General features: G+C 45.4%; 2 protein-coding genes and 2 pseudogenes across 2 annotated transcripts; 2 read left to right on the top strand and 2 right to left on the bottom strand.

Moving 5' to 3' along the window:
- Nucleotides 1-40,490: 40,490 nt before the first annotated feature.
- LOC115328547 lies at nt 40,491-42,384 on the top strand (annotated as a pseudogene).
- Nucleotides 42,385-47,319: 4,935 nt separating this feature from the next.
- Nucleotides 47,320-96,713, bottom strand: LOC120849256. The gene is made up of 9 exons (XM_040221449.3): nt 96,556-96,713; nt 79,950-80,079; nt 77,895-78,034; nt 68,448-68,571; nt 65,763-65,887; nt 62,305-62,422; nt 60,861-61,000; nt 48,853-48,931; nt 47,320-47,564 (listed from the first exon to the last, which is right to left on the bottom strand). Exons 1-9 carry the CDS (start codon nt 96,635-96,637, stop codon nt 47,348-47,350), a joined length of 1,155 nt encoding a protein of 384 aa, XP_040077383.2. The 5' UTR covers nt 96,638-96,713; the 3' UTR covers nt 47,320-47,347.
- Nucleotides 96,714-100,189: 3,476 nt separating this feature from the next.
- Nucleotides 100,190-107,368, bottom strand: LOC120849257. The gene is made up of 5 exons (XM_040221451.1): nt 107,359-107,368; nt 107,123-107,240; nt 103,220-103,359; nt 101,777-101,855; nt 100,190-100,469 (listed from the first exon to the last, which is right to left on the bottom strand). The coding sequence occupies exons 1-5, from the start codon at nt 107,366-107,368 to the stop codon at nt 100,190-100,192; spliced, it is 627 nt and encodes a 208-aa protein (XP_040077385.1).
- Nucleotides 107,369-134,063: 26,695 nt separating this feature from the next.
- Nucleotides 134,064-135,809, top strand: LOC120849264 (annotated as a pseudogene).
- The last annotated feature ends 8,370 nt before the right edge of the window (nt 135,810-144,179 follow it).

Below are 144,179 nucleotides of genomic sequence, written 5' to 3'. Positions count from 1 at the left end.
CTCCGATCGCTGACAAGAGGTCGAGAAATCGTTTCTTGAAGCTGATTCAATGCATGCATGTTGTAAACAACATGGAAACCACCAAAGAAGCGAAAGAAAACAAGTTGTGGAAGATTCGACCTTGGAATTTATTATTCCAGCACAACCTCTTGAGCATTGAACAGGAAGAGTTCAATGCGGTGGATGAGATAATCGTGTTATTTACAGGAAGGAGCTCGCTAAAACAGTACATCCCAAACAAACCGACGCAGTGGGGTTTCACGCTTTGGGGACGGGCATGCAGCACAACCGGTGTCCTTTGCCAATTCGAGGTATACCAAGGCCACTCCAAAGAAAACTACATTTTTGGACTTGGGGTGATACTGTCCTGAGCATCTGCTCTGAAATACGTTCAAATGAAGACTTCAAGGTTGCAGCTGACAATTGTTTTAGCTCTTTGAACCTTGTTGAAGGGCTAACGAGAGGAATACAGTACGTTGGAACTCTGAGGCAAAATCGGCTGAGAGACTGCAAACTCCAGGATGAGAAGACTCTGATTAAAATTGGCCAAGGCTCACATGATTACAGAATTGACAATGACAAAGGAATTGTGGTAGTTCGCTGGTTTGAAAGGAAAGCTGTTACCCTAGTGTCAAACTTCGTCTCTGTTGAGTCAATTCAGCAAGTCAAACAGTATGACCGGAAGACCAAACTCCACATTGACATCACACGCCCGGCAATTGTTGGTATGTACAACACTTTTGGGGGGGGGGGGATCGACCAGCATAATTATCAGGTGTCGCTGTACAAATACACCATTCGGTCGAGGCGCTGGTACACGTACCTCATATATCATGCTATCGTCATCTGTGTCGCGAATCCGTAGAATATTCAGAGGCGCCAAAGCCATCAGCTGAAGGAGCGGCCACTCAAGCTGAGATCCTTCATTGCCAGTTTATCAGAAAGCCCAATCTCTTCTGAAAATGCGCCAAGAGGACGGCCGGCCAGTCTGCCTTCGCCTCCGATGAAGAAGAGGAAGTTCACGCCAAGTCATCCCCAAGATGACGTTCGAAAAGACGGGGTTGGGCATCTTCCAACTATGGCGAGCAACCGACTTCGATGCAGGAACTCTGTGCCCAGCGTGACATTTAGCACAGTTGTGTGCGCGAAATGCAATGTAACTCCGAGTCTGAGCAAGCGACGCAACTGTTTCTTTGAATACCACAAGCCACGAGACTGCAGCTGGCAAGGACGTAGTAGAAAAGCCCAGTGTATCAAATTTGATACGTTAAATAATTTTTTACTGGTTTGAAATTTCATTGTTCTTTTTGTATGAATGTACTTACCTTAGCCATAAATAAAGGCACACAAGTTTCTACAATTTTAATTTGCCTAGAAATTTGTTTTGGCTTAAATTTCTTAAGCACTTAAATTTAGTGCTTGAGAATAGGTGACAATTGTAGCGGGCAAACGCTGGCGGCACGCTTTCCCGTGTTGATCGTGTAACCGATGAGTCGCTCTACTCGCTCCACTTTAGAATCCCCTAAATTATACTCATGTGAAAAAAAAAGGATTAAGGTACCTGTAAAAGAAACAAAAACAACTAGCAAAGCCAAGGTTTGTTCTTTTTTTTGTGCTGCATTTGGGGAACATGTACACCGATATCAAACTATTTTAAATCTTTCAGTTTTTTGTTGACAAGAAAAGGTTGGCACTTTTCAAGTATGGGGACACTTGATATAAACAGTGTATTAAGCTCAAAACATTAGGACATTACAACCAAAACTATACTGTGTATATATATTTAAAGTGGCTATAATGAAGACAAAGTGCTCAGGTGGCAATTGTTTGTATTCTTTTATTTTCCAAACCTGATTAAACAATTTTATATTGAAAATATGTTCCTCTAAAAAATAAATAAAACTCATAAAACAACCTTGTAGGTACTTTTGACACATTGTGGAAATGGAAGTCTGAAAAGGAGTCTTTTTCCAGCACCGGACTATCGAACTATAATAGTTATAGTAATGATACTTTCAAAAGCCAGAAACAACCCTTTGAATATGAAACAAACCAGAAAAGTTACATGGAAACAGGGAACGTTTAACCAAAAAACAATGTTATATATGCATTCAAAATATATTAAGTCATCAAAATATGCAACATCACAGTCACTTCACCATTCTAAAAAAAAAAATACCTGAAAATATGTATGACACAAAAAGGGATATGATTCACACCAAGCAAGATACTGGGCCATAGAACCAAAGGTTCAACAATAAAAAAAAGTATGAGTGGGTACCCAAAAATAACCGGGATGAATTTCAGGAGGCCGGGCATTCGTAGTACCAGCATCCACCTCTTGCAGCACCCTTCCCGAGTTAGTTTGCTGACCGGCGTCGTCTGCTAAGGATCTAGCGGCATGTTGTGAATTTTTTCCCCAAGCGCTTCAAAATCATTCCTTGTTTTTTGCAATGTCTGACTTGAAAAACTTTCCACATCCATAAAATGATTTCCTTTCAAGACTTTTCATACCGGTGAACAAAAAAAAGTCACACGGGGCGAGGTCCTGAGAATATGGGAGGTTGAGAAGTGGTGTCATGCCAGGACAGTGTCTGCTGAGGCATGGCTGTGATGGAACTATCATTATCCCTTTCCCTCATATCGGGGCATTTCTGCCTTACTGAGTTTCGCAAGTGTCGCAAAATCACCTGGTTTAAAACACCTGGTTAACAGATTCACCAAGAGGAACAAACTCTGAGTGATCAATGCCCAAATATTTTTGTGTTCTTCTTCAATTGAGGAGGTTAAAGGTCGTCCAGAACGAGGTTGCTCATCGATAAAAAAATCACCAATCTTAAAGCGAGAAAACCGCTTGCAATTTCTTATTAGCATCTTCCTTGTAAGCTTCCTTGTAAGTATTGTTTTAATGTTGGCAAGCGTCGTCGGTACCAAAGCACGGTGGAGGCATCAGAGAGAGCTGTACGGACAGTGTACGATAGCTCAGCACCTGTTTTCCGCCTTCTGACCATGAAATGTGGACAAACAGTTTAAACAACCTACCGCAACTGTCTGATGAAGCTCAAGGAGGCCTGTGCACGCTGGCAACAACCTTGTCGAAGCAGCGGAGCAAGTCCTTCGCCTTTGCTGTACAAGCTTACATTCTCCGGGTTGTCGCCAGCGTGTGCACAGGCCTCCGAAAGTTTCATCAGACAGTTGCGGTAGGTTGTTTAAACTGTTCGTCCCCGTTCCATGGCCAGAAGGCGGAAAACACAACTGCCGCGCCATCACACACTGCCCTCCACCGTGCTTCAGTGCCGACAACGCTTGCTAACATTAAAACAGTGACGCTCTCAGTGTTGTCAAACTACCAAGCAATTTCGCATAAGCTTAATTGAGATGAGGCAATTTTCTCTGTAACATCAAGCAACATCAGCCACAGTGCGTGCCCAAATAATGGCAGACTTCGATAATTGGTGCTGCAGCTCAGACTGTGGTAGAAGCTACGTCCTCGTTAGATTAGTCATACGCCTCTCTTTTGCCACATCATCACGCTCCCGGCCATACCCACGCGCAAAGAGTTGGGTCAGGTGATAAAAGCAGTGATGTGATTGGTCATAGCCATTTTGGAGCAGCTGTTTGAGCAGCCAAAAGTTCATTTCGGAGAAGCAAAAAGAGCTCTTGGAGCACAACTGCACGCTTCATTTTCATTTATATCCCTGCAAATGTGAGGAGAGATGGCAAATATTAGAACAAACACCAGCTGTTTAGTTGCTTGTGGAAGCACCAGACACGGCAACAAGACGACGACTGATGAAGAACAGCACAAACTGCTGTGGATGATTATTTTAGGTACGAAATCCCACTGAAAAAATTTTAAAATACAATCATTTTGAGCACCTCGATTTATGTGTCCTTCATGTTCTAAGGGGGGTTGTAACAAAACTGCAACTCTTAATTCAGACAAAAAAAAACCATAAAAAATTAAACCTACAAGAGTTTATATAAACCTTATTGCACCCCGTCTCGCTCTGAAGGAGTACCTTTCCCCTAAGTACGCGGGTGTCCTGCGGCGAAGCAAGACACGTGACATAGCGACGCCTAATTTGCAATTGTTGCTTCACTGCATTACACGACGCGGTGAGAAGCGCACTCAACAAAGCTAACTAACCCACCAGAACAGACCACGAACACGAGACTTGTCGTGAAACTTCTGAGCACTGTCAGTGCTTGGTGCGAAATCATATCGAATAGTATGTTATTTGAGACGATTATCGAAAGTCCTGAAAACCCGCACGAGCCTACACTAATGATTCGCCCCGGCAGCGAGGCCTGCAGCTGTTATATTTTCAGTATTGTTTCATTGAACTTAACTTCTGGCGCAATGTTGGAGCAAATTCCTCACATTTTCATCAAATGTAGCAAGTGTAGCAGAATAAGCACTTAGGCACAGTTTGGCACAATTGGCGCAGCAATCACATCACTGGGTGATAAGAGGGAGGCGGCTGATTGGTCCGGCAGGGTGAACATAGTATAGCTGGTGCACACTTTTGAAAAGGGTCTATTCAAGGGTAGCCGACGAGCTGTTGTTGGCTGCAATACAAATAGCAGAAGCGCATACTGCAATTTTCACTCGTCTCCTATGATTCTGTTATAGCCTTTGTTCTTCTCATGGGCAACACTGGATCCCACCGCTGCCGGCATGTCGTGGTCGAAACAGGTTAACGACGACAACTGATTCATTGCATACAATACGCGGTCCTGTGGGTTGTCGGGCTGGTGGCATCTATTACATGGTGGGCCTTATCTGCTAACCCTCTTTCGTATCGTTTTGCTGGTGCTTGCCACATGAGGTGCTGTGCTCGGCGGTGGGCATTGGTGTTTCACACACACACAAAAAAAAAACAGGGTGACAAACCTGTAACAATGTAGCAAACAGATTTGTTTTAGGCTTGCTTCACACGAAAAATCTTTTTCAACATTTTGATGTTGCTAGGCGAACAGAATTCTGGAAGTTTCACAATCTAAACCAACAAGCACGCCCCCCAAAGGATTTAGGATCCATTCCACCGCCTGGCCAGAGTCTGACGAGCAGCTGAAATCTCGATACATCTTGAAGTAGCAATAGCTGCGATTCCAGTCTCCTGAGTTCACGAGCAGCAACCGCTGAAATAGCAACGTGCTATTTCTGGTATGATCACTATCCTAAAATGCAATTAGTTCATGCTGTATAGACCCAAACTTTCGGAGTGATCACTTGCAACTATGCCTATGTCTTTTGCTGATGCACCTAGAACCATAAATTACAAAACAAGGAAAAAATAAAGCAATCAAATTTTGTTGTCAATTGACCTTCTGACCCTGCAGGGATAATGAAATTAAACTGCAAGCATATACAGGTTCATTAAAAATATGTTTAATATCTATCTTGAGTGAATTGCTATATTTTTATTGTGAATGTCCCATTCTTGCAAGCACATCTAATGCAGTCATTGAAATGTGACAGAGACATCTTGGTACATTTGGGATACGAGTCACGTTACCACGCCCATTGCTAGCCTGGCTGCAAGCATGCCAGTTGAAAGTGTCACCAAATACTTTACCAAAAAAAATACATTTGTCTCCATTCATTTACGCCAGCGCACCCACACTGCCAAATGTTGCTCTCCTAACGGTGTAGACACCACGCATCTGAGAGAATGCATGAGGATCACACCGTCCACACTGTACAGCAGTCATGCCGCACCAAGGGAGAGAGCTGCCATGGGCACGCCGAGATACCGGGCTTGCCGAGACAGCAGAGGCAGCTGTCTCGACTAGTGCTCCAAGTGTCCACAACCATAGACGGGAACAGTCATCTATTGTTGCCATCAACTGTCCCAATAGGCAGATCTCACTAAGCATTCCACGCATGCGTGATGCCGCCATAACTTTAGTTCACAGGAGGCAGTGCGCAAGACGGCTCGGTGTCGTCTCGTCACGTGCAAAGCTCCAGCGGGGTTCTCCCACATGATGCATTGTGGCAGCGGCGGCTTAATGAAACTGGCTGGTGAGATTGGTCTATTCAAAGGCAAAAACCCTGAGGCTGCTGCACATCCAGTCGTTCCAACCATGCGAAGCCTCTTTGTGTCCAGGCCATTGTATTCTCATGGGGTGAGATATTTTCATAGCAAAGTATCTGGTGTCGTCATCTCACACCCTGGTGGTTTTCAACACCCATGGGCTATATAATTCCTCTTCACTTTCAAAGAATTCTGTTACATCAGAAAGATGAGAGGTTGAAAACAGGGATGGAGAAGAACGTAAGAGGAAAGGAGTGGTGAAGCAAAGCGACTGACCGAATCGTCCTAGGCGAGCCAACGCAGGACACCTATTTGTGCAGGGCGTGGGCTGGGGTGGTGTGTTGCCTAACCTGGGTGGCCTTTGAAGGAAACCTAGCCCGGGCTTGGCTCAACTGCCAAGACCCCAGTTTCATCAGACACGGGGACACCTTGCACAGCCAGGCTTGCAGGGGGTCTGAACCCATGCTGGGCTCGGGGCTCATGGTGATTGGTGACACCACTCACCAAACACCCACAAGCGCACAAGTCTCCTGTGGCAACGCAACCCTGTAAAAAGGCATTCAGTACATGAAGTAGATACTGATCAAGCCAAGCGAGAGATACACTTCAGCTGAAAATAAATGAAGGCTCAGCTCAGACATATGTCAGATGCCCAAGTGCGGTTGTCTGTCAAAACCAATGTATTTTACATGCTCCAAGTGAACTAATAATTATGATAGATAAACTCAAAGCTACAAAGCAAAATGTACCCAAAATACTGAAAGCTGAGCTAAAGTATGCACAGCTTTCTTAACCGAAATACCTAAGAATGCTTTTCTTTCACTTGTCTTTCTAATTAAGTGACACCTCTTTTTCAGCTTCAAATGGAATGTCCGCATGAAACCCATAACTTCATGCTAAATCTGGGTCATTCCTCCTCTGCAGTGTGCTGGCTTGCCCAAAATAAAATCAGGTGGCCTTATCTTGGTCTCAACAAAAAAAAATTGTCAAGGCTAGTGCTGCCTTAGCAAAGCTTTTTCTTGAGGCTTCCTTAAATAGACCGACTGAGTTACTTTCGAACAAACCAGCCAATAAATAGATTATGGACAAACAGAATCAAGATTACACATTCCACTCAAACGAGTAGCCAAGTGAAATCACCAATTAGCTGAATGCTCAGGAAGTTGTAACCTGCCAACTCAGTAGCCCTCAACAAAAACTCTTTTCATTGCATCAGTTGGCAAAGTAGATGTGAAACACGTGCACGACAAAGACAGGCATTGTATGATGGTTCCCACATCAATCGTAGCTGGCGTCCTATGACACTGTGACATGGCACGTGCCGATGACGCATTGTGGGGAGCTGGCCGACGCAAGCAGAAATTGCAACCGCATATTTTGGTCATTTCACTGCAGTGTCAAGTGTATGCAGTTTGAACGTTTTTGTGTTCTGCGAAGCTACTGCAAGCACCATGACTGACAAGGAAGGTGTTGCGATATCACCATCTCAACTACAAACAAACAAAGCATTGAAACAACGACAATGATGCCGAGAAGCGGTGTTAAAATGCTGAAAGGTAGTGCATGCTTTGGTTTTGTTGCATAATTGGTTTTGTTTTAAAGTTCAGAAGGTGAAGAGGAATTGCAACAGCCAGGGTCCTCTGGGGGAACAACCGCTGCGAAGTCACATAAGCACTGTGGAAGGTGTTAGCTGTGCCAGGGCTCACGTTTCGTAATGACGCACTGTGCCTGTTGTCAGGCGCCCGGCATTATATACCTCGAGCAGTGCGAGAAAGATGTGCGTAGGTAAACAGTAACAGCCAGTCAAGCAGCACCAAAACAGGACCTGGAAGGGTACATGGGCTCATCCAGCCTTGACACCAGAGAGGCCTGAGCCAAGCTGGGCTTTGAGTGGAACCTCAGGAGAGTCCACGAAGGAGGACCAGACAAGCCTTCCTTCATGTACGTTGCAAAAAGGTGCCTACCACACACTATTAAGTATATAGGAGGTCGAATTTGGGACGCAGTCTTCCCTCAAAATAAGCTTTAGTCACTTTCCATGATCCCGAGTGTTGCTTGGGGTCTCGTGAAATGACAGCCCCGGCAAGTTCTTGCCCACAGGTACCACGACAAATGCCAAAAACAGCACCAAGAATACAAGAACGCACGAGAGGCTTATTTTCATTCACATTTTCTGCCTTGTATAGGAAGGCGACACACCCTTGTAGTGATAGCTGGCAAGTGGCAATTGAGCAGGCATTATCAGTATACAGGAGGCTATGCTCTATGACGCCTATCCTGGGGCCCTATGTTGCGCTTTTTGGACTCCCACGGCGACTAGGGAGAAGGAAGGGACGTCAAACACGCAGCAAACGCAGATTGGATGTTGATTGGTGAGAGTTGCTGATGACGAATTTCCGCAGAAGAAAACAAAGAAAAAGTGAGCTTTGTTTTCTTCTGCGGAAATTCGTCATCAGCGACTTTCACCAATCAACACTTAATCTGTGCTTGCTGCGTTGTTGACGTCACTTCCTTGTTCATAGCCGCCGTGGGAGCCCACAAAGCGCGACATAGGGCCCCAGGCAGGTCAGCCATGAAGAGCTTGGCACAAACCATCTTCTGGTACCCCGGTGTTGACAAAGACATTTAAGACCATGTAAGAAGGTGCGAAACATGTGCCCAGGCCTGTTAAATGAACTGATGCAGGTTCGGGTCAGCTGATTGGATACCAACCAACGCTAAACATGGCTTATATTATGCCGTACAGCTGGAGAGTTACGTGATACTGATCGACACAAAGCAGATAGAAGCATCGGCCGAGACCACAGTGAAAGCCCAGTGCGACATCTTTGATCGATTTGGACAGCCAAGGACACTTGTGTTTGACGACAACAAACCCAGATTAATAGTACTGTTTTCAAACAGTTTTTACAACAGTCATGTACATCACCCCACCACCCCTTTGTATCACCCGCAGTTCATCAGGTTATCCGAGCATGCAATATGTGGAGACAAGGGGGAATTTATGAGGTTCAACCTCACAGTCTTGGAACCAGGCTTGCAAGCACTTCCCCGCTGTTTTTGAAGTTCCACTGCTGCAGAATCTCAGCAAAAGATAGGAAGTATTCCTCTTAACTGTCATTTGCCTACCACATCAGATCCCCGATTGATTTTTGTCTATATGCATTTGGACTCGTCCCCGCACATGGGAGGCAACCATCCTTTTGGTGTGGGACAGACTGTGTGGGCGCGCAGTTTAGGCCTATGGTGGATCCCTGAAATTGTCTGGTCACTTGATGGTATACGAATGACAACAGTAGGCACCTCAAGAGAACAGCACCAACACCAGGCACATCAGCTCTGGACACAGCTTCCCCACAAGTGGGCCAGCCTACCTGTAGTAGTATTTTGACGGAGAGGCAACAATGTTGGAGGTTCGGTGGTTCAATCATCAGGCTGCTCCTTGGCAGCAGGAGACATCCAAAAAGCGCTGGTAGAGCGGCCAGGTGATAGGGTACCCTGATGGGAGACGAGTAGTGGCGGGGTTCACAGTCAGCGCAACCCTGCCAACGACAAAGCAGAGGTGATTGACTTTTAGGTTTAGATTTCATTAATTATAGAGCAGAAAATCAGAACTGAAGAACAAGAATGGCAAAGAGGTGCAAGCTCGGACTCGAACTTGCACTCATAATAGTGCAAATAGTGTCTGTGACGATGTAACAAACTAGTAAAAGCCAATTATTAGATTCTCCTTTCTTTAATTTTTTTTAAACAGAACCCCAAGAAAGACATTAAGGGGGTACAGAATCAAAACTTGAAATATTTCCAGAACACTTCGAAATAAGTGAAATATGATCCACGATATCCGTAAATGATAATGGCACGCTTGTATTTTTAGCAGATGGCTATATTTTTTGTTCCAACCGACAGATTCTGGCGAGCGCTTCAAAAACAGCCATCGAGTCGGCACGCAAATCTCGAGATATTTACCCGTGACGTCACACTCGCAACGTCACGGGCCCATACGAGGCCAAGTGTATAGTAATTACGATCGCCGTCACTAGGTGGCGCCAGCTTTATCGTCAGAGCGTTACAATTCTGACAAGTCGGAATGCCCGAGGTACGGTGTACTAGACCTGAGACGTGCGCCAAGCGTCGCTCGCTCCCGCACGCCTCCATCGGACACGCCACACCATGGTGTAGCTCCTGATGGGTCCGTGACGTGAGACATTCCAACAAAGCTCAGACCTCAACTACCAGGTGGTATTAGGACATTTCTTTATTTGTTTTAAAATTGCTTTTCTTCCATTTATAGACGAAAGATTGCTGTTTGTGAGCTGCTGTCATGAAGCAGGCCATGTCTACACAAAGAAGTAGGCGCTAAAATGTTGCTTCCGTACCCCATTAAAGCAGAACGAAAAACTACTGCTCTCCCATTCTTAATATTTTTTTTTAACAGTAGCTATAGGAAGACTACAATAATAAAAATACCAGAACACAACACTTATCTTCTAATACACACAAGTGATCAATGAGAAATGATATTGGAAAAACTTCATATCCGAGGAAAGTTTGTCATAACTGAGATAGTCGCAATCAGAGAAAAATGTTGACTTAATGGCGGCTGTTGTGGTCACAGGCATTTATGATAAAAACGTTTTCTTAGAAGAAAAATTGAAAGAGAAACAATTAATTTCACAGCACTGCAATTCACCGAAAGCGCCCGTCTAGAACGGAGGAGATGCTAGCTCGTCCGCGTACGGGCAGCCATCGATAAAGCTTCGTGTCGCATGCTGGTGCACGCTCGTTCTTCAGCATACGGTTTCGAGCGAAGAAGCCAATGAAGACAGCTGCCGTATTGTAAACACCAACTTCTTTTGAGGCCGGAGCTGGGTGGCCATCCTGCGCGCTGACTATATTCCATTCATCCCTAAGCTGAAACTGTGGTGAAAGCTACGTCTTCAATGGACCAGTTATACATCCCTCTTTTGCCACGTGATCACACTCCCGCTCATATCCATAGACCGAGGACTGGGTCAGGTGATGAAAGGGAGGCGGCTGATTAGTTCGGCGGGCAAGTAGTTCCCACTGCAGTCTCAGCTCAGAGCCGTGTTTAGAGAGTGTTTGGTCGGTGCTAGGCGCAAGCAGAGCCTGGGCGTGCACCAGAAGCAGAAACTGGGCTTGACATTCTCTCTTGGACAACCAGAAGCCTAAAAGAATCCCTAGCGGTAGTAGCGAGAAACTGTTTTAACCATAGGTATATGTTGGTGTATGGTTTTAATAAGCACGTAAGTGTGAAGTGTAGTGACTCTTCATGGTTTAAAATCGGGTGCACAGGATGTTACAATCATGATCATGCAGAAAGATGTAAGAAACAAATGTGCCGCTTAACTCTGTTTTGCTCGGGGAGAGTGTGACCTCTCAGATGGTAGATTCCCACCCTTCGGCGCACGGATTATGTCGATCGTTCCGCCAGTCGCACTCTCTCACCATAATTTCGGATGACCGTGATTGAAACATCACATGCACCACATTTTCAGTCACCGAGAGTTACTCCGACGGACTTAGGAATTTTGTTTCTCGCAACCACCGCCAGGGTATTATTTCCGGCTTCTGATTGGCTACATTCGAATTTGTGAAGACGCCCTGGAACACGCCCAGCCTGCTTTCGGCCAATGGCACTTCCTGATTTGTCTCCTATACTTCCCAACGAATGGCCAAACTTCCTACATACACGGCTCTGTCTCAGCTTAGGGGTGAACGGGGTATAGGGCAGCATGTCTCAATGCAATGAAATTTCGTAAAGTCCAAAACCGGGTACAGCAGAGCGACCGGCCAAGGGGAAAAGATCAGAAGGTTTGAAAGGCCACGTATTGCAAGGCAGACTGGTACACAGAACAATCACGGGCGTTGGAACACTCTGAAGAACATCAGGGGCTTATTTACTGTCCTAAAAGAACTGAAGGAACACAAGTGTTGGGACACTGCAAAGAACCTCGAAAGCTTATATACTGCTTATAGCTTATATACTCGAAAGCTTATATACAAAAAAATTGAACGAGCACGAGCGCAAGAACGTTGTGAAAAACCACGGGGGCTCTTTTTGTGCCCAGAAAAGAGTTAAACAGTAAAAAAAACGGGACGGGCCGACAGGCTCGGCCGACGCACCATAATATAGTGGTAGCTGACGCACCAACATGTAGTGATCCTCTGGTAGAGAGGCGACGATGATGGAGGTTCGACGATCCGGCTGCTACTTGGCAGCAGGAGACATCCATTAAGGGCCGGTAAAGCGGCAGCGCTATGGGGTGTCCTGATGGGTGACGAGGCAGAGACAATAGACCTTTAGATTTAGGTTTATTAAATCATAGAGCAGAACATCAAACCAGAAGAACGCAAACGGTGAAAGAGGCGCAAGTTCGGGCTCGCGGTGGCGCTTGTAAAAGCACAAATAGCGCTCGTGGCGACACAACAATCTAGTAAAAGCCAATTACTACACTGCCACTGAATCTCAACCTGCTATTGAATTGGAAAGTTCGCGCACTACGTACGTACAGCCAGGAGATCACAACCACGACGGGTGCAGCTCAGAAATTCAACCAGTCCGAGATTGATGAGAACAGTACGGGCGACACAGTCACATACCTCTGGGCATGTTTACCCTGCCGATCCTGGGTCCCAGTGTTCAATGGATCAACACGATCAGATATACAACTAATCATTTTTTTTAAATATTCTTTGCAATAAAATAGGGCAGAAAGATATCCTCACCTCAGTTCGGCAAACACCCACGCCGTTTGTTGTTGTTATGATGCCACAGCTACACCCCACCACGGTCCACGGCTGTCGACACCAGTGTTGCTGCTCGCGCTGACAAAATGTTTACTCCACCAATTTACGCGAATTGCACGACATATGTGATCTTGGCGGATCTTAAAAGATCACGAAAGCTAAGGAAGCATGTCATTTATAGTCTTCCAGTAGTTACCCAAGTTACTAATATACTTTACGACTGCCTGCACGTGAATATCGGATTCGAAAGTGACCAATGGAACGTCGTCAACGAGAGCTCGGGAGGCAGGCTCTGGGCTGCCACGGAATGGTGGCCACCGAAGCGGTCCAGGGAGATCTTGGGTGGTCGTCGTTTGAGGCCAGGGAGGCGACCAGTAAGATAACCTACGACAGTCGTCTCCGTCTCACACAGTAAATATTTTAACACCCAAAATCGTGTTAAAAGGGTGTTTGTTTTAACTAACACCCTTCCTACACCCTTCCTACACCCTTTTTACACGATTTTGAGTATTGGTGGGTGTAACAGGGGTGTACGAGAAGGCTTACACCCTACGTACACCCCTCTTACACCCCTATCACACCCACAATTTGAAATGTGCTCAGGAAATCGTGTTAGAAGGGTGTACGCACTCGTCGCAACACCCCCCGTTCGTAACGTGTAGAAAGGGTGTGATGGACTTATATGATTTCAAGGAGTCGGAGTTAATCACGTCGAAGAAACCCTTGTCTACGAGAGGAACCGGTAAGGACATCGTGACATCGATTGATCGTCATCGCGGTATAGCAGCATGTGCCCCAAATCGAGGAGCTAGCTATGAAATGAGTCGGAAAAAAAAAGTCGCCTGCGTTAGCAAGCTCGAATTTTTATCTAATATGTGCTCTAAGCGGTGGATTTTATACTTTGTACAATACGAAGACGTAGCTCAAATTGCTTGGAATTATGTAGCGATGCATCGGTCCGCGTCCCGTCAAAACTTCAGGACATCAACGAGAACGTGCAGGAATGCGCGTCACATATAATCTTACACAAATCCGCTTTCCCCTCTGTTCGGTCAATATCATTGTCATCGACGCCGTTTTTCTTCACGCCAGAGGAGAGGCCATTTATTCCTACCGGTGTTTGCCCGAAAACCCGGCGCAAATGACGATGAGCAGTGCTCTATGCTTCCGTCCCAGGTCAAGTGGTTAACGGACGTCCACACACTTTTCATTCAAACGGTGTGAGACGGGCGTAATGTTGATACTGTCGAGTACACCCATGGTTTTATAACCGTTCATGTTTATTGCTTTGATGAAACGGTTGCTGATCTACGGCGGTATACCAACATCGAATATAATTAATCGCCACACAAAGGCGCGTATGATTAGGAAGTGCTAGAGAATGTTTTTTGCAACTCCGATCGAACTCTTCGTCCGAGAGGAGCCGAAAATTACGTGTCGCGCGTGCATCAGTTTTATCAGTTCAACTTCGATTTAAAAGATCACCTCCGCTCGCAAAAGGTGACCGAAGACGTGTAATATACAGCCTAGGCAACACAACGATATTGATCTATTCGAAAAGATTGTGCCGACACCATTTTCGTTTAGCCGATATTTAATGAATGGGATGAGTCGCGCCAACGATATCCTGAAATAACGTACGCGACGCCGTTTTCAGTTGAGTGTATCCTGCGTGAATCGGCTATGGCGGAGAGGTATTTCTATTTCTTTGCCGCCTAAAATACGACGTTAAAAAAAAAAAAAAAAAAAAAAAAAACGATTAGCCAAAACGAAATCTGCCTGCTTTTAGCCCGAGAAGTCTTTCTCGGGCAAAAAGCGAGCAAATTCCGCTTTGCTTAATCTTTTTATTCATTTTCTTTTTAACTGCGCTGAAGCTTGGAACAAACAGTGGCGCCTTTTTTTTGGGTAGCACAAACTCACTTGACTGAACCAATAAATACACTTCCAAACACATGAAGAAAAAAAGGAAAGGGAATGAAGGAATTCAAACGCATAAACAAGACGACGATCAACGAGCTCTACCCAGAAAGCATAAGCCACTCCCCGGCTCCACGCTTTTCGAAAGGGAACCGCCACTCGAACAACAACAACTTCAAGGTTCCACATACAAGGCGACCCTCCCTGTGCAGCCCAGGAGGCAGCAGAGGGAGATTAGCAGCTTTGTCCAGCCCCCTTTGACCTCTTCTTCTTATAAGCCTCCCCACCTTCTTTTGTGTCCGTGTGGCTGTGAGGGAGTGCGAAGGCCGCTTGTAGAGAATCAGAGGTGCGGAGCGAAACACGTGACCGTTCTCCGTAGGACAAAAACGCTTGGACGAACGTTTGTCACGCGACTCGCTCTGACGCGCTGATGGCTTGCTGGGGTCATAGCCTTCGCCGTTTTCCAGTTTATGGTGAGTTGCAGGGACCACGTAAATCCGGTTTCCGAAAAGCGTCCGTTAGTGTTCTATTTTTCGAGCAAGCAGGTCCTGACGAGTTCCATTTCGCGACCTTGGTTTTCGTCGTGAACGGCCGGAATACATCTATGCCAACTTTTTCATCTATTGGCCATTTATTTCGTCGGAGTCTATGGAATTATTTTGCTGTGTTTGTTGGACGAGTTTCGACAAAGAGCTGCTCATCGGCGGACGCGAGACTACCGTTGAATCTGATCGACCGCCTTCATCCTCGACATTGTGTTTGCGGTATTTCGTGCTGCCCGAATCGGATTGTGCATCTATCACGACAGAGAGCTGCTTATCGGTGACCGCGAGGCTTCCGTTGAATGTGAGCGACCGCCTTCATCCCCGACATTTTGTTTGCGAATTGTTCTGTGCTGCCCGAATTGGATTATGCATCTATCACGGATTACAGGAGGTCGCTTTCTTATTTGTAAGTACTTTGCCAGCATGCTTAAAAACATGAACTGCCGCTTGCGTCCCAAGTAACTTCCGGTCGTTTCGTTTTTCCAAGCCTGTCGAGTTTTGCTTACGTCAACAGTGCTAGAAAGAATAAATGTCGCAAGCAGGGTTCTCCCCAGTAATTTCTGAGAGGTGGACATTACCGGGGGGGGGGGGGGGGGGGGGTTTAGAAAGTAACACCCCTTTTTAGGGTGTTAGACATTAATCACACCCCTTTTTAGGGTGTTGGAAATCACACCCATGACTAAGAGTGTTAGAAAAATCACAAGTTTATTTTAGGGTGTGGGAATATCACATTCCTCTTTTAGGGTGTCCGAAAATTACATCCCTTTAATAAGGTGCTAAGAATTACACCCCTTTCCTAGAGTGTTCTGTTACACGAATAAGGGTGCTCCCTATGGGACAAGCCATTTACACCAATGAGGCTGTTAAAACTTTAAGTGTGTGCCGTTGGTGTTCAACAGAAAAAAGAGAAGTTCGCACAAGCTTGTTTTGTGTCGCCTGTGCTGTGACACTGTGTGCGACATGCATTGGACCGTTTCATGCAGTGCCTGCTAATAAATAACTCAAGGTTGGAAGCATAAAACGACATTGGGACAAATATGTCCCACTTTTTGGAATATATGTTACTGCCAGTGGGACACATATGTCCCACATTTTAAAAAATAAACGTCATGTTCTAAATACTCGCTAAATACTACTTAAAATCCCTCCCTAACGTTCATAATTGAATAAACTTGACTTCGTTATATTATCTTTTTTTGTAGGCAATAAAAGTCGCACAAAAAATTTTGAGAAATATGAACATCGTTCATCCCCTCAACTCGGAGCCAGAACAAGCAGCCACGTGGCCTTGTGCCTATCCTATGCTGCCAACGTTAAAATATATCCACGCGCTGGGGTTGGCAAAGTAGATAACACGTGTTGAGCTCCAGTCACTGTTAGAGCTCGGCTATTTCCATCACCTCTGTGGTTGTACAATGTACTGTGGCTGGGCACGAGCCATTACCCGAGTGTCCGCGGAGGCATTAATTGTTTCGAGCCGAAGCCGAGTGCTCACAGTTCTCGCGTCCAATCCATTAGCCCCGCTTGACTGTGGTCAGGTGGGTGGCTCCGATCCAACACTTACGTCATCGAGCATTACGAAGGCAAAACTGAAAGAAATTGTTCACTTTTATCCTCGCAATATCATAGCGTCAAAGGACCTACCGAATCACTGGCGGTTTGTGGGAGTGTATTTGGTCCAGACGGAGGACCAGTACGCCTGTGAAAAGTTATGAACATTCCAATTCAATTTCGTTTGATGACCCTTTTAAGTTGTGAATGCAGTTAAAGCTACAAGCACGAGATAGCCCGCGCTCCTGACTTCGAGACTTGCATTTCTAGGTCGAGTACGCGTTCTACGGAAGAACGCTTCAAAGAAGCAACCTCGAGCTGTCGTGCTTGTGACATTCGCTGCATTCTCAGTTTAAGCCGGTGGTATCCTTGTTCCAACCATGATACCGGTCAGCTGTGCTAAAGTAGCTGTGCTACGCTCTTGTTTGTGGTATATATGTCGGGGCTGAGCACGTGTCACGTATTTGGTTCTTTTTGCAAATAAATTGACAATTCATTACCTGAATTTTAGTCCAGAATGTGAAATGCATATGTCGAAACTTAACACGCAATAAAAACGCAAACAAGGCAAGTTTTGATATTTTCGAAGACTTGCCTCTACGCATTCCAAGTTTCTAGATATATAATGCATCCAAGTCGCGTTATAATTTTTTTAATGATTAGATAAAGGACTCGTCAAGTAGACTCGCAGTTTTTTATATTTATTCAAACAATTCCTCTTGCATATGACTTGGAAGTTTCGTAACAAAGTTTCATCATAGCGCTGCAACGACATTTGAGGGCATGCTTTTGTTCAATATAAAAACCCAGCATAAGAAAAAAAAAAAAACATTTGAAGTGCAACGTCTGCAGAGTCTTCGTAAACACTGCTTGAATATGATAAAATTTAAAGAAATTCCCTTCCAGCGTTCTTGGTTTTTTCAGATGGCATTCTACATCTGATCTCATTTTTTTAAATTATGCTAGCTGAAATAGGCTGGTACTTTGTGGGGCTGATTTGGTTGTATCCATATTCAGAATTGTTTGATATAATATGAAACCATAAGTCTATTTTGAAGCTCGACTCTGTACGCAAGAACTATACTTCAGAAAAGAGAACAGCTATTTCAAAAACGACTCTTTAATTAGAGATTTTCTCGTTTTCATTAAAATCGCTGGCAATGGTTGTAACTTTTAAAGCGTTCTAATTGTCCTAAATATCAAAAAGGACTTATGTTGTAGCAGACGACGCGCACTTGCGTCATCTTTTGAAAGGTGGCGCTGGAATTCGAGGTTGAGAAGATTAGGAAAAGGGACACTGATTCTGTCACTGATGCAGAGGATTCTTAAATATTTCCTCGCGCTTCTTCCCCGTTCTTGCAGTGAATCACAGTTGCTCTTGCGAAAAAAAAAAGATTGATGGAACATGTTTCATTAAAGAAGAAAAACGTAAAGCGCGTAGGACTCTCTATAACCAAATGTCCACTGTCATCGGAGAGAGAAGTGTGTGTGGGAATGGTGAGTGGATACGGACGGGAGTACCAGAATTGTCTGTAACCAGATGGAGTTCTGGATGTTTTCTGTCACGACGAAGTCAAGCAGCGAGTCCAATACGGATTTGCAGTGCTGCGGTGCGCCCCTCGGGTGTATCCAGTCTCGAAGGATTCCCGAGCGCAGCTTGGGTTGCAGTTTTCCAATTGCTTTTTCCAGCGTCCGGCTGAGCCACGCCGAACGGCGTGGCTCAGCCGGACGCTGATTTCAGAATTGCAGCCATGCACCACGAACTTGCCAAGATTGCCATCTTGGGTTTCACTGTGTACACGGATGACGTTTCAATACGGAAAAAAAAATCGACAGTATTGCAAGGCAGCAAGACACACCAAGCAGGCCTAGACATAATCGAAGCCCACCTAAGGAGAGTAAAGATGCAATCATCTCGGAACAAAACCAACTTCAACATAATTACACCTAAAAGAACACGACTCGCCAAGATTGCGTAAAAACTGAACCTCTATCTAACAGGCAAAAATATTCAATTTCCCCGTTATTTTAGAAACGGGAATGGTAGGCAGCTGTCGTCAGGATACACAGAAATATTGTAGGAGCGGAGCAACAGAAGTAATCAGCAGAGCAGTGGTCAACGCCCTAGCCGTGTCGCGCATCTGCTACGAGGCTCGGCATTACCGGATCAAAATGCCTCGATGGCAGAATATCAAAGACTTAAACAATCAGGCTAGAAGAATAATCATGGGCCTGCCCAAGTTCGGCATTCTGGGCAAACTGAGGGGATACGCCCAGCTTAACACGTTAGATGAAACCGTCGTGGCTCGTACAGTCGTGCAGGGGCATCGACTCCAGCACACGTGGACAGGATATGGGATCCTGAAACTATTATAAACATCTACAGAACACCTTCCCCTATCACCGGAACAACTTTCATCTTGGGAAGATCACGCAGATTTTACTGAAAATAAACATCAAAGACATATCAAGAGGGGAGAGAAATAAGACACGAGTGCTGCGTCAGTGCTCGGCATGGACCCGAGTCTAATCAACGGGTCGAAGGACTCTCGACGTCAGGCTTAGATCCAATGGCTGAGTTGGCGCCAGCAGTGATAAGGTTTGGAAGGTAAGAAGAGGGGGGGCGGAAGGGGGGGGGGGAGAGAGGCACAGGCATTCTTTTTAGAGCGCAGCTCTTAGGGGCCCGTTTCCAGCCTGAGCGGCGTCGCCGTCGGCGTCGGCGTCGGCGTCGGCGTAACCGCGCCCCTCCCTCTCCTCCTCCTCCCTCTCCTTCTCCCCCTCCTCCTCCCCTCCTCCTCCTCCCCCTTCTCCCCTCCCCTCCTCCTCCTCCCCCTCTTCCTTTTCCCCCTCCCCCTCCTTCTCCTCCTCCTCCCCTCATTGTCCGGCTTGAGCGGCAAGGAGGAAAGCAGTGCGAAGGTGGAGAAGGGGGGGAGGAGAGACGAGGAGCCGGAGGCGAGGGGGGGGAGGAGCTTGAAGGACGAGGAGTGGTAAAGGAGAGGGAGTGGGAGCGGGAGGCGAGGAAGACTAGCAGGCATGATCACGAGGGAGGAGGAGGAATATACCCTCCACTCCTCCTCCTCAAGAGCTGCGCTCCAATTCGGCGTTACAGGAAGTTGTAAACGGCTTTCACTTTTTTTTTATACCCGTTTTCACCTAAGAAAAAAGGTCTTGTTTTCCGTATTGTTCATACTTGGCGCGAAGTAGTTCTTAGGAGATTTGGTTGTCGAAGGAAAAAAGCGATGCCTTTGACGTTTGGAGCGTGGACGCCTTGATAAGATAACGTACATCTGATCTAAAGTTCACCTAATTATATCTTAATTTTACGCATAAAGGAGAAAATTAGGGCTGTTCTTAGAGGAGCCGAACTTGTTCTACTACGGTTCTTGAGCTGAAAACGGGATTTAGATGGTAAGTACTGGTTCAGGCAACAAAAAATCTAAAGTGAAAGAAAAAAAAAATCATTGCCATGACTGAATTTGGTTTCAAAGCGATTAGCTTTCTTGAGATCTTCAGTTTACTTTGAGGTATGTCTCTGGCCGTTTTTCCCTCGCTAAATTTAGCGAAGAAAAAAACATCATATGACTTGGTGTCACGTTGCCTATACACACATTGTTTTCCTGCTAACTCTAGCGGAACATTTGTACGTCGCGTGACCTCGTCCAATTCAGTTGCCCCGCTAAATTTAGCGGAGAAAATGACGTCACTTGGATTGATGTAACATGACCTACACACAAATTGAATTGGCCCTCTAAATTTACCAGGGAAATTGACACGTGGCAGGCATGCCTTTTTTATTAATGTCTCTAGGATGTTTTCAGATAATATCCAACAGCCATGTCCGGTGACCATTTTTAATTTTGATGAAACAAATATTCTTCTGGCTCCATGCCTAGAAAAATAAAAATAAACCTTGCTCTAGAAAAAAGAAATCTTTGCGAAACAAATTTGTGATCACCCTCTCAGTCACGCGTGCGCGTTTTGCGTATCGCCCGATGTTGGCATTTTGGGAGGCTTCCCCCAAACAACTTGTCTGGCTTCAGGTCTAGACATATTTACTGACAGATTAGGCAGAGTAAGGGTTGACAAAAAGTATTTATTACCGAGTATTCGGGTTGTTATTTTAAGAACCAAAATCGCAAACACGACACATTGCGGAATATCTCTCTTGATTAAAGAATTATTTTCTCCGTATAATTAAAAGCTATGGTCTTCAAACTTTGCCAGTGTGTTGCTCTGTGTCGCAATTAACGTTTATGATATGTACTAACAGACTCTGCAGAAACATAATGCAATATTTGTGTGGTTTTAAAGTTATAAATTGAGAAATATGGCCAAATTGACGCTAACGCGGTTGCCATAAAAGGGGCGTGCGCATTCCCGTTCTTCACAATTTAATTATTATTAAAGAACGTATAAATGAAACGGGGTGGTCAGGAAGAGGCTAGTGGAAAGCACAGAGGTGGACGGTAGTTTTGAAGGGAAAATTCCGAGTACATTTTGGCACAACCGACCCAAACATGGCAATGGGCCGGAGCGAAAGAGTGGTGCTATCCTGTAACATGCTTTGCGGTGCCTGGCATCGCAAAGCATGTTACAGGTTGGCACCTCAAACAGGCGCCGCGAAAAACGTTACGTTTATAAATTTACGTTTTTCTTTTAGGGGCGAAGCTCCTTAGGGTCTAGCCTTGTCCGTCCGGTGTCCGTGCTCACATCGATCTTGCTGGTGCTCGTGCTCGTGCTCGTGAGCTCACGTGTTCACGAGCTTGTGAGCACGTGCTCACGTGCTTGTGTAGGGCAAAAAAAAAAGTGATGAAAAAAACATGTTTGCGCAGTCGACATGATTTGAACCTGTGCGGGGAGACCCCAATGGTTTCTAGTCCATCGCCTTAACCACTCGGCTACGACTGCGGGATGAGACGTGGTAGTAACTCAAGAGCTGGGGATGTCATGGATGAAACTTTGCATGTAGCCGCTCAACGTCTGTACAGGAGCGGGCGCTGCGGTCAAATGCGTATATAATCGCGTTCGACTTTGCATGCATTGACTCAATGTTTATAGACGAGAGGGCGCTGCGGTCAAATGCTGAAATGCGTATATAACCACGTTTTATACCACACAATCTCTTTCTGACATGGATGAAAACGAACGAAAGACTCGGCATGCTACGGCTCAGCGTCTACGCAGACATGCATCACCAGAGCTTTGCCCCAATCAACATCATTCACCACGTGGAGATGCGGTCATTTTTTTTTTTTACTTTTTAAGTTTATTTTTTTAGGTTTTGGTTTATTCTTGTTCACCGTGTATTTCTTACAGCTTACCTATTGATAAAAAAAAATCAGTTGCGCTTTAATGCTACAGTTTGTGTCGTTCGCTGTTGTTATTTCGATTTCACTTCTCGTGGGGTTTGAACAATGGTTACAGTTGGAATTTTCCGTCAAGCCCTTGGAGATTCCGAATGTTGCAATTGCCTACGTAATTCTTCCGAATTCTTTCGCATTAAAGGGTTTATGACAGGTCAAAAATGAAATATGAGATGACTATACTGCTAGGACCCAATGTATTTTCCTATAGCCTCGCTAAATTCGTTCTGAAAATGGCGCAATAGTTTCGTGAATAAATAGATTTATATCCGGGTCCGTCGGATCAGAAATGTACAAGTTCCTTTGCAAAGTAATTAAGTAAAGTTACTGAGTGTTGGCCTCAAATGTAACTTGAGTAGTGTAGAAATTACTCAAATGGAAAGTAATTCAGTAAATTACTAACTACCGTAAAAAGTAGCGAATGACTTTTGACGTTCCTCTAATATATATATATATATATATATATATATATATATATATATATATATATATATATATATATATATATATATATATATATATATATATATATATATATATATATATATAAACAGGGTGTTTCACGAAAGGTGGACAAATTCGATATTGCAAAAACTACGCGTCGCAAAAAAAAAAAAAAAAAAAAGCTTGTGTCGTTTTGGTTTTGGGGCCAGGGGCCTATTTAGAAATATTATTAAAGTCCGGCATAATTAGATTGATTATTCTTGCGTAAATAGCTTTTTAAATATTGATTTTAGGGGCGGGGTTTTCATTAGAAAATTAATTAGTACATCAAAAATACCTAAATCAACAAATTGCAGAACGATAGAACGCACGTGAAGCATTTCACGACTTTCTGAAAAACCGCACAAATTCGCCGGGTTTTAAAGTTTCTGTCTTCTATCGGAGCGCATCTCGGCCCCGACGGCACCGCGCCCCGTGGAGAAATAGTGCAACCAGCCTCTGCTGCGTCACGCGATGACAGCGCAGCAGAGGCTGGTTGCACTATTTCTCTTTTTGCTTCAAAACTTCTAGCATTTTCTTTTAATTTTTTTTATGTTTTAATGTTTTAACCAAACTTTGTTTTTTTGCGCTTTTTTGTTGTGCGAGCGTGGATAACCTCTCCGTCAACCGTCTTTTTTTGTTCGTTTTAGCATTTGCAAGTTTTGGCTTTCTTTCCCCTCTGTGTGAACTCCTATCTGATTTGACAACGTCATTTCCATTTCCTGTTGTACTTTAACCCCTCTGATTTCTTCTTAGGGGTAGATGAACATTCACGGGCTGTACACTCGTTACCTGATAAAAAGCGGTCCCCTCTCGAAACGTCGTAATAAACTTCGTATTATTAACTCCGTCAGTACGCCTCGTTGACATATATATATATATATATATATATATATATATATATATATATATATATATATATATATATACGCCAGAAAACGCACTTGAGATGGTTGTTGGAGTTTTGAAACATATTCGTTCGTCGACGTTTCGGCCCGAGCCAGACCTTTTTCGAGACTGGTTACATTTGACGATGACACACCTTGGTTCATCCCGGCATTATGTCTTCAATTCAGACGGTGAACATACACAATCCCCCTGTATTAGCGTCAGCGTACACATTCCACAGGCTATAGGCCATCCACGATTTATTTTATATGGAGGTCGATCTAATAATATTTTTAACGGAAAAGGCAGCTGAGACCGTGTTTTCCCCAATGCTGTTTTTTTTTTGGGGGGGGGGGGGGGTTTTCGGAATTGGCGCTTGCAGTTTTGTGGCTGCCTCTCCGTTTTCGTTCAATCAAACATTCCAATGTCGTATTTTTTATTTTTGGCGGGGGGAGGAGGTTTACGTTGAGGTCTTATCCTTCGGGCTAGGCTCCAAATAATCGACTTTTGTGGCGAAAGCTGTGGCGAATCTATCCTGGGGCTCTGAAGGAGCCAGGTGTTTAGAATTAGAATAATCCCTTGACGGTCATGGGCCACATGATGTAACCAAGGTGTGTCAATATTTCTTCAGATGTAACCAGTCTCGAAAAAGGTCTGGCTCAGGCCGAAACGTCGACGAACGAATAATATATTTCAAAAACTCCAACAACCGTCTCAAGTGCATTTTTCGCCGTATACTTTTCGTCATCCTGCGCTACGTTTTTTTTCTCTCCCACTTTCCATATATATATATATATATATATATTTATGGTAACAAGAAAATGTATAGCTTTTGATAAGTTAGCGAAATCCTGCTAGCCAAATATCATGTGGCTTGTTTTGTACTTTTTTTTTTTTTCGTCAATGATGTATTATTTATAGTTTGAAGTTACCATTGCTTGAAATTGATTTTGCAGGTACTGTTTGCCCGTTTACTGTGTTGTGTTAAGTTCATCTAAAAAGGTCTTGAAGTACAAAGTAAATTAAAGGTTATATACTTCAAGTAAAGTAGTAAGCACACCGAGTGCAATGTAACGTCAAATACTATAAATAGAGTGTATTTTCAAAGTAAAGTACACGTGCTTTTTAACACAATCTTTCGTGATGCCCTTTCATCACCTATACAGTGTTTCCTTAACTGGTATGCATTGCTCGAGGAATTATCGGAGGTGCATCAGTATTTTCGAAATGGCTGCAAATATTGGGCAAAGCCAAATCGCCACAGAGCAGTTGTTTTACTCTCGCTCTCAAACGATTTAACAGAATTATATTATAAGGCACTTATTTGTATCGGTCTTATAGGCTCCATTACTTCACTCAGAGAAATTACCAGATTAACTTTCGAAAGACGATAGCGCGTTTTCACAGGACGGTACGCCATTTTGGGTTTTCAAATTTGGGGAATGTACTGTGAAGTCCAAAAAGTATAAAACAAAAATAATTTAGCACACGCTCAGAGAATGTACTTCAAGTAAAGTGCAAGTTTTCTAAACCTACATAAAGTAGTTGTCACTGACCACACGAACAAAAACTGAGGGTGAGGAAGAAACAAGAGTTCGCGGCGACGTCGAAGGGCCGAACTCTGACGGTACAACGTAGAAGACAAGGCCCGCTCATGACGTCGAGGGTACATCAAGGCTATCTGTTATACTCCGACGTCGAACGTAACGAGATTGATCGCAGATATCCAGTCCCTGATCAGCGGCCAATCAAAGGCCCATATTATGCGCAACGCTTCGTTCTCTGAGTTAAAATTTCGAAGTATAACGTAGTATTCAGATATGTACACGTTCGGGCAACAAATATTTTGAAACCGGAAGTAAAACGTAGCCTTGGTAGTATCTAATTTATTTGGTGAGCTCTTTTACCGTTCACAAGTTGACCGAACAAACGCAGCTGCACTTTGCAATTGTGTATTGTCGTTTTTTTTTTTGTTTTTTTTTTTACTTTTATTTTATTTCTTGAGAGGTTTTAACAATGATCACAGTTGACAGTTTTCGTCATGACGGCGGAAATGAAGAAAGTTACAATTGCCCACGTGATACTTACGCTATGTGTCGAAGGTATAAAATCACCAATTCGCTCAAATGCGAAGCAGTTTGCGCAAAAACTTCATTCCATAAAGAACGTCAATAGAAGCAATGAAGCTCCTGTTAATTGCCGTAGTTATATCTATTCACACAACAGGTACGTAGTACATCTTGTATCATTTCGTAGATGCTTCGGTTGTACTGGGCCTTAATTCTGAACTGGAATGGGTGACAAATAATCGGTACAACCTTGCAATTTTTTTGTGAGCCATTACTCTTGTAACATTTGATATAGAATCAAAGTAGCGAGCTGGATGAGTAGGCTCTTGGAACTTGATTTGTTTATTTTCCGTCTTCCTCTTGTTTTCTATTTTTTATATTTAATTTGTCACCCTAATACTAAAGCGTATGAACATTTCTAGTTCATAAACATAATTTTTTGTCATTAATTTATTCGGTGGGTTTATTTGAAATCAAATACCTGTGTTGGTATGGGTATGATGATTTCCGTGGCTATTTTCATCCCCGCGTTTCGGTTGTGCTGGGCATTATTTTGAATGTACAATGGCTGTCAAATGAAAGGCAGAACTTTGCAATTTTTTGTCAACCATTACCCTTGTAATATTTGATTTTCAATCAAAGCAGCGATGAGGATTCGTTGGTTCTTGTAACTGGTTTTGTTTTTTGATATCCAGTTTTTCCTCGGCGTGTTTTCTTTTCTATGTACTTCACCAGTATGATATTAATGCGTGTGGTCATTTCTAGTTCAGGACATAATATCCTGTGACTTAATTAACATGTGCTATAACTGAAACATTTATGTTGTCAAACATTCTAACTAAATGTGGTAGCATTACAGTGACATACACATATCTTTGTCAGGACAAATGTCGTTTCTTGCTTAGTTTCTGCACTTTTACGTTGACAGACAGACACAATCACAGTTACAACTTTATAATTTATGGAAAATCACCCTGCCACTAAACGAACAATTTGACTTTGCATAAAAGTTGTGTAATTCATTTTTATTGCCATGCAGATGAATAGAGTTTGTTAAAACATTAAAATTGGAGTGCGGATCTACCCGAGAATTGCAAAGAAAAATGGCACCTCTATACTCTCCTCGGCACAAATCGTCATAAGATTCAGATGTGAAAAAACGCATGGTACGGCGCCAAACATGTTAAAATTCTTTATTGAGAATTTTTTTTTATGTCTCTGTACTATCGATGTCTCATAATTTCACATAAGACACATATAAAACAATATAAATCAAGGTGCTGCTTAAATTACTTTACAATCTGGACGATTGCACACAGTTATCCTATACTATATACACATACTATGCGCAACAGTCAAATAAATGTCGGCTGAAGTGCGCCAGATTTATAAACTTCAGATATGACTCTGCGGCAAAAGACATTCAAGGTATGGCAAACGAGCATGGCCAAAAATCAAATTGACTTGTACATTGTTAATTGAAAAAGAAAATTATAAATGATGCCGTACGATCCTTTCATATGGTGATCTAGAGATATGATGGGCACAAAATATAAAATTAAAATAAAGCTCCGATTTAAATGTGCACAAGACATTGAGTGGAGAGCACCTTTTTTGGGGTGGTGCCTCTTTCGCAGATCTTATCCTGCAACAGACTATCTGCAAAAGCAAAAGTTTTTAATGATGTAAGAAAGTAATTTTATGTTTGCACAAACTCCCGGTTCCTCGCTTTTCAACTATACGCGTAGCATGTTTCTTCTATAAATAACAATGCATGTTTGATCCCCAAGTTTACCAAATATATCCCGATATTTACTTTATCTTGATAACTTTCTCCCTTCTTCTAATTTTAATTCCGTATAATTGTTGGTTTTCATTTTCTTCATTTGAGTTAGACTTTTAAATTGTGTGCCTGTCCGAAATGCGACACTTATTTTTGCATTAACTCTGTAAAGACTTAGTCATGTACACTTTATATACTGGGAGCATTCACTTCTTCACTATAATTGCTAAAATATTAAACGTGAGGTCGCTGTTGATTTTATCAAGCTTGTTAAAGCCCAGGGGCCCTAAACTTGTCAAACTCAAAGTCAGGGCCGAAGTTCACGGATGATTAGCATATCATGACGACGTGGTACATTTTCTCCGTCGTACCTATCGGTGCTCCCAAGCACGTCATGCGGAGGGCTATGCGTCGGATGCGTCGGAGAGTTATGCGTAGAGAAGTTGAGGGAGTAGGGGGGAGACGAGAGCACGTGAAGACGTCAGAACGCCGACGTCTGACTGGAAGGATTAGGGGGTAGAAGTAACGCTAGCTCCCTTTGTGCATATTTTTTTTTCGAACATGTTGGAACGCGAACGCGGAACGCAAGACGCCGGCGTTCGGCAATCCAACGCCTTCAGAGTATGAGTAGAAATGAAGGCAGCTAGCTTTGCGTCTACCCACTAATCATTCCAGCCAGAGCTCGACGCTCGCACGTCCCCGCACGCTCTCGTCCTTTCCTCTCCATCAGCTTCTCGGCGCAGAATCAGACAGCTCAAGAGACGCCGAATGGGGCATATTATGTTATAAGTAACACAACCCCGAGAATGCAGAAATCAAAAGACCACACGCACACACAACACACAATCACACACATACACACGCATGCACGCACGCACGCACAGAAACACACACACTCGCCCATGCAAACAAAGTCTCAGACTGGACTCGTGTTGTGTTTGGCTGGATGTCTAACCTTCATTAGCTTGTTTGCAGCCTGACTTTCTGTTCCATTATGTTCACGCTTTTTGCTTCGTGGGCTGTTCTTCGGCATATAATTCGCCGAATGCCGCAATCGCAATGGTTGCGGAGCGATAATCGGATGCTATAGGAACTCGCCACACCCCGCGTTTCTGAACATGTCAGTTCCTATTACGTTAAGAACAACGGGGCTTATGACGTTTCGTTTCAGTAATGTGTTGTTTTATGTCTACGTATATATAATTAAGGCTGGTTAATCTCATATATGGTTGATCTTACAGGGCTCTTGACAACAGCAGAAGCGAAATGTGAACCCCGGTACAATGGTGGTTATGGAAATGGCAGAGGAGGAAACGTTATACCAAAATGGACTTTTGATCCTCGATTCAAACTGTGCGAACAAGTTATGACGTCAGGGAGCTGTCGTTCTTCAGATAACTGCTTTGAATCTGCGGACGAGTGTGAAACGGAATGCGGTAAGCGTCCTCGCCGTTGCTTAAATGCGTGGCATACTTTAGTTATATACGGTACAAGCAACTGGGGAACTGTGTCAGAGAAGCTATATGAGCATCTTAAATAAACTCAATTTTTCAAGACTGATAAAAAATGTGTGATACGTCGTAAATAGAAATATTATTCTAAAAATCAAACCGATGCTCTATAGTTCTTGCCCCGCTACAAAAAACCCTCAGACCCGTAGGGTTATGAAACCGTGTGGGTCCCACAGAAATTGTGTGGGTGTTCGGGACCCTATGGGTCACCGCACAGTTTGTTTGGCTGTGTGGGTCCCCACAGAGTTTGTGTGGGTGTATATATAGGTCCCCATGGGTCCCCATACAGTCTATGTGGTTCTACGGGAGCTGTGTGGGTCCTGCAGCGATCCTGCAGGAGCTGTGTAGGACCAGAGTCCTGTGGGAGCCGTGTGGGTAACCCATAGGGTTTCATAACCCCATGCTCTGTGGGCAATCTGTGTGGGAACCTGTGGGGGAATGCATGCTTGACACAGTATTTCACTGCAGACCATTGCCAAGAACCGGCTGGTTCTATATTTATTTACTGCTTGGCTCTTCATTTCTCTTGCTTTCGCCGGTCATTTATTTTCTGTCCCAGTATATGGTTCACTTTTGCTGTCGTCGACATTACAGCAATGACATCTGCGGTGTATTGTGCGCGTGCCGTGTATTGTGTGCGTGTTCGCCACGCACAACGAACACGACCTTTGGTCCAGGCAACGGCGCGCGGGCTGGTGCAACCGGAGACGCCGGCGAGGGAGCGCGAGCCCCGGTGAAGAACGTGACGCCTGCGCGAAAGAACAGACTGGGCGCGGTCACAGACCGAAGAAGACGTTGTCAACCGAATGTAATCTATCAGTTAAATAAATATATATCCTGACTTACCCTAAAATTACCGGTACACTACAATGGCGACGAGGATGGGATCTATGCAACAAAGACGGATATAAACAACTGAGGGACATCGGAACAAAGGAGACAGCGGCAACGTGAGTGACGCCCCATCTCAAACCTAAAGAATGCCTCGCATCGGGAAAATTGAAGAATTCGATCAGAAATCGGAACCATGCTCTTCGTACATCGAAAGGATCGAGGTGTTCTCTGCGAACGACATTCCGGAATCAAAGCGAGCCGATGTTCTTCTCTCTATCGTCGGACGAGAAATGTACGGACTGATACGGAACTTGGCAGCACCTGCTAAACCAAGCACCAAGACGTACGTACAGATCGTTCAACTAGTACAGAACCACATCGACCTGACGCCCAATGAAACGGTCGAACGCTACAAATTTCATCACCGGAAGCAGCTGGAATCCGAAACCATCGCAGACTACGTAGCTGCGCTCAAACAGCTTTCACTGCAATGCAATTTCGGTGTTTCCCTCAACGACCGCCTTCGAGACAAGCTCGTTGACGGCATTAAGATTCTCGAAAAGCTGCTGGCTGAACCGACGCTGACATTCAAGGCAGTGGTGGATCTTGCCACTTCGATGGAGGTAGCCATGAAGGATGCGAAGGAAATAAGGAGCGAGACCGAAATCCAACGAGATATCAGTCGCTTGGTGCAAGGGCGGAAACACAAGACGTCACTTTCGAAAAAGGCCAGCGAAGAAAAAGGAAAATCTCGCACAAGCAGGACCCCATGTCATCGCTGCGGCAAAGCCAATCACGACCCTGAAAACTGCTTTGCAAGGAACAAGACTTCTAAACAATGCGGAAGAACAGGACACTTCCAATTGGTCTGTCGCGACAGGAAACGAGATCCACAAGACTCAAGAAAAAAGGACAAGCCAAACTTCACCAACCATGTCACTACACAGAACTCAGGAGACGAAACTCCGTTTTATTTCATCGATTCAAGCTACCCGAAACCCATCACAGTAACTGTGGAGATTTGCAATAAACCTCTTCAGATGGAGATTGACACAGGCTCACCCGTGACTGTGATCAACCTGGAGACGTTTCAAGAAATTCTTCCAAACATCCAGTTGAGACCTTCATGAATAACGCTGAAGCCGTACACCGGCAAGCGCATCGTTCCAGAGGGAATGGTTCAAGTGGAGATGCGGTACAACGGGCAAGTCAAGCGTCATGAAATCCAAGTGGTGAAGAATGGGGGACCTCCCATACTGGAAAGAGAATGGCTTCATGATTTTCAAGTGAACTGGAAGGAAGTGCGCAACGTGCGTGCAGAAACCTTAACTCTCGCAGGTGTGCTACAGACGCACAGTTCCATCTTTGAAGGTCCGGGAGAACTGAAGGACTACGCCTTGAAACTCTGCGTGAATGATGAGGCTCAGCCAAAGTTTCTCAGACCAAGGTCAGTTCCATATGCCCTCCGACAAAAGATCGAAGAGGAGCTGGATCGTCTTGAGAAAGAGCACATAATCACTCCTGTGATGAGGATTCAGTGTGCGACTCCAATCGTTCCAGTGATTAAGGCAAACTGACAAGTGCGCATATGCGGGGATTACAAGGTTACACTCAGCCCGGCCTTGAAGCCAGATAGGTACCCACTACCGAAGACTGAAGACCTCTTTGTGAAGATTGCTCATGGGGAGAAGTTCACCAAGCTGTATTGTAAACAAGCCTACTTCCAGATCCCCTTAGCGGAAGAATCCAGAGACCTCACTGTGATCAACACACACAAAGGGCTCTATCAGGTGAACAGAGTGCCATTTGGAATAACTCCAGCATCAGCTATCTTCCAACGCGTCATAGAAGAACTCGTTGGAAAGTTGCCGTACACAGGTGCATTTCAGGATGACATCGTGGTAACTGGCAAGAACGATCAACATCACCTGCGGAACCTGGACATCGTGCTGCAAAAACTCAAGGAAAGTGGCCTTCACTTGGGAAAAGAAAAATGCTGCTTCATGCAGAACTCCATCGAGTACCTAGGACATGTTGTAGACAAACAAGGAATCCACCCAAATCCCAAGAAGGTGGATGCGATCCTACAAGCGAAGACGCCCAAGTACCAAAAAGAACTTGGAGCATTTCTAGGACTCCTGAATTACTACGGGAAGTTCATCGGCAACGCAGCCGACATCCTACATCCACTACACGAACATCTGCGAAAAGATAAAAAGTGGGAGTGGTCGAGATCGTGCCAGAGAGCCTTCAACGAAGCGAAGGAGCAACTCACCAAGCAGCGTCTGCTAGTGCACTATGACCCTGCGCTTCCTCTGGAACTGCACTGTGACGCATCGAGCCATGGCATTGGTGCAGTACTTCAACACGTACTACCCAACAAGCAACGAAGGCCGATCGCCTTCATGTCAAGAACGCTTTCTAAAGGTGAGCGAAACTACTCTCAGATTGACAAAGAAGCGTTGAGTGTAGTTGAGGGCGTAAAGAAATTTCACCAGTATTTGTTTGGACAACACTTCACGCTGTGGACGGACCACAAACCCCTGGTATCGATTTTCAATCCCAGTAAGGGAATCCCAGGCACGGTTGCAGCAAGAATGCAGCGATGGGCAATCATCTTGTCAGGATATGACTTCGACATAAAGTACGTGTCGACTGATAAGAACGTAGTCGCAGACACGCTGTCGAGACTCCCAATGACTGGCAAGGGCACTATAAAATCAGAAACTACAAGAATGTACGAAATCAAGTGTCTCCATCTAGAAAAGTTTCAAGCACTACCACTGACACATAAGCAGATCAGCAGAGAGACACGAAAGGACACTGTGTTGTCTAAAGTTTTAAGACTCACCATGGATGGATGGCCGGAACAAGTAAATTCCGAAGACCTCAAACCTTACTTCCATCGCAGAACAGAACTAACTGTGGAGCTCGACTGCTTAATGTGGGGAACACGCGTCATCGTACCCTCGAGGTACCGAAAACACGTTTTGAACGACTTGCATCAAGGTCATGCGGGAATGACCAAGATGAAGGGACTGGCGCGACACTACGTGTGGTGGCCACTTTTGGATCATGACATCGAAACGATGGTCCGAAGTTGTCGGCCGTGCCAGGAAGTGAGCAACGAGGCACCCAAAGTTCCCATACACCCGTGGGAATACCCAAAAAAGAAATGGCAACGCCTGCATGCAGACTTCGCAGGACCCTTTCAAGGAAGGAATTTCTTGCTGAGCATTGATGCATATTCAAAATGGCCCGAAGTAGTGCCCATGACGTCGACGACTTCGGCAGCCACCATAAGAGTGTTTCTAACTCTCTTTGCAAGATATGGACCGCCAGAAAATATTGTGACAGACAATGGCCCGCAATTCCGATCAAGCGAATTCCGGGATTTCATGACAAGAAACGGAGTTCAGCAGTCATTCTCACCCCCGAACCATCCCGCAACAAACGGTGCGGCAGAAAACTTCGTGGGAACATTCAAGAAGTCTGTCAACGCAAGCCTGAAGTCGGGGCTGACCATGGAAGAGGCATGCCATAACTTCTTGGTGGCATAACGGACAACCCCGCACACGACAACTGGCTCAACTCCTGCCAAAATGATGACAGGAGACGAATTTCGCACAAGGTTCGATCTTCTTAGACCATCAATGACGGATGTCGTGCCATCAAAACAGGCGACGCAGCGCGCCTCGCGCAACTCGAAAGAACGACACCTACATCTGAACGACCACGTGTGGGCAAGAGACTACAGGAATGGCAAGAAATGGTCGAAAGGAGTCGTCGTACGAGTTCTGGGAAATCGAACATATGAGATTTGCACGAACGACGGAAATACCTGGAAACGGCACATTGAACAGCTGCGGCATGTACCCAAGGAGGAGGAGGGAATATCTCCGAATCATGACGATATCTTCAAGGGCGCAAAAACATCGAAAAAGTTCGCCCCTCCCCGCGGCATCAGCCAGCGAAACGGTTCATCGTCTCCGAATCCCAGTGACGACTTCCCAACCACGCAGAACGATCCTGCAATGCCGGAGGCAGGCACTCCAAGCTCGCCAGCCAGACCGCTTAATGGCACACGTGGCCAGAGCACGGAGGGCAGCTCTCCTCTTCTCAGAAGATCAACGCGGACGCGCAAGCCACCAACGCGGCTGGGCCTGTGAAAAAGTGAACTTTTTTTTAAGGGGGAGATATCGCCGTGTATTGTGTGTGTGCCGTGTGTTGTGTGCGTGTTCGCCACGCGCAGCGAACACGACCTTTGGTCCAGGCAACGGCGCGCGGGCTGGTGCAACCGGAGACGCCGGCGAGGGAGAGCGAGCCCCAGTGAAGAACGTGACGCCTGCGCGAAAGAACAGACTGGGCGCGGTCGCAGACCGAAGAAGACGCTGTCAACCGAATGTAATCTATCAGTTGAATAAATATATATCCTACATTACCCTAAAATTACCGGTACAATACAACATCCGCATGATGTCTTTGGCCACAGAGCTTCATCATTAGACATTCTGAAAAATATGCGATTACTAAATATTTAAAGGAGCACAGTTTGTAGCCGTAAGGCTTAAATAAATGTTCATTTAGATCACATGCCACATCACTGTCATGAACAGTTTCATTTTTAGTAGCCTTTAATAATGACGCACTTGAAAATTGCATTTGTGACATGCCCTATAAAATCAATAATTAAAAAGTTAATTAACAAATCTTGGTTAATTAGTCAAAATATTGTGAGAGTTATCCGCTTATATATGTACGCCGAGCCCCACAAATACACAGTGAAAAAGGCATCCACGTAACTCTCGCCCCCTTTTCTAAAAAAAATATGTTCGAATTAAAATGGCACACCCTGTATAATATTAAACCCGACTATATAGAACTATCCCTTCAATCAAACTCTTTGAGAACAAACTAGTAGCTGCAATATAAATGCATAGCAAAAAATGTGTTTACATTGAACGAACATTGCAGCGTCTCCCGATAGATCGAACTGCCAAGAGCGCCGTTATCTCTGGAAGCTGGCTTTCCCCCTATGCTGGCAACCCACTGATGGGAAGGCAGCTTGCAGAGAAAGCTGGCTTTTTTATTTTTTGGGGGCAACCGCGGTGACGGCCGGGAAGGGGGGGGGGGGGGGGGGGGGAGGATGAGCCGGTGAGTCCTTGAAAAACGAAGAAGCGGCCACTGAATATCCACGTGGAGCGTCCCTCATAACGTACAGACGCTCCTTCGAGAGTAAACAACTTTTCTAAATATGTCGTGTTTCTTTGTTGTCAGATTCATTCAAACTTTCATGTAGAATTACCCTCTATATCGAACTGGTAGACGTTTTTTTGCGAGTTCGATATAAGCGGGTTTGACTGTATAGCAATTAGCAATCATCGCCATTTGAAAGCTTTTTACGTCCAGTTCCTGCTTTCGACAAGTATCGGGCTCATGAAAAATACCGTCACCACGTCACCGTTTTCCACAACCAAAAAGAAGGTCCTTGGCCCTTTCCCTAGAAAAAAGTGCTAAATGCAATTTGTTTTTCACTTATGCCTGACTGCGCGGGCCGCTAGCAAACGCCAGGCGGGCTGCGTGCATCAGACCCGACATATTGTGCCCCTCTCCTGTCTAGTGTTTGAGCAAGCCAAGATCAAACCATTAAAAAATAAGTACACTGCTGATGCTGAATTCAGTTTAGAGAGAGTGATTAAGAGTGTTCAATCATTCTACCAGTCATTGAGAGTACTAATATACATCACATATTATAACCTTTCTTTTGCTTGCCACTGCATGACAAGCACTTAGAGCTACCGTAAAAAATCGGGCAAGTGCCCACTCAAACTTCAGAGATAATCCCAAAAAATGGGGGATGGGCGCTTGTCCGGTCATCAATTTTACATATAAATGTACTGTGCGTATTTTCTTAGATCTTACAAAATTGGGGATGGGCGCTTAACGTGGAATGGGCGAACGCGCGGTATTCTACGGTACAGTAATGTTTCACTGTACGTACTGGGAGTTCACATTGTTCCATGGGCACATCGAAGAGACCAGATAAATGGGCATATTGCACTATGATTTATTTATTACAAGGGCATGCCTGAAAGCGGTGGCTTCAGCATATCAAAGATCAGGACATAAAGAAAAAGAAAAAAGAGAATTTGTTTTACAACAAAAAAAAATTTCGCAGAGCCTTTTTTTTTTTTGATGAAGACATCAGTTATCTTTTAGGGTCACTGTGGCATGTACTGCAACTGCAAATGACCGGAATAAAAAGGGTATGCCCTACGCATTTCTCATTTCATACAGCCAAAATAAAGGCCAGTGGCACAAAAAAATTGGTGTTTGCAAGTAAAGTATAAAAAATAAAGCTTTTGTGTTTTACTGAGGTTACCTAATCTTCCCATAATTTTACTGAAAACTTTCACCGTTATGTAACACCTGTGTGCTCAATCCAGTCAGTTTTATGCGGTCCTTCCAAAGACCACCGAAACATTGCGAACTCCCAGTATCATACCAACTAGCCGCGAAGATAATGACTTGATTGAGAAGATTTTTCAAATAACTGCTTAGGTTACGATTACCTGAGGTAATTTTCACTCGCCTCTTAGGACACCTTCTTGGGACTCCTTCTTCAATAAACCCTACTTGGGAGTCAAAGCCGGCCTGCTGTCCTTGTCGAGGCTGACATTCGACACCACTTCGGTCAAAGTTCTCTGCAGAAGGACACTGCACACCCACAGAGCAATGACCAGGTTATGTCCTGGTTCACTATGCTGTCACCCCAGGCTTTCCATGTCACCTTGACGTCAATGTCGTAGAAATGCATCTATAAAAAAATTAAAAGAGGAGGCAAAACTGATGTATTTATTGGTGAGATCCTCTTTTCGTGGAATGCTGCTTCGTGCATATTGATTAAAGTAAGCTTTCGTTAGTTTGACCCCTCTCTTAATCGGATCATTTTCAAACGTCCTGGGAAGAACCCATACAACAGTACTACGCTGCTCGAGCTATCGGGCTCTTTTGTTAGTCTCCTGATTATGCCGCTGTCGAACTGCAAGGGGCACTGGGTGGCAAGCCCTCTTGTAGCGTCGGCTGCTGGCGAAGATTATTTGGCCAGCCCAGAAAACACTGGCTGACCGTACGCCTTGTGATTTCGCTCTTCCCTTTCCAGCACTCTTTGCCTCCTAGCCCAGCTCCTTAGATGGTGTTCCATGATCCCCATCCCCTCCCCACCCCCTGAACGTTTCGGTCGGTGCGATGGATTGAGAACATGAGGAAATGCGCCCACTGGTTTCGGTTGCCGGTTTGACGCGTGCCACTTTTTCACCTGTGCTTATGCAACCTCAAGCGTGGCTGGGACTATAAAACTAACTGCTGAAAAGAAAAAAAGGCTACTTTATGCTCCAAGATTACTGGAATTTCATTCCCATGTACCTGGTGAACATAGGAAGAACAGACCCTTTTCAAAACCTAAGCAAGCGACGTTGATGGCCGCCATTTCTTGGACACGAAAGCTGTGATTGGATCGAAGTCCACGTGGAACGCTGTCGTTGCACTCACGTCTATCCACACCAATCACTGACGCGGCGCTTGTTTGCAATGCGTGCTCGGGATCCCCGTTTAAGAAATGGCGGCATTGGACATGCACACACTTATGAAAAGGGTTTATTGTATGGGCCATAGGTAATTAATGGGGAATGTGACGCTTCAAGTCTTTCTGCCCTATGCACTCAGAATGTTGAACAGAATGTTATAGATGCAGGTCTAAACCTTCTACAAAGGGATGTCGCCTTAGATATGTTTTTCAAGACATTATAAGCTTGGTTCTTACACCCCTGCTGGGGAAGTGATGCAACACCAAAAAACAATAATTTTTGACGATGGTGCTGAGAGATCTCATTTTAGCAACATTTATCAAGATCTACATGGTCAATGGCAAATCGCCAAGGCCTTTTCATCATGAAGACATTGTGCAAGCATAGAAATGCTTTCTATCCAGAGGTATCTTCTATAAAGCCAACAATTAAAAATCAACTTACCATATCACAATGTAGGAAGTTTAGGAGCTGCAAAGGATCCATCTCAGCGGGTGCTTTGGCAGCTGCCTTGGCGGATGCATGTCCGACTGTACCAGCTGCTCCCTCCAAAGTTGCAGGTAATGCAGCTGCAGCACCCAAGGTTGCACCTGCGTGGCACACGCTCTGCATCACAGGAGCTGGTGCTGCTGCCACTTGTGCTGTGAAAGATATAAAAAAAACAATATATGACATGTGTCAAAACAGTGTGCAGCACTGTCACAAGATGTGCATGGTGCTACACAAATAGCTGAGAGTGGGGTGGCAAGTATATACCTATTCAATCAACCTCCCCCCACCTTTGAGCAATGCGGCTGCACTCCTGCTCCTCTGTATACAGGGAGAGCAGTGCCACATAACACAATGCTGACTGCAGTTTGGTCCAGCCCATACACAGCTTCTATGACACCGTCAGCCAAAAACTTCACAGGTGTAGTAAGGGTCGTGGCTGTGACATTTATGATGCTGCAGCTTGTCCAAGAGAGTATGTCGAATGCATACCATGCTCCTGCAGTCACGTATTCGTGGTTAAGAAATAGCACGGAATATTTTTCATGAAGAACTACCGCAAAGCTTCGGAACTCAGGAGTGTTCTGGAGAGTTTTACAGATCATAGCTTCTTGACTACACGGCTTGATAGACCATGTAATATGTTTTCGCACTTATGTGATGGGGAGATGCACTAGAATCTATGCAAAAAGTTCGCAGTTCGTGGAGATCAGAGTTCAGAACAGGTGTGACAGAATTCGGCACGACAAATATGCCAATGTCATTATTTATTTTTGCAACATTAAAATGGCTCTGAAAGTGTGACCGGCTACAGTGTGTATTTACGCAAGTCTTGCGAGTGTTCAATGTAGGTACAGCGCCTTGGTTGTGTCCATGTGCGATATATGACAAAATATCATAGAAACCAATAGTGCAAACTTCTCTGAAAACCAATGGGTACGGTAGCGATAGGATGAGAGTGGCACTGTTCACCACTCTCGCCGTTTGTTCGTGTTTGTGTGTTCTACTGACAAGCGCACCGATGGGAAGGCTTTAGCCGTTACTGGGAACACTAAATAAACAAATACAAAATACATATATAACACACACAACAACACTGCATGCAAAAAGTGATGCATTTCTGTTGTCAATTCTGCATTCCGCTTACGAATGAAATGCCCAATTTCCCTACAGGCCTTCATTCCAAGCGAGTGGCATCAGAATTGCTAAAGGCGAGCCTATAAACACAGTCTGTGTTAAAAACAATTTTAGCACCAATAAGTTGCTATTATATTGCCCAATATGCAGAGCACCTTACCATAAACAGCCTTGGTAGTCTTCCATGGAGCCTGGACTTCAGCAGAGGAGACTGTCATCCTGTGTCGTCTCAGGACACTCACATCAGAATGATGAAAGTGAATGCCAACTTCTGCTTGGGAAGGGCTGCAGTTAGTATAAAGGTGAAAACATAGATTAGAATATACAATAAAAATATCGTAGACCACCTTGAAAAAGTGCACAAAAAGACAAGGACAAAAGGACAGGAACACGTAGCATACAGACAGGTGCACACTAGCAACTCAATCTATTGAACACAAAAGAAAATAAGAGAGGATCAGAGAAATCAGAAAGGCTGTGCTCGGAGAACTGAGCACAGCCAGACGAATGTGCGGACACATTGGTTGCCCATACTATGAATAATAAAGGCCTCAAATAATCCTTTTGTACGTTTTTCATGGTATATGCCAATTATTCACGTTTTTTGTAAGGATGACATACACGAGGAGTTGGGCTGATTGCGAAAAGCCTCTGGGTCCAGAGGCCCAGAGGCTTTTTCGGCGAAAAGCAGCCCAAATTAATAGCCAACGCATCGACCGGTGTGGGTGGCCCAAACCTGAAGCTAACCGAACACAACCAAACTAAAAAAAAGCAGCTATCGAACCTTCCCATTCACTTGACTGCAACATTGGTGTTCCCTCCAGTGAAATGCCTCGTCTGTCGTCCTCAGCCCACTGTTGTACATCCTTATAAAGAAACCACTTATCCGTTACCAAGCAGTTGTCACTTTGAATGTGATTCGAGACAGAAAAGAAATCAAAACGTGTTTACGTGATTCCTCCCATCCAAGAAATCGAAAGCACGCGACCGTGTGTTGTGGAGTAAACGAGCTTTCAAGCACGTGATGGAGGGAAACAATCTACTGAGGGACTTCACCACACTAATGAACACTCGGGCAAACATAAGAAATTTTCCGACCTCCGTGAAATTACACTGTTCACCACCGCGCCTACAGCACGTGTCCGCGAAAGCCACCAGAGACGCGGATGGGCGCAGAGCGACCTGGTCCGGCAGGTTCCCGGTTTTCCCGCTTTGTGGCGTCCGTTTTGCTGGAGTCGCGAATGAAACAAAGTTGAAAAGACTCGTATCAACTATAAAAGCCGGAGTTCAGTAAAAATGCGCTTTTTCTCTTCACTTATTCTTCACCCCATTTATCTTGTGCTTTACGCACTAATGCCCTTAATCCACGTTTTGCGAAAATATGGAGTGCGCATGCGCGGTATCTCTGCGCGCCGGACGCCCGGGTTCGAGAGTATGTTGGGAGAGACGACAAACTAGCGAAGCGTGAGACCATAGTGAGACTACGCGACTACGCTACGATTTCGCTGTCGCGTTCCGCGGGATGCCGACGAGCTGCGTGGCCTTTGGCTGCCTGAGTTGGCACCGGCCAGGGGACAAGAAAAGCTATTTTCGATTCCCTTCGAAGAAACTGTTCCCTCATCGAAGAGCTGCCTGGATCCGAGCAGTGAAGCGAGTGCTCCCGTCAGACCCAAACAAGGCTTGGGAGCCAAATAAGGAGTCGCGAATATGCGAGGATCACTTCGTAACAGGTAAGTCACCTTCATCGTACTTTCGAGAAGCACCGGAACTGTAACACGGCCACTTTATCAAACAGGGGAACCATCACTGGACAACAGCCACCCTGACTACGTGCCGACTGTATTCACTTACGTGAAGAACCGGCCGTCGGTCCTCGGCCGCTACGAACGGTGCATGGAAACATCGCTTGTCGACGGGGGGTACGTACTACGTCGTGTTTAGTAATCTCGTGCTGCCTCTTCAGCATGCTCGCACAATTTGACTTGTTAACCGGGCTACGGGTACTGGTTTCGTAGCATCCGCTGTTGATGGGGACGGCGTTGGTAGCTGCCAGCGTCCGCGCCGGCGGCAGTGCATACATCGTGAGCTCAGCTTATCACCACGCTGCGCGACGACCATGTCAGATCGCCGTCAAGTTTCGAGCGTAATACAGTTGATGCGTGTGTATATGAGCCTGCTGGTGCTTCCCCAGGTTTCTTGTTTCCTATGCATTTTTTTCACTGCCCTAGAGAAGTAGCTCATGCAGACCAGTTTGCCACTGCCTTCCCTCTTTTCATTGCATGATGTCTAAGCGTTATGATTAGAGAGGAAAAATCATGACACTGTGTAGAGTCGTCAGATTTATAAATGGTCATAGCTAGGTGGAGATGTTTAGTGCACGTCATAAGATTTCCAAGTTGTGGAAATTATTCTCGTCCACCGCTGAGACGTGCCAGATGCCCTACGTTTGTTTGGCATCTACAACCCCGAGATTTACATTTGCAGGTTTCAATAATAGTATGCATTGGTTATGCAGCACCAATATTGTGTGTTGTGATTGTAACCCTGCAGCTGCTGTCAAAAAAAGGATTGTGGCCCAAATAACCGATTTAGTTCCTGCAAGCGCTCAACATGGGGCACCTCAGCCAGTAGCCGGTTCTTCTCCAGCTGCAGCCCGACCTTCCGCAGCTGCAGCCAGACCTTCCACAGCTGCGGCCGGACCTTCCACAGCTGCAGCCAGACCTTCCGCAGCTGCAGCCAGACCTTCTGCGGCTGCAGCCAGACCCTCTGCGTCTGCAGCCGGACCCTCCGCGTCTGCAGCCGGACCTTCCGCAGCTGCAGCACGACCTTCTGCGGCTGCAGCCAGACCTTCCGCAGCTGCAGTCAGACCTTCTGCGGCTGCAGCCAAACCATCCGCAGCTGCAGCCAGACATTCCGCGTCTGCAGCCAGACATTCCGCGTCTGCAGCCAGACATTCTGCGTCTGCAGCCATACATTCCACGTCTGCAGCCAGACCTTCCGCAGCTGCAGCTAGACCGTCCGCAGCTGCAGTCAGACCTTTTGCGGCTGCAGCCAGACCTTCCGCAGCTGCAGCTAGACCTTCTGCGGCTGCTGCCGGACCTTCCGCGGCTGCAGCCAGACCTTGCGTAGCTGCGGCTCGACCTTCCACAGCTACAGCCGGGCCTTCGACAGCAGCAGCAGCTGGGCCTTCCAGAGCAGCCATCCCACTTGTGGCACAAGCAAGAGCATCCCTGGTCGTTGGTCCCCTTACAGGAGAAAGCAGCATCCCGGAACATTGCCCGCCCCTCCTGGACAATGGCCATGGAGCCCAGACAAGCACTCCATGTGTCCAGCAAACCATCGAAGGTGCTCATGCTTGCTGTTACTTGTGCAGCAGGCAGCTGTCACAGTTCATGTCGCTAAATCATTCAGCATAACTGCTAATATACATACCTGCATGGTTTGTAGTTTTGAACGAAGGAACCTGCTTTATGGTGTCTAAACAGCATACAAATGGGCTGTTACGCAAGATAGACAACCTTTCCAGAACTTTCATCATAAGCAGTTAGAGTAAAGCTGAGCAAAATGGTACGCAAGTTCTATTTAATCTATGACTTCACTATTTTATTTATCTACATGCATTTATCGTTTCGACATTTGGATGAGTATAATATAATATTGCTGGCAAGCAGAAAATGGCCAGTAATTGGAGCCAAAATTCCTCTGTGCTTGAGTGCAAGGGGCTTATTTCAGAAATCTACAGGAATAGCACATATATAATTATTCAGCATAAGAAATAGAGACAAAAACTGTATAATTATGAATTCATTTATGCATATTTCTATTTTACAGAGATCGAGCACGAGGACAATCTTGGTCAGTCCGTGATGTCTGGGACGCATGACGGGTGCAGACTCAAGATTGCACAGATGCAGCAGCGGATCTTCATTTTGGAAGCTGACAACATGCGCCTCCAAGTGGAGCTACAGCACCACGAGACACGGCGGCTATCGGTTGACTTCATCAGACATGACCCCAAGCAGTGCATTTATTACACTGCTTGGGGTCATGGAAATGTTGTCAAGCTTTATGGAAATGTTGCAATTCTACCTGCAATCCATGATAATTACGTGGAAGGGGAATAGCTACAGGCAAAAGTCGGGGGTGTGTACTGGGTCATGTGTTGCCCCCGTTTTAAGGTGACATTTATCTGGGTGAAGTGGACTGTGCTATCGCGAGTGAGTTAGGCGACACTTTTGTTAGTAAGGTGTTCCGCTACGTAGACGACTTTCTAGTGATTCTTAAAAAAGGAGTACTACTGGACACGGTAACGGAACAAGTGATGAGTGTCTTTAAAACGTGTGGGGGAGGCCTGAGCTTAACATTCGAGATCCCAAGAGAAAATGTGCTTCAGTACCTTGACATTTCACTGTGCCTAGAAGACGACCATGTATGCTGGACTTATAAGCCAAGGTCGAAGAAGGACATTCTGGACTACAATTCGGCCCATTCAAAAATCATAAAAAAGGGCATTGCTCTGTCTAGTCTACAGTCAGCATTGAACAAATCTTGCCTCCACACTATAGGAGAGAACTTCAAATTGCAAACAGCGAGACTGCAAAAAGCCGGCTATCCATCCGCCCTACTGTCAGGTATTGCGAGCACCATAATTAGGAAAGTAAAAGGGATCCAGAATACAAAACGTAGTGTGGAAAGAAAGAGACCAGTTGTCATCCCGTATGTGCACAAGATTTCCCATAAACTAAAAAAATGTTGGAAACCGCTATGGAGTTCCTGTGGTCTTTTCAGCTCCCCAAAAGATGAGTCAGATTTGTCTAAGAGTCAACGCCAAGGTAGAGGGAAGTCTAAAAAACAGATGTTCCAAAAGGCACGCCAAGCCGTTTGTGCCTGGTGCCACGGGTGTTGTTTACAACATACCACTATCCTGCGGCCGCTCCTACATTGGACAAACAGGACGCTGTCTAAATGACAGGCTCCGTGAGCACGACTACTCCCTCAGAGTCACGGTGGGTGGGAGTTTTTCACTTCACTGTAAAGAATGCCTATGTGAACCGTCTTTTGATGCCACCGCAGTTATGGGAAGACACCGGGACCAAACAACCCGAGAGGTTCTGGAGGCTTTTTACATCCACAGTGGAGGAGGAAGTTGCATCAGCACACCATCTGTCTCGTTGCCTAACAAAGAGTTAAAGTTCATGAAACTGACTATGAAGGCCCAGCGCGTGCCATAGCGACCACATATCATGGCAAAGGTTACACGTGCGAGTTATGTTTTTTTTTTTTTTAATTTGATGTAGAGAAAGGAAATCAGAAATGTGACCAAAATATTCTTCTTTCTCTTTTTCTTCTATTAAAATATCTAGTTGCGAGTCAGCTCTCTGTTCTATCCGGTGTGTCGCTTCCCTTTTTGTCCTTTTGCGCTGTGTATTTGTCATTATGTATAAAGAATCTGGTACCTTGCAGACTGACCACCTTTTTGAGTCACTCTGAGGAACAATAGGTTAAGGTACGTGCTTATTTATTCAAATCGCCCTGCTCTCGGAAACTAGCAATAAGAATGCCGTACTTTTGTAGGGAATCACATTTCCTCCTGCGGGAGGCATGAATCTAAGTGAAGTTTTGGCAGTGGGATCAGCTTACATGCTGCTTTTCTTGTTGAGCACTATATATGTGCACGGGAAGACGAGCCACGGATCTTCTAGCGCGCGAGGGGACGGAAGAGAAATGCACGCCACGTCAAACAGTCTCAACGTGTTTGCATGGCCAGCAAAACGAACGGTGTGACCAGGTTGACTTCAAGAACTAAGAAACGTACCTATGATACGAGATCTCCAAGTCCTCGCTACCCCTGTTGGCACAACCAATATCGGCGCAGGTACTCGGCATGGTCTTGATTTTAGGGTCATTTGATTATTTTTCTCGGTTAGCAAAGTGGCGGAGCAAGACGAGCTGTCAAAATCTGAACCGAAAAGACGCGCGCCAAAAGTCGTCTCAAATGTTTACGGACCGTAAATACAACGGTGATCAAATGGTTTGAACAGTTCAGATTATTTGTAAAAATCCATTTTTACCGCAGAAAAACACAATTCAAGGGTATTGGGGATTGTAAACGATATACAGAAGGCGCGGAAGCGACGTCGTTCAGCGTCCTCGCTGAGCGTGCTTCAGCGCTACAAAACATTTGAGCGCGCATAAAAATCGTCTGCTCTTTCTCCGTCCCTTTGGCACCTTCTGAATTTCGTTTACAATCCCCAATTCCTTTGAATTGTGTTTTTTCTGCGGTAAAAATGAATTTTCATAAGTTATATGCATATTTGACGACACTACGGTAGTACGGCGGTGTTTTAACTACCTCTCACGTATTCCTTTGGATATATTTTCTTAGAAAACTCCCCCACGGGGCATAATTTAGACAAGTTTAGCTTAGTTTCATTTTCGAAACGCCTAGCTACTGCAGCATGTCGGCCAGTTAGCGCTCGGCCCATACACCTTTTCCGCTTACTCTCGTCCCCGACCGCCAAGTAGGCATATCCGGTATGGGCGACGAAAAAATATCAGAAGGTTTCAACCTGCAAATAGTAAAAAAAATAGATGTGAGGCAAAACGAGAATGTGTGACGGTTACGTTTTGTCTTAAATGCCTCCTATTGGCGTGGCGACGGCATTGCAATGTTTTCGGCCATACTGGAAGTGACGACAATTCAAGATGGCGGCGCCCTTGCAAAAAAGATCCATATCGGACAATACCGGGAAGTTGACGGCGGAGCATGGCCAGTGGCGGCCTGGCTCCGCCGGTCAGTTCTCGGTACTGTCCGACGTAGGCTCAGTGCTAGTAGAGATGCTGCGCTAGCTGGGCGGAAGCCATGTTTAAGACGGAGATTTGTGAAAAAGATTGGTCGGTAGTTGACGTATTTTTGGAAAGGGGTCCCTTTTTCTCCAGATAGAACCCCTGTCTTCTACAATAAAAATCTAACAAAGTTAAAAAAAAAAAGATTTGCACACATATAAAGAGACGTTCATGTAACTATGTTTGGTACAAATGTTTATGATACATTTTCAATGCCTCGTGCAATGAATTTCCTCTTTCATGGCGCTCTAAATGTTTTTCTTTGTACTGTACATATAATCTGTTTAAAAATGAGGTCCTCTTTTTAAGTATCTCCTGTTCCCGTTCACCAATATCTGCGAAGAATTAAGACTTCTCAATATTCATGACAGGTAAATATATCTTTTCCGCTTTGCGAAGCCACTACTCGCCAAGAGTATCTCCCTGAAATGTTTTCTCAACTAACCCAAGTCGATGAGGCAGTCCTTGCAGGCCAATTTTGAAAAGATTTTTTTATCAATCAATTACTTACTTCCTAAAACACCATTTCTTTGTTTACCTGTCTTTTGTTTCTATTGCCCTACAGTATGCCTATAGTTCATAATTAGCCGAACTCTTACCAGGCAACCTTCATCATTGAAGTGCTTTTACTGTATGCACCGACAAACTAAAAAACCTAGGACGTGACGAGTTTCGATTTTTTCATCCTGGTCATCGCTTTTCAGCCAATCGGATTGGGACCACAGCTGATCATAACGTGAAAGACCCAATTACAAAGCGAGAAACATGACCCTAATAGGCCCCGCCCTTTATTTCTTAAGTCGTTTCTCAAGTCGTCAGTCACAATACAGGGCCCGATCGGGAAATCGAAACGCGTTTTTCTTGTTTTTTGTTTCCAGCAAAAATCTATTACTGATCGCAGTAAGCTGAAACTCCGTGAGGGTGTTTCAGTAGGTGAATGTGATAAAATGTGAGTTTAAGAACATGATGTTACCCGTTGATCAAGATATACAGGAGAAAATCTACATTTTCTGAACGAGCCGACATCCACCTTAGACTTTCATTCAACATGCCAAAATATGACAATATGTTCGCCTGTAACGTTAAATGCAAAAAAAAAAAAAAAGATATATAACAGCGAGAAAGAGGATATTGTTTCCTTTCTGTTTGACAAGCTTTTTCAGGAAAACAAATGCTGCAGTCGCCCACAATATCATTTCTTGCTGTGATGAATATTAGGCTTAGGTGAGCCTCGGCTCATCGAGAAATTTTGTTTTCCTCCCGTATCCTTCGGTCCAGGCAACGTCACGTTCTCAAATTTTCGTATTTTGTCATCACGGCAATAGTGCCACGTTCTCACAGACTTTCATATTTCTGCAGTTCGCAGTTTATTTTTACAGCCCCACCTCCCCCCCCCCCCCCCAAAAAAAAAAAAAAAAAAAAAAAGAGGGGGACTTTGGTCGATTGGAGCCTGCAGATAATTATGACATATTTCGATCGCACAAGAAATATTTGTAGGGACAAAGTAGGCCGGAGGCAATCCGTCTGGAGCATTTATTTTCTTAAAGGAAAGAGCGAAATGCATAAGGCAGCCAATGTCAGCACAATCTTCGGACTCGTGGTGATGCCGCCGTTCCCGTCGTTGCCGTCGATTCTGCTGCAATTCTTCAAGTCAAGATGAATGTTGATCGCGTGGTGCACGGCTTTCATCGCAGGACTGTCTCGAGTACACCTTGTTGTCGCATTCAGGAAGCAATTATAATTGCCAGTACTGCGAGAAATGAGAAGAGAATTGGAGCGGACAATTACGGAGGGGAACCTCCCACAGATTTATGAACCTAACCACTTTAAACATCGTGAATATTTCATCCGAGATATGATGCTCTCACATTTGCCTCAAAGAGTATTTCATATTTTGGTGAAGTAAGTTAAAACTTACAACTTACCCGCCTCTATTAAAACTTACCCGTCTCTATTAAAAGCGGTTAAGAATGTGATTCCTAAGTAAACTTTTAATCATTTTGTCTTTCTCTGCACTGAAAATTTATTTTGTATTAAAGCATGCACAGCTTTTTAACGTAATCCCCTACCCCAAACACTTGTTCATCCGTCCGTTTGTTCATTAGTTTGCGCATTTTCCCGCTATATTTAGCAAGAAAAGTGACGTCACAAAACATTTTGATGTCACTGGGCATCACGACCTGACTCCGCGACTTTGTGTGACCTGAGATCACGTGACCCGAGGTCAGCTGATGACAATTTCTCCGTTAAATCTAGAGGCAAAATTGATGTCACGCGATCTGACATCACGTGACATTAAGTCAGGTTACGTCAACTTTTACGCTATATTCAGTTAATACATTAATAAGAAACTATACGACTTTCCGAAATTTCTTCTTGGTGTCTTAGCAAATTAAAAGAAATTGTCCCTTAAATAAAGCAGTCCATGCATTGTAAACCTTCAGCGATAAAGGTCACTGGTAATTATTTTTTTTTTGTGCAGGCAAGAAGTACTTTTTAATATACGGCAAACATAACCTGTCAAGGTCAAGACTACCGGAGTCTTAAAGCGAAATTCTACTGGCTTTAAAAAAATTATTCTGAAATACTTTACTCACTCGTTTCTTATTTTATATTGACCTAATATTGAAAAGCTTGTTTAACCAAAGAAAGGCACTGCTGCACTTCCGCTGAATCATTTTATCATCTATGAAAAACATTTAATATATATATATATATATATATATATATATATATATATATTTCTTCTCAGTTTTATATATATATATATATATATATATATATATATATATATTCGTTAACATTAAACCGACTGGTTCAGCACAATACAAAATTTATTTTCTCTACCTCTTTCTCTATCATATAAGTTGATTCTTTATTTTGCTCGAATATTCTCATTAAACCAATTTTAATCACTCTGTACAAGAGGTCCATGCATACGCAGTTTTTAGCTATTACCACTGAACTTACTAATACGTATTAAAACCGCCCACCGTAGAGCCGCCACCTTCAATCCCTCCTATTTTAGTTGCCGTTACCTGCATGGGTCTTGAGGCAGAAGCTCCAAGCAGGATTGGAAGGCACTTTCATTCAGGCATTGATTCCACTCAAGCACACCTAGAAATGCAATAATTGTTCAAGCTAATTACAGACATTCTTTTCTTCTAATAAACATTTTTGCGCGAAGAAGCTCCATATTTGCCACTCGGAGGGCACTCTATAGCTTATAAGATAGAGTTTCATGAGTACACAGCCTGCGAGCAACAAGGTGCGACTCCCGATTTTAATATTTCTCGCCAACAATTGAATCGCTTTTGTCAAAACTTGTCATCTTGTTTAGAGTGCTTATGTGGAGCTTCAACCTAAGGGATAAAACATTGGCGCACGTCGATACCCTGTATCAGTAAATAGCGGAAAGCGTCGATGTCGTGTTCGCGCTGCGTCGTGTAACGTACAGTCAGGGATGGGCAAAATACATAGAAGTATGTATCGAAATACAAATATAAAATACTTCGTCAAAGTGTATTTAATTACAAATCTAATTACATTTCCAAAAAAGCATTTAAATACAAGATTCAAATACAACCAAATGTATTTGGTCTCCTCCAAATACATTTCCAAATACATTCCTCTAAATTTGCGTCAGCAATCTCAGGGCACCTGCAACGGGTTTCTGGGTATCCCATTTTAATTTTGCATCGCACACTCGGGAGTTAGTGTGCGAGGCTCTAGTAACGTAATAGAAATATAATCACAATAGAAATGTGATCAGCTTGGACGTAATAGGTTAAAAAAGCACAGAGCCTCAAGCAGCTTTTTTTTTTTTTGTCGATTACATTTTGGTATAGACCAACAAGGAACCGAGCCGATCAAGACGCGCAGCACTAGCTAGAGAATTTTTTATTGTGGCAACTCACACCCGTTACGAAAATCTAGACGACCCGCGCATTTAGAATGTTCCAGGCAAAATATGGATGGAAATCAGGCTGGAAAGCATCACAAGTTGTCACAGGCACTTATTTAGCCAGTCTGCCTGTGAACGTTGATTTCGTCACTATTCTTGCCCTGGACTAGCACCGCAATCACAATGTCACTAAACGCTTGTGCTTGATTGAGAAACACTGCATTCGGTGCATAACGTAGTTTTCTTCCTGCTCTGGACAGTGCCTTTAAAATAAAGCCGGAGGAGAAAAAGAAACAAGCCCCATGGCCGAATAAAGGATGGAGACTATATCTTACGACCACATGCATAAAAACAAGAATTGTCCTGACAATAAATGTGAGGGATGTATTTTCGCCCACAAAATTGTATTTAATTACAATTGTATTTAAAGTATACCCACGTTTTAGTATTTAAATACACATGTTAAATACATTACCCATTTTGTAATTAAATACAAATGCAAAATACACAAAGTATTTGAAATACTGCCCATCCCAGCGTACAGTGCTCACGTAATTTATGCGTGGCTTGCACGTGACGTCACTGCACCATACTAATGGTAATTCCTTCTTGTTCTTGCCGAAGTCAACAAATTCGTTGGCGTAAAGTGTATGCTGCAATGTACGTGGTCAGCAGGAAGGTTACCGCAATGGACCCCAATATGACATCAATGCAAAGCATATTGCGGAACGTAATAAACCCTCTGACGCGTGACAAAAAAAAAAGAAAAAGAAAAAAAAAAGCCAAAGCTGGGCGATGGTTTCGGGCATCCCGTAGCGTAAAGCGGTAATATAAGAAGCCATGCCCTCAATTTCTTAGGCTGTCTGCTTATATAAATGTGTACAATCTCGTGGGAGGTTCTCGTGGCGGCGGCCGAAAACTGCGACTGGAGAGAGCAGCAATTTTTCTGACCAAGCCAACAACACTTGAAGAAATCGGGAAACCTTTGCAAAGGGATTTTGAGATCAAGCGAAGACTCTGATTAGATACGAGCATTGCGCCAGCGTTCGGATGTGCTTCGTATCCAATCAACGCGTCGAAGGACACTTGACGTCAGGCTCGGGCCCAATTGCGAAGTCGGCGCCATCCGGGTGCAATGACGTTGCATGGAAGTAGAGAAGGGTTTCCACAGGTATTGATTATTCTACACTTCGTTTCGCTCTAAGTCCGACCGCATTCGATGCTAACACCTGGTGGAACCAATCAAATAACCGACGAAAATTCACGTTTCGGACTGATATCAAACCGTAATAACGCAGCTTGCTATAATCGCAAAGATTTAATTGTAGGGTGATTTCAGATAAGATCGACCAAAGGATGGCTAGTCGACATTTTCAAATCAACTGATGTTTTTATATGTTATTGTCTAGTGTCTGGTATGAACGAATCCAAACTTAGTTTTGACTAGAAAAAATACTTGGGGACAGGAAAAATCGTAAGGCATGAGGTGGTGGACAGTTGCATTAACGCGCACTGATGGAGGGGGCCCGTTTGAGAGTGAATAACTAAAGCGATAACATTAGGAGAACTCTAATACGTTTTAGGCGCAAACTATGGGTATAGCTTGCTTGTAATATAAAGTAATCATATTTATTTAAAATTTATTTATTTTTCCAAAAATTGACAAACATGCCTGCTCGAACGACAAATGGCAAACTTTGGAGGTCTGTATCTCATGAAATAATTTAATCATTGTGATATAATTTGCGGATATTATTCTACTAATATATAGATAATATTTAAAAAATAACTCAGGTATCTGTGTGATACAATAGTTAGGATATATTTAGTCAAACATGGAAAAAAAATCAAACAAAGAAAAATTCCGATGCGAATAAAAAAAAAAAACACCACCCTCGATTTTTTTTAAATTTAGGTAACCTGTTATACTCTATTTCGGCATTCATTTCCATTAAAAATATGTTGCATCATTTTATTGAGAAAGAAGATACAACTCCCCATTAGACATGAGGAAGATACATAGAAAGGGGGGACGGACAACGAAGACTTCCAACTAGCAACAACATTTATTGACCCGAAGTTTGCATATATAGGTGAAGGAGGGGAGGGTGAAAGACGCTACACTGGAAAGTGGGAAAGCGATGAGAGAGGGTGTAGAGCCGGGGAAATGAGGGACGATCCCATGGGGTAGACATCTAATCGCTTGGAACCGCGGAAACGAGGGACGTCAGCCCTGGCCCCAGGAAGTTTATCTCCCTCCTGGATAAGCCTATGGACAGGGATCCGAAGTTGCTGTGACTGTGGTGCATTGCGAAGGCCTCCATGATCTCTCGTCCGTATCTTGAGGCGTGACCTCCAATCCTGGTGGTCGAGGGAAGGTCGGCCGAACAGGGTTCGCTGCACTCAGAGGTGTGTTTGGCAATCGGGTGGTAACAAATCTCCGAAGCGGCTTTCTTGATCTCGTTTGCATGTTCCCTCACCCGATCGTTTAGGCATCGGCCCGTCTGTCCGATGTATTTAGCACCGCAGGACATGGGAATCGAATACACGCACTCTTTGCAGCAGGTTACATAATTGGTCTGGTGCTTTTTCTGGCACGGGGGCGCTGGACCGGGGTTGTTGACCTTTCTACAAATAGAAGCTAATTTGAACTTGCAGGAAAATACGACGTTGGTGTTGAAGCCGAGCGCAATAGATTTTAGGCGATGTGAGGTGTTGTGTATGTAGTCCCCATGCGAAGCGTGACTTAGGAGGGAAGGGTTTGGACTTCTGCCCCGCGACAAGTCTTTTGATTGTTGTTTCAATCAGGTCTCTCGGGTACCCTGCCTTTATGAGGCGACTAATCTGCTTGGATAGGCTGGGGGCGGAAAGGTGCTGACAGGATTTAACCTTTGCCGAAGCAATTAGATTTCGAACGATCCCATTTTTTACATTCCTTGAGTGTGAGCTGTTGAAAGGAAGAACGGGCTTGCGCCCGTTCTCATCGTCGGGCTTGAATATGAGGGTAAAGTGTACATACAAAGGGCCGGCGTCTGTATCGGGTCTTGCTTGGCTCCCGTCCTCATCGAAATTTACCTGTTTTATGTTGACGCCAAAGTTCAGGCGGACCTTCAATGAGATTTTCCCGATGCGAAGGTTTTTCGTTATGTTGACGATTATCTCATCCTACACTCCACCATCTCCGACTCTGCAGCCATAGAGACCGTGTTCCAGAAGAACTCACACGGGCTTACGTTCATCAAAGAGGCCCCCTCCCCTGAGGGCTTACAGTTCCTGGATCTCAAGTTGGTACCAACTAGCAAAGGTATCTGCTGGGCTCACCAGCAGAGGTCTTCTAAGCCCGTTCTTCCTTTCAACAGCTCACACTCAAGGAATGTAAAAAATGGGATCGTTCGAAATCTAATTGCTTCGGCAAAGGTTAAATCCTGTCAGCACCTTTCCGCCCCCAGCCTATCCAAGCAGAGTAGTCGCCTCATAAAGGCAGGATACCCGAGAGACCTGATTGAAACAACAATCAAAAGACTTGTCACGGGGCAGAAGTCCAAACCCCTCCCTCCTAAGTCACGCTTCGCATGCATCCCCTACATACACAACACCTCACATCGCCTAAAATCTATTGCGCTCGGCTTCAACACCAACGTCGCATTTTCCTGCAAGTTCAAATTAGCTTCTATTTGTAGAAAGGTCAACAACCCCGGTCCAGCGCCCCCGTGCCAGAAAAAGCACCAGACCAATTGTGTAACCTGCTGCAAAGAGTGCGTGTATTCGATTCCCATGTCCTGCGGTGCTAAATACATCGGACAGACGGGCCGATGCCTAAACGATCGGGTGAGGGAACATGCAAACGAGATCAAGAAAGCCGCTTCCGACACTTCGGAGATTTGTTACCACCCGATTGCCAAACACACCTCTGAGTGCAGCGAACCCTGTTCGGCCGACCTTCCCTCGACCACCAGGATTGGAGGTCACGCCTCAAGATACGGACGAGAGATCATGGAGGCCTTCGCAATGCACCACAGTCACAGCAACTTCGGATCCCCGTCCATAGGCTTATCCAGGAGGGAGATAAACTTCCTGGGGCCAGGGCTGACGTCCCTCGTTTCCGCGGTTCCAAGCGATTAGATGTCTACCCCACGGGATCGTCCCTCATTTCCCCGGCTCTACACCCTCTCTCATTGCTTTCCCACTTTCCAGTGTAGCGTCTTTCACCCTCCCCTCCTTCACCTATATATGCAAACTTCGGGTCAATAAATGTTGTTGCTAGTTGGAAGTCTTCGTTGTCCGTCCCCCCTTTCTATGTATCTTCCTCATGTCTAATTACCGTTACCAACACGCTCGTTTTGTTCTTAACTCCCCAAAGTAGGGTCCTTTTTCAAAGCCTACACTTAGCAGTGTTTTATACAAGAACTGACTCTGAGTTCCAGTATCATGAAACCAACACACATCTTTTATATATTTTTATTCAGATGAGGCCAATGATAACTAAAAAAATCGTTCACACACTTAAATTAAGGAGAAACTACTGTGTACAAAGAGGTATCATATTACGGACTAGTGATCCGAGAAAAGATCATGCAGCCATCGGCCACTAGGAACTTTGTTTACTTTATTCTCCTGCGACACTATATGCTATTCCCTCTTCCGCTCTACCTTCATCTCTCTCTCTCTCTCTCATATATATCCCTGATATATATCCAGAACAAAAACATGTTCAAGCATTCCCTTTCTGCGTGGTAGTGTTCTGTGGCTAGCAAAAATCATTTCCTCGCTAAGCTCACGATTATGGCAAAATAGTTGCCGGAAACCGCAGACGACACTCGTCGCTAGTTCTGGCAAAACGGCCGATACAATCTTTTTTTCGCATTTCCCCGCTCGCTGTCAAGGACAAGGGGGTTCGCTTCAACCAGCAAAACATGGCCGCCGACGCCTGTTTACTGAGCAGTCATGCCTGTCGCCATCTCACTCGCTGGCGTCACGGGCGATAATATCACGCACAAAGGGGCACACCAACCGGCAGCATTATCCCCAAATACTCGAGCCTCGCGTAAATACATAGAGTGTAAACGCTGTCGCCATGTTATCGTAGTAAGACCGCCCCCCCCTCCCCCAACGGGGGACTGCAATACGCGACGGCGTACTAACACAACGGCGACGATATCGACATCGCGGGCTCCGAATTTTCCCATAGTTCTACTCCACGGGCATTTCTCGAAACGCTTGATATTGTGTACGCCCGCCTGGAAGGATTTCAGGCGCGTAGTTAAGATAAGGCGGTTCTCCGCGGCAAAAGAAAGCCATTTCACAAAAGCTTAAAAGCGGCGGCGACGCGTGTGCGGTGAACGCTTGTAGCTTTGGTGTAGACAGGGTGTGTGTGTTCTCGTTGTTGACACGAGCCGGCAATAAGGCACTGCAGGCGGTAGCTCAGTACAGCAAGGGCTAATCCGAGTGACCATCAACGTAACCCCCCCGCCAACCCCTCGCGAACCGGTCGCCGACATGGCTCAGGCTGTGTCATGAACCACGTGGTAGAAGCTCGGGTGCTTTCATATCAGCGCGTGGAGGGACGACAGTGCGATTCCGGAAAGTCTTTTTCGAAGGCCGCTGACCAGAATTTTTTGTCTGGAGACTTTCCCTCTTTCTTCCTTTGACGTGGATCAAGCTTTGCCGACAGCTTCAGTTGTGACCTCTCTTTTCAAATGTACGTTTGCAGTGAGTGAGCTCCTCAGCCTCGGACTTGTCACTTGTGCACCCAGTAGTTCTTTCACTTGGCAATTATATGCCATCAGTTGGGGTTTAATTTCTATTATTTATGTATACATTATGAAGACGTCCTGGAGCTCCGAAGGAGTGTTTTGTGCAGATTACTTTTGCAAACACAAAAAGACTATACCAAAGCAGAGGAATTTTCGAAGTGTTAGCGAGTTGGACATAAACTCGTTGAAGCAAATTCTTCCGCCCGACTGTTCGACCAAAGTGAGTGCGACGGACTACCTGTGCTACCATTGCTTCATGCACATCACTAAGGAGATCTCGATGCGAAGCTCAGAGCAGTGCCCTGACATATTTGTGCCAGCTGAAGAAGCAATTGAAGATCTAAATCGCAGCATACTACCTACAGATGTGTCGCCGCTGAGACAACCAAGCGTCGTAAGATGTCGGGACAGGCCTGCCTATGTCAAGAGAAAGCAGACAGAACTGGAGCAGGTTGCTGTCAAGAATGTACGCTCAAGGCTACGTATTGCGTACGACAGGGACGCACCATCAGGGTCGCCCGAACCAACATGCTCCACATGCACTGAGTGGGTGGACAACTTTCGGCAGGCCCTTGAAACCGCCACCTCTCTCCGGGAACGTTGTCAACTGCTTACACTCCTGCCGTCAACACTGACGAAGAATGAGGTTCAAAAGATGATTCCACAGGCCTCAATGTACCTCATCAGTAAATCCCGAAAACTCAAGGAAAAGCATGGCGTGTGGTATGAGCCGGATCCTTACACGAGGTGCAAGGTGAGCCCTGAGAACCTGTCTGCTGCCCTAGAGTACTTCACGAAAGACGAGCTACAATGTTCGCGCCAAATTCCCAACCAGAAGGACGTCATCTCTGTCATGCTCAACGGAGAGAAAACGTTCGTGCCAAAGCGCTTCATGACACGCTCAATACGAGAGGCCTTCCGTATATACAAAGACAAGCATCCCGATTCCGGCGTTGGGCTAACGAAATTTTATTCGTTGCGCTCTAGATGGGTCCAATGTATTCCACACCAGGAAGTGTGCGTTTGTGTGCGCTGCGCCAATTATTATCTTTGTATTGCCGCTCTAGAGAACGTTACAGGCTCAACATTCAACACTGGTGAAATGAACTCGGCATTTCTGTGCGACCCAGCAACAGAACTGTGCCTTCAAGGAGACTTTGATCACTGCCCAAAAGGCCAGTTTCTTACACTCCAGGAACTTGATATCCCGGAGGATGAAGAGATTGTGCTTGCAACATGGGAGTCCGGTGACATTGTGAAAAAAACTTTGGAACCTGAGACTTTCCTAAAAGTCTTCCAAGTGACGTTTGGAAGTTGGGTACTTCACAACCATATCCGGCAAACGCAAGGTAAAGCGATCTACGATGAAAAACAGTGCATGCAACGCGGGAGCATTGTCTTTCATTTTGACTTTGCTGAAAACTGGACCATCGTGCTTCCTGACGAAGTGCAAGCATATCACTGGAAAAAAAAAACAAGTTTCGATATTTACATGTGTAGTGACGACAAGAAAATCTACAAACAGCTTTGCCATCATCAGTGAGGACCTGTGTCACGACGCCGCTCACGCTTGCTTGGCTCTAGAAAAAGTGAAGGAGTAGGTTGAAGACAACGTTGCGGTATACACTCCGTGCGGGAACTATAGGGGGCGCTTTGAAAAACGCGCACAGCGCCGCTAGCGGAGTAGCTGGCGTTCGACTGTGAGGCGCGTTCAGCAGCCTGCGGCGCCTTTTCGCATGCCAAACTGTGGCGGCGGAAGCGCGCGCGGACGAAACTTTTGCTTTTTGAGCCGATAAGTTGAGGGTGACGTTGCATGAGTGCTGGGGCAGAAGGGCATTTAGCTGTTCTCCACTTCTTATATATTGAGTTTGAGTCGTTATTAGGGGTAATTTCTCTAGTTGCGGCCAAAAAAGGAGTTGGAGCAATTTTCCGAAAAACAAGACGGCCGCCACCATAATTGCTCTGAGTGGGAAATTTATTTCGCTCGTCACTGTAAACCTAGGACTGCTGGAACGATGATATTTGGAGGCGAGTGAGATGTTCACTAAGTTTGTGCACGAAGAGTGCCAAGTTTCTTTAAGACAGCAGGTGTGAAAGTTATGTTTCTAACGAATAAAGAAATAAAGCTGTACGGGATATCCAATATTGGACCCAAAATGTTGTGTTATAGCGGGCTGTGCAAAGTGCAGATTTGGGCAGACAGGTGCTTGGACTTGACAGTAACATGACACAGCACTTATTATACAAGAAGAAAAAGGTGGCATAGGGAAACCAGGTGAAAATTTGGTTTGGGCGGCGTAACTCAATGGGAACCGGTTTTGACCATGAAAAGGCTGTCAAGAGAATACCACTGATTGCGGAAGGTGGAGACTTTACAGGTAGGAAGGGACTGGTGGACTGTACTTCCAATTGAAACAACTTTACGAAAGGTGCTTCCAAAGCCGAGAAAGCAAAGCTGTCGGCCAACACACGGTTTGACCGCCAAGGGCTTTTGCGGTCAGCTGTTGTGTAATAACCTGTTGTACGAGGTGTTGATTTTCGGCGCACGGGTACTTTGACATGACCGGCACTTGGCACAACATTATTATAACAAAAAGAGTTGGCATAGCGAAACCAGGTGGAAATTTAGTTTGGGCGGCGTAACTAAATGGGAACAAGTTTTGACCGTCAAAGGCTGTCAACGATAATACCACTCATCGTGGGAGGTGCACACTTTACAGGTAGGAAGGGACCAGTGGACAGTACTTCCAGTTCGAACCACTTTGCGATAGGTGGCTCTAAAGCCGAGAAAAAAATTGTTGTCTACAGAACTCAGGGTGTCAGCGTTTTCACATCCAAAAGGAGGCTGATCCAGGAAGAAAGCACACCACATAAACTTCGATACTCAATCATCGATTCTCCAGTGAATCCGAGTTTCATTGTTGTTTTCTTTAGATTTATATTTGTCACTTTTTTTACCGTTCGAATCTTTCTTCATGAAGTACAAATTGCACGCCATACTTGTCCGGAAATATCAATGACACGTACGATGGGGACGAAACTTCTTTGGAGGGCATTCCTCCAACGAAATTGGCATTTCATAACCGCGAGTGTGGGATGGCATTTCAGTTCGTTCTATCGGCGCTTACACATGTAGGTGTTACTGGTACGAAAACAAACGCAGAGCGCAAAGCGGCAGTGAAGAATATGTCAGCCGTGATGACACAGTGGCAGACATGATCGGGAGACCGAATTTCTCGCGTCGGACGGCACGGCTCCATCGTTGTCGCTGTCCCAGAAAACATCGGCGAGGTGAAAAACTGTGAAACTTTGTCTCCACGAGACACGACGCATAACTATTGAAGCACTTAATGACGCAGCACAGGCAGCACTTCATGCTGTGAACCCAGCGCAACCGCACCACTCCGACTTCAATATGCGTACCAACGTACGCGGCGTGGTTTCGGTTTCGTTTTTTCCGGGGTTCTCACTGCCTACCTTCGCTACCGGCCGCGCGGCGGCGCGCCAGTCGCGTCGCACGGAGTGTATACTCGTACGTGACGTACGTAAGTGACGGCGCCGCCAGTCATTTCAAGAATCGCTACCAGCTTCACCAATTTGCAAAGGACGATTGCCCACAAGCCCAGAGGTTATTTTCTGCATCTGGACATGGGAAAAATGCATGTGACGGAGTTGGCGGACTCGTGAAGCACCAGGCCACGCTGAACAACCTGAGAGAACGTTCAGTAAGCGCAATTCAGACGGCCAGGACAATGGTGAGCGTTCTATCAAAGAAACTGAAAGGCGTGCATCTTGTATATCTGGACGAAAATGAGGTTGTTCGGTATTGTGAACAAAAAAAGGAAGAGTGGCTGACGGTGCGCGCCTTCCCTGGCATTCAGTCTTGGCACGCGTGGCGGCTCAGCAAGTCATCAACAGAAGGGACCTGTGACGTATATGTAGCACTGACAGTCGGATCTGCTTGGAAGCCACTTTATTAAATGGGTACAGCGAGGAAAACCTTAGCGTAAAGTGCCGAATTTGATTTCCCAAGGACTGCTCATTTTGGATGCAGGGACATCTTATTTATCACATTTTTCTTCACGGGGTATTTAACCTACTGTTTTTGTTGGTGGTTACTAATAATTTTTATCTGATCACTATAAAGAAAATCCCAAAATGTTATCCTCGAGCAGGATAAAATATATCGGCTTGCCACGATTCATTCATACACCGAGAGCATCGAAGCTGCTCCAGTTAGGCACTATGGCATCCGTCACCTGAAATTGTTTGTAATCGTAAATACACAGCCAACCTAAATATCTTACTATTATATCTTTGTTTTTGTGTGTGGAAGTAAAGTTATTTATTTTACTCTAGATGTAAAATATACCGGAAGGTACAACTTCACACTGCATCATCTTTTCTCAAATCATTAGTCTCTAATATGATACCACTTTGTACGCTTATGTAAAATGCTGTATATAGTTTCTCCTCCCTTTTACTGTGTGACCGATCGCTCTTTTTATCAATGACCTCATCTGAATAAATGTATATAAAAGATTTGTGCAAGTTTCATGAAACTGGAACTCAGAGTCACTTCTTGTATAGGACACTGCTAAGTGTAGGCTTTGAAAAAGGACCCTACTTTGGGGAGTTGTATCTTCTTTCTCAATAAAATGATGCAACATGTTCTTAATGGAAATGAATGCCGAAATAGAGTATAACAGGTTACCCAAATTTAAAAAAAATCGAGGGTGGTGTTTTTTTTTTTATTCGCATTGGAATTTTTCTTTGTTTGATTTTTTTCCCATGTTTGCCTAAATATATTGTAACTATTGTGTCACTCAGATACTTTATTTATTTTTTCAATAATAGCCATATATTAGTAAAATAATGTCTGCAAGTTATGTAATAATGATTAAATTATTTCATGAGATACAGATTTCCAAAGTTTGCCATTTGTCGTTCGAGCAGGCATGTTTGGCAATTTTTAGAAAACTAAATATATTTTTAATAAATATTATTACTTTATATTACAAGCAAATTGTACCCATAGTTTGTTTGTAAAAAGTTTTAAAATTCTCCTAATTTTATTGTTTTAATTATTCACTTTCAAACTTGCCCCCTCCATCAGTGCGCGTTATTGCAACTGTCCACCTCTCCCTGCCTTACGATTTTTCTTGTCTCCAAATTTTTTTTCTGGTCAAAACTAAGTGTGGATTCGTTTATACCAGACACTAGACAATGTCATATAAAAACATCAGTTGATTTAAAAATGTCGACCAGCCACCCTTTGGTCGATCTTATCTGAAATCACCCTGTAACAGTTGTGCACGCGTGCTAACCAAGGGCTGATATCGAAACGGAACGTACGGACCCTAATACAGTTTGTGTAAGATGATCTCACTTGTATGAAGGTTTGGGTCGCACAAGAGGGAACGGAGTGAAGCAAAATCACTTTTCAGATACTGGAGCTTTTGCTTTAGTTCGTCCGAGCATCCTCCATTCTCCATGTATTTTGTGCAAGAATCGACGGACTCCAAAACCCTGAAAACATCAGTCAAATTAGTAACAGCACATATGAACAAGTGTAACTTCTTTACGTTCTGACGAGCGCGATGACAAAGTTACGATTTCTCGCACACCCATATACAACGTCAGCTTTAGAGAAGGCAGTCTGTGGCACTTTGAAAAGGGTAAATTGGGGTCTGGGAGAGGTGACATCAGTGAAGCATATAATCAATAAAACACACACTGGCACTTGCAAAGGTTCCTGTATTCACAGTTCTAAAATGGGAACAATGAACAGTGTTATTTATAGTTTTTTTTTTATTCGAAATATGTTTTGTCATGGTTTTTGGAGGTTTCATATACGTGAAAACCACAAGATGTGTGCAGAAGAAATATTTTAGCAGTTGTGCTTTCCAGTCATTCCTTGAAGCACTTGTTCAAGTCATATCAATAGCTGTTCACTTCTTCTTTGAGAATATTAATTTATTTATATATAGATACTCACACCCTCACATAAATAAAATATATTGTAAAGAAAGAAACGGCAAGGTGATTCATGACATTTAACAATTTTACACCCTCTTTACAATGCAATAATAACACGAAGGCACGCAAGCACGCAAAATAAAATTAAACAGTTTACATTGAAAAGAAAGTATATTCCGTCAATGAAGTAGTCAACAGAGTCTTAATTTGTTAGCGATACAGGCAATTTCTTCGATTTAACAACGGATCGGGGAAAAATGTGTCTAGTCGAAATGAATCATGCATTTGTGAACGAGCATGACAAGAGTGGGTATTTAGGCGACCTGACAAGATGATATATTTTGTATTTTGTAATATCAACGTTGAATTTTCCTTCAATCAATAGGAACAAAATCTTCGCTCTGTGTACCCGCGCTCCTTCACTCAGCTTGATCAAGTGTCCCTGTCGGAAGTTGCCGACGGCGAACTTAGTGTGTTGTATTTGTTGGGTATCAGCCTGATCGCTTTTCCTATTGCATGTTCTTAGTGGCGTTGACTTTCATAAATGAGTTTTCTTTAACTATCTTCCTTATCTTGATTACGAATAATCTAGAAGAAGCTGCAAGAATTATATTACAGCAAGGGGTATATTCAGATGCTTGATAACTTCAATAATTAACTTCTCCCTTAATTATTTAATTAGTTGATTTTTATATTTCATCTACAAATTGGCTGCACGATTACGAGTAAATAGACGGGCGTATACTTTTGGCCGATTGCTGAGAGTATAGGTATCTTTTGCTTCCTTTTTTGCGCTGTCAGTCTTCAAGATGATGCTCCCATCTTCACAGTGGAACTTCAAAAACTGTACTCACTTGCAGTCTTCAGCGAGCACTTTTTCCTCTCTAGCCTTTGGAAATTCGGTACGGTCCTCGGCCCTCTTGAAACATTCCCAATATCTTTCGGCATCGCACCGTTGTTTTCCCAACGAACCTTACAACAAAAAGAGTAAAATGAACTTATTATGACATTTTCAACGAGTAATATTTTCCGGTATTGCTTTTCTAAGGTTGAAGTGGGTGGAATAATACTTTAAACATGCGTATCCCCACGAGGAATCATGTTTAGCCTATGGTCACTTTCAACTAAAGAAACGTAGGGCATGGCTCTGTACATTCGCGCCTATTGCTAAAAGGATTGGCTCTTCAGCGTTGCTGCAGGCTAATACCGCAATTTGATTGGCTGATGAGTGATCACAAGGTACCCGGAACTCGCCACGCCCTGCAATTCTTTAGTTGTCAGGACCCACGGGTTGAGATAAAAGGTGTTTGAGAAGTGTGGGGCAAAGCATATGCTATAGCGCTCTGATCATCGATCTATTTCTTTACTTATTCTTAGGGGGAAAAAAACATAAATTGGACGCTTAAAGGATGCATGCAAAAGAACAAAACATTTCTCTTAAGCCGCCTAGACGGGAAAAGGGTGTCACAAAATAAGAATAGAAATAGTTATTTTTCCATTAAGTACAAGTACATGATGGAAGGGGACTGAGGGAAAAAGCTGTATTTGTGCTGCTTGACGAGTCATTGACCCCCCTCCCCAAGAGGCAACAGCGGCAAGTCACAAAAGAAATGTATCACTTCATCAGCCAACAAACATATAAAAAGACACGGGTCAGTAATTCAATCTATAACAATCTATTCCATATATAACATTACAGTGTGGCAGATAAATTAGCTCTGTTAAACAGACGGTTTAGTAAAAAAGCAAGAAGTACACACTAAAAGGCTTAGATATATGGCGACTATGTAATACTATACTCATTGACTAAATTCGTTCTGAGTGGATGTAACTGCAACTCATAAATGAGGACATTGAGTTGAATATTTACTTAGTCATAGCTATGCAAATTCACTCTCCAAGAAAAAAAGTCTCTGATTTCTTTTACTGTTGATGTCGAAGGATGATCATGATTGTTACGTTAATTCAGTATGGTCCGAAACAAATTTATGACAAAACAAAAAAAACACGAAAGATTTAGAATTATATTTACGGCGCGAAACGAATCTCTAGTTGGCACCTGCGTTAGCCCGCGGAAAAGTGGCCGTATGGTCACGTGACTGGCTGCTGTGATCACGTGATGCTTGCACTCTTTCGGGAGCTTCCTATGGCCTCTGCAATGTACTAAAATTTCGTTTGAAGCGCAACAAAATAATTAAGGTTATTGAGTAACTTTCAGAACCCAAAGGAAGCTCCCGAGAGAGCGCAAGCACTGCGCGATAGACCTGTGCGCCGGTCAGAAGTTGACTGCGACGGCGCGCCGGAATGTTTATTCCTCAACGGCGGCGGCGGCGTGGAAAAACGCGTTCAACCAGCCATTGCCTCCAAGATCCCACGAGTGCTTCGGGATCTCCGAGGCCATGAACCAGCGGCGCGCGAAGCTGAGCGTGCAGCGGCGTTCAGCGGCGGCGGCGCACAAGTCTACCACGTGACCGGCGGCGGCACCCGCGGGCGCCATCTACGAATTCGTTTCGCGCCGTAAATATAGCTTTATTTTTATTTTTTTGTTCGTTGTAAATTTACTTATGAAATTTTCTTCCCGTCCAGGCTGTTTAAAAAAAAAAACTTTTTTCTTTGCATGTATTTTTTAAGCGCGATACCGTAATCGGGCCCCGTTCGCGAAGCGTTTATCGTATAAACCCGCGCTCGCTCCCAAGGCCTGCAAGCGTGTGCGCGTGGTCTAGTCGGCAGCGTCACGTGTCTCGTGACGTCACACGTGAGCGTGAGGTCATGCGGCGTGACGTCACACCTGGCTGTGACGTCATGAACCGATCGACCCCACTAAATTTAGCGGAGAAATCTTTCCGTCAAATTTAGCGGAAATTTTTGAACGACAAATTTAGTGAGAAACTTTCCCGCAAAATTTTGGGGGAAAATTTTACTCTCGTGACATAACACGTGGCGTCCGCAAGTGCATGCCGGGATTTTCCGGTGTACCGACACCGACGCCATATTTCCTACGACACGAGCTCCTAAACGATCGCGTTAAGGTTGTATAGCAAATCGCTAGGCAATTGTGTCGGACACGTGCAACGTTCTTGAATCACGAACGTTCAGCGATCCTCTTAGCCTGTGTCCACGGAGTGCGGGGAATGACGGGCTGTGGCCGGTCACGAGTAAATATTTCCGCTAAATTTAGCGGGTGAACTGAGTTCATGTGTGGGTCACGTGACGTCAATTCTCCGTTTATATTTAGCGGGGAAACTGAATTTTTGTATAGGTGATATGACGTAAAGTTGTGTGACATCATTTTTGTCCTCTACACCTGGCGGGGAAACTTAACTGGCGTTGAGGTCACGTGACATCAATTTGGCCGCTATAGCTAGCGGGGAAACTGAAGTCATGTGACGTCACAAGCCACGGCTTCACGAGATGTGGCTTTACGAAATCAGGAGCCAGTAGCCAAAGAACATTTCACGTTAAAATATTCTTTGAGGATTAGTAGCTTTAGTGACTCGCATAGCATCCCTCAGCCGCAACTCGTGTTCGCTGTGTGACAGTGCACTCCTCGCAGGACAGCAATGCGGAGCTTTATTCAGCATATATTTTCCCACTTTTCTGATGATGTCGGCTTATGAATAGAGAAAATGTTTTAAAAACACGATTCCTCCGAGATGCAGAATTTACGAATCCATTCGTTTCCTCATTTGTTAATTTCAGGTGATCACGAACAAGTATTTTCTTAATTATAATGCAGGAGGGGTGGGCTAACTTAGTTTTAGGTTGATGAGATTATAAATTAGAGACATTTTTTTTTTTTTAAATTACATAATATATTAGGCTTTAGTCTAGATTGTTGTATTTGTTTTCGCGAAAACGTATCCCCCCCCCCCCCCTTGCAATAATGCCCCGTGCGATGCCGTTTACCTGAAATAAATAAATTAATAAATATCATAAAAGTTATGTAATATATACAGTTTCTGCTAGGTATCTATTTATTTATTCGAATAAGCTCTTTGGTTCGCTTGAGAAGTACAGACGACGCATTTTAAAATGTTTGAGTGTGTCAAAGTCATCCGTTTATTCTCAATTCATATTTTATAGCGGAAGACAGAGCATCTTGTCTTTCAACACTGGGAAATAACGAGCGTGCATTTTTTATACTCTTTGTCTGTATCTTATTTTGCGACACAAGACTCGCGAAGCTGCCGCAGCAGACTTGGTCTTTGTCAACTCTCCTCAAAAGAGAAAAGTAAAGTTTTTTTGTTTGTTTTTTTTCAATTATTACTCGTAGTTTTAGTATTTCATATTGAGATCAGCCATTTGTACTCACCGTCAAAACGGGTGCAGTTGTTCAGGTCAAGATTGGTGTTGTAAAGGTCATTCACCGCCTCCCTGGCAAGACTTGTAGATGGGCAGCCTTCGGCGGACTTCAAAAAACACGCATATTCTCCATATCTGAAAAAAAGCAAAAGAAGAAAAATGCGAGGAACTACGTAAATGTGGGTGCTTCAAGAAAATCTACCTAATCATGTTGTATTAAAATGGCGGTACACCTCATTCACCGAGAATACTGGTGCCAAAGCGCCGACAAGTATCCTCCATACTCCCTTTCCCTTCGAGTCCGACCTCGACCGCCGCTATGATTCGATTTGGTGGGATCGATCAAGCAGCGCCAAAAGTTTATAATCCCTCCGTGCTCAATATATTTTTTTTTTATTGTGAAAGCATTAACTGTTTTATGGAGCGAAGCCGGCGTTGTCTGTAACCCTCCGTAGCTGCGAAACGGCAGTTACATTACCATTGGCCGAAAGCATAGCCACACAGATGCTTCGTCACGGAAATCGGCGGGGCGCTCCACTTCAAGGCGTACGCGCCTCAGAAATAAAACACAAAGAAAAGCACAGCAGCGCAGATGCATCGTCACGGAAAAGGGGGAAGGGGGGGGGGGGGGGGGGGGAAGCTGCGGACGTGACGCGCTACTTGAAGGAATGCGCTGCGTGCCCGAATGCTTTTGCATTCTTACACGTAAGCAGTCTCAAGTATATTCTTTACTTTTTTTGTAGGCTTCCTATCACCGGTATAACCATTCAAGCACAAAAAAAAAAAAAAAAAATAGCCAAGGTGGTTATTGTGCGATGCATCATTGTGCACGACTGGTTTAGTTGGTGATAGAAAAGTCACAAAGACTGTGAGCTTCGTGACGTTGCACTTTTGAGGCGGATTGTTAACAGATCGTGGTGACGGCTACGGTCGGACGTAAAGTGAAAAGGGAGCTCGGGCGCTGACAAGTTAAAAAAGGCAGCGTGTGGTGACTCCTGTCCCGAGCATCTTGAACTCTCGACGACGAGAATGTGGCGCTAGCTAAGACATGTTTGGTTCTCTTTACATATAATCAAACACTTGTAATTGAATTCCTTTTCCAAGTAATCTTGAAGTGGTTTGATAACTTTCATTTCGTAGTAATCGTGAAAGTAATTTGGGTTACTTTCGGAACTAATCAAGTTGCTTGTTTTGACCATTGGTATTCTACAACCGCCTCTCCTTCAGTCTGGGTTTACGACTGCTAACTTCTTCAGTTTCGAGCTAAAGATGCTGCTATATGTCTATTTTATTTTATTATAAATCTTGGGAACAACGAGAAATATACTTATTCTTACTGGGTTGTACGAAGTAAGGTTACTCTCTTGTCTAAACTACTTGGATTGCCAAGTCCATGTACTCTTCGAATGGCTTTCAGTGCGTAGTTTGACTTCTAAAGTAATATCTCTGTGTTCATTGACCGTTCGACCTCCCCATCTTCTCTCCCTTTAAACTACTTCAGTCGGGCTCAAAAATATAATCAAAACCAAATAATATCCAAGCTATGGCGCAATAAAAAGTTTCGATTCTTGGGACGTGCTTGGTCAGCAGTCGGAGTTCTTGAAGAATTGAGAAGAATAATCCGGTGGCTCTAAACCACGGATCGAAAGTTCGAAAGGATTGTTTTATAACTCACAGAAAAGTTTGGAAGAATCTTTACGATTTTTATGTTCAAAAGCTATGTTTAAAATTTGTTTAAGCTTTATTTCTGGATGCTGCAAGTCGTTACGACATTAAGCTTCTCAAGTAAACAGAAAAGAAAACCGTTGCCTTTTTAAGCAATGGTCAATTACAATTTCCCGTACGAAATGAAGTAACCCAGTGAAATAGATATTTACCCGGTGTGCGTGTAATTGCAATTGAAACATATTTTTAACTAGTTAAAGGTTAAGGTAGGTGAAAGGGACGCGAAAGAGCGAATTGGAAATCAAGAAGCGTGACATTATAAGCCACCACCTTTGTTTCTTAAAGGGGCGGTGCAACGATATGCAATTGGAATGTTTTTCACTTTACACAAGCTTACTGGCACTAGTGGGGCTCAAGGATATTCGCACGCAACGCCACTGACCAAGAAACTCCTTTGTTGGGCTCTAATTTCGAGGACAAAACCGAGCGTTTTCATTCAATCTCTCCTTCGCAAAACCTGATAACGTAGCTGGGCGGTAGCAGTACCGCCCAGGGACGATATTTGAATGCGGCTCATAGATTGGACCCGAGCATTGCGTGGGCCCTCGATATGGGCTCGTGGTAATCTATAGCTCGAAGCATTCGGGTAGTGTCCTGTGTCCAATCGCTGCAATTAAGAAAACAGCCGAACCATGACAATGTCTGGGACCTAGCGCGTGTCCTGTGCCTTGCCAACCCCAGCGCGTGGCTATGATCTACATTGGCGGCACATAATCGGCTCCAGATCACGTGGCCGCTTGTTCTGGCTGCGAGTTGAGGGGGTGACCTTTGCTCGTTTTCTTTGTTATTTTGTTGCGACTTCAATTGCGTGTGATGAAAAACGAACAGGTATTTTACAGGTCATTAACGTCAGGGATCCGTTCTTAGCGGTATTTGCACAAAATACAAAAATCGTTGCATTGCCCCTTTAAGCTGTCAGGGGTTTGTATTTTTACAATAATACTCGCAAATGAATTTGTGCTGACATTACCTGCATTCTCTTTCATCACGGGTAAGACGACCATCTCCTTCAAGTGTTGTGCGTTCATCATTGTATTCACCCATGCACATATGAAAAGAAGTTTGGTTGAGACAGCGGTTCCAGTCGACCATGCCTGAAAATATCGCAGTCAATAAACAGATGTTGCCGCATTGCACTCCAGTGAGGACAAGTACAAGTCGTGATATGCGGTTCCAATGGCGTTCACAAAGAACATCGAAACCTGACACTTTGCGTAAATTTGTCGCCAGGATGTCACGTTTCTGGTGTTGGTAAGCACGCAAAGACTTTGCACCTTAAGTTAGACTTCAAGAAGGTTTTTGTTACTTGTATAGCCTGTCCAAGAAAAAAACAAAGTTTCAAGCGTTTTCTTCGACATAAAAATAGGCTACAAATTGCGGAACACCCAATTTCCGCCCAATAGGTGCGCTACTGGTCCAGACCAGATGGCGTTTCAGAACTGAACGTTATATCTTATTAAAATGTTATGGGTGATCTTTTTTTTTTACTTTCCATGGAAACCTGGGGCCCATTCCCGGTAGTCGATGCCTCCAAACCTATGTTTTTATGGACACCGGCGGTCACCGTTTTCCTATTGGAAATTTATGAAAATTGCTAATAACGTTTGAATAATATGACGGTTAGTTTTTGAACTCTGTCGTTTGGCTGCAGGACCACTAGCGCTACATTTGATCGGGCGCTGAGCCTTCGGCAATGCTTAGTTTATGTTTGCACTTTTTTTTTCGGTGGGGCGCCTTGCTTTCGAGGTAAATTCATGGAGCGTGTACTTATGCTCCATCTATAGTGTACTTTCCACAAAAAAGTGCAACTCCCGACATTAGTACATTTCACAAATAGTCTCGCTGGTAAATGTGTCACAAAAGAATGCTCGGAGAAGGTGTTTGTCAAGACGTGCCTGGAAAGCGTCTCCGAAAGGTGTTTTGGACCTTATAGTGTCCTATTCTGCCCGCGCATCGAACACGGTCTCGGAGTGGCAACAAATGACGTAGTCAAAGCCGGAGTGTCGTGGTGTCGAATGTCGCGATCCTGGCGGTTGCTCGTAAAATTCCCGGCAAAATTGTGCATTCCCGCGTTAATCCATGGAAGCGTCACAGCAATATCTGCGACAGGTCACGACGAAGACGCTGGACATCGGCGTCGCGCTCCCGCATTGTGGGATGCGTGAACTAAAGCGTTCGGAGCAAAAGTGACATCTGACCATTTTGTTCCGAACGCTTTTGTTTGTTTGTTTGTTTGTTGGTTGGTTTGCTGTTGTTTTCCGGAGCAAGGGAAAGCGCGTTCCCCGGAACGAGCTCTTATAACTGAAAGTGCTACAACGGCATATTGTTATCGCCTATTGTTTGTATCCCGAGAGCGCGTGGAGTGGATATCGAGTACGACAAAAACCCGAGTGGGTTACTAACGCTGGGGTGTAGCTCAGTGCTATCGTATACGCTTCGCATGAGAAGGACCTGCAGGATCGATTCCCGTGGGCGACGGCGGCGGCGGGCGACCTTTTTTAAGAATTTGCAACATCGCCAACTACATTATCAACAACAACGTCATTAACAACCGACATCAACTCCAGTCAAAGTCAAATTGGACGTTTGAGTGATTTATACAGCGTAAGGTTGGTCTGCCAGTAGGGGCGACACTGGTTTACACTGTAGATGAGCAATTTAGCCAGTGCAGTACAACCGCTAGCCTGGGGTCTTTAACGTGCTCACGCAGTAGTGATACACGACCGCACGCCGGTACGATGCTCATCCAGATCGAAACGGGCAAGGGTGGGGCTCGAACCCAGGATCCCTGGGTTCTGCAGCGCGAGCTTTCGCTCCACGCGCGTCGAGCTGGGTGTGCGCTTTAGCCCACTCGGCCACCGATCCCCCATCAACTCCAGTGGTGAGTGTAATGTAGTGACAAGTTTCACTGTTTTAGCTATGTTTAGCGGACTTTGTGTTTTGGTTGTCAACCTTGTTATCTGTTTGTTACCGGATCAGCAAAGTAAAACCTACCAGTCGTAACCAAGACCGCGATGTGTTCGGCTCAAGTCATTACAATTGGCGACGAGAAACTAAGCCCAAACGGCGGCGTCCGTTAGAGAACAAAGAAAAACCCACGGCGCCAGAAGCGGCCACAACGACGGCACAGCGGCGGCAGTATGACAACCAACGGCATCGGAGAATACCAGCTCGGAACAGGGAGCGCATGGGAAGAGTATGTCGAAAGGTTGGAGATGTACTGCGTGTGTCACAAGCTGGCTAGCGAAGAACAAAAGCGCGCGGTTTTACTCAGTTGCTGCGGCGCCGAAACGTACTCGCTCATAGTTACGCTGGTAAAGCCTAGTCGTCCGACGACAGCGAACAATGCAGACATTGTGGCAGCAGTGAAGTCGCACATGCACCCGCGGCCTTCCGAGCTCTACGCAAGATTCAAGTTTTACAAACGGAATCATGCGGCGGGGGAAAGCATCGCTGACTACGTGACAGCTCTCCACACGCTAGCGGGCGACTGTGAGTTCGGGGACAAACAGTTGCCGCTCGATGTCACGCTCCGTGATCGCTTTGTGTATGGAATTTATCAGCGAGGTGATACAACAGAGGCTGCTCGCCGAACACAAGTTGACGTTCGACGCGGCGTATGACTTGGCGCTCACGGCGGAAGCCGCAGCCAGGCAGCTGAAGGACATCAACGAGGATCGAAGGACGGTCGTGGAAGGGGACGCCAGCGTGCATGCAACCGCAGAGAAGAGCTCGCCTCACTGAAAGAAAGAGAGTTGCTACCGTTGTAATGGTAAGCATCTTCCAACTTCATGCAAGTTCAAGACTTCGACATGTTATAAGTGTCAGAAGCTAGGGCACATCGCGGCAGCGTGTCGTTCGAAAAAACAGGCGGTGAAGCCAGCGACGGGAAGCAAGCGTGGAAACGCAAAACAGGTGCACGAAGTGGATGAGTTATTCTCCATCTGCGAGCTAACCGAGGCACCAAAGAAGTACATGGTCGAGGTTTCCATTGCAAATGAGCAAGTCACTATGGAAGTGGACTCTGGTGCATCCTGTTCGATAGTCAGCGAAGACACGTTCAGGAAAATTGAAGCAAGCTCAAGAAAAAGATTCCTATCGTGGAATCGAGCACCAAGCTGGTCAGATGGTCCAGTGAAACGCTGCCGACCCTCGGTAAAGCGATGGTGGACGTCGTGTTCAGAGATCACGTTGCAACATTACCGTTGCTAGTGGTCGGAAGGCAAGGCAACAGTTTCTTGGGCAGGAACTGGTTTCCAGCGTTGGGGATTGGAGTGCAAGGCATCCAACAGCTGAGTAGCTCCGAAGAGGACCTAACGGAAGCTTTTCAGGAGATTTTCGGCAGCGACTTGCCAGGATTCACAGGAGCACCCCTTCACATTGAACTGAAAGACACCGCTGAGCCGAAGTTCCTCAAGTGTCGTCCAGTGCCATTTGCTCTTCGTGAAGACGTCAACAACGAGCTGGACCGCCTCCAGAAGCAAGGCATCTTGGAGCCTACCCAGTATGCCAGCTGGGCGACGCCACTGGTAGTGGTAAGAAAAAAAGACGGGTCCCTGAGACTGTGTGGGGATTATCGAAGTACGGTGAACAAGGCAGTGAAAAGCAATGTTTACCCTCTACCGACCACCACCGAAGTGTTTGCAGCAATAGGCACCAGCTGCATCTTCACAAAACTCGACCTCACGCAGGCCTACCAGCAGCTGACGCTGGACGATGAGTCTGCAGAGCTCCTCACAATCAACACCTTGAAAGGACTTTACAGAGTCCGACGACTGCCTTTCGGTGTTTCGGCAGCGCCGGGACTGTTTCAGCGTGTCGTCGACAGTCTGATCTCTGGAATCCCTGGTGTTGTGGCGTACCTGGATGATATCATCATCTCGGGAAAAACAAAACAAGGGCACAACGAGCGTGTGGAGGCTGTGTTGCGACGGTTACAAGACGCCAGACTGAGGGTCAACAAGGACAAGTGCCAGTTTGGCAAGATAAGCAGAGAGTACCTTGGACACAAGATCGATGCTTCGGGGATTCACCCAAGTGCCAGCAAGGTTGCAGCAATCCACAGCGCTCCAGCTCCAACTAACAAAAAAGAACTACAAGCCTTCTTGGGCATGGTGAACTTCTACAGTCGATTCCTGGAAGGGAAGGCAGAGGTTGCAGAGATTTTGCATCGCCTGCTAGACGACGGGCGTAAGTGGACCTGGACAAGGGAACACCAGAACGCTTTTGAAAGCCTCAAGAAACTGCTGACTTCCGAGTCACTTCTGGTGAAGTACGACACCAGTCGTCCTCTGGTGCTATGCTGTGACGCCTCACCAGTGGGGGTTGGAGCAGTGTTGGCACACCAAGACAACGACGGGAATGAGCTTCCTATCGCATATGCCTCACGTACTCTTGGCAAGAGCGAGCGGAATTATGCACAAATCGACCGAGAAGGTCTTGCCGTTGTCTACGGGGTTAGACACTTTCACCAGTATCTGGCAGGAAGAAGTTTTACGATCATAACAGATCATAAGCCGCTACTGGGATTGTTTGGCACAGACAAGCGCATGCCTGAGGTCCTGTCACCTCGAATGCTACGGTGGACACTCCTGTTGAGTGCGTACAATTACCAGATCAAGTACCGGAAGGGTCAAGACAACTCTAACGCGGATGGTCTAAGCCGGCTGCCACTGCCTGGAGATGTTGACGAACCAGCACCACCCGGTGACATCCTGTTGCTTGAAGCCATCCAGTACCCTCCACTTCTGGCTACTGACATTGCGGGCTTGACTGGAAAGGACACCGTGCTCTCAAGGGTGAAGCAGTGGGTGCTCAGCGGATGGCCCGATGACAGTTCTGGTGGAGACTTCGCACCATTCGAAGTGAGGCAAACAGAATTGTCAGTGCATCGAGACTGTTTGTTATGGGGTAACCGTGTCGTGATCCCCAAGGCGGCAAGGAGCCAAGTCCTACAGCTCTTGCACGCAAATCATCCTGGAATGACGGCGATGAAGGCAATGGCTCGTAGCCTAATCTGGTGGCCGAAACTCGATGAAGAGATAGAGGAGTTTGTGCGCTACTGCGACAAGTGCCAAGCCAACCGTCAGAGCGACCCCAAGGCACCAGTACACTTCTGGATTAAACCAGAGCAGCCCTGGAGCAGGTTGCACGTCGACTTCGCAGGTCCAGTTAAGGGCGAGGTCTTCTTGGTGATCGTCGATGCTTATTCCAACTGGGTGGAAGTAGATATCATGCCATCGATGACCTCTACTGCCGTAATCAGGAGCCTGCGCAAGTGTTTTGCAACACATGGGTTGCCGGACGTCATTGTGTCCGATAATGGAACTGCATTCACCAGCCGAGAGATGCAAGACTTCCTCAAGCTCAATGCTGTCCGCTTTGTGTACACAGCTCCATACCACCCTGCAAGCAATGGCAGGGCAGAGCGGATGGTGAGGGAGGTGAAGGCGACACTCAAGAAGCAGTCGGAGGGAGATACCCAGTGCAGAATCTCGCGATTTCTGTTCAAACAGCACACCACCCCCCACTCAGTGACCGGCAAGACACCAGCTGAGATCATGATGGGACGGAAGTTGCGTTCGCCCCTGGACAGGCTTCATCCGGATCGGATTAGAGAACCGGAGAGACCAGACCTAAAGGTGAAGAAGTTCCAACTAGGAGATGCGGTCTACATGAGAAGTTTCATCCCTGGCCCGCGATGGAAAGCAGCAAAGGTGGTTGCCATAATGGGCCCAGTCTCGTACAAAGTGCAGCAGGAGAACGGCGAGACTCATCGACGCCACCGTGACCAGCTGCGCAAGGCTTGGCTGGACGTGAGCATCAACCCAACGAGCCGGGACAAGGCTGTTCAACTGCCACCCATCACCTGTCGTCAAGAGCCAATGGAACAAGTGCCTTCACCAAATGCAGAGGTCCATGACCAGCCGACAAGTCCTCCTCCTCGAAGATCAAGACTGCGTCGACCAGTCTCCAGATTGGGACCTTATGTGTATTAACTAACGAAACTGTGCACCTTACTAAGAGGGGAGGGATGTAATGTAGTGACAAGTTTCACTGTTTTAGCTATGTTTAGCGGACTTTGTGTTTTGGTTGTCAACCTTGTTATCTGTTTGTTACCGGATCAGCAAAGTAAAACCTATTAGTCGTAACCAAGACCGCGATGTGTTCGGCTCAAGTCATTACAGTGAGGCGAGCCCGTCACAGCTAACGCTGTAAAAGTACGAGTCAACTCGCGTGTCGTAGTCGTCGCGGCGTCCCACCTCCCGCCTGCCGAAGCGTCATTGCACCGTTGAGCTGGAGATCGACCTGAGCTAGTGCCCGCCAGGTACACCACCGCCGTTGTGTCACCGCCAGGATCGCGGTTGGCGGCTGCGTGACACTTCTTTGACGTCATAAAACAAAAATCGAATGACGACTTTTTTTTTGACGCTTTAAATCATAGTTTTCTGTGGACTGACAATGCCTGGTAGATCGCTACGAGAAGCGGCCGCCAAAACGGAAAAGGTGGAGCGGCAGACAACAGATGAGAGGAGAGCCACGTGACTGGCGCCCCACTGCGGCGAAACGCCGAAACACACTCCCCAGCGAACAAGTGTGTTTTCGGTCCTCGCCGCTGCAAAAGCTGTGCGCTGACGTTTAGGTTCACCGAGAAATGGCTCTTTGATGCTCTGTGCTACCAGATCGTCGCGCTCCAAATCTACGACCGGGCACTCATGGCTCCGTCGTCGAACTGCCAGGCTTTGTGAGTATAGAGGAGGCTTTGGCTAAATACACCAGTCGGAAACGCGTTCCAGGCACCATACCAGTACTGCACGCAATCTCTGAGCTGAAGTAAATGTCTACACCAGCCGCCATTGTTACTGACAGTTTAAATGGGCGGTTCAACCATTTGTGTACTTCCCGCGGATACCGCTTAAAAACAAATCCCTGACGCTTGTGACCGATGACATACGAATTATTTTTTCCCCTACGCCCCCAATACGAGTCACAGAAAAAAATTAAAGAAAAATGAGCAGCATCCAACCCCTCCACTCGCAGCCAGAACAAGCGGCCACGTGGTCTGGAGCCGATAATAGGCCGCTAATGTTGATCATAGCCACGTGCTGGGGTTGGCAAATCACAGAACACGCTCTGAGTTCCAGACACTGTTATGGTTCGGCTATAGACTCTTTCCGGAATTCAAACTGGCAACTTTGATCACTATCATCATCTGAAAAATGGCATATTTGCTATACTAATGGCGGCCTTCTGTTTACTGATGAAAGAAGAAGTTGAAGATGCTCCTAAGCAGATGATTCGATGCCTTTACATTCTAGATATTAGCGCGACGTGAAGCAGGAATAGGGCGCAAGAGCTGCGTAAGCGTACATTTCTAACTCGGGCCCAGACAATCTGTTAGTAGCACACACTCGGTTTCAAAGCCCCTTGATGTATAGAATTTTATCAAGGCGTATATGTGGGCTCGCGCTTCGCTCTGACTAGTTGCATCTTTTTCGCCATGGACAGTGAGAGACTTAAAAAGAACTGGACAGTGACGCGCGCATTCTGATTTACCGTTGACTTGCGAAAGTGACGGTGCCCCATACATCACTGCAGACCACAGGTTTATTGCCGCCATTAGTACGGTAAGAGTTAAACTGCCATTTGAGTCACCAGATGGCACTGAACTCCGGAAAGGGTCTATTGTCGTCATTGCCGCGACTGGACACGGGCCACCACTAAAGCCCCAGATAAAGGGGCTTTAGCCACCACCCAAATGCTTCTCGAGCTCTCGATTACCACGAGCCCAAATCAAGTACCTACGCAATGCTCGTGTCCAAGTTTTGAGCCGCATTCAAATATCGTCACTGGGCGGCACTGCGACCGCCCAGCTGCGTCATCAAGTTTTGCGAAGGAGAGATTGAATGTAATGCTCGCCTTTGTCCGTAAAATTAAACCGCAATAAAGGAGTTTCTTGGTCAGTGGGTTGCGTGCGAGTGTACTTGGGTGCCATTAGTGTCAGTAAGCTCGTGTAAAGCAAAAAAATTTCATGATATATCGTTGCACCACGGCTTTAAGAAGCACCGGGCGTGGCTTACATACGTTCTCGCTGGTTTCTTAGTCATTGGTTCGCCGGCGTTTTATACGTTAATGCTGCTTTCTCATTGGCTGCTCAGAGGTAATAAGATGCTCAGACTCCCTCCCCCGTGCGTTTCTCATATGCGGTGCGTGATCACAACAACAAAATGTCGAGGGAAGTGATGACGGCAATACACAATGTGTCCCCCAAAACAATTTACGGGGTATTGTTTACCACAAATATAAAGAACTCACCTCTCTGGACGCTCATCTTCTGCCCAAATGTAGTGCTATTGGTGGTCCGAAAAAGTTTCGGAATTGACCGTTATCTGGGTCTAAAGTTATAAATTATTTTGTTAAATTTTGTAATAGGAAAATGGCGACCGATGGAGCTCTCGAATACTTGGAGCCGAATGCCGCCAGCTATCGAAAACTTCCGAAAAGGGAACGTAATTTCCCACTGAAACTTTTAAAAAAGCACTTATAACTCTCGACTGAGATGACAATTAGTTTTGAAATTTTCGCATCCGGTTCGGATCTTTAGGTATTGATTTGGGCAGGGAATGAGGGTTCGGCGATGTAAAGTTTATTTTTGCGCTAAAAAAAAAAAAAAAAATCTGTAAATTTGTTTGGTTTCTGTAAATTTGTTTGTCTGTGTATAAGGTCAAAGCGAATCGGTGTTTACAACTTTACTCTTGCGTGAGCATAGACTTTACTAGAACAAATTTTGTAGTGAAGATTTGTATTAAATAGTTTGTCAGCGAAAACACAACATCTACGGCGTGACTAGTTGACCAGATCCTGTATACGCCGCCCGTATGGTAAATAATTTATATACCTCCAATTATACACTGGAGTGATCCTGGGGCTACGCAGTTTTGATAAAATATTGTATACAAGAAACGAACAAGTACTGCGACAGATTGTGTTAAAATGTACGTATCGTTTACTCGGAAAGTATCTTGGATTTATAATATTTCACTCGAACAACGTTGCATTCGATGTAAATGAATTTTTCTCGAACTGTAGAGACTCTCAGGTATTTCGTATTTGAGTGCATTTGTTTTTAGACGAATGGTTGTCCACATTGGAACCAAGCACTTTAAAACGAGCGGGAAATATCGATGCCTGCGCGTTCACCCAATGTGATTATACACACCTCTTTAAAAGGAACGTGTTGGCATGAAAGGGTTCGTATAGTTATTGACATCTTTATGATCTCCTCTTTTAGGGGAACACCAGGGATACGTTCTTTTCTTTAGATGTCACACTTCCACATTGTAAATATTATTGATAACAAACTAATTTCTTCCTTACCAAATATTAGCCTATAAAGAAATAAGTGGAGCTCACTTACTCTGGTAGAGATCTTCGTGGCATAAAGAGTTTCTTGTTGTACGAAGCCCGTCTTTAAGCAGTTGGAGCTGGCGTCTTTCTTCGTCTTGGCAGCCGTCCATCTTTAGATCATTTACGCAAGTAGATATTGCGTCCGCATTCCTGGGAACAAGATTTTGAGAAGAGTTACTGAGAGCGATGGAACAGTTGTTAGCCCATCTGAATCTTCGGGCCTGATGACCGAAACAGGAATAAGGATTATAAAAAAAAAAAAAACGCTTGGAGCGTCAGCTTTTTGTTGGAACCCTCCATGGGCCTTTCTTGCTCTTATTGATGTGAACGCAAGTGGTTGCAATATAATGTGACACTAGTTTTGCCACTAAACTTTAAGTACTCATGTCTCAGGAGACTTGGTGTCACACGACGTTAGGTCTTGTGACATCAGTTTCCACGCTAAACAAGAAAATTACGTTAAAGCTTCAGCGTCGTGTCACGTGGCGTCACCTGACGTCAGTTTCACTGCTAAATTTAGCATAGAAATTCACATCACGTGACCCGAGGTGTCGCGACGTAGTCACGTAACCTTACGTCACAGGACGTAAGGTTACGTGACGTGATGCAACTTCATCATTTCGTGTGACGTCGTGCGCTACGCAAGGTTACAATGTCACGTGATTACCCAAATGCAAGACCTGAGAAATTACGATTAAATTTAGAAGAAAAAATGAAAAACGTTTACAATTGTCTGTAATGCCAAATTAGAGCGCAGCTCTTGAAGAGGAGGAGGGGACGGTGTTCTCCCTCCCCTCTCTACTCTCCCCTTCTCCTCTCCTGCTCCCTCCCCAGTTGGCGGAAAATTTGGAGCGAAAATTTCCCGCTAAATAGAGCGGAAAAAATTCACCACTAAATTTAACAAGGAAATCTTTCCGATAAATATAGCGGGAACATTTCTCCGCTTTATTTAGCGGGGAATTTTTTCTGCTAAACTTAACGGGGAGCTTGTTCCGCTAGTATCCTGGGGAAATTTTCCGCTGAACTTAGCGGGAAAAGTTTTCAGCTAAATTTAGCTAAAAAATGTATCCGCTAAATTTAGCGGGGAAATTTTTCCGCTATATTTAGCGGCGATACTTTCCGCTAAATTTAGGCGCCGTGTGACGTCCCTCGTGACCCTCGTGACGTTATACGTGACACCACGTGTGACGTCATTATGGGAAACGTCTCATAATGCAACTCGCAGTTACGCCGACGGCGACGCCGCTCCAGCCGGAAACGGGCGCCTAAGAGCTGCGCTTTAAAAGTTCCCCCACTAAATTACAATAGCTAGGGCTGCTCGATAAAAAAAGACCCCACCAACTGTACTTGCAGCTTCATTGTGTTTGACGTTATGTCTAAGCCAGGTGATTCTTTATTGAAAGTAATGCATCAGTGCATTACAATTACTTATTTGTCAAGCTGCGTAAGAAAAGTTCACTGTGTGCGTTCGAAACGAAGAATATTCTATGGTAGGAGAACCCCGTGTAGGATCATGTGCATGCACGGTACACTCAGAACACGTAATGAAGTTACTCGTGGCCGATTACATTATGGATGATTTTGTAATCACTAAATTACATTTATTAAGAAGTTACCACAAGAGTAATGTTACTACTTTTGGAAGTTCTACAATTGCTCGTAACTGTTATTATTTTCCTCCCCTTTCCTAGTGTCGCCCTCTGTTTGTACTAGTTTCCTTCCAGAAAATCTTAGACCCAAATGTCTTGCTGGAGGGTGGCTTACCAAAATCTGGGGTTAAAGAAGTGGACACTTAGGTTATAAATCGGTGATTATAATTCAGTGATAGACTGTACGAAAGTCCCGTCTTAATATGGTAGAAAACACTTTTTTCTTTTCTTTTTTTTTAAATCCGATGAAATAGGAAAAGGAACGGTTGCTTTTCAAGTAGTGACCAATTTCTTCTTTGTTCAAATAGTGAAGTAACTTAATTGAATACTTGTCAACTAGTGGTAATTGTAATTGTAGTCGTTTACCTTTTTTCTGTTAACTTGTACAACACTGGGTAGGAGTAAGGTACACTCACGTGCAGTCCTCTTTGAGAGATTCCACTGTGACGCCACTAATCTGGAACTTCACTTTTGGCGATTTTGCCCCATCAGCAGGGAAACAAGAAGTTAATAGAGCACTTCCACACGTCTGAACATCGCAGGCACCTTGAAATAAAGAAAAGATTAAATGCGATATTTTTACTTACAATTTACGTTCATGTGATAGAATAAAACAAATATTTAAAAATTATGATTATTTTAGACACCGCCTTGTATTTTAGTACGTGTTAATTCGTTTTTACCCCCTCGTGTTCAGCTGAGAACAAACACAAGCTGTGTTCGTGAATTTTTATCTACTAAATTGTTTTTCCGCTCGGAAACTATTTTTTTTTACTCTGTATAAATCTAGAGGTTTCTTCACATATTTGCGTTTAAGTGACATCGAGTGCGTAGCGTCCGCACGTAACCATATACGAAGCGAAACAATAAGCAAGAAGCCGGTACGCTGGCGTCATGTAGTCTGTAGCCTTTGAACACAGTCACGTAGGGGACGTGACGCTCGTGTCGAGCATTACGTCAGTACAACCTAGAGGACAACTCTTGGGCCTTTCCTGCCCAGCTTTTTCACAGGTGGATCCACGCAGTGCCATCTACCTTGAGTCAACATCGCCGCCAGCGGGTCTTGCGGCGCCTCGCAACAAGAGCGACGCACGCGGCATCGCCAAAACAGACGTTGTCTGCACCTTTGCAACGGCTGAAGTCAAACTAAGTGTTTGCTGTTTAAGGAGGCTCGGGGAGCCACTAACAATCATGTCACGCCCAGGCCTTGTCTTCTAGGTAGTGTCGATTACTTCCGCTGTAAGCGGCCGTTCTGTTTTATGTAGGATCACAGCAACGGCTATCGATCGGCACGAGGTCCAAACCTTGAGACCATAGAGTTATTATAATGTACGCTAGCGGTTCAACTGGCGCTAGTGTTTATGCGACGTCCGTGACGCAAATTGAAGCAGACAGCAACCAGTCTACTTCTGCGGTGCCCCTGTGCATTCCTATGGGAAAACGCGCCAGCATTTTGTCTCTTCGCCGGAAAATAACACGGAACACTTTGGTTATTTGGGTCATACCGAATAGCATGTACCTTGATTAACACTGTAAAAGTGTAATTGCTTTAGTTAGCGTATTTTTCTTCATCAGTGAACGATGTTTAACTTCGCTACATTTCAGTCCCAAACGTGTGTTCCGCAGCAGGTGTGTATAAACAAGCGAAGATTCAAAGTAAAATTACAATCAAAACGAATATAGAATGTGTACAAGGCTCGCCAGCATTCCGGTGACGCTTGTATATTGATAATATGACAGTCCAGTCACTATATGAAAATGATCCCGTCGTGCATGAGCGGATAAAACCTTCAAAACGTAGAGAATAAAGTCCGTGGGCTATGAAAGATGTCTTTTCGCACTGTTTTCTCTGCCGGGCAGCTTTTATTGGGCACTTGTTCTCAAAGATATCGAGCGCGCGGGTGATATTTCACGTAGAACCAGCAGCTTCGCTCAGGGCCTGCAGGAAAGCGGTATTTACTTATTTAAAATCGGAATAGATTGCGTGGTCTTCAATTTATTTTGATCGTAGATGCACTGCGAGTTACTGATCCAGTGTTATAGTTCTTGCCGCCGCTCTTGATTTTCCAGATGTCCTCCGTTCGTTTGGCATGTATATCCCCCATGCTGGAAATCGCCGACGCCGCGTTCGCGCTAACAATGTCCGACATTGCACATAAATACACGTACGAAGCCGTTTTAGCAGCGTTTTTAATGCGATGAATTCGAAAGAAAAACGCCATAACTGACTAATTCTTCCGTCGGCCTGACTGAGAAATGTTCCAAGCTACCTAGTACGTACGAATTATTTGGGGTATTGGCTCTTATGATCGAGCGCAGAGAGAAAATGCACTCACTTTTTCCCATAGAAATGCATTACCGGAAGTCAATTTTCGACTGGTTGCTGTCTGCTTCGATTTGCGTCAGTACACTAGCGCCATTTGAACCTCTAGCGTACATTATAATAACTCTATGCTTGAGACAATGCTGCTCCTGCCACGTAGCTCGCGCAACGAAAGCAGCCACCACAAGGTCGGACTCGCGGTTCCCGCTTTTGTGCACGGTTTTGCGGACCAAAGAAAGGCGAAAAACGGACAACAAAATGTTGTCCGTTTTTCGGGCAGATTTTTTTAAGTGGTTGCTTAATGGGCAACCGCTCAAGGACGCGTAACAAAGGTCACGAAACGCTGGTGGCTGAAGTGCTCGTGATTGAAGCGCTCCAGCCACCATGGTGGCTGGAGCGCTTGCGTCTCAAGCAACGGTGAATGAAACGTGTGTGGTTGAAGCGCCCTTCGCTCAAGTGCCGGTTGTGTAAGCTCCAGTCACGTAAGCTCGTAAGCGACCGGCACTTCAGCCGAGGCACTTCAGCCCTCGGCTGAAGTGCCGGTCGCGTAAGCTCCAGTCACGTAAGCTCGTAAGCGACCGGCACTTCAGCCGAGGCACTTCAGCCCTCGGCTGAAGTGCCGGTCGCGTAAGCTCCAGTCACGTAAGCTCGTAAGCGACCGGCACTTCAGCCGAGGCACTTCAGCCCTCGGCTGAAGTGCCGGTCGCGTAAGCTCCAGTCACGTAAGCTCGTAAGCGACCGGCACTTCAGCCGAGGCACTTCAGCCCTCGGCTGAAGTGCCGGTCGCGTAAGCTCCAGTCACGTAAGCTCGTAAGCGCCGGCCGCGTAAGCGCCGGTTGTGTGTGCTCCGTTCGCGTAAGCGCCGTTAGCGTAAGCTCGCAAGAGCTGGTAGCTGAAGCTGACATGACCTGACGACTTTGGCGTCATCCTCGACGTTTTCCTTGAGGCCATCCTAAAATTCGTTCTAGACGTCGTTCTTGACGTCGTCTAGGACGTCTTCCAGATGCCATTCTAGATGTCGTCCTAGGTGTCGCCATTCACGTCGTACTCTATTTGTTTAATTATTTTTGCTTTGCTCTCAGGGCCCTAAGACATTACAGAGGGGGAGAGCAAAGTTTGGATAAAACAATGTAGAGTTATTCACATTCATCTGAAAAATGATTGGTTAGAGCAGACCGAGAAAGTGCAGTGTCTGTGTTTGACGCAATTGGACCGGGAAGGTGGTTCCAGTCGAGGAATGTGAGAGGAAGGAAAGACGGTTGGAATGTAGATCTGATAGCGATAGGTACCTTAAAGGAGCTGTGCAATAATTGTAACGTTGAAAGAATTGGCATCTTCTACTTTTGACATTGTTTATCTTGCCACAAAGGACAGAAAATACACCTCCTTCATTCGAAGTGTTGTTGCACCGCCACGTAATCGCGAGGCAAAAATTGGAAGATTCCCCGACCTGCAGCCGCAAGCGGCGGCCATGAGAACCACGCGGCATGACGTCAATGGGGGTCTTGCAGAAAGATAGCATATTGTGCGAATGCCTGCTCGATAAAAGGTAACTTTTCTAGAAATCTTGTCGTTCCAACATAAATATAAATGCGCCAAAAACTTGGTATCATCGACAAAACTTTTATTATACGGAGTTTTAGTGGCGCCATCTATCCTAGGTCCACAAAACGGTCAGATCTATCTGCTACCGCGAACAGCCACCAGAGGTCGGAGGGGGACGGGGGCAGAGCCGGACGAAGATGCCCGGACCCGGATGAGACTTTCCTCCTTTCACCATATTGTTCGCGCTGCGCCAGCACGTGGTCAGAAGGTCGCGAGTGGACGAGTTCTCGCTGCTTACTGAGGGCTCTAGAGAGAGAGCTTCACCGGAACCCCGCGCGACCCCCATTGACGTCACAGCGCACGTGACATGTAAGATGGTGAAGGAATTGAGAGGTGCCGAAAACCTCAATCTTTGTTCATTTTTAAAATAAAAACTAGGACGTGCGGGCAAAAGCAGTTTTTTGCTCTTTACTTCAGAAAGGTCGAGACACCAACTCCCAAATTACGTATTTAAGCAAAGCACTGAAATTGCTGCACAGCTCTTTTGACTTTCTGCAGATGATCATGACTAACAAAAAGAGAAAGGGATGGGTGATTATTTTGTCGCGAAGCACAGGATTATAAAAATACATTATGTGTATTAAAGAGAGGCTTGAAAGCTCACGTCGCAGGAAGAGGGGCAGGACTGACAAAGTTAATTTCATAGAAGTGACGCTAGATGAAGAATGAGAATTAGAAAGAATAAAACTAGCGGATTTATTTTGAATGCCTTCCAACGGGGTGATGAGAGTGGCTTGTCCGGGGTCCCAGACAGAGACTGCATATTCTAACACCGGTCGAAATAGAGTTTTATTATAATCTAGCTTGAGAGAAAAAGGTGCTAATGAAAAGTTACGCCTGAGGCATCCTAACATACGGTTGGCATTAGAAGTGTACTGAACATGTGAACATGTGTTTTCCATGAGAGGTTAGAAGTTATTTGTACACCTAAATATTTGTAAGAAGTTACCGTATCCAGCTGAGCCTGGTTAAAAAAGGTCGTTTTTAGTTTCACGTGACTGTCAAGATACATGCATGGTCTTACGTTTGTTAGTATTAAGACTTACAGTCCATAGGTCACGCCACTGGTAGATAGCAATAATGTCAGACTGAAGCATGATTCTATCATGATCATTACGTATCTCACGATAAATCACACAGTCATCAGCAAATAAGCAAAGAAGTGAGGAAACATCAAGAGGTGGGTTGATAATATCAATTAAAAAAAAATCAAAGGTCCTAAAACAGATCCTTGGGGAATCCCAGAGGCTACAGACGAAATGGAAGAGTTACTATTACTGACTGTAAGTTTCAAATTGTGACCGCTATGACAGAAAGATTGAATCCATGCAAGAAAGTTAACATCCATGTCAAGCTTGGACAGTTTCAGAAGTTGTGTACAATACTTTATCGAACGCTTTGGAGAAATCTACAAAAATGCAGTCTGCCTGGAATCCTCGGTCTTGGATGCAGTGAAGCTCATTAATTAATATTATAAGCTGTGTCTCGCATGAAACTGTTTTTTTCGAAATCCATGTTGGGATGGGTAGAAGAAGTTGTTAAATTCTAAGAAATTGACAAGGCGGGAAAATGATACACGCTCAAGCAGTTTTCAAGGAACACTGGTTATAGAGATTGGGCGATAGTCTAGCAGGGAGTGTCTGTCACCAGTCTTGTAAATGGGAACCACCTTCCCCACCTTTTAATCTAAAGGAAGAACATTATCTGTAATTGACTGATGAAAAAGATTAGTAAAACGTTAGAATAGTAATGTTTTGTATTTTTCAAAAACTTCGAATTAACACCATCTACTCCCTCTGAAGACGACAATCTTAATGTTTCTATGACATGGTCGACACCAGCAAAATTAAGCAAGATAAGATTCATCGGCCAATAATCTGAAATATCTAAAATAGGAAACCGCGTGCATCTTCCACTAGAAAATGATCCTATAAAAACTCTGCTCAATGCAATCGCACACTCTTCAATGGGCGTAGAATCACCACTTTCGTTGTTTCAACTAACAGAAAAATTAGTTTTTTTGGTCATGACGTTCCAGAAGTTTTAGGGTGCTGGATTAACATACCGAGTAAGGTGCGCGTGAAGAGCACCAGCTTGGTTTTATTAATTGTCTCTTTATATGTCTCAGGAGCAGTGCGGCATTTCGACCAGCGCCGTTCACATCTGGTAAATTTGGCTGCTCGAAATAAACGCTTCTTTTTATTTGAGAGTCGTTTGAGGGCTCTGTTAAACCACGGGGGCTGGGAATTTTCGAGTTCATGCCTAAGGGAAATATGTGGGTCAGTAAGTGATTGTACTTTATTCTTAAAAATTTGGCGATTCTCTTCCACTGAACGGTTTGGGAATCCTTTTAGAAATATATCAATAAACGTTCTTAGATCCATGTTAATTTTGACGAAGTAAGCTTTCACATAATCTCAAATTCGTTTTACGTGACTTGATGATTTAGGAGGAGAAGTTTTAACATAGAGTGCAATATGTAATGATCACTAATCCCTGGAAGACAGGATATGGGGGAAACTAGGTCAAAGTGATTTGACAGAAGCAGATCCAATATGTTTGGATATCGGGGTCACTCTCGTTGGCTGAGTAACCAAGTGAGTGAGATTAAAATCTAAACAAAGCTTGACGAAGTCATTGCATTCCGATGATGATGCAGTTGTTGATAGATTGCACTCTTTCCATATGACAGGACGTCGTTCTGGAGGTCGTCCTAGACAACGTCTACGACGTCGTTCTCGAGGACGTCTTAAACGTCGTCCTCGAGGCCTTCCTAGAGGTCGTCCTAGACGTCGCCCTTGACGTCATCCACCAGGACGTCGTTCTCGACGTCGTCCAAGACATCGTACCGTGGCCTTTCCCAATTGTTTTTACTCACGATGTTCCTGTCAAGGTTCCGCAGTTCATCGCATTTAATCTAAGGAACAGAGGCCAGATTTACGACGACCTTCTTAAGTTACGACGAGGACGGACAACGTCTTAGCCGTCCTCGCCTTTTGTGTTCTTTTCTTATTTATAATTTAGCTAAAAAGTTCGTGAGTTAAGAACGTCGTAAGAACAGGAGACAACGGTATTCTCAAACGCGTTCTTAAGTGGGACGAGGAAAGCGACGTTCTCTTACGGAAAAACTAGAACTTCCGGTGTACAGCAAGCTCCAGATCCCTGGGAAAGCTGGCTGTTTCAATAACAACGGCTTTTTTGGATGCTTGTGGATCCAGCGTTCATATTTGTCGTGGTCGATTCTTTTACTTACATACAATCATTTTATTTTTTTTTTAACTATCTGTTTAAGTATGGGGATTTAAATCACACTCGAATGTTACACTTTTATTACAGAATTGTTCAATCGCGCTGATGCCTACATAAGCTCGCCAGACAGCTAGAGGTGCTTGCGGAACTAAGCAATCCCGGGGGTGTGCGGCCATAAAAACTTTGTTACGTTTTCCTTATCCCGTAAGCCTAAACTTGCTGTGTAACGTTAGTCCAGTTGATAAGACTCGGAACAGGTTCCCAAAACCGCCGGCATTACCGTTCATACCTGGCACTTTCGTATTTACCGGCTCCTTATCTTTCTCCTCTGGAAAGGCTTATCTGGTTTCCCTTGGCGTGCCTAGATATAAGAGAGGGCGCAGATTAAACTAGGGGCGGCGTTTGCAATCTAGTGGAGTGCACCTCCCGCGCAAATGGATTGGTCGTGCGCATGCGTGAATTAGAGCGCAGTGAGGAACATAATGTTTATATCTTTAATATTTATATCAATGATCTTGTGAATATTTCCGAAAATGTCAAATTTGTCTTGTATGCCGACGACACCAGTCTGTTCCTCAGTGACGCGGATGCGGATAACCTAATAACCAAAGGAAATTTAATTTTGTCTAGATTTTTTTTGTGGTCGCGAATAAATGGCCTATATATTAATGATACAAAAACAAAGGCAATTTTATTTAAACCGTCCAATAAACAGGTAAATATAAATGAAACTCTCCATTTTCAATCCACGCCGATTGAATTAGTGAAAGAACATAAAACATTAGGTATTATATTTTCAGATAACTTACAGTGGAATAAACACATAAACCAGGTCGTCAGCAAATTATGCAAAATTGTAGGTGTGCTTGCACGTTGTCGAGCCATTCTCCCCGAAAAAATAAAACTACAAATATATCATGCATTATTTAAATCCCAAATATCCTATTGCCATCTCGTTTGGGGCACGACCACAAGGACAAATCTGAACAGAATATTATTACTACAAAAAAAAGTTTTGCGCTTTGTTGGAAACGTTCATTTCTTAGCCCACACAGAGGCTCTATTTTCACGATACAAAATTATAAATATACATCGTTTTTATGAGTACCTTTTGACTCGATCATTTCTTTTTTCTTCCCCTGAATCTATTAATTTTCTGAAACAGACATCGGGATTAATCAAAAACATACCCACCATTTGCACCCGCTACTCCGAGGAATGGAAAGTGTTTCCGTTTCGCACGAACTACAGTTACCAGTCTTTAAAACATAATCTACCCTCATTGCTAAACAAATATTGCGTAGATGACGTGGACATCTACAATATAAACCCTAAGTCATTGTACTTACTTTTTGTATAGAGCTGTTTTCGTTAACCTGTGAAACCTAGGTCTCTTTTATATATGTATTTTACGTATTGCTGTAATCTCTGCAGTTATTTTTGTATCGCCATAGCTGTCTGCCAAGTGCACGGGGCCCGGACCCCGTCAAGTCAACATTTGTTGACTTTTTGTCCGTGGCTCCGGCGTCTGTAACCCATACGGATGCAAAAATAAAAATTATTATTATTATTATTATTATAATGGGAGGAGAGGCCGCGCCAAGCTCAGGGATTCGTGCAGACGATCGACGCCTCGCGCTTCCCCTTGGCAGCTTGCATTCAAAGCGTGGCGGCGGCACGTGACCTCGACCAAAGCGATTGGAGACACTCTGGAATCTGGGAGCACTGGTTGCCCCGGGTGACACTTGTGTAGGCTCCGACGCGACACAAAAAAATGACATTTGTTTGGCAGGGAAGCCCCTGAGTTTGCGCGCATTGAGTGCCGATCACAGCAGTGATCGCGTGGCCTTCGCTCCTTTCGAAATACGTACCAGAAAAAAATGTGTCCCCGAGAATATCGCATTAAAAGAACGCGCTTGTACGTTGAGCAGCGTACGAAAAATTCACCCTACGTAAGACGAAGCGAAGCCAACCGCTTGCCTCGGCTTTTCAGTTCGGCTCGACGTTTCGGATGCGTTGGGATCACGAGCTTTTAAGCGTTGCATTTCACGCATCACAGGACAACCCACTTCTGGCGTTTTTATTTCATTTTATTTTGCAAGGCTGCAAGGGGGGTTTGATGGTTGAGTGCGTTTTCCACCGCAGCTCGGAGCGCGTGCAGCGAAAGCTCGTGCTGCAGGACCCGCACTGCCTGCTTCCGTCTGGATAGTCTGAATGAGGACCAGTCAAGCTGCTTGGACAGCTTCTTTCCTCAGCCCCGACCATGCTTATACATGGTAAATAAAGCTATTATTATTATTATTAGCTGCATACCAGCGTGTCTTCGTCTAATCACTACATCGTCATTAACGCCAACCGTGGCGGACTGATCTCCCGATTTGTGGTGCACTAAAGCATCCAATGTCAAATGACCCTCGTCAAATGCCTCGCGGCAAACGCCCCGTACTTTTTTGCCCCATTTTCAAAGCCGCAGTTTCAGAACCCGTTACACGAGCCCCTCGCTTTAGGAGGCCGGGTCCACACACCGTGACGGCGGATCATTCTGCTTTTAACTAAGAGACAGTAAGCGTGCACGCTAGCCTGCGTGACTAACCGCCGAATTCACAAGCCGCACTCCAATTGAGGGTCCCCTCCACTTCCTCAAGGAAGGCGCCTGGGCCAGTGCCGGCTTTTGCGCCTTCCTTGAGGAAGTGGAGGAGATCCTCAATAGAAGTGGGGTTTGTGAATTCGGCGGTTAATCATGCCGCAACCGACACTCAAGTGAGGAATAACTGGGTAAAGCTTTCCGTTCTTCCGGCCTCCGCTCGACAGGTTCACGTCCTTTGACGTTAAAAGTGAGAAAAGAAAAGAAAAATACACACACACAGAAAACATCACTCGCAAACAGTCACTAGTCACTCGCAAAACATTTGAAGTTCCAGCTTTTATGAATGAGCATTGAACCAAAGCTGTGGTCGACTCTGAAGCAGGGGCGGATTCACATTCCCGCCGAAATGGGCTCCGTAGAAACGGTTAATCCCGAGCTCATGGCGTCACTTATCGCAGTACAAACACCAGCTAAATTCTTCTTACGCCCATCTAAAATTATTTTTATCCTCTAAGGTATATAAAGTGTATTATTCTGCGTCCGAGTATACCTCCTTGACAGCGGAGTGCATCGCGCGCGCTGGTGATGCGAGTTATGTAATGGACAACTTGCGCGCCATTCGAAGTTTTTGGGCGCTTCGCCTTATTTTGTTGTTCCTTTCACTTAGATTACTCTTTGTAGATCCTAAAAATATTAATCAGGTTAAGACATAAAAAATCCCGGTTGATGCGCGGTGAGGACGGGGCTTCTCGCATGCGGGGAATGCGGAACGGGGCAATTTAAAGGGATTGCCCGGTCGAAACCGGAAGTACTCAAGTTTTTGCGGTCTTTACGTAGGGGAGCCTTCATATAGACAAACGTAATTTTATTTTTATATATGATCTCCGGTTATTACTTAAACCTTTTCATGAGCGTGTGTACGAAACTGCAACCCGGATTGCGCCAGCGTCAATGGCTGTCATCCGTAGCTGCTGCCTGACGTCACAAAACACAAAGGTTTGTCGGATGGTCGGGATAACAAGCGTTGGTCGATGGATGTCTTGTATTTTGTTTCGAATTATATAGTCTTCTAGGCTGTACTCTACGGAAATGCGTTCCTTCTAGTGCAGTTCCCAGCGTGTGCAAAAAAGAATCACGCCTTTTAGCAGGATATTACTCGAAAACAACCATAAGCTTCGAGCAAACGTATGCCGTTTCGCGCAGACGCAACTACGACGGTCACCGATCGAACTAAGAGCACTTGAAAAGCAAAGCATGCGGATTTTGCCTCTGAAGTGGGGCCTATAGGTACGCAAAGCGGCATCTGGGTCCACATATCGGCGGATCCACTGGATCGGTGATGAGGCTGCAGGTCGTTCCCTTTGGGGGCGATGTCCGCGGGTCGATGGCAAACGACGAATCGTTCAAATGCATGTCGTCACCTGACTTGGACGAGCTTGGTGAATCGCAGCCACGCTCCATTTTTTCACCCGGGTCAAACAGAATCTTGCTGTACGCGTGCTAAATACAACTTTTGGCACCGTTTCCAGATGGACTTGCTGTTGGTTTCAGTTTCGCTGCATAATCAAACCGATTGATCCCATTTGGGCGAGGAGTGGGTGGGCGTAGTTGGATATAGTTGGCAGAGCATCACACCCCAGCTCACGAGCCTTCTGTCCGCTTAGTGCTCAGCTCGTAGCTCTCTTCCGTGAGATGACTGCTGCATAAGCGGGATCTCTATCTTGACGCGAACCCAGTCCATACCCGCGGCTACGATACATTTTGCTCGTCACTGCACGTTTCGCGGAAAAGTGTCGAACGTCACGTCTTGGCTCGCATGTGCTGCCCGGTGATTGTGGCACTCAACCGCGCAACAAAAATCTTACACATGCATGAAACAAGCCGAGCGCAGCAACAAGAACGAAGCACGCTGCGCCGTTCATTCGCAGGCAAACGACGAGAGGGAAATGCTCGCTTTGCGTTGTGTGACGTCAGAGCACCAATGTTGCTAACCAAAAGCAGCGTTTCCGCTAGGATGCGACGGGAGCAGTATAAATTCAATTACTTTGCAGGGGGCATATAAAATTCAGATATTGCACGCACAATGCGTCTCGAGGCAATAACAATGATATTCAATTGTTTTCTCGAATACAAAATTCGACCGGACAATTCCTTTAACTCGGGGTTTTTGAAAAGTAGGACCAATGAAGCGGGACTTTTGCGACAGAGATATTCCACGCTGGGCAATCGTGCTACACCCCTCCCGATATGTAAACAAAGCACGCAGCAGAATTGAATATATACGAACACACGTAGATTTCCTCTCACGCTTCAAATTAGTTAAGCGCGTGCTAAGCGGAAACAATTTCATTTTATTTATTATTTCTACGTGGCCTGTGGAGACTACAGGGGGAAGATTGGCTTTCTGATTAACATAACGCTTTAGCGGAACATAAACGAAAACCCAGTGAAATCTCACGTTCCGTGAAATAAAACTTTGAAAGTTAGTAATCGGTATGTTAAACCTTTCGGGTATCTGTAAATTGGAAGGCGCACGAAATTGACATCGGCCAATCGAGAAAAGGCGCATAAAATGAACTACGGTGGGTTGCATTATATGGTTCTGTAAAGAGGGAGCAGACGAGTTGTCATTAACATGTTCGACGTGATAATATGAAGAAAGCTCACAGAAATACATTCACAAAACCGACAGCCAACATATCGGTAAAGTAAGTACTGAGAACTGTTACGTAACTGAACTTTTTAGATGTCAGGCTCCCTGGTTCATAAACACCTTTCGTCAACATGGAAGTTTCTTTAATATCAATCTCAAGGGCAAGACCAAGGTCGCTAAACTCGTCAAGCACAACTTTGTGCCCGAAGTTTGCGGAACGCGCTAATTGGACTCTCGCGACGCTGACGTCGCGCCGAGCGAGGTGTCAATCATTCGAACGCTCATTTCTTCGAGAGAGGCAGAATGTTGCAAAGTTCATCGAGGCGCGCGTGCGGCGCGTGAGGGGCGCGAGGAGCCCGCTGTTTGAACGGCTTCGCCGATGACGTAGCGCCCATTTGTCCCTACATCCCTACGCCAAGCTAAAATTAATGCTTTGCAGATTGCCCCTAGGCGACCTGCTGACGCTCAATATCCCTCCGAAGTTTGTGTAAAAAAGAAACCTCATTTGTCGAAGCTGTCGCTGACGTCAAAGTGACGTTTCCGAACTTTGCGAGAGCCGTGGTTTGAGCTCGAGATCTTCGCTTCGGATCGAGGCGAAGTTAAACTTTGTCAACATGGCGGTGCCGTACGCTGCGGCCGAGCTTATCTCCCGCCACCGTCGGCGTCGCTACTGAGACCACCGGGGACGCCCTTCAACTCCCCGATGACGACTTTCGGCGACAGTACCGGCTACCGAAAGCCGTTGTGCGTTGACTCTGCGACGAGCTTCGTTCGGCGCCCGGACTTCGAGGCTGCGGAAAATCGCGTCTACCATGACCGTAGAACAACAAGTTCTCTGCGTGCTCCGGTTCTTCGGAGCCGGTAGCTTTCAAGGCATAGTGGCGACTGACGAGCAGCTGTCAGTCTCCCACATGACTGTGAGCCTGGCTGTCAGAGTTGCTGCGGCTGCTATCGTTTTTTGTTTTTTTTTTGTAATATCCGAAGAGGTATTAATAAACTGGTATACAATTCAGAATGTTGGGAAACAAACAAGAACCGGGGTAATTCTTGGGTAGGGTCGAGTCTCCCGGCAGCCGTCAGAATTATTTCCCCGAAATTCTACTGGCAGTCGTCACTCATTGGCGGTCCAGTTCATCGAACGACGTGTCATCGACGGATCGTTTCATCGGCACGCGATGTAATCACATGAAAGAGATATTCTTCCGTTAGAGTTATATACACATTAAACATTTTCACACCTTTATACATGTAAGTTCGGTGTCCCATAACAAACACCCTAAAGGCCTGTTCACACATGCAGCGGAGCGCTACAAGCATAGCGCTTACCTCGCGCTAAGCGCGTGCTGACGGGAGCGTTCAGCAGCTTTGTATCCCACCGTCAAAACTGTTGCTCATGGCTGACGATAAGTAGCTGACGGCACGTGAGGAGCGCTACATCAGCGCTTCGCTGCATGTGAGAACCGGCCTTAATAAGTGTAGCGATGGACCTTATAAAAAAAAATTTAAACCTCACACCTTTAAAAATGTGTGATTTTTAAACACGTTTCTTAAAACGTGTGATAATGCGCTACACCTTTTTATAAAGATGTAAAACTGCAATACCCCTTCTCGTCAGGCTATACATTTAAGTGGGGTGTCCCAGAACTAACACCCTAATAAGTTTAACAATAGACGTTATAAAAAAAATGTAAACCTCATACCTTTAAAAATGTGTGATTTTTTAAGCGTTCCTTAAAACGCGTGATAATGCACTACAGCTTTCTATAAAGATGTAAAACTACAATATCACTTCTCGTGAGGCACGTAGCCAGGGGGGAGGGGGTGCATAAGGCCCCCCCCCCCCCCCAATCTTCGATTTTGCTGGAGCCTCCTCTCCCCCTCGCCCTCATAAAGCACTTTGTCATAGGCGCCCCCCCCCCCCCCCCCCCCCCCCCCCCCCCATCTTTATACAAAATTCTGGCTACGTGTCTGCTTCTCGTCAAGGTGTAATTACCACAGTACCTTCCTTTTTTGGGGTGTACACAGTGGCTCGGGACCGAATAATATGACTGAACAAATAAATTACACAAACGAGTCGCCGAAACAGCACGCTGCTTCTTGGCGAGTGTCGAGGCAATATCGGCCGAAAACCGGCTTCAATATAGGCCGGATGTACGATTTTGCGCCTCGTCCCGACATCCGGCAGGTATGGGTGTACCGATGCAAATAAACGATTTATGTCTAATAGCACTGGCACCACTGATCTCTTAGGAGTCTAGATCGCGGATAGAGGCCTGTATTGCTGGGGTCGAGCGGCACCACCGGCAGTCATCGCTTGACACGATCTAATGCATGCTATAGGAGAAACGGGAAAACTCAATTTTATTACGTTAGTAGGTTGTTCTCTACCATGAAACTTCTATTGTGTTTCCGCAAATAACAGTTAATATTGTAGGCAAGAATATTAAACGCGTTAGAATACCAATCTTGTTCAACTAAATGTTGTGTGGTTAGGGGGTCGAGGGAGACTTTGTTGGGCGTTCACTGTGATGTGTTTAATGAGACAAGGGCTACCGAGAGTTATTGTGGAGCCATCCGTGATTCCGGAGTCATTAAAGCTCAGCAAACGATAAGTTAGAAGACCTTTACTGGGTGACATTCGCATCATTTTAACCGCTTGTACATAGTACTTCATGGTGAAAGCTTTTTCTTTGAACTGCTGTGAGGGCTTCCGTGACAAACTATAACTCGGAGCGTGCCGTTCAGTCGCTGAACGTGCCATTTGTTTTGCAACTAAAGCAAGCGTTGTCGGTTAAGTCAATGGTGCTCCGGCCGATTTGTTTTTTTTTAAATCGATGTTCGAACGCTTGACGAATGTCTATTGGATCTCCAAGAACCCGACATATTCATCGCAGCACGTCCTAAAATGCTCGCCCTCGAGCACCGTGTAAAAGCTTCCAATGTTTGCGTGTTTCTCCCTTAGACTTGCGTGTATTGCCTCATGTGCAATAGGCCAAAACAACAAGGACGAAAACGAAGGGAGAACTAGACAGGACGCGGCGTATTGCCGGTCGTCAAGCAATGGCCGCCGGTGAGGCCAGTGACGGGCTCCCGATTCGCGATCCAGACATGCACTGTGAGAGCTCTAATGCATCACACCCGCGGAGTGCTTCACGGAGAACAGGCGCCGAACGAACTTGCTGAATGCACCGAGTGCAGACTGATGCTGTCGCCATAGATGTTGTAGAAAAGTACCGACCTCAAACCGAAACTCGCGCCTTTTTGTTCGACGTGATGGGTGGGAATGCGAGAGTGCCCCCAGTCGCTGCCATCGTTTATCTATAAACGTTGGTTGGTGCAACGTGGAACTTACATCTGCGATGACTTCCAATTAAGCAAATCGGCTGTCAGAGATATCTACAGACGGCGTAAGTTTCCGAAACCAGCTGACTACAAAACAGCATACACTTGAGAAAATTGATGGCACTGTACGCGCAAGAGCTTGCTTCGTTTTAAGCATAGTATTATGAGTGAACCACTGAAAGGATACGGCTTAAATCTAGTTCTTTGGAACATCTAGCAATACGTTTCGTAAGACTTTTTATTTCCCTGGTGAGGGCATTGAGAACGAGAGCTTTCTCAAAACAAAATATGACGGGGCAAGATAGCTGCCGTTCAAATATGACTTTGCTTGAGTCTCGGGCAACGTCTCCATGTTTAGCCTTCCCGGACGCTGAGTGAATGAGTGAATGCGTCAAAGGTTTCTGCTGTGGGAGCTTTGTCGAAAAATGTTCTACTTTTCACCCCTACACAAATGATGCTAGATCTTGCGGCCTCTGTGGTTGCCCTGACCCTTTCATTACACATTGGTAGGTTTCAGCGTCTGTACGGCTACAAAACGATTCAAATTTTGCAAATAAAACACGGGCCGTCGATTCCTCCCTTCGTGAAATATCAGACGCTTACAATTCAAGCTCGCGTTTGAGTGTGGCCCGCGGGACGCGATTTCGAGCAGAAAACTAACTTTCTCGTTCAGTTCCGCTGTGCGAATGCCGCATCGTAGCAGACGAACTCTCGTCGTCTGCTCTCACTTCTTGCCTGGGCGAGGCATGGCGGGATTGTCGGCACTAGAGAGCTTAAAGACAACGTACAGCGAGCGGTGTGAACGCTCGCCTCCCCGCACTGTCTCGTGCTCTCGTGCACCGCCTAGGGATCGCGGGGGATTTTTCGTCAAAAGTTGCGAAGTTGAGCGCGCGCAGGGAGGAGGAAACTTTGCGGCGTTCTTTTGGTCACTCCCCCCGCTACGTCAAAAAGCGAAGAATGTTTTGCTCCACGAGTTTAGCTACACAAATGTCAAAATCATTGACGACTGATCCATACATACGCACGTGCAGCGAGCGATTCAATGATCGGATTATTTAATGTCCAAATAACGCGCTGTTTCAATAATCTAAAAATGTTTACATTCATCCGTAACATGTATATATTTTTATGTTGCGTCGTTTGTTTTTAATTTTTACCCTTAAAAATCTAACGCTCCTAGTTTAAAAAAAAATTAAAAAAAAAAACACTTGGAAAAGTATACGAGTGTGACGAGGGGATTCTGTGAATTTCCGAAGCACTTACCCCACTGAGCCGAGAAGGTGCATAAGAAGATCACTGTAACTGTTCCGTACCAGATTCTGACAGCCATTTTTGCGGTATACATTGACGGATTTTGGTTCTTATACAGCACGAAACCGACTGGCGCTTAATATACGCGTTTGCCATGGCGGCAAGTACCCTACTCAAACACGATAAAGACCGTATACCACTTCCCGGATGTTCGTCGTTCGCATGACTGTGACAGGAAGAACTGAGTGAGAAAGAAGCTATAAAGAGGATCTCGAATGCGCAATGTCGGATGCAGAACTGAGCGATTAAAGATTTCGATGACGGATGTTACATCTCCGCTTGCCAATCAGTTGCGAGCTTTGTTGCCCGACTCCAACGCTGATTCACACTTCCGCGTTTGAGCGCGTGACCAACAGCATTACAACGGCTTGTGACTGCTTACTGCGGATAGATGAAGGGGGCTGAACTTTTGTAATCGGGCGTTGCCTTGAGCCACCTATAGCCACCAAGCCACAACTTTATAAAAAATGAATGTATTAAGTCTTTTAGCACCATACTTGTAATTTTGAAATTCATAGAGCCAGGTAAAAGAGATGACACATATCGAGGAGCCCTGGCCAAACTGGAGTCAACTTGCATTTCCTGGTCTTTTTTGCGTTTTACGCGTCCTTCGTTAAAGCCAGTGTCAAACTGCTCATACATCCTACAAAGGGCAGTCAACAAACACGAATCACCGCGGTATCAATGGTTCGGATGCCGCGTGTCGAGATTCTCCTTGAATTCGTTGATACGCGGCATTCGAAGCACATATCTCGTGGTGAATCGCGCTCGATTCTAAGGGCAGACTGTCTCTTGTATCATGTACAAGCAGGGTAACACCGTCTTTAAACGCGGGCTCGAAATAATTCTAACAATGTGATAGGCGACTATTCGCGATTCCAACTAGCTATAGGTGGCGCCACTCATTTTCCAAAATGGCGGTTATAGTGAGGGTCGGACATGCGTGCCGCTGTTGAGCCCATAGAGATCATACATACTAACTCTAGAGGAAAAGGTCCGCCATTTTCCCATACATTCTGGCTGCCGCAAGCGGCGGATCATGCAGGCAGACCCTCGGGGTCCCAAACACGGTTACATCATCAGAGCAGTTTCGTGAACTTCAACAATCCACGAACTTACCGGTGGAAAGATATTCGGGTTCCTTTCGAAGCTTTCTTTTTGCATAGCGCGCAGACATACGCGAGTGGGCGGAATCAAAAGGAAGGATGCCCTTCCTAGTTCGAGGCGAGTACTTCCAACAAACATGGTCCCCAAAAAAAACGACAGCTCTAGGTCCAAGAATTGCAGTTTGCTTTCTTTTTGTAACTCATGCGTGAATGTCAACCCAGAGCAACACAATTTAAACACGTCTAGCAACTGAGGGACTTCACTGCAAGGGGGCCCCGCCGAGCGGCTAAGGATGAGGAAATCGTCGACGTATCTGAAGATCTTCACATTGTCATCGTTCGAAATGTTCAAAGCGATGTTTTTTCCACAGCTGCCTAGAAAAAGTCACACAAAACAGGTACAACACTGGACCCGATGCAAAAACGCCTTTTTTTTGCACATAAAGACCCCCCCTCGAATGACGCAAACGTATGTTTTAAGTAAAAAACCAGGAGCTCAAGAAAGCTATCAACACTGATGCCCGAAGAATTCTGGAAAGCGACAACTCCGTTCTGGTCTATGCATTGTCTCACCGCCGAGAATAGGGGTTCATGAGGAATCGAGTAAAATAAATCCTCGACGTCGATGGAAAACCCACTGCGCATGCACTGGCCCCCTTGCCTCAAAAATTCAATGACACATTCTGAATTTCGCACTATGAACGGATCATGCAACTCAAGCGCGCACAAATGTTTGCGCAGGAAATTACCCATGTGAAACTGCCAAGCGCCTCTTTCTGTAACAATGGCCCTAAAGGGAACTTCAGGCTTATGTGTTTTAGCAGTAAAGAATATGTCGAGGTTCAATTTCTTGCTCGACTTCACGCTCTTTAGCAACCCCGATAGTTCCAATTTGCTGCATAAGTCCTGGGCCCGAGATTTCACCTTTGACAAGGGTCCCGGAGAGACTCGCTTGAAATTCTTGTCGATGGCCTGGCTTGCCTTCGCACCGTACAGAGCGGACGGAGCAACGATGGATCCTCCTTCCTTGTCAGCAGTAACCAGCTTGAGGTTGTGTTCCGAAATGTAGGTGACGATGTAGCTGGTCTTGAAGCTTCTCGTTGATTGGCCAGCGGTGCGTTGGAGAACGTCCACGCCGTCGGCCACGCATCGTTCTTGGTGCTCAGGCACAGCCAAGCCGCCCATCCATCTCACCAAGGACAGCTTTGTGACGGGGCACAATCTCGGTTCCTGGCTAAACTTTGGTCCGTGGTCTAAGGCAGACTTGATGTCTGGTGGTAAAGTGGCTACTCCAAGAATGGTGACACCCTCTTGCTTCTTGACGCTGGCGGCACTCTTCTTCACCAGCGAAGTCCGGACTTGCTCCCAAAGGACATCTGTGTATTGTGCCGCTGTTCGAAGGTGTTTTCTGAAGGCTTGTTCCGCAGCGTGTGTCCCGGCACCAGAAGAATAGCACGTGATCTTCAAGCAATCCCTGTACCTCTCAACTTGTTCCAGGTCTCAGACCTGGAACAACAACCTCCGTGAGAATGTTCCAGAATATGGTTGTGATAAAATGCGAAAGTTGAAGGTTATGACGTTTCCCGTGGATCAAGTGATGCGGGGGAAAAAAAATTACAGGAGGACACTTAAGACTGTTTACGTGAAGGAATGCGAAATCATTCCTACACGCAGCGCATTCCTGCAAGCAGCCTGCCACGTCTTACTATCGAACACGGCGCTCCGGCGGCGACATCCTGCACGCTACCCCACTGCGCAGGCGCAGCGATCCCCGCCGGCTTCACGCCTTCCGTGACGATGCATCTGCGTTGCTGTGCTTTTCTTTGTGTGTTATTCCCGAGGCTCGTCCGCTTTGACCTTGAGCGCTCCGCCTACTTCCGTGAAGAAGCATCTGATATCGCGTGTCGCAGCCAATGGAATTTAGGTGTCATTTCGTTGCTACAGACACCGGCTTCGCTTTATGGGACAGTTAATACTTTCGCTTTAAACCTTTTCTCTAGGCGCCGACATCCATATTTATGCAGCCCAAATATGACATTATGCGTGCCTATAGCGTTAAAAGCTATAAAAAACGAAACATTTTATCAGCGAGAAAGAACATATTGTTTTATTCCTGTCTTAACACGTGTTCTGAGGAAAACAAATGCTACAGGCGCCCACAAGGGCATTTATTACTGTGATGAATATTAGGCGTAGGGGGACCTCGGCTCATTGAGAAATTTTGTTTTTTTCTCGTATCCTTCGATCCAGGTAACCTCACGTTCTCCAACTTTCGCATTTTGTCCCCACCACCCTAGCGCCGCGTTCTCAAAGTATTTTCATCTTTCTGCGACGCGCAGTTTATTTGTACGGGCCAAAAAAAAAAAAATAACAAACGCACTCTGGTCGATTTGGGCCATGTAGATGATTGTGACATATTTGAATCGCATAAGAAATGATCTTAGGGACAAAGTAGGCCGGAGGTTAACCGTCTGGAGCATTTATTTTCGTAAAGGGAAGAGCGAAATGCATAAGGCAACCCATTTCAGCAAAATCTTCGGGCTCGTGGTGATGCCGCCGTTCCCGTCGTTGCAGTCGATACTGCTGCAATTCTTCAAGTCAAGAGGAGTGGTGATGCCACCGTTCCCGTCGTTGCCGTCGATTCTGCTGCAATTCTTCAAGTCAAGATGAATGTTGAACGAGTCGTGCATGGCTTTCATCGCAGGACTGTCTCGAGTACACTTTGTTGTCGCATTCAGGAAGCAATTATAACGGCCAGTACTGCGAGAAATGAGAAGTGAATAGGAGCGGACAATTATGGAAGGGAACCTCTCACAGATTTATGAACCTAACCACTTTAAACATCGTGAATATTTCATCCGAGATATGATGGTTTCAGATTGCGTTGCCTCAAACAGTATTTGGATTTTGGTGATATAAGTCAAAACTTACAACTTACCCGTCTCTATTAAAACCTAGCCATCTCTATCAAAAGCGATTAAGAATATGATTCCAAAGTAAACTTTTCATTATTTTGTCTTTTTCTTCATTCAAATTTATGTTGTATGGCTTTTTAACGGAATCCCCTACCCCAAACACTTGTCCATCCGTCCGATTGTTCATTAGTTTGCGTATTTTAACGCTTTATTTAGCGGGAAAAGTAACGTCACAAAACATTTTGATGTCACTGGGCATCACGACCTGACTCCGCGACTTTGTGTGACCTGAGATCACGTGACCAGAGGTCACGTGATGAAATTTTTTGTTAAATCTAGAGGGAAAATTGATGTCACGTGATCTGACATCACGTGACATTAAGTCAGGTTACGTCAACTTTTACGCTATATTCAGTTAAGCCATTAATACACTATACACTAAGAAGAAATTTCTTAGTGTCTTAGCAAATTAACAATAAATTGTTCTTTAAATAAAGCAGTACAGGCATTGTAAGGCTTCAGAGATAAAGGCCACAAATAATTATTGTTATTTTAGTGCAGGCAATAATTACCTATTAATATGTGCCAAAGATATCCTGTCAAGGTCAAGACTCACGGAGCCTTAAAGCAAAATTCTACTAGCTTAAAAAAAATATTATTCTGAAAAAGTTTACTGACTCGTTTCCTATCTCATATTCATCTAATAGTGGTAAGCTTGTTTAACCAAAAAGAGCCACTGATGCACCCTTCTGCTGACTCATTATATTATATCTGAAAACAAATTTAGCTGATAATAAAAATTTAAAAAGGGTCTTGTTCTTAAACATTCTTTACCGCGTGAGCTAGCGCTTGACAGAATAAAAAACAGTTATTGTATATATATATATATATATATATATATATATATATATATATATATATATATATATATATATATATATATATATATATATATATATAGTACCAAATTTGTCTTCTCTATCTCTTTCTGGTATTTAGCTGGAATATTCTCATTAAACGAATTTCAAAAACTCTGTACAACAGGTTTATGCATACGTAGTTCTTAGTCATTACAACTGAACTTAGTTTAAGCATTAAACCGCTCATCGTGCAGTCGCCACCTTAAATCGCTCCTATTTTAGTTGTCGTTACCTGCAGAGGTCTTGAGGCAGAAGCTCCAAGCAGGATTGGGAGGCACTTTTGTTCAGGCACTGATTCCACTCAAGTATACCTAGAAATGCGAGAATTGTTCAAGCTAATTACAGACATTCTTTTTTTCTAATAAACATTCTTGCGCGAAGAAGCTCCCCATTTGCCACTCGGAGGGCACTGTAGCTTATGAGAGAGAGAGCATGTTAAAAAACAGCGCGATGGGGACGAGGACAAACAGGGAAGAAGGGAACACAAGACAAAGCGCTGTTTTTTCCCTTCATCCCTGTTTGTCCTCGTCCCAATCGCGCTGTTTTTCAACATGAACTCTCACCAACTCGCCCAGTTATAGAGAGAGAGTTTCATGAGTAAACAGCCTGCGAGCAAGAAGGTGCGACTCCCGATTTTAATATTTCTCGTGAACAATTGAATCGCTTTTGTCAAAACTTGTCATATTGTTTAGAGTGCTTATGTGGAGCTTCAACCTAAGCGATAAAACATTGGCGCACGTTGATACCCTGTCTCGGTAAATAGCGGAAAGCGTCGATGTCGTGTTCGAGCTACTTCGTGTAACGTACTGTGCTCACGTAATTTATGCGTGGCTTGCACGTGACGTTACTGCACCATACTGGTGGTAATTTCTTCGTTTTCTTATCTAAGTGAACAAATTCGGTGGCGCAAAGTGTATACTGCAATGTACGTGGTCAGCAGGAAGGTTACCACAATGGACCGCAATATGACATCAATGCAAGGCATGTGTGCGGAACGTACTAAACCCTCTGACGCGTGACAAAAAAAAAAGAAAAAAAAAGGCAAAGCTGGGTTATGATTCGGACATCCCGTAGCGTAAAGCGGTAATATACAAAGCCATGCCCTCAATTTCTTAGGCTGTCTGCGTCTATAAATGTGTACAATCTCGGGGGGGGGGGGGGGGGGTTCTCGTGGCGGCGGCCGGAAACCGACTGGAGACAGCAGCAGTTTTTCTGGTCAAGCCAACAACATTTGAAGAAATCGAAAACCTGTGCAAAGGGTTTTTGAGGTCAAGCGAAGACGCTGATTGGATACGAGCATTGCGCCAGCGTTCGGATGTGCTTCGTATCCAATCAACGCGTCGAAGGACACTCGACGTCAGGCTCGGGCCCGATTGCGAAGTCGGCGCCATCCGGGTGCAATGACGTTGCATGGAAGTAGAGAAGGGTTTCCACAGGTATTGATTATTCTACACTTCGTTTCGCTCTAAGTCCGACCGCATTCGACGCTACCGCCTGGTGGAGCCAATCAAGTAACCGACAAAAGTTCACATTTCGCGCTGATACCAAACCGTAATGACGCAGCTTGCTATAACCGCAAAGATTTAATTGTAACAGTTGTGCACGAGTGCTAACCAAGGGCTGATATCAAAACGAAACGTACGGACCCTAATACACTTTGAGAAGATGAACTCACTGGTATGAAGGTGTGGGTCGCACAAGTGTGAACGGAGTGAAGCAAAATCACTTTTCAGATATTGGAACCTTTGCTTTAGGTCGTCCGAGCATCCTCCAATCTCCGTGTATTTTGTGCAAGAATCGACGGACTTCGAAACCCTGAAAACATCGGTCAATTTAGTCACAGCACATATGAACAAGTGTAACTTCTTTACGTTCTGACGAGCGCGATGACTAAGTTACGATTTCTGGCACACCAAAATTCAACGTCAGTTTTAAAGAAGGCAATCTGTGGCATCTTGAGAAGGATAATTTGGAGTCCGGAACAGGAGACATCAGTGAAGCATATAATCAATAAAACACACACTGGCACTTACAAAAGTTCCTGTATTCACATTTCTAAAAGTGACACAACGAAGAGTGTTACTTATAGCTTTTTTCCAAATATGTTTCGTCATTGGTTTTCGAGGTTTTTTATACGTGTGTGCGGCAGAAATATTTTAGCAGTTGTGCTTTCCAGTCATTCCTTGAAACACTTGTTCAAGTCATATCGATAGCTGCTCACTTCTATGAGAATATGAATTTATTTATAGATACTCACACCCTCATATCAATGAAATATATTGTAAAGAAAGAAACGGCAAGGTGATCGAATTATGACATTTAACAATTTTACACCCTCTTTACAATCTAATAATGACACGAAGGCACACATACACACAAAACAAAATTAAACAGTTTACATTGAAAAGAAATTCCGTCAATTAAGTAGTCAACAGAGTCTTAATTTGTTAGCGATGCAGGCAATTTCTTCGATTTAACAACGGATCGAGGAAAGATGACTACTTGAATGTGTCTAGTCGTACTTAATACTCCAGTTGATGAATGCGCATGACAAGAGCGGGTATTTAGGCGACTGAGAAGCTGATATATTTTGTACTATCAACGTTGAGTTTTCCTTAAATCATTAGAAACAAAATCTTCGCTCTGTGTTGCCGCGCTCCTTCACTCAGCTTGATCAAGTGAAGTGTTGTAGACGTTCTTCAAAAAAAGGAACGAAAGCTCGTTCCTCGTTCCTTCTGATTTTTGGAACGTGTTCCCGTTACCAGTTACATTTGTGAAAAAGGAACTCGTCCCCGTTACAGTTTAAAAACATGGAACGTACCGTTACATATACGTTATATTTGTATTTTGATGATTACCATATTCAATTGAAAAAAACAGAGTTGTTTTTGTTGTTTTTTAATCTATATCATCAAATGGCAACATACGATTTTGAATGCCGTGATGGAAGGACAGGAGATGGAGACAAGCGGAAGCAAGGTTTTATTTATTCATATATTCACGTTTATAAATCTCAGCTTTGGGCCATATTTATCTTTGAGGTGGGTAATTCAGACGAGCCAAATGCACTGTTGCACGCGTGTTTTACAACAATCTCACACGTTTCCATCTAACAAAGTTTCTTGTTCGAACTTAACAACACTTGATTCTCGATGTTTCTGTCCGCAAGAGGAGCAACTGGAGAAGAGGGTAGGGTTTTTGGAAGGCCAGTTTTGAAACCTGCCAGTCCTTCGTGAGGGTTAGATTCATTGTTTTGTTTTAAGGTGGGGGACAACGGGAGAATGAATAAAGGTTAATTTTTGTGTATACTTTGTTTGTTTGTTTGTTTGTTTATTTTGAGTGCCCAAAAACAGCCAAAGCCTATACATTGGTGCACTTGTTAGTAACATTTCAGATAGCATATAAACACAAACAAGAAAAGTATGGTCGCCTCACACACCTCTAAAGAAAAAACACAGGAATTGAATAGTTGCAAAGCATGAACATTATTTCAATACATGAAGCAAGCACTTCCTAAAATGAGGTTGGTTAGGGTTGAAAATGTCAATGCCATCTGATTCCAGATGATTGAAGTAGTTTTGCAGTCGGCCCGAGGGTGACGTAAAGTGACCAATGTTCGGGATACAAGGTTGCCTTGCATGTCTGGTCACCTGTTGTTCTGTTGTCACTTTAGGTCGTTTTCTGAAAATTCATTGATGGCTGTAGTCGGCGTTAGATTTCTGGTGTACGAGGATTCGTCAAAGAAAGTAACTGAGTTTGAGACGTCCCTTTTTCTGTGTATTTTCTTTCGACTAAAAGTTTTGGTTTTTTGTACTGCAGTCTTGGCCAGCGAAACAAATGTATCGATGCCCCTTAGCTTTCCTGCACCCAACTGTTTCCAAGAGAAAACCTCACAAAATAAACCTTAAAGCGCCATTCACACACTTGCAACCAAGTACGACCGAGAGAGACACATCGGTTTTTAAGCCTCTTGAGAGATCTTAGGACCAGCTCCACAGCAGCGGATCCGGTCCTAAGTCGTCGCAACAAGCTTAAAAACCGGTCTTGTCTCGGTCAGTCTGACTCGGTTGCAGGTGTGTGAACGGGCCTTAAAGTGCCCTTCACATACTTGCAACCGAGTACGACTCAGCGAGACAATACCGGTTTTTGAGCCTCTTACGACGGCGTAGAACCAGACGCGCTGCTGTGGAGCAGGTCCTTCGCCGTCATAAGTTGCTTAAAAACAGGTCTTGTCTCTCACGGTCGTACGCGGTTGCACAAGTGTGCCTTAAAGGGGCACTGACACCCCAAAGGTCGTATTTATTTTTATTGTCTAAAACGATGCAAGTTGCAGTCATAGACACGCAAAAAAAACCGCATCGCGAAAAAAAAATTTCCCGCGCGCGCGCGCGCCTTTTTGTTTTTGGCGTTTGATTTTCCCGCCTCTTGCCTCCTCGCTTTTTTTGATCGGTGACGTCAAGAATCATGAAATTTAGAAGCTTTGTAGGCGACATCTCTATAACATTTAATTACGGCAATCCTAAAACATGTTTTTTAACGCAATTGCGAACGCACTACGGCCCTTCTTTTTGAAATACCAAAAATCGGGAGTTCGTTGTGGTGCCGTCTCCTGGATTTGTATCCTCCAACGGGAAACAGGCGAGACCGCTTAAAACCGGTCGCCGGAACGCCGGCGCTGGCTCCTTTCCCCCTCGCTTTGGGTCGCCATGGCAACAGCAGGGAGTGGTGAAAGAAAGGAGACTCTCAGGTCTCCTCAATTTTTGACGTCAAGGCACCGGCGCCGATCGCGCGGGAACTTCGAATTCGGCATTTGGAAATTGTTTTTTTACTTCACAAATACTGAATTCCCAAATTTCAAATTTTGAGGGTAATGTCCCGGCATCGTTTTCAATCGTTTCGGATAATAAAAAAAAATATGATTTTGATGTGTCAGTGCCCCTTTAAGATAAGTAACCAAAAAGTTAACAAAACCCTGCTCTTGGTTTTCTACATTTTAGAATTTCCCTTTTAAAATAAATTGAAAATTATCCCACTGGACGAAAAAAAAAGGACCGCCGTTCCTTCTTCCGTTTCAGTGAAAAAGTAACGCGTTCCCGTTCCACTGATGCAAAATGGAACGCCGTTCCTTAGAACACTGATCAAGTGCCCCTGTCACTCATTGCCGACGGCGAGCTTAGTGTCGTATTTGGTGGGTATAAGCCTGATCGCTTTTTCCTATCGCATTTTCTTAGTGGCGTTGATTTTCATGAATGAGTTTTCCTTTAACTATCTTCCTTATCTTGATTACGAATAATCTAGATCATTAAAAGAAGCCACAAGAATTATATTACCGCAGGGGGTATATATATATATATGCTTGATTACTTGAATAATTAACTTCTCCCTCAATTGTAATTATTTTATTAGTTGATTTTTATATTTCATCTACCGATTACGCTGCGCAATTACGAGTAAAAAAATGGGCGTATACTTTTGCTCGAGTGCCTTTCTGAGAGTATCTGGATCATCTTTTTTCGGGCTCTCAGTTCTCAAGATGATGCTCCTATCTTCACGATGGAACTTCAAAAACTGTACTCACTTGCAATCTTTAGCGAGCCGTTGTTCCTCTTTACCATCTGGAAATGAGATCTGGTTCATGGCCCACTTGGAACATCCCCAATATCTTTCGGCATCGCAGGGTTGTTTTCCCGACGAACCTTACAAGAGAAAAGTAAAATAAACCTATTGTGACGCTTTCAACGAGTAATATTTTCCGGTATTGCTTTTCTAAGGTTGAAGTGGGAGGAATAATACTTTAAACATGCGTATCAACACGAGGAGTCATGTTTAGCCCATGGTCACTGTCAACTAAAGAAACGTAGGGTATGGCTCTCTACATTCGCGCCTATCGCTTCGGGATTGGCTCTTCAGCGGTGGTGCAGGCTAATACCGCAATTTGATTGGCTGATAAGTGATCTCAAGGTACCCGGAACTCGCCACGCCTTGCAATTCTTACGTTGTCAGGGCCCATGGGTTGAGATAAAAGGCATTTGAGAAGTGTGGGGCAAAGCATATGCTAGCGCTCTGATCAGCGATCTAGTGCTCTACGTGTCCTTCTGCAAAAAGAAAAACATAAATTGGGGGACGCTTAAAGGATACATGCAAAAGAACAAAACATTTCTCTTAAACCCCTTGGACGGAAAAAGGGTGTCACAAAATAAGAATAGGAATAGTTATTTTTCCATTAAGTACAAGGACATAATGGAAGGAGACTGAGGAAAAAAGCTGCATTTGTGCAGCTTGACGAGTCACTGACCCCCCTCCCCAAGTGGCAACAGCGGCAGGTCACAAAAGAAATGTATCACTTCATCAACGAACAAACATATAAAAAGACACGGGTCAGTAATTCAATATATAACATTCCAGTGGTGGCAGAGAAATTAGTTCTGTTAAACAGACGGTTTAGTAAAAAAGCAAGAAGTACACATTAAAAGGCTTAGATATATATCGCGACTATGTGTGACAAAGTTGATTTCATAGAAGTGACGCTAGACACAGAATAATGATTAGAAAGAATAAAGCGAACGGATTTTTAACGCCTCCCAACGCGGTGAGGAGAGTGGCTTGTCCGGGATCCCAGACAGAGGCTGCATATTCTAACATCGGTCGAAATAGAGTTTTATTAACAATTAGTTGGAGAGAAACAGGTGTTAATAAAAAGTTACACCTGAGGTATCTTAACATACGGTGAACATTAGAAGTGATATACTGGACATGTGTTTTCCATGAGAGGTTAGAAGTTATATGTGCACCTAAATATTTGTACGAAGATACCGTATCCAGCTGAGCCTGATTAAAAAAAGTAGTTTTGAGTTTCATGCGACTGGCGAGATACATGCACAGATTTATATTTTTAGTATTAAGACTCACAGACCATAGGTCACACCACTGGAAGATAGCATTAATGTCAGACTGCAGCCTGCTGTTATCATGATTATTAAGCATCTCACGGTAAATCACGCAGTCGTCAGCAAATAAACAAAAAGTGGAGGAAGCATTAAAAGGGAGGTCGTTTATATATATATTAAAAAGCAAAGGTCCTAAAACAGATTCTTGGGAAACTATGTTGATTTAACCTGAGACTGGGGTAGAGAAGAAGCATAAAACGTAAAAGGGACAGAAAATACACAGGACGACGTCAGCCATATGCAGCTCTGAGGTTCCACTGGTGGCCAAAGTGTGGCGCCACATGAAGCTTCCTTGCGTCTATCCATAAGTCTTCGTACATCCATTCATTCGTTCCAACCCAGACGTGGTTCTCAGTCCTACCGCCGCAGTTTTGAGCGTCGTGTCGCATAGGTTATCTTCGCCACCATATAATATCAGTCTGCGCGCTTTCAGCCAATCATGGGCGTTCAGGGAGAGATCCGTTATCGACCGTTATTTTTGTTTGATCTTTCGAAGCGCGTGCGGGCGAGTCGGGCGATTGGCGTGCGGCGTACGCGAAACGCTCGAGCGCAACCGAAACCTTCGGCGGTGGGGGTCTGCGCGTTAGATGGTTCTTTCAGCTTTCAGTTCGGCGGGATTGCTGCTGTCTATGGATATTACTGTGCAGCAAAGTGGTGCCAGCATACGACAAAATCCGCTGACTGCAGTTTTTTTTTTTTTTTCGTTTTGCGACGGACGACAGGTGAGACTACAAACTTCGTACGCGCGATATACTGAAAGAAGTGAACGCGTTAAGTTATGCGCGCTATTTTTCTTCTTTTCCGCTTACTTTTTCAAATAGAGCCAGTAAATGGATCTGCTATGCAAATTGCCCAGAGTTCAAGTTGCTGCCATTGAGCAAACTCCGCGAACGTCGTTTCGGAGGCGAACGGCTTGTTTGCTTCTTGCTCGAGGTGTGAGTTTTTTTTATTGACTGTGTGGCAACTTGGTGCATATATTCGTTACTTAAAATCCTGTCAATACTTCCCTGCATATTCTATATTGTCCTTTTAAGGTTGCTCATACTTTGTATAAAAAAGAATTCGAATGCTGTGCACTGGAGTCTTAGTATGCTTTTTCGTGTGATGACTAGTACGGCATTATGGGGTATAAAAGTAATTTATAATTTCTTGTAAATGTTTTATTGAATGTCATGGGTAAGAGCTTAAATAAATGAGAGGTGCTATTTGTGAAAACTGCTTGTTTAACACGTATGTAGTAATAAAGTAAGTATGTAAAATATGTAAATGCTAATTGAAAGAAGGCGAGATGCCAGCGAACGCAATTATTTCTATATGATGTCACATGTTACATGTTTGTGTATTCTCTTGATCTCGCCATAAAGCTGACTTATTCATTGCTTATGTATTCCTGTAAACTTTCTCTCAATTCTGTAAATAGCTAGGCATTTTTAGAACGTGAAATGACTTCAAATAAAATGCGTCTTATTCAATCTTCCGGTTTTATGACGTTTCCTTGGCGAGGTTGTGTGCAGTGTACGCGTGCTTGTTGCTAGGCATCGATAAAAAAAAACAGCAAACACAGATGTCTGTATCAAGCGACGTCCGTGTTTACAGTGTGAAAAAGCGATGCTTTAACACAGACGCACGAGCGCGCGCCGCACGGCAAATCTTAACACGCATCACCACCCATCATCGTACACGCACGCGCGATAAACACACGCCGAAAAATGGATATACTTCGTCTCACCCTAGACTACCCGCGAAGGCTGTGCTAGCGCAAGTGGCTAGCCTTGACTGCCTTGACCAGAGCACTTGCTGCACGAGCGCTCGTTGAAGCCGCCGCGGCTTCATTCACTCTAAAAAAAAAGGGTGTCATGGGGTACACCCATAGGGGGTGTAAGTGCTTGTCACATATACTACACCCTTTGGGGAATACATGTGCACCCCAAATATGGGAGTACTTGTGCACCCGTTTGTGTGGTGCACATGTACAACCTTTTCTACAGAAATCTCACTCGAAGGGAACACAGGTGCACCCCATTCAATGGTGTACGGCTACACCTCTTTCTACACCCAATGAGATGAAAGGGAATACAGATGCACCCCATTCGATGGTGTACCATTGCACCGCTTCATACACCCGCCTCACTCAAAGGGAACACAGATGCACCCCGCTCAATAGTGTACCATTACTCCCCTTTCTACACCTACTGCTCTCAAAGGGAACACAGGAGCACCCCGTTCAATAGTGTACTGTTACACCTCTTCCTACACTCACTGAATTCGGAGAGAACACAGATGCACCCGATTCAAAGGTGCATAGTCACACCACTTTATGCACCCGTTTCATAACTTCATAAACCTATTTAAGACATCAAGGAAAACAGTAAAAAAGGTATGCGCCCCGGTGATTGCAAAAAGGCAGGAAAACGGACACACGGTATTGTTTTCAAATCTCATAAAAGTTTATTAGACGGCCTATTTCGTAAACAAGTACAAACTTGCAAGCAATCCGACATATCTGAAGACGTACAAAGAAGCTGTTACACAACTGAAATGATTACTAAGCAAACAAGAACCGGGGGTGAGTCTTAGGTAGTGTCCATTCTGCCAGCAGCCGTTAAAATTATTTCCACAAAATTCCACCGGCAGTCGCCATTAATTCATCGAACGACGTTTTGTCGACAGCTCAGATTAGCTTTTCTATATTAGCTTCTCTCCTTTCTTTTCTTGTAATGAGCCGCCCCAGAATGTATCCGCGAAGTGACGTGTATGGGTGGCACAGGTGGGTTAACATTTTCGTAATGAGCCGCCGCAGACTGTCGCCACGAAGTATAGCGCGAACGGGTGGGCTGGGTTGGTGAGCACGCGCCTCAGAGATACACGCGCGACAAAATGTCCCTACAGCGTGCATTTTGCGTAACGAGTGACGATGAAACGTTAAGCGCCGTTCACACTCTTGCAACCGAGTACGACCGAGAGAGACGAGACCGGTTTTTAATCCTCTTGCGATTTCTTAGGACCAGCTCCGCAGCAGCGCGAACGGTCCTAAGAAGTCGCAAGAGGCTTAAAAACCGGTCTCGTCTCTCTCGGTCGTACTCAGTCGCAAGAGTGTGAACGGGCCTTTAAGTTCACACTCTTGCGACCGAGTACGACTGAGAAATACCAGACCGGTTTTTAAGCCTCTTGCGATCTCTTAGGGCCAGCTCGGCAGCATTGCATCCGGTCCTAAGAAGTCGCAAAATGCTTAAAAGCCGGTCTGGTCTCTCTCGGTCTTACTCGGTCGCAAGAGTGTGAACGGCGATTTAGTGTCGATGAAACGTGTCTACAAAACGTGTATCGGCAAAAACGTGTTTTCACAAAACGCCAGGAGAATAAGAAAGTCAGTATTCTACCTTCGGTTGTCACATGATTGTAGTCAGCTAATGGCAGGCGACTGCCGATAGAATTTCGGGGAAATTATTCTCCCGGCTGCTAGAAAATAGACACTACCTAATTCTAGAAGTAATCCGGAACGGAACGGTCAATTGTTGCAAAGGAGAAGGTTGCAGAGCACTTACGATGAAAACGCCGGACTCGAAATATGTAATCCGAGATATATGTCGACAAGGGCACTGCAGTGCAGAACAACACAAAAACGAAAGGGAAGGGGTCCGTGATGATCCAACACAATGTAGCAGAAGCAGTAGTTCGCCGAACCGAACACTAAGCTCATCACAAGAATTCCTTGGGCTTTTCTGAAGAACTCGCTTGTTGCCGATATACTCGCAGGACTTTTCAAACACTAAAAATCTTGGCACACTCGAATACATCGTCACGGACGAAATCTACGGCAGCCCCGCTGGTCGCGGCACAGCGCACAAGAAACTAGGCCGGGAAGCACCGAGATCAAAAAAAGATACTAAGTCATCCGTGAAACCTTTACCTTCTTCCGTGCTTTCAGCTTATGAAGAGAAAGAAAAAAGAAAGGAGTATGAAAATTGCAGCTCCTTCAAGGCCAAAAGGGGGTGCCCTCGCAAAGGCTTATGGGGCAACCCAACAATGAACACAGCGAAAGGATTTGTCACTTATATCCTCTTGAAAGTTTGACCCAAAGTTAATAGTGCAGTGGATGCTATCCGTGGCCTTGGCCTTCAGGCAGGTGCCGTGCTCTGCCTTGTCTCTAGTTTGGAGACTATAGTCACATGATACTACCCGGAGACCCAATTGGCCTAAAACAAGCATAACGCCCACTCTACTGTCAATACCGAGTAAATGGGATAGCTCCATACTTCCTAAGAAACTGCCAAACCCAACAAGTGACCCCCAAAGGGGAATCCAAGCACAAGCTGATCGGGACGCGCGGCTAGCGTGGGGGTGCACTGCTACACCTAGAGGTTTTTAAGGGAAAGGAAGATGTACAAGTACACTGGCTGGGAAACGCAGGGTGCATCTTTTAGAAAAAGGGTGCATGTGCGCCCGATGCACCCGAATACACCCTTTTTTTTCTTAGAGTGTTCAAAGCGACTAGCTCGCGCTTTTAGCACGCGCGGCTAACAATAGTTTATACTAAGGTGAGACGAAGTATAGTTGAGCGAGTTGGTGGAAATTCATCGTAGGAAACAGCGCGAAAAACAAACGAGGACGAAGAAAAACACACGGGACGAGCGCTCGTCCCGTGTGTTTCTTCTTCGTCCTCGTCTGATTTTCGCGCTGTTTCCTACGGTGAAACACACGCATACATAAAAAAAGAAAAAAAAAAATAACGGTCAAAAAAAGTAAAAAAAAAAGACAGGAGGGAAGGGGGGAGGATAAGGAGAAGGGTGAGCACGTTGATGATGATGATAGCTGTTCGCTTTAGTGGCGCCGTGGTGCCATTTGCAAGTAGTTTACAACCCAGACCTAGTTCGCGAGACTGCCGCAGCGCCTAGTGGCGCTAGTTTTGCCGTACCATGGTGGAAGCTACGGCTGCACCCGGCTGACGACGTCACAAACTCAGCTTTTGTCTATTTTCTGTCCCTTCTACGTTTTGATGCTTCTTCTCTACCCCAGCCTCAGGTTAAATCAACAGGGTTAATAATCACCAGCTCGCCTGCACCCTTACGATTTTTTCTTGGGGAACCCCGGAGGCTGCAGACAAAAAGGAAGAGTTACTATTACTCACCGCAACAAATTGTGACCGCTACGATAAAAAAATTGAATTCATGCAAGAACGTTAGCATCTGTGCTAAGCTTGGGGAGTTTCAGAAGTAGTTTAGGATAGTTTACCGAACGCTTTGTAGAAATCTAGGAAAATGCAGTCTGCCTGGGATCCTCATTCCAGAATGCAGTGAATATCATGAATGAGTTATAAAAGCTATGCCTCGCATGAATATGTTTTTCGAAATTCATGTTGGGATGGGCAGAAGAAGTTGTTAAATTCTGAGAATTGACAAAATTGGAAAATATGATATGCTCAAGGAGTTCGCAAGGAGCACTGGTTATAGAGATTGGGCGATAAATTAGATAGGAATGTTTGTCACCCATCTTGTAAAGGGGAACCACCTGCTTCACCTTTGAATCTAAAGGGAGAACGCGATCTCTAATAAATTGATCAAAAAGTTTAGTTAAAAAAAGAATAGTAATGTTTTGTATTTTCAAAATCTTCGAATTAACACCGTCCACTCCCGCTGAAGACGACAATCTTAAGATTTCTATGACATGATGGACACCAGCACAATTAAGCAAGATGGGGTTCATCGGCCAATAATCTGAAATATCTATAAAAGTACACTCCGTGCTGCTGTCACTAGAAGATGATTTTATAAAAACTCTGCTCAGTGCAATCGTACACTCTTCGCTGGGCATAATATCACCACTTTCGTTTATTAAACTAACAGAAAAAATGTTTTTGTTCAATATGTTTCTTAGGGTTCTTGATTAACATATCGGGTAGTGTTAGCACTAAGATCACCAGCTTGGTCTTATTAATTGCCTCTTCGTTCGTCTCAGGAGCAGTACGGTATTTGGACCAGCGCCGTTCACATCCGGTAAATTTGGCTGCTCGAAATAAACGCTTCTTTTTATTTGAGAATTGTTTGAGGCTTCTGTTAAACCACGGTGACTGGGAATTTTCTAGTAGAGTCCTAAGGAAATAAGTAGGTTAGTAAGTGATTCTACTTTATTCTTAAATATTTGCCAATTCTCTTCCACTGAATGGTTTGAGAATCCTTTTACAAATATATTAATATACGTTGTAAGATCAATGTTAATTTCGACGAAGTAAGCTTACTCATAATCATAAAATGTAATATGTAATTATCACTAATCCGTGGAAGATATGCTTTGGGGGAAACTAGTTCAGCGTGAATGACAGGACAAGATTCAATATGTTTGCGGATAGCGGGGTCACTCTTGATTAAAATCTAAACAAAGGTTGACAAAGTCATTGCATTCCGATGACGATGCAGCTGTTGATAGGTGACACGCTGTCCATATGACAGAAGGAGGTTGTTCTCGAGCTCCTCCTAGACAACGTCTACGACGTCGTTCTCGAGGTCGCCCTGAATGTCGTCCATGAGGTCGTCCTAGACGTCGCCCTTGAAGTCATCCTCTGTGAAGTCTTTCTCAACGTCGTCCTAGACATTGTACCATTGCCTTTCCTAATTGTTTTCACTCACGATGTTCCTGTCAAGCTTCCGCATTTCATCGCATTTAATCTTTGAAACAGAGACCAGATTCACCAAGAGTTTCTTAAGTTACAACGAGGACGGACTCATCCATCCTCTTCTTTTATGTTATTTTATTATTTACATTTTAGCTGAGAAGTCGTAAGTTAAGAACGTCGTAAGAGTGAGACGTGGAAGTGAGACGAGGAAAGCGACGTTTTCGTACGGAAAAACTAAAATTTCCGGTCTACCGCAAGTTCTGGTCCCCTCGAAAGCGGGCTGTTTCTGTGACAATGGCGTCTTCGGCAACACGAACAACCAATCGGAGAGCCGGGCATAGTTCGGAGCACGTGGATTTTGAATAACAAACGCAGGCGGCCTTTCTGTCAACATTCCGTGCAGTAAAATGTTGACGCTAACACGATTTAAGCGGGCTCGAATGCCGATGCCGGGATAAGTGCCTTCGTCGCCTGCTAGGAACGCGATAGCTACGAAGTCAACACGACTGTCATCGCTGCTAAAAGGAGTCGGCCCGTGCCGGTCGTTTTCAAAGCGGCGTAGATAGAAACAAATCGCCGCCGCGGATTTCGCGGCTTTGGAAATGCAGGAGCGAGCCGACGTTAAAAAAAGTTACGTTTAAACTATGAGAGTGTCAGTACAGAGCCGCATTAAATACCTGTTTACTGTCGGAATGGACGCACGCGTTTGATCGAAGTGTTGGATTCGCGCTGTTGGAACGCGTCTTGGTAAGCGCTTAGGAACCGACCCCTTGCGATTGCAACTCGATGCTGACGTGACACTCGGCAAAGAAAGGTTGGTCCGACATCGCGTAGTTCCCACGAACTCTTCGAGCTATACAGTGTTGACGTACCGTCGTGTCGAAATAAAAATGACACACTAATAACCAAGTTCATACAATGTTGCGAAGCTTAACCATACGGCGTTTATTTGAGCTCTATATCACAGAAAACAAGATTGAGTCGATGAGAACCTCTTTTCGACGACAGCGTTCCTCATGACTGCCTCGGAAACAAGGGGATGACAAGGGGAAGAGATTGACCTCTTGATCTAAAATTGAGGTCAGGGGTCAAACTATTCATACGGGAAGGATGATCGGGGGCCGAGTGTGCTAGCGCACACTAGCGCACACCAACTCGGAGCACTTGGAGTGAAAGCTCGCGCTGCAAAACCCAGGATCCTGGGTTCAATCCCCCAACCAAACCCGTTTCGACCTGGATGAGCATCGTATATCGGCGTGCGGTCGTGTACCACTACCGCAAGGTGCACGTTAAAGCCCCCAGGCAGGTGGTTATACTGCACTGGCTAGATTTCTCATCTATATACAGCTGGGAGACTCGTCGCAACTGTGAAATGGCTGACCAACTAGACTCTGTATAAATATCCACACAACCCCAATTATTCATACGGGAAGGGTCCACAAGGGTCGCGCGGCCATATTCTATTCAGCAAGCCAGCCGGTCGGGGGCAGAAGGCCTTGGCCCGGGAGCGTTCGAGCAACGCTGCGTCGGGGCAGTTCGGAGAGTTTTGCTTGGGCTATGTTCTGCCAAGCTCGCCCTCGGCGGTCACTTGGTCGGTGGGATTGTTGTCGTTGAAGCTTTTCCCGGATGTTTGTGGATCCAGCGTACATGTCCGCCGTGGTCGGTTCAAGTACTTCAATGCAATCAATTTAATTTCTTTTTTTATACGTATTGGTTCAAGTTGGGAACTTTAAATCGCACTCGAACGTTACACTTTTGTTACAGAGTTTTTTAATCGCGCTCATGCCTACATAAGCTCGCCAGACAGAGGTGCTAAAGCGAAACTAAACAATCCTGAGGGTATGTGGCCATAAAAACCTTGCTACGTTTTCCTTATCCCGTAAACCTAATCTCGCAGTGTAACATTAGTCCAGTGGATAAAACTCGGAACAGGTTCCCAAAACCGCCGACATTACCGTTTATACCTGGCACTTTCGTATTTACCGGCTCCTTATCTTTTTCCTCTGGAAAGGCTTATCTCGTTTCCCTTGGCGTGCCTAGATTTAAGAGAGGGCGAAGGTTGAACCACGGACGGCGTTTGCAATCTAACGGCGTGCACCTCCCGCGCAAATGGATTGGTCGTGCGCATGCGTGAACTAGAGGGCAATGAGGAACCTAATGGGAGGAGAGGCCGCGCCAAGCTCGGGGATTTGTGCAGACAATCGAGAATCGACGCTTCCTCTTGGCAGCTAGCATTCAAAGTACGGCGGCGGCACGTGACCCCGATGAAGAGGTTGGAGGCACTCGGGAATCTGGATACACCAGTTGCCCCGGGTGACACTTGTGTACCCTCCGACGCGGCACAGGTAAATGACATTTCTTTGGCAGTGAAGCCAAAGCTATGGGTCCCCTGAGTTCGCGCGCATTGAGTGCCGATCACAGCAGTGCTCGCGTGGCCTTCGCTTTTTGTACGTAATATGTACGAGAAAAAAAAATGTCCCCGAGTATATCCCCTTAGGAGAACGCACTTGCAAGTTAAGCAGCGTACGAGGAAGGCACCCTACGTAGAACAGAGCGAAGCGGCTTGCCTGGATTTTCAGTTCGGCTCGACGTTCCGGATTCGTTGAGACCACGAGGTTTTAAGCCTTGCATTTCCGCACCTCAGGACAACCGGGTTCTGGTGTTTTTAACAAGCACAAGCGACCAGGAGCCCAGACATTCCACGAATGGATATATCTCAATGACCACGCCAACGCAACGCTGCTAGCACTGTGGGACTTTGCCAAGGAGGCCCACCTTGTCAGCAGAACACGAACTGCAGACTGCCCCCACCGTCCTTCCCCTTCCCCCATATTGGCCAGAGAGCCATCCTGATGTAATAAATTTATTCATTCATTCATTTCATTTTATTTTGCAAGGCTGCAAATGTACGGGGGGATCGATGGTTGAATGCGTTGTCCACTGCAGCTCGGAGCGCGTGCAGCGAAAGCTCGTGCTGCAGGACCCACCCTCCCTGCTTCCGTCTGGATAGTCTGAATGAGCTGCATATATGCGTGCCTTCGTCTAATCACTACGTCGTGATTAACGTCTACTCGGTGCAAGTGGTGCTGTGCTGACTAAATTCCTCATCCAGAGAGGATAGAAGAAACGCCAAAGGGGGAGGACTAACCTCCCGTTGGGTGGTGCACGGAAGCACCCGATGCCAAAAGACCATTGTCAAGTGCCCCGCGGCAAACGCCCCGTCATGTTTTGCCCCGATTTCAAAAGCGGCAGTTTCAGAAGCCCGTGACACGAATCCTCCGTATCAGGCGGCCGGGTCCACACCGTGACGGTAGAGCATTCTGCTTTTAACTGAAAGACTCTACGTGTGCACGTGAGCCTGCGTGACGTAATATTGCCGCACCCGACAATCAAGTAAGGAATAACTATATTAGGCTTTCCATTCTTCAGGGTTGCGCTAACCACATTCCCGTCCTCCGACGTTAGAAGTGAAAAAAAGAGGCAGGAAATATCAGTCACTGGAAAAAAAAAATTGAAGTTACAGCTTTTATGAGTAAGCATTGAGCGAAGGCTGTTATCGACTCTGAAGCACGCGCGATTCACAAACTGTTAACCCGGAGCTCATGGCGTCATATACTTATCGCAGCACCAAACCCCAGTTCCATTCTTCTTACGTACTTCAAAGATTATTTTTAACCCCTACATAGATAAAATGTATAATTCTGCGTCCGGATATACCTCCGTGACAGAGTAGTTTCTTTATTCATTCAATATAAAAAGATCACCCCGAACTGTTCGGAGGCGTTATTGCAGGGGGGTTACAGTTTCGAAAAAAATACATCTTCATTTGTAGAGCACACCTGGTCTTCAAACAGCCTATTCCACTTTGCAATAATTTTAACAAAAAAAAAAAAAGAATTTGCATACAGGTTCGTCCTGGCGTGGTACTCTCGGATTTTGAAAGCATGTTCAGTTCGCCTAGAAACATAATGTGGGTGTTTTAAATATACTTCTTTGTTAATGCCCGTTTTAATATTATATATGAGAAATAAAAACTTCAGTCTCAACTTTTCTCGTCGAGAAGAAAGCAGTTCCCAATTCAATTCGCTTTTCATTTTAGTGCAGCTCTCTCACCGCCCATAACGACCCAGTACAAACCTAGCAGCTCTATTTTGAATTCTTTTCAATTTATCAATCAAGGTTATGTGCGGAGGGTCGCAGACGGCGCAGGCATATTCTAAAATCGGCCTAACACATGTTAAGTACGCGGTATTCTTTAATTCAGGTTGTGAACATTTCAAACTCCGTTGAATAAAATTGAGCGCCCTCCCAGCTTTTAGGATGACATCATCAACTTGAGCATTCCAAGAACAGTCGGATGACACTGTGACACCAAGGTACTAGTAGGCATTTTTGTTATTTATTAGGGCGTTATCTATCTAATAAGTACTTTAAATGTTTTTCTTTCTCTTGGTAAAACTCAGGTGTACACAGTTCTTTGGATTTAAATTCATCTGCCACTTGGAACACCAAGTATTAATACAATCCAAGTCTCGTTGCAACGTAGCAGCATCTTGTTCGTCCTTAATTTTCCTATACACAACGCAGTCGTCAGCAAACAACCGTATACAGGAGGAAATTCCCACGGAAATATCGTTTACATAAATCAAAAACTAAAGTGGTCCAGGACCGATCCTTGTGGGACTCCTGACGTTACGTTAACATACTCCGAACTTTTTCCGTTCAAGACAACACATTTCCGACTTGAAATAAATAATTTTCGATCCATCGTAACACACTTGAGTCTAAGATTAACGACTCTAGTTTACTATGAAGGAGCGGATGCGACACAGTGTCGAACGCCTTACGGAAGTCTAGAAAAACACATACCGTTTGTCCTCCATTGTCAACATTGGACACCAGTTCATGGTAAAATTCAACGAGCTGTGTCGTGCAAGATAGGCCTTTACGAAACCCGTGTTGTTGATTAATTAGTATGCTGTCGTTCGTTATATGTTTCATTATTCCTGTATATGAAACATGTTCAATAATTTTGCATGAGATGGCTGTTAGTGATATTGGCCTGTAGTTTGAAACCTCTTTTTTTGAACCCCCTTTTATGAATAGGAACAACATGGGCGATTTTCCAATCGTCTGGTAGGATACCAGTGGAGAGTGACTTTTCGTAGATTACATAAAGATACAACGAAATAGGTCCGGCACAACGCTTTAGTATAAGTGGAGAAATGCCATCAGGGCCATTTGCCTTAGTTTCGTCAATGTTTCTTAAAAGCAACTCGATGCCCCTCACGCTTAGATCAACTGGCTCCATTAACGGGATGACACTTGCATGTGCTGGAGGACAGCTGCTATCTTTAGGTAGGAAGATAGATTGAAAGCAATCATTCAAGCACGTAGCCTTTTCAGTATCGTCTAATAGGCCACGATGGTTGTGCACAATTTAGTTTATTCCTAAGACATCTAATCCACAGCCTTTTATGAACTGCCAAAAAGGTTTAGGGCTAGTTTTCATCCTGTCATTAAGTCTTTTAAAGTATCCTTCTTTCGCAATTTTTATAGATAATTTATACTCCTGGGCTACTTCAGATAATCTCTTCAACTGATTGTTACTTCTAGCTTTCTTATACTTGAGAAATGCTCTCCATCTTTTCCTAATTATCCTTAGAATACGTGAAGCCACCCTGGGTTTTTTGGTTTTTTTGAGTCTGGTAGAATCTATGCTTGGAACATAACGGTTCATAAGTTCGAGCAGCTTGTTCTTAAATACGCACCATAATTTGTGGACGTCGTAATCCTCAGCTAGGCATTCAAAGGCCGGCAAGTGGTCAAGCAGCTGCTGAGATATACTAGTATAGCCGCCTTTCTCGAAGAAAAAAACTTTCCTTGATGCGCATGTCGTCGGTCGTATGATTCCTGATTTGACACTTGTAATTACGGCTTTATGATCACTTATTCTTGGTATAACGGTGACGGAATCTATAAGGTTGGGTGAACTGCAAAACAAATTTAGGTCTAATATGTTATTATTCCGAGTTGGATCCTTTATATATTGTAACTGTCCATAAGTATCTACGATGTTCTTCATTTCTAGGTTGTAAGGATCGACGAGAGCTCCGCGGGTGGGCCGTTAGCACCAGGGAGATTTGACTGGGGGGAAAGCGCTGTTGTAAACACTTCCCTTGGCGGGCGACCTCGAGAGACAGGCGTACTTTACGACGCGGGGTTCGGGGCGCGCGTTTCCTGCCGAGAGAATCGGAGCGTGCGTTCCTGGCCGAAAAAGTAAAGTTACACCACCACCGCCACCAGAGCGCAGTGGCTCTGGCCGGCGCTGTTTACAGGGCGCGTTTACATCGGTTTGGTCTTTCTCGCCCGAGTGTGGGGGGTCGCGGCAGAACGGCAACGTCAGACCGCCTCTGGCAGAATGAATTGCGGGATGGCTCACTTAGTCGGCGCTATCCACACTGGGGTCGGTTGCCCACTTCGCCATGCGAGAAATGGTTTTGCTTGCATCTGAACCAGCCCGACCTTTGACCGTGAGATGTACGCAGACCGCGGGTTCCCACCCGGGAATACAAGCAATTCCCACGTGGCGAGAAAGTGAGCCGATTGGTTGGCGGTGGGAAACGCCTGTCTCACAACGCATCGAGGATTCGCCGGTCCACTAAAAGGGGACGGACCAACGAGTAACTTGGATTAGAAACTCAGCGAGTGAGTTTAGTTTGTGCTGGGGCTCGAGAGCTGTCGCTCCGTAATCGAGTCAGGTCGTGGGATTCCGAGGGACTTCTGTCCCCGTAATCGGGACGTAATCCCACGAGCCAGCCAACTCCCGAGCTTGGAGAAGCTAACACCCGACCACCTCCTTCCCAAACCCGTACAGGGGAAGTTACCATTTTGCAGTATCGTTTTTCTTTGTATTTTCATTCGTTTCAAAAGTATTAAATTGTTTTGTTTAAAAGTAATTCCCAAAGTCAACTGAATTAGTCGTCGACAGCCAAGGGAAGCAACTTCGTCTCCGGCAAGACCCGCCCAGCTTCCCACAACGAAGCCCGTCACCCCATCCGGACCTGGCGGTCTGGACGGCGCAAGGTGACCAGAGGAACAAAAGAACCCGTACTGGCGCAGTCGACAGGATTGGCTTCGACGACATCAAAATTCAAGAAACATCATCGAGCGGCAACAGAACGACTACCGCAGAGAGCCCACGCATCAGAGACCGACTAGCGTCAAGGAAGTCCACGGTCACCCCGTGCCATCCAGTCCAAGGAAGACTCCGCGGCGCCGGTGAGTGGAACCTTCACGTTTCTTTGGTGTGAGCGCAGACGTAGGAGTCAGTTCTCAGGAAAAGATGAAGAAATCAGGGGATAAGGTGAAAACTGCGGAAAAGGACAAAGGGACCGACGGAGGGGCGGAAGGGTCAGAAAGTCGGTCCGCCGACGAGCGCGCTGCCCATGCGCACGCGGAAGCCATGCGGCGCATGGAGCACGAGCACGAAATTGCCATATTAAAACTCAAGCTTGAGAGCGAGGAAAGAATCGCGGCAATGCGTGGACCGAGTGTCGGTGGGGCGGCTACCGTGACGACGGGAATGGGCAGGCTGGACCCTGTTTCGCAATGCGCGAAACTTCTTAAAAATCAGAAACTGCCACCTGACGCGGAAGTTCCTGTTTGGTTCGACGGTGTCGAAAAGATGTTCGCGGCCTACGGAGTGCCGAATGAGAGCCGAGTACATCTGATAATGCCGGCGTTGTCAGAAAGAGTTAAATATCTTTTTACGAGGTTATCTGCGGAGGAGATAGCTAGCTACGACACGGTCAAGGCCGCCGTCCTGGACGAGCTCCGACTCACTCCTGGCGAGTACCGGAAGCGGTTTGCCGGCGCGCGTAAGCGAAAAGACGAGGGGTGGGCGCAGTTCGCCTCGAGGACGGCGAGCTATTTCAGCTACTACCTGGAGGCGCGGAATGTAGAGAGTAAAGAGGACCTGATTCATCTGATGGTCGCAGACCAGGTGAAGTCGAGCCTCAATGAGGAGTGCCTCCGGCACGTCACGCTGCGTGAAGAGACAAAGTGGCTGCAGGCGCACGAGCTAGCTAAGGTGGTACAGATGTACGAGGAGGCAGAGAGAGACGGACGAACGGCGAGGGGCATAGAAGTCAGAGGCGACGGCTCGAAGCCAGAGACGGACGCTTCTAAGCAGAGCCCTCCTCGCACTTCGCCTCGTTGCTTTGGCTGTAACCAAAGCGGGCACATTTCGCGAAACTGCCCTAACCGCAAAGAGCGAGACGAAACGGCTCGAAAGCCACTCGTACAGGGAGTGATGGTAGGGGACAGAACTGCTGTTTTGAGTTTCCCTGAACAGCCAACGGCTGCAGTAGATAAGAATGACAAGTGGGGACCCAGAGGTTCAGGACTGATCCTAGTCGAACTTTTCTGCGGCGACCAAGAGCTAACGGCCGTGCTAGACACCGGAAGTGAAATAACAGTCGTCAGAGAGAGCGCCGTTCCGCCGAAACTGGTCGAGCATAGCGGCACAGTTCGCCTTGTTTCTGCCTTTGGGCAACAGGTAACAGCAAAACTCGTGCGTTTGCCGCTGCAGGCCAGGCTCCGGGGAGGGGTTGCTCAGGGTGATCCGGTCACCGTACTGTGTGCGGTTACCGATACACTGACTATCACGGCAGATTGCTTACTTTCATCGCATGACTGGAAGTTGCTGAACCGGCACAAAGACCAAGCTTTTGATGGGGGTGAACACAGGATAGCATCACCGAATGCTTTCGTGGCGGCTTCAGGTCCTGTGACTCGGGAGGGCGGAACCAAAGTGGTTCGTGCGAGCCGGCTGAGAAACAGCCGTGCTCGAGTGGGACATGTGAGAGTCATGCATCACGAAGATGCTAACTTTGGAGAGGTAAACTGCGCGCCCCCCGAAAACGGCGCGACTGAACAAACAGGTGAGCTCATTCACGAGGAGTGTCAGGTTGCCGGGGGGTCAGTCACCCTCCCCGGGCACGTCGTGGGGTCTGGAACGAATAAACACGACCCAAATAAGGACGCCGCTACCGAGGGTTTAGATTACCCGCGTAATAAGAGGGAACCGCAGAGTGTCCTGGGACCGTGTGGCTACTTCCGAGAGTACGCAAAAGGCTACGCTGCTATCGCCGAGCTCTGCACGGCCCTTGCCAAAAAGGGCGAACTGAACGAAATACCTAGGCCGGAGGGGGCAGAGGGCGCATTCCCGCAGCTAAAGACAGCACTCTGTGAGGCGGCGATCCTTTCGACCCCGAGCTTGCAGGAGCCTTGCTGGCTTTTGACAGACACGTCAGCAGTGGCACCAGGGTCGTGCCTGGGCCAGATCGGGAGTGGCGGAGCCGAGAAGCCGATCGCGTTCGCCAGCCATACGTTCACTCCTACTCAGACACGCTGGTCCACCATTGGGCGCGAGGCGTTCGCTCTCGTTTGGGCGCTTGTCACATTTTATGGCGGGCTCTTGGGCGCAAAAGTGCACATCGTGTCGGACCACAACCCTCTGTCCTACCTGACGTCCTGCAGACCGCATGGGGCAAAGCTATCAAAGTGGGCTCTATCGCTACTGCGCTATGATGTGATCATGACCCACAGAAAGGGGTCCGCTAGCGGTAACGCAGACGCTTTGTCTCGCTTGCTGAACAGATTTTTGGGTACCACTGACTCAGCGCTGCGCCCACCCGAGAGCATGGGTGGTTCCGCCTACCGCGCGGCCTGACTTGTATACCCCAGGAGTGTGGTCTTGCTGCTGTGTCCGTGCGTGAAGAGACTTCATCAAACTTCGTGGCTGCTGTGACTTGAGATTTTCCAGTGCACGAGCCTAGAGACAATTGTTTTGCGAAGCATTTTTTTTTTTTTTTGTGTTCCGATGCGCGGTTATTGCAGCAGGCGTGTTCCGTCCAGCGTTCTTCTTTTTTTTTCTTGTTCCTGGCGTAAACGTTGATGCCTGCATTGTGACATGTGCGCGTATTTTCTTTTATAGTGAGGTACTGTCATTCAATATGGGGACATTGCATGGCGCGTGTCTAATGGCGTTTTTTTTTTGTCTTTTTGGTTTTGCAGCGTTGAAGAGCGCGGTCATGTCACTTGTATACGTATTCATCTTCAGTATTATGAACTGATGTTTACGAAGATAACCTTTTTTTTTTTTTACAACGCCACTTGCGTTTTTTCTTTGTGCATCGTATGTAGAAATGCGACTGATGTCTTCGATCCTTTTTTTCATGTTTGACTCTTAGATGTTCTTTCAGTCCAGCAAGAGTCTTAAGGGGGGAGGTGTAAGGATCGACGAGAGCTCCGCGGGTGGGCCGTTAGCACCAGGGAGATTTGACTGGGGGGAAAGCGCTGTTGTAAACACTTCCCTTGGCGGGCGACCTCGAGAGACAGGCGTACTTTACGACGCGGGGTTCGGGGCGCGCGTTTCCTGCCGAGAGAATCGGAGCGTGCGTTCCTGGCCGAAAAAGTAAAGTTACACCACCACCGCCACCAGAGCGCAGTGGCTCTGGCCGGCGCTGTTTACACGGCGCGTTTACATCGGTTTGGTCTTTCTCGCCCGAGTGTGGGGGGTCGCGGCAGAACGGCAACGTCAGACCGCCTCTGGCAGAATGAATTGCGGGATGGCTCACTTAGTCGGCGCTATCCACACTGGGGTCGGTTGCCCACTTCGCCATGCGAGAAATGGTTTTGCTTGCATCTGAACCAGCCCGACCTTTGACCGTGAGATGTACGCAGACCGCGGGTTCCCACCCGGGAATACAAGCAATTCCCACGTGGCGAGAAAGTGAGCCGATTGGTTGGCGGTGGGAAACGCCTGTCTCACAACGCATCGAGGATTCGCCGGTCCACTAAAAGGGGACGGACCAACGAGTAACTTGGATTAGAAACTCAGCGAGTGAGTTTAGTTTGTGCTGGGGCTCGAGAGCTGTCGCTCCGTAATCGAGTCAGGTCGTGGGATTCCGAGGGACTTCTGTCCCCGTAATCGGGACGTAATCCCACGAGCCAGCCAACTCCCGAGCTTGGAGAAGCTAACACCCGACCACCTCCTTCCCAAACCCGTACAGGGGAAGTTACCATTTTGCAGTATCGTTTTTCTTTGTATTTTCATTCGTTTCAAAAGTATTAAATTGTTTTGTTTAAAAGTAATTCCCAAAGTCAACTGAATTAGTCGTCGACAGCCAAGGGAAGCAACTTCGTCTCCGGCAAGACCCGCCCAGCTTCCCACAACGAAGCCCGTCACCCCATCCGGACCTGGCGGTCTGGACGGCGCAAGGTGACCAGAGGAACAAAAGAACCCGTACTTAGGTTAATGCGACTATTAACTTTGCATGAACTAGTGCCATCATTCCATTTCAATTCTGGCAGGTTAAAGTCACCTGCAAGTAAAATAGGGTGCCGAGAGGCCTCCCAATCGATTTCAAACAACGACTGTAACGTCTTTAAATCTGAATTCGGTGGCCGATAAAACGTTCCGGCAGCGTACGACGAATTCTCAGATAAAGTAACTGAGCACCAAATTGACTCGACATCGTCATGATCAATACCTAGCCTAGATGATTTTAGAGAGTGCCTCGCTGGTGATGCGATTTGTGCAATTGTCCACTTGTACGTCATTCTAAGTTTTTACGCCGCTTCATGTTAGCCTTAGTTTGTTCTTTCTTTCACTTAAAAAAAAAAAAAAAAACTCTTTGTAGACCTTAAGAATATTAATTAGGTTAGGACAGGAAAAAATGCTGCTTGGTGCGGGGTGAAGGGGGGACGGGGACAGTGAGGATGGGGCTTTTGGCATGCGGGGAATACAAGACGGGAAATTTAACTCGGGTTTTTGAAACGTAGGGCTAAAGACGCGGGGCTTTTGCGAGAGAGATTCTGCACGCGGGGCAATCGAGCTACACCCTTCTTGATTTGTAAACAAAGCACGCAACACAATTGAAGATATATGAAGACATGTAGATGCACTCCCATGCTAAGCGGAAATAATCGCTGAAGAGAATCTCGGTTGTGCTATGTCGGATGCTGAACTGAGTGATTAGACCTTTCGATGACGGATGTCACGTCTCCGCTTGTGAATCACATGCGAGCTTTGTTGCCTGACGTTAACGCTGATTCACACATTCGCGTTTGAGCCCGTGACCAACAGCATTACAACCGCTTGTGACCGCTTACTACGGATAGCTGAAGGGAGCTGAAATTTTTTAATCGCGCGGCGCCTTGAGCCACCTAGAGGCACCTAGCAAAGTCTAAAAAAAATAAATATGTTAAGCCTTTTAGCAGCATATTTCTAACTAAGATATTAATAAAGCCCGGTAAAAGAGATGACAGAAATCGAGGAGCCTTGGACAACTTGGAGTCTGCTTACATTTCCCGACCCTTTTTTTTTGCGTTTTACGCGTCGTTCTTTATAGCCGCGGGGTCTAACTGCTCTTACATCAAACAGAGGATAGTCAGCCAACACGAGTCGAGGTATCCGTGGTTCGAATGCCGCTTACCAAGCATTCGAAGCACGGATCTCGAGGTGACTCGCGTTCGATTCTGTAGGCAGACTGTCTCTTGTATGATGCATAAGCAGTGTGACCCGGCTTTCAAGATGGGCTCGAAATAATTCCAACAACGTGATAGGCGACCATCTTTTGCGTATATAGTGCGTGAATTTGTTCTCGCTCATACCGAAAAAGTAGCTTCCTCTCTTGAGGAATGTCCTGCGCCGCGCAGATGTACACAGACCAGCGATTCGGCACGCTTGGCCGTGGGGACAACAATTGAAAATGCGTGCAAGGACTTACCCGTTCGACGAAGACAGCGCACAGAAGGGTCACCAAAACCACGCCGTTCCAGATTCGGGAGGCCATTTTCTCTGTGTGAACGGATATCTCTCTCTGAGCTGGTCGTAAGCTCGCCGACGCTTAATATCTGCGTTCACCGTTACGCACGTCACTCTGATAACATCGATAAGGGCCGTTATTTTTTTTTTTTTTAGGGGGGGGGGGGGGAGAATTCCGTTACTTTTTCGCGTGATTGCGTAGCAAGTTTTATATCAGAGAAAATGCCTAGAAATAATCTTAAGTCATAAAAGAAGCGCTGCTAGGTAACGGAATCGCTGGCTTGCGCTCACGGAGGTAACACCTCCGCTTGCCCAATCACATTTCCTGTCCAACTTCCAATTCCATAGCGGCGCCAAGTTAACTTGTTTTACCCTATCACTCTAAGAAGAGTCCGTGCGTCTGCTTTCCCGCACAAGACCTCATAGAGCCAATCACCGCAACTTACGGAGGCAGCTCACGGTGATTGGCTGTCCGAGTGTTGTGCGGGAAAGTAGACGGACGGGCTATTTTTAGAGCGTAAGTCCTAGCGGAACCGTATTGTTCCGACCGAGCCAATCCGAAGCAGCGCCGAAAATGCATCGTCACGGCGCTCCTTGTCTTGTCGCGTTTGATATTGCAAAATAAGCCGATCACGCACACACACACACACAAAAAGAGCGCAGGTTCACACAAAGCATTCAGTCAGCGTGATTGGTGTATGGCCGTTGATATTAAACGCAGAAAGACGCAAATATCTCCGTGAATTTGCGCTCCTCGACTGCAGCTACCTGAAATTGTGGAATATCGTTGCGTTGTGAATTTTTCTACTCTAAGAAACGTCTGCGCGTCTACTTACCCGAAAAACACTGAAATAGCCAATCTTTGCGATCTAGGAAATCAACTCAGCGATTGATGAGGCGGAACGTCCGTTAGGCCTAAAATTGAAGTCTGCGCTGTGGCATTACGCAGTGCAAAGCGTCATGCTTGCATTGCGTACGTGGGCTTTATTTTAAGGTCTAAACAGATATTCTGCCTCATCATTCGCTGAACTGATTTTATAGATCTCAGAGATTGGCTCTTTGAGTGTTTTGAGGGTAAGTAGACACGCAGGCATTTCTTGGAGTATATGAACCGGAGTACAGAAGTGAGCTTGGCTGAATCTATTGGTTTCAAATATCGTTCACCGATTCCTAGAGAAAGGAAAAGTGCGCGCGAAGACGGATCTTCATAATACCCTGTTTTTTAAAGCACGAAATGCTTTTTAACGCTATCCCCAATCTCAAAATTTTGTCCGTCCGTCCTTCCGTCCGTCCTTCCATTTTCCGCTAGAATTAGCGAGAAAAGTGGCGTCACGCAACGTCACGGCACGTGACCTATATGTCAACTCAGTTTCCCCGCTAAAGTTATCCGGAAGGTTCATGTCCTCTAATCAAAACATCAATTTTGTTTCTCCAATTATTGGAGCGGGAAATCGACGCCACGTGACCTGACGTGAACGTGGCCTATGTGGAGGGTAAGTTCGCCTGCTTCTTGCGCAGGGGTTGGGGTGACGTCAGAACGCTGAGCTCTGATTGGCTAGAGTGGAAAGATAGTGGGTCGCCGAGACCCTCCATCTGAGCGTCGACTGCTATTCAACTGCTGTTTTACCTTTACGAGCGAGGAAAAGGAAGAAGAAGTGTTCAGAGCAAGAGGCTCGATTTTTAGCTCCTTCTAGAACCAAACGCTTTAGGCCAGTTAATTCAATTTTTCATCTCGAACGGAAACCATCTACCATCAACAATTCTGCTCGGCGACAGCCCGCCGACCTCAAATGGAGGGCCAACCTCATCTGTGAGTAGCAGAAAGCGTTTGACGCCCAATCTGTCTGACAAGATGGACGCCATAAGCGACCACATAAATTCCAATGGCCAACAGGAGGATGGACGCCCGCTGCTTCACCCTCCTCAATTGGTTCTTCAAGAAATAAGTGGAACAGTATCGGACGAGAACATCCCATCCAAACGAATCCGTACCGCCGATGTCGAGAGGGACCAAGGAGAGGATAACACCTCATTATATTCATTGAGGGACATAATCAATGGGACCGACGATGACAAACCGTACACAGTCGTGACATACCGAAAAGACCGGGCAACAGGAATTCCCGTAGTCTTCAAGCCGACAACACTAGGGAGCCTTCATGTGCGCTTTGCTAGGGTGATGCCACCCTTTGTAATACAACTCGCCGACAAACCAGCAGCCATTTTGTTCCTCGGCGATAATCCGTGGGGCTTATAACCCTCCCGGAAACAAACACCTTATCTCAGAAGTTCGGAGCAGCGTTGTGGAACCCACGGAGGGAGGATTAGCATTTTCCCCCTTGGATGGGATTACCGATGGACACAAAGGCCACTTTCTGGCGCACGGAGAAACAATGAGAGAAACAAAATGGCGGTCGAAGAGGGTGTGGGAAAGGGAAACAGGCAGTTGGCATCACTCTATGCGAAGCGCACATGAAGGCACTCTAGACAACACCAAACACGTCCTTCTGGCGTGTAAACCCAAACGTGCTTGCCAACGAGATCATAGCTGTCACACAAGAAAAGATTGTCTCGTACAAAATCAACAAAGAAGGCAATCTCTCCGTAAATGTTTCATCCCTGGACTCGGCAAACAAGCTTCTCGCAGTCACCTCTCTCGGAGAGATTCAGGTAACTGCTCATATTCCGGAGGCATATTCCAGGAACTATGGAAAAGTAAAACATGCTCCACTCGAATACAGCAACGATGAGCTCTTGGATTATTTAAAAGACTTTCTAGTCACGTCTGTTCAACGTCAAGTGGCCTACCGACGCCAGGACGACGGAATTGTGGAACAACACCCTTCAACTACAGTCGTCCTCACATTTCGGACGGACCGAGCCATGCCTCAGCGCATCTACCTTGGATTCACAAGCCATCCCGTTGAAGAATACTTTGGACAGGCAGTTCAGTGCTTCAACTGCCAAAGATATGGACATCTCGCCAGGAACTGTAGAGGAGAGCGTCGTTGCAAGGTGTGTGCAGGACCACACAGCCACAAGGAGTGTAGCTCCAGAAAAGAACCAAAATGTGCCAACTGCAGCGGCAACCATACATCCACATATTCCAGATGTCCGCGAAAAAAGGCCGCCACTGCTGCAAAACAACGTTCTATCATCAACGGAAGGCAAACAAGGCGTCGAGCTCCGTCACCAAATCCACAAGTTGTTCGCCGCCAAGCACGACCAGAACATCCCAACGGAGGAGCACCTACAAAGAAAACTTACAGTGAGATCCTGAAGCGTCCTCGCAAGGTTCAAAAAGATCAAAGAAATACACAAGAGGACGACTTTCTTCCCCTGGAGGAGCGTCCAGGGTGGTCGACAATGCCAACACCCATACCAGCACCTCGTCGATCTCGGAAAACTCAAGCGCCTCCCGCTAGAACACCAGCAACATACCCGATGTCAAACCAGTCACAGCATCCACGAAAACAAAAAGATCTTGCGCAGGTACTCCTACCCATGTTATTTGTGGCGTTAAAGGGATACTGAACCAAAGAATTTAGTGCCCATAATAAGTGGTGCACGTTCTTTCCACCAGCCAGCAGCCGCCGGTGTGCGCGAGCACACGCAACAAAAATGACGTCACAGACCTCCATTCGCAGTTGAGATGACAGTGAAATGCATGGGCTTCGGACTAAAGGAGAATAAAGACGGGCTTTTCATCTCTACAAGTGAAAGCTACGTGCTTGTTAGACCAATTCATCGCTTACTTTTTACACCAGGCACCACTGTGTAGATGAAAAACTTGTCTTTATTCTCCTTTGGTCCGAAGCCCATACATTTCACTGTCATCTCAACCACGAATGGAGGTCTGTGACGTCATTTTTGTTGCGTGTGCTCGCGCACACCGGCGGCTGCTGGCTCGTGGAAAGAACGTGCGCCACTTATTATGGACACCAAATTCCTTGGTTCAGTATCCCTTTAAAGGCTATCATACAGGAATACCCTGGGGCAAACAACATTCCAGAAGTAGAGGCCCTGCTTACTATGGAGCGATTGATAATTCCCATTAGCGATCACCGCTATCACAAATAGCGTACGTCAGTACCATGGATGAACATTACAAGAAAGTCTCTATCATACAATAGAACGCAAGACGTTTGCGATCACGACTTTCTGATTTCAGACAACTCGTTTATAAATATAGCTTCCCCATCATTGTAATCGTGAATCAAACTTACCTAAAGACATTCAATTATCACGGTACGAAAAATTTGACTCAGCATGCACTAATATTGCAAGTCGCGTGACAATATTCATTCGAAGAGATCTTACATATACTGCACACGTCGTTTCAACCCACCCGACCAACGAATATGTTTGCGCGACGATTTCAAATGGGAAAATGACATTCACAATAATCGCAGCATATATACCACCAAAGTCCTTATTTGACAGGCAGCATTTGGAGTCTATCGTAAATACAATGCCACCGCCATTTATTCTAACAGGTGATTTTAATGCCCATCATCCAATATGGGGGAGCATTCGGACAAACCTGCGTGGAAGGCACTTGGCAGAATTAGCCGACGATTATCACTTATCTACCATTAATGACGGAACCCCGACGTATTTCTACGGAACGGAAGGCAGCAGCTGCCTCGACTTAACATTTGTTTCGGCAGCACTAACATCGCAAACAACATGGTTTGCAGACATTAAAACTCGTGGTAGTGACCACGTACACACATACACAATAATTAATGGGTTCACCAATGTCCGAAAAACAAACTTCCTACGACGAACCAACTGGCATATGTTCGAAGAAGCAATGACGAACGAATGCGAACGTGTTACTGAACTATCTCACTAGAGAAAGGTCATTGTATCCTGTGCAGAAAAAGCAACACGTGATTTTAACGTCCCGTCCACGCAAAAAACAATTGACGCAGAATACGAGCGCCCCCGCGCTATACGTCGGAGGGCAGAACGACGATCCAGGAAAACTAAAGACATCAAAGATCTCCGCGAATTGCGCAGAGTGCAAAAGAAAATCTGTCGTCATTTTAAGAAGCTAGCTCGACATTGCTGGAGGACGCTCTGGGAAAATATAGATCCCAGAAAGCCATTATGTAAAATATGGAAGATCTCAGGAGGTCTCAAATCTTCTCCTTCGCAACTGCACCCATTTCGCTCTCTGGCGCTTTCAAGAAATTGTTCAGAGAAAGAGGTGGCAAGCCAGTACTGCATTTGTTGACAACATACACAACCCTTTCGAGCCAATCTTCATCTCGCATCACAGTCGAACCAGTACTTCGTGAAGAAGCTATGAACGACCTTTTCACAATGAGCGAACTCGATGCTGCACTGTCTTCAGTGAAACCTCACACCTCTCCGGGACCTGACGGCATACAGTACAGTTATTTGATACATACGGGGAAGGACGCGCGAAAGGCTTCTTTTGAATATATTCAACTCTTCATGAATCAATGAAAATGTTCCTGGCTCGTGGAAAGAGGCAAGGATTGTGCCACTTCTCAAACCGGGCAAATCGCCACTTCAATTAACTTCGTACCGTCCTGTCGCGCTCGCGAGTTGCATTGGAAAAATCATGGAAAAAATGATTCACCGCCGTCTAGATTGGTATCTTGAACAGCAAGGGCTATATCCAGAAATCATGCAAGGCTTCCGTCGAGGAAGGAGCTCTATCGATGGAGTCCTTGACCTTGTAACTTACATACAGCAGGAGCGAGCACATCGTAAATTCACAATAGCGGCTTTCTTAGACATCAAAGGAGCATTCGATAATGTCACTCACGAAGCGATATTTCAGGCTCTCAGCGAAATTGGGATTGGGGGACACTTATATAGGTGTATAAGAAGCTACCTCACAGGAAGATCAATTTTTATGTCTACAAAAGAAGGAAATACGCCTTCATATCCGGTGACCCGTGGTGTCCCTCAGGGGGGCGTCCTCAGTCCAATATTGTTTAACATTGCTCTCATTGGTCTCGCCAAAATACTGCCCCCAATTATCCAGGCATCTTTCTACGCCAATGATATCTGTATATGGGCTTCTGGATCTATGCGAGTTCAAGCAAAGGCAAGGGTTCAGTCTGCACTAAAGAAAATGACAACTTATCTTAATACCCGTGGACTCGAAATTCCATTGACAAATCAGCAGCTATTGCTTTCACCCGCCGAAGAATGGACAAATGCCCACTTAAGATAGGGAAACGAACAATACCGTACGCTAAATGCCACACATTTCTTGGAGTAACCATCGGTAGGGGTCTGACCTGGTCACCTCATATTTTGTACTTGCGCAAAAAGCTTGCCAGTTTTAGTGTTCTTGCCCGCTTCATCAGTGGAACCACGTGGGGCGCGACAGTAAGATCCCTATTACAGATATACGTGGCCTTATTTGTCGGCTTACTTCGATATAGCACTCCCATTTTACATGGCACGTGTCAAACCAACATCAAAGCTCTCAGAGCAGTTCAAGCACGTGGCCTCCGTGGCTGTTTGGGCCTACCAGCTTGTGCCTCGACTCTGGGCACAGTTGCCGAGGCACGCGCCACACCTGTAGAAATACTAATGATGCAGGAAACATTGAGAGTTCATCTGAGACATACTACTAATCATAGTCATCACTTACTGGCTGATCTTACTTTTAAGCGACCTCACTCAGAATATTCGATGGCACTATCAAAAATGGAGCAATACATCCCTGATGATATAAACTCGTTTAACCTTCCAACTATACCTCCATGGAGACTCCCTCTCCCCGTCGTGGAACTTGACATTCAAGGCATCAAAAAGAAATCAAATACACCATTGCTAGTGCTTAAACAACTCACTTTATCCACCATTGCCTGTTTACACGCGTCAAAAACTCACATATATACGGACGGATCATGTGTCAAAAATAGTTCTACCGCAAGCATTGTGATTCCATCATATGCCACAACAAGAAAATTCAAGCTTAGCCACAAGACATCTTCAACAGCGGCTGAACTTGTAGGCCTTCATCAAGCCCTTCGATTTATATTGACAAAGCCACCTCAGGCATGGACGGTGCTTACAGATTCTAAGCCTGCACTCCAAAGCACCTGCACATATCTGCGACGAAGTGAAAATGGACAAATTATTTTCAAACTTTTATGCCATTTTCAGAAATGTATTGATAGGAGACACTCTGTCGAGTTCCAGTGGATTCCTGGACACTGCAAGTTACCTGGAAATGAAGCTGCGGATGGTGCTGCGACTTCCGCCCATACCTTATTCCCCAACGTCGAAATACCCTACTCCAGAAGCGACGTCACTTCACTGATAAATCTCCACGCCCGCAATGCAACACAAAGTCTCTGGAAGAGCTCTGCACACCATTACCCTCCTCTATATCTACTGGATCCTGACCGAACATACCGTGTGTCACGTAATTTACCCAAGCGAACGGAAGCTGTTATACACCGATTACGTCTGGGCGTTTCCTACACACAGGAATTTCTGCACCGAATCGGAAAAACACACACTCCGAACTGTCCAGGATGTGATTGTGTGGAAACTATATCTCATTTATTATGCGAATGTGCACTTTACGATGCAGAAAGAGAACTCCTAAAGAGGATTCTTTCACATCTAGACGACCGGCCATTTACTACGTCCAAAATACTAGGGGCCTGGGACTCACCACTTAAAGAGGAGAAGGCCGCAAAAGCCCTTCTGCGATTTTTATCAGCAACTCGCCTCGAGTTCTGTTTGTAAAAACTTATCTAGTGTTCATTATTTGTTGTCGTATAGAGGGCTATCCATTTTATAATTCCTGTAAGTGTACACGTGCGCAACTGGACTTCGCGCTGGCGCGTACAAAAACTCGAGTGTTTTGGGTGAACATTGGTGACAATCCAGCACGCACATTCAGTCTCTTAGTTTTAGTGTCATATTGGAAACCGGTATTTTCTTAATTATTGATTCTGCCCTCACAGTGTTAACGTGGGTGCTAGTGTGTTACCTTTATCCTCCTCTACTTTTTCTTTCCTCCTTCTTTTATCCCCTCATCCCTTCACCAACTCAGAGTAGCCAACCGAGGCAGGCCGCCTTGGTTAACCTCTCTGTTTTCTCCTCCTGCCCTTACCTTCTTCTTCTTCTTTACGAGCGAGCTCGACTTCGCCTTTCAGAAAGGACAGACGAAATCACTCGAGGGGTATGATGTGTTTTTGTCTAACAATTCTAGCAGACACGTATCAAGGAGTGAAGCCAAAGGACTCACGGGCGAGGTGGCCGACGCGCCCAGGTTTGTTGCTAACAAACAAGAAGGAGTGTGGTTAACGTCCGCAAGTTCCCTCCTTTCGTGTGCGGCGTCGAGCGTATCGCGGAAGTTATGTTGTAGAGTCGTTGACACCAAGAAGTTATTGTTTTTATATTTGGCGAACGTTTATGAAAACTTATTTTTCTATGCCCCATTATTTAAACAGACGAGCAGGTGCTCGGGGGTAATCCGATGGACTTCAATTAGCCCTCTGTATTTGCTCAAGTCACTTTTGTCTAAGCTTACTGTTTTAACAGACAGGGATAAAAACACGCTGCTTGCTTCAGTGTAGCGCGCGTGCGGCCCCGGACATCTATGGGCACCACTGGCCTGTTATTGCTCTGTTTCGTGCTGATAAGAGCCGCTTGTCCCTCTAAGAAGGGTGCAAGGTGCAGAGAACCACGCACCCAATTAATAGCTAGAGTATTGTTCGCTATGGGAATTAACCGGCAAAATCACTCCACCAGCTATGAACGGACATGCACCGCCATCCCCCGAATCAAGGAAGAGCTCTCAATCTGTCAGTCCTCCCAGAAATTTAAAATGCGACACACCGTCGTGAATGCGCCCACCACATCCGAGGACGCAGCACGTTTCCATTTCCCCTGGTAACACTGCCCCTTGGACAGCGCCTGACCAGAGCCGACCTCTAAATCACACAGGACGGAAGCGGAACGTTCTTTTCGCTTTTTTTTTTTTTTTTTTCGCCAGCAACCACGCGAAGGACTCATAGTTAGAGCCACAGCTGCGAGCACGCCCGCCATTGCCGACGCCGAGATGTTTACGTCTGCGACCTCCCCCCCCCCCCCCCCCCCCCACACACACACACACGCACACGAGGAAGCGGAAGTTAGCATAACCTCCTCTCCCACTTTCACACCTCCTTTCCCATGCGCAGAAGACCGAAATGCGCCCACTTGCGAGGCGCATACAACCATTCCGTTTCACTGCTAAATTGTCACGTGAAACACCAATTCCCTCACCAATTCTCTATAATGCATTTCACGCATTGTACGTAGAGCTTTTCGCGGAGAACAGTTTGATCATCCGCATCCGATTGTCATCTACAGATTTCACATCCGCATCCGAAAGAACCCGCAATGTTAGTAAACATTTGTATCCGCGTCCGAACCGCATCTGAAAAATTCGAAACCACATCCCACCCTCAATCGACATATTATTATACATAATGAAATGAAGCGTAGATAAAAAAAAAGAAACTATTTGTATTGTAACCTATAACGCGTCTGCTTCCCTTTGCGAAAGATACTCTTCGTATGAGAATACGGTGAAAGTCTTTTTATCGTTTTCTGTTTCATCGTATTTATGTAATATTCGATCCTTTTTCCAGTCATTTCGCATCGCAGGAAAGGTGATCGCAGATAATTATAAGATCGTCTTGGGAGTCCGTGTCACTTACAAAATTTGGAACGAAATTTTAATATTATTTTCCTTTTTACTTTGTGAAACCCATCTCAAGCGGACACGTTTTTTTTTTGTTTTTTTTTAAACATTCAAATTAACAAAGGACGGACTGACAACATCGGGCCATTGTATTTAGGCCAAACAATTTTAAAAAAGTGGGAGAGGAAAGTCACTCACTCTTCACAGTGAAGTTCTCGTGTATAAGGCACCAGTACACCATTGGGAAAATATCGCACTATTCAATAATGACAACAGCTCTAACCCTCAACTGCACACTCGGGAGTCGGAACCATATACGCACTTTAAAAAAAAACCAAAAAAACGAGTGCCAACTTTTTGGAATAAGAAAACGGACATTCACACAATGTTTCACTTGTCGAGGTTGCTGTTAAGCAGAAACAGAACGTCGTTCACACAGACGGATTCCCAGACTGGTTCGCCTCTCTTAAAATATTAACCACTAATGAGAAGTCTCTCCGGCGATGCACATAATATTGAGATGGCGTGCACCGAACTGCGCAACAATACTATACCATTTTTAAAAAAGCCCGTGCATTTGGTTTCCCGCACAACACACGGGGAGCCAATCACCGCAACTTACAGAGGCAGCTCAGCGAATGACGATGCCGAAACATATGCTTACACCAAAAAACGCAGTCAGAGTTGCGACATTCAGCAAAGCAACACGTCACGCTTGCATTGCTTAATGTTACAACTCAGGCTTCGTTTTTTCGTCTAAACAGATGTTTCGGCATCGTCATTCGCTGAGCTGCCTCCGTAAGTTGCAGTGATTGGCTCTCCGAGTGTTGTACGGGAAAGCAGACGCACGGGCTTTTTTTAGAGTGTAAGATGACGACAATACGGGGAGCTTGGCGCTACTTAAACGGGATCCAGTCACTTTAGCGTACCCCAGCTCGGAGAGCGCGTGAAGCGAAACCTCGCGCTGCAGAGCCTTGAGATGCGGAGCTCAGTCCCCACTTCTGTCTGTCTATGCTGGAAAAAGCGGTGGAGAAACTGCATCGTGACGTCGCCGGTGGAAGGAGCCTAATCTCCATCGCCAACAAACTACATCGGAAGAGAACTGCACCGTGACGTGTCCGGTGACGTCGCCGAACAGTGGCGATTCAGTTGAAACTACATCGTTTCTTTTTTCCCTAGATGGTATTTCGGAGAATCGCCGAGTAGGCTAGCGCACACCAGCTCGGAGCGCGTGGAGCGAAAGCTCGCGCTGCAGAACCCCGGGATCGTGGGTTCAATCCCCGCTCCTGCCCGTTTCGATCTGCTGGATGAGCATCGTACCGGCGTGCGGTCGTGTACTGCGTGATGAGCGTTATAGACCCCGGGCTGGCAGTCGTACTGCACCGTCTAAATTGCTTATCTACAGTGGGTAACAATGTCGCCATGTTCAGGCAGACTAACCTCCTGCCACTGATCAGTGCCTCCTGCTGTATAAACAACTAACGAAAAATTTTACTTGTTGACTATGTTTGAGTGCGTTAGTGCAACTTCTCTCGTGCTGCACGAGAAGGAAAAAATGTTCCTTCGGGGGTTATATTTTCAGTGAAGTAGGAAGCAAAAAAGAAGAAAAGAGAATATTTCCCTCAAGTTGGGTTCGTGGCAGAAGGGGGGAAAGAAGAAAATCAGTTGTTAGTCCCACGGTGTGTATGGTCTTTTCTTTGTGTGTATGTTTATTCTAGTTCAGCTGGCCTGACCTGAAGTAGTTGCTTTAAAATAAAGCATATATCTCTCTCTATCCACCTGAAGTATGAACGAACTAGCTCAACTTAAGCCTGTTGCCGTTGCTTGCTTGGCATTTCGCTCAGCCAAATCGCTTATATGGGGTGCACTCAAATGAAAAGACAATCGTGTTAAATCGTGTAAGAGTATTTAGAACATTTATCGATGACGCCGCTGAACTTGCATCGCTCGAAGGACTTCCTTTTTGTGAGCGCCTTCTCTGCTTGAGTTTGTTGGAAACACAGCCACTTCGATCCGAGGCAATCGATGATAGCGTTGGTGACATCAACAAGTACGCGACTCACAGAGCACTGGAGAACACCAATGTTTTCGTCGCTCCCGACGGTTCCCTCGAAGCCGCCAGCGGCGTAAAAGCGTAGAGCTGCGAGGACTTGTTTTTCGACCGTCAGCACACGGGGCCCTTCACAACAACGCTGGAGCTTTCCGCGAAGCTGTTGCAAAGCCAGCGAGCCACCCCTTTGGTCAGCCGGTATTCGCCCACAAACCTCGCGTCGCTCGTCTCGAAAGCATCCCAGTGATCTTTAAAAACTCGATCCGCTGGCGAACCCAACAGTAGAGATGCATATGTTAGGGTCGCCATCTTTTACGATGCAGATTGATCTCTGGCTTCGCCTCGACCACTCAGTTAACTGCATCGTCAATGTGCATCGTGACGACATTTTGACGTCACCACCAACTGCATCATTTTACGAGCATAGCCCGAACTGCATAGGGAAGAACTACATTTCAACGTCATGTCACGTGACCCGAGAGAAGAGCCAATTAGTGCCCGATGCAGTTATCTACATCATTCAGTTTGCGTTCGATCATAGATAGACTGAATGCCCTTTGACATTTCAATAAGCATCGTATCGACGTGCCGTCGTGTATCACAACAGCGCTATGCACGTACAAGACCCCAGGTTAGCGGCGGCGTACCGCACTGGCTAAATTTCCCATTTACAGCGGAGACAACGGACGCCCATTGGGGATGACGGGTTTTCCGCCCTCTAAACATACACAAAACACCATTGTATGAACGTCGAGAGAGCGCATCCTTATACCAAGGCAGCACACTGCGTCTAATGTCGCGAATGACGCATTATAGTCTTCGCGTCATTCGTCACGTGCTCATGTCCACGGTAGTTAGCGTTATCCGTATCTGTGTTGTACGCGAGGGCCGTTGTAGCCTCTGATACCTATACTCCGTTTCACTTTATGTTGTACCGTAGCGAAGGCTAGAAGCGCGAGCTTATAGCGTTGGCAGCTGCGCTTGTTGCACGAGAGCTTGTGCCTCCGAGATGTGCCCTAGAGCAAGGAGCTCGCGCTCGTAGCCTTTCTTGAGGTACAACACAAGGTGAAACAGAGTATAGCCTACACCAGGTCACGGCCAACGCCAACCGATAAGGGATTATCAAGAGCGAGATGCTCAGCGGCGAAGTCAATATTGCATCGCCACGCCATGCTATTTGCACGTATTCGGATACTAATGGAGCTGTTGCACAAAAACGCCACAAGACCGAGCCAACACCACTCATGCTCCGTTTCTCCGTAAAGGGCGGTTCAACGATATTTATACTTTGCTCAAATACCGCTTAGATTGAGTCCCTGATATGTGCACAGTCTTGTACACGTTACTAAAAAAAAGTAATCAATTACAATTACTATTACTCTTGGCTAACAGTATTCGATTGGATTACTTGATTACTCGACGGCAAAAGTAATTGGACATTACTTAAAGAAGTAATAGTTACTTTTCCGATTACTTTATTCTTTAGAGTCATAACAATGAACTGCTTCCAACCTATATTTCACAATTGCACAAGTATTGAAGAAAAACTGGCTCCCTCTTCGTGGTCGTTGCACCTTCACAATGCGGACACAAGCATAGAATTCGTTTGAAGACGTTTAATGATTTGGGCGTTCGCCAGTGTGTGTGTGTGGGAGGGGGGGGGGGGGGGGGGGAGCGGAGGGGGTTCTAGATCTTGTTAAGCTTGAGCAAGGGTTGTCGCTCAAAGTTTGCGTCGCTCATTTTATTATTCACACCTGGATGAACTCGCATGTTATACAAAAAAGCAGCAGCTCCAGGATTTGAAATGGATCATGTGTAGTATCCATTAGCGGAAGAGATCGCCCGACCACTTCTCAACTCGAAACATTGCTTGTCACAAAGACCACATAGGGGAAATGGGGAAATGTTTCAAATTCCTTTGTTATATTTTGCATCCGCTTTAGGCATTCTTCGGTTCTGGTTCTCCTACGGGCTGCGAGTGGGTACCCTAATCAGGATTTTTTTATTTTTTTTTTTATTTCTGTGTGTGTGTGCGTGAGGGGGCTAGTTTGAGCGAAGGACTCACAAAGCTAGATTCTGCTTCCTCAAACTTCGCCCTGAATGGCCTTTGTCACGCACTGTGGCTCTCCTGGGGCTTCCCAGTCCCAGCTCGAAAAAAAAAAAAAAAAAACGGACATGCCACAGAAACTGAACATAGAAAGAGATTGACCTCGTTTCCTACAGCTCTGCAAAAATCTTTATTTTTTCCGTTCGAAAAAAAAAAGCAAATTTTATTTTTGTCATTTCATAAAAAAAAGGCGTGTGCCGGGGGGGGGGGGTGAGGGGGGGTTCCGTGGACAACTTGTAACAGTTACAAGTAATTTTTTTACTTCAAAAAGTAATCATATTACTCTTGTGATTACTGCCTAATAAAAGAAATCAAATGATTACAAAATTACTCCAAAAAGTAATCGATTACAAGTAATTTGATTAGTTGTAATGCGTACGGTACAAGGCTGTTGTGCAGAATGTGTTAAGATAAAAATGGGGGGGGGGGGGGGGGGGCTATATGGGGTTCCATGCCTATATTTTGTTTTCGATCATAGTTTTTATATGAGGTGGCAAAGCATGTTCATACAACAAAATAGACATTACTTTTGAACAAAAAATATTTTGTGTTCGTAATAACAGATTGCGTCTCAGAGGACCTTCAACTACGATTTTTTTTCCAATTGCGCGTCGATGCAACATTGAGGGCTACAGGGATAAAAAAATACATATTTCTACAACGTATTTTTTGCATATAAAGCACGCCAACTGGTCTACCTGAAGCACCTAAATGTAGTTTGTTTAAGGTTCTATTTCAAATAACATAAAATGATAAACTTGGCCTGAGTAGGGAACTCTTTGATGTTAGGTATTTTTCGGAGGTGTTTGAACGCAACTTAGAATAAGGTTTTTAGGCTAAATCTTTTTGTACATAAAATAATATTAATAAAATAATATTAATAATGATAATATAATGATAATAATAATAATATTTATTAATCAAGATTAACAATACAAAACGCCAGGCCTGCCGAAGCCAGAGTAGGTTTGTGTGGCGCGACCTCGCAGTGAAAGCACATTCTTCACATTAACAAGTACGAACAAAGGTAAATAACTGGCAGTGAAATTTTTTAATTCTTCTTTTTTTTTTTTTACATGAAAACATGATTTAGAAAGAAATCTAAAATCCGGTAACGCGTTGAATATTTTCGGGACATAAAATGCCCTAATGCTTTCTCCGTAGCGATTGTATATTCGTGGAACTTCATAGTGAGCATTACACATTGAAATTCGTTGTCGCGACAGTATGTCGTGCCTTGTTCCCTTTCAACAACAAAATCAGCGTTCAACTATTGTAAGTGTAATTGCGCTAGAATGTTTTTGAAATGCGGAATAGTCCCAATTGTCCACCTTTTGTGCTGCAAGATAAAAAATAAGTTATCCTCGATTTTCTTTTTAATTTTTTTTATAAATAGTTTTTATAAATGAGTAATTCAGAATTAACCTAAAATGGTTAAATTATACTGTTAAAAAGAACGTGCTGTTAAGCGCACGTTGCAATCAATTACCGATGGAGGCTTTCTGTCTGAACGACTCGTGGTACTCGAGCACCGGACCCACCGTTGCCGCAGGTAGTCGCATTCTCTCCTAGACTCCATGGAGCATTATACCAAACTAAAATCCTATGAGAATTGTTTTGTTAGTGAAGTGGCTGATATTGCCTATGACAACTAAACCTTTCGGCTTATTCGATCCCTCGGGTGTTCTGATGCACTCTAAGAAATGCCTGCGCGTCTACTTACCCGCCAAACACTCGAAGAGCCAATCTCTGCTATCTACAAAATCAGCTGAGCGAATGATGAGGCGGAACATCCATCTAGACCTAAAACTGAAGTCTGTGCTGTGGCATTGTGCAAAGCTCCACGCTTGCATTGCGTAATGCCACAGCGAAGACTTAATTTTGAGGTCTAAGCAGATGTTCCGCCTTATCATTCGGTTACCAGATTTCGTAGGTCGCAGAGATGGACTCTTCGAGTGTTTTGCGGGTAAATATAGACGCGCAGATATTCCTTAAGGCGCGTTCACACTCTTGCAACCGAGTACGACCGAGAAAGACTTCTTGGGACCGGATGCACTGAGCGGAGCTGGTCCTAAGAGATCGCAAGAGGCTTAAAAACCGGTTTGGTCTCTCTCGGTCGCACTCGGTTGCAAGAGTGTGAACGGGCCTTTAGAGTGTGGTTAGTTGTGCAGCACTGGGCTAAAGATAATCCACTAGGAATCCAGAGACGAACATGTCTTTAGGTTTTCGAATAGCCAGAAACAAAAAACGACTTTAAAACAAATGGTGCGAGATCACATGCTTATACTTTGGGATTTAGGTGAGGGCAAAGGGAAAGCCTCCTCCACCATTTATTGCTGATAACCAAGCCCGATTTTGCAGCGACTACAGAAAATATGTTCCAAAGCGA

Source organism: Ixodes scapularis, unplaced genomic scaffold (genome assembly GCF_016920785.2).
Source record: "Ixodes scapularis isolate PalLabHiFi unplaced genomic scaffold, ASM1692078v2 PGA_scaffold10__122_contigs__length_95168666, whole genome shotgun sequence".
In the NCBI taxonomy this organism is placed as follows: domain Eukaryota; kingdom Metazoa; phylum Arthropoda; class Arachnida; order Ixodida; family Ixodidae; genus Ixodes; species Ixodes scapularis.
The sequence above is the reverse complement of the archived record's forward strand: the minus strand, read 5'-3'. Positions and strand labels throughout refer to the sequence as shown.

Bases quoted from the DNA above. Each gene is read 5' to 3' on its own strand.
- LOC120849256 (XM_040221449.3), bottom strand. From the start codon at position 96,637: ATGTATACCGCAAAAATGGCTGTCAGAATCTGGTACGGAACAGTTACA. The intron at 80,080-96,555 runs GTAAGTGCTTCG...CTTTATTTCAAG, and splicing joins CACCTTCTCGGCTCAGTGGG to GTGCCTGCGATGTTCAGACG. The intron at 48,932-60,860 runs GTGAGATCATCT...TTGCATTTCTAG, and splicing joins CGACCCAAACCTTCATACAA to GTGTGCTTGAGTGGAATCAA.
- LOC120849257 (XM_040221451.1), bottom strand. The intron at 103,360-107,122 runs GTGAGTACAGTT...CGATGTTTTCAG, and splicing joins CGGCTCGCTAAAGATTGCAA to GGTTTCGAAGTCCGTCGATT. The intron at 100,470-101,776 runs GTAACGACAACT...CATTTCTCGCAG, and splicing joins CTGCCTCAAGACCTCTGCAG to TACTGGCCGTTATAATTGCT.